Source organism: Ostrea edulis, chromosome 9 (genome assembly GCF_947568905.1).
Source record: "Ostrea edulis chromosome 9, xbOstEdul1.1, whole genome shotgun sequence".
Lineage (NCBI taxonomy): Eukaryota > Metazoa > Mollusca > Bivalvia > Ostreida > Ostreidae > Ostrea > Ostrea edulis.
Window position 1 is genome coordinate 9333859 of NC_079172.1, and position 144179 is coordinate 9478037.

Below are 144179 nucleotides of genomic sequence, written 5' to 3' on the forward strand. Positions count from 1 at the left end.
TACACACCCTTTCTCCCACAGCACTTAATACACTATGTCTTCACTGAAAACAACTTTACTTAGCTTTGAAACTTGTTAACACTTATGAAAACGTACGAAAACGAAAACATCATATGGGAAAATGTGATTGAAATTTGATTAATTCAAAAATAATTGACTAGAGTTAAACAACATAATAAAAGAATCAATATCCTAGTGTAAACCATAGAAGTTTCAATGACACTCATGGCAATTTTAAGAACCCGTCCTTTACTATGTATGTCTGAATTGGTATCAAACTGTAATGATATGTAGCAATAATACATTGTATCACATTGCCTCTAAATGATTTGATTTGATTTTACTATTTTCCGCCACACTCAACAATTTTTCAGTTATCTGGTGGCGCCCAGTTTTTATTGGTGGAAGAGAGAACCCAGATACAATGTACCTGGGAAGAGACCACCGACCTTCCGAAAGTAAATTGGGAAACGTTCTCACTTACGGGCGCGAGCGGGATTCGAACCCGCGCCGACCAGAGGTGAGAGGCCGTGTGATTTTGAGCGCGATGCTTTAACAACTCGGCCACGGAGGCCCTGCCTCTAAATCGTAAGGGTAATTCTACTAACAGTATTACAGACGGGCGGACGGATATTACTTTTACTATATATTGGAGATTATGTTTCTGTTTAAAACAAGGTGTATACGTACGATACAAATTATCAGTGTGTATATTAATACATAGTGAATACTTCAAAACTAATAATGAGGATTAAAAGCAATGGCTAAATGTATGTGTATGAAATACGACTTATGTTGTGATAACTTATTTATATCGACCTGTTAATATGCATACATTCGAAAGGAAAGTTCTCCAACTCTGGGGAACTGACAGAACTTAACATTGTATGGTCAACCTTAGCTTACACGTCAGTGTTTAATTTTAGTTAAACTGTACGTTAACCTATTCTTGTTTATCTCCCTTTTCTTTGGAGGTTGATAACATTTAAGTCACGATAGGAACGAATGAATTACAATATATTATCTGCATACATATACGTATGTAGTAGATGGTGTTTAAAACGGTAATTCAAAAGATTTTCTTTCAAGTACTGACATTTCATGTACAACTACAGTTGATATACATGTATATGACAACCGTAACATTTTGCCGAGAAATACATTTACAGGGGTTTCGACAGTCTCGGTTGGGATCGGCGTTTCGCGGATTCTTTGGTTGTTGTGGTGATCTAATTCGTCAGCGCAGCCTATCATTGGGTTAGGTGCTGTCTGGCGTGTTTCATGCCGGTTGTTGGGCCGTTCTTGGCACACTGATTTTGACTACGGATAACTCCGTTTACTTGATCAGGATATACATGTAGGGCTCACTGCGAGTGTGACCGGTCGACAGGGGATGCTTACTCCTCCTAGGCATCTGATCCCACCTCTGGTGTGTCGAAGGGTCCGAGTTTGCCCAACTCTCTATTTTGTATTGCTTATAGGAGTTATGAGATTGATCACTGTTCGTTATTTTCACCTTTCATTTAAATAAAAAATGATTTTTCTTCCATTTTTGTTGCTGTTGTTATCAAAATAGTATGAAATGTTTCTAACATTTTAGTATCCTAAATTGATTCAAAAATAGAGTTTTAATTTCACGACAAATTCACGTATTTATTTTTTTATTATATAAAAGTGATAAGTTTTGACTATAATTACATTGTAGCAATTAACGGTTTTCATTTTAAGAAATGTTTTAGAATTAAGCCCGTTATGTAGACTAATTTCCATTCTGAGCGCTGTTGGTTACAGACAAACCATATGGCATGTATACAGAAATGTTTTTGGAAGAGAAAAAAGCAACGAATAACACCGAACTGAGTAATTTGTTCAATGCTTATAGTATCAATCAAATTACTTGCTAATCATAACAGAATTTTTCAATCATTTAATTTCCTCCAACGTCTGACTGGTTCCGAGGAGTAGCAATGACAATGCATGTGGTTACCGATGTTCAGCATAGAATATTCCGGATTCATATCTTATTTATGTCTTATCTTTTTCTTAATTGATACAGCCCACCAAAGTTTGTTTTTGCTGTAAATGATTTATAACAAGACAATCAGGCCTGGAGGTTATAAAACTTTTTTGAGCACGTTTTCATACTCAAACTCTATGCTCTAAATCATACTCAAAAGAGAAGGTTATAAAACTTTTATAAAATCCTTCTCACACTCAAATGGGGTATATGCTCAAGATTTTTCGAGTTTGTTTTGAAGCTTGCTCAGAGTTGTACTCAAACAAACAAGCATGACTGAGTTTGAGTATGAGCACGGTTAAAGGTTTATAACCTCCAGGCAAGATGACATAATCTTCACCACAATGCATTTCATTTTCATACTCATATGATTTATATCATGGATTCAATGTTAGACATTTGTATAAGATCAATCAATGAAATAGCATGGACTTTATTTCATTTTATCCCACGGGACGCTGGTTTAAAAGAAAACCAGCGACCTTGGCACCTAATGCCGAGGAGATGACTTAGAATGTAGGGCAGTCAGTACCTTTAACAACGACTGGAGTCAATCAATTCTCGAAATAGAACCCGTACATTCTTATAAACGCCGGCTTTCTGTGCTGAGGTTGTGGTGTTGGCTATCCTTGATTCAAAAATTGTAATTGCTATGTTCGATACTGGTATTCTCTATGCGTGCTCTTACTAGTGCTTTCAGAATCAAGTATACCCCCCCCCCTCTCTCTCTCTCCAAATTTGAAACTGAAGACAACTTGAAAAAGACTGAACCAACTAATTGACTTCCACTGAATACAATGTCATTTCACGGTATATTTCTATACAAACAAACTCTACATTCTCAAAAAAATTGTACTTATTGAAAATTCCTGTATAATCAAACAATCATGTCTGATATTTTGAAGAGTATTTTGAATTTTTGCATCATTTGATATTAGATTCAAGGTTGTCTGGTGGTTTTATCCCTGTCCACGAATGAAGTGTTTGTGCATTCGGATATACATGTATAGTGCACGCTATCCCAGTACTGCACGTAAAAAAACACCCCAGTTTTTCCAGCCGATTTCAGTGCATCATATATCTATTTAACTATGAGTGACTTACCTGTCCCTCCTTGGCCACTTATTACTACATGGTGTCCATTTAAAACCTGACGGTAAGCTCTTTCTTGCATTTGGTTCATCATTTTGCGGACTTTTCTGTTATCAGTTTCTCTACCGCGATGAAAACAAGTGTCAGTGCGGACCAGTAAGGGGGAGGGGGGGGGGGCAACTTTATGAAGCAGGTGGTCTAGGGACCGATTCGCCCCTTAAAGCTCCTGAATTTATAGTGCTTGAAATTGTTTCCTGTGTCGTCAGTTTTACTATTTACTGTCATTTTTAGTAAGGTGAAATTAATAAAATAACGTAAAGTTTAAGGGGTTTTGGAAAAAATGCAAGTTATCCCAATCAAAGTAATTTAATAAATCTAAATATATTTTTCATTTACTTCTCTGAGAGCAGAAGAAAATATCGCTTCTTTTACCGTGTATATTTTTGTTAACAAGAAACCACAATTTAACTTAAAGTCGCCCCCCCCCCCTTAAACCCGCCACTGCCAATCACACGATGCGTAGCAAATTCATATATTGTGAACTCCGGTAATCTCTTTGGCTGCCAGTGGAAGAGAAGAAGTCCTGTCCGATCAATGCACGCAAGATTGTGAGAAATAAAAGAGATGAGATGGGTTATGAGTTGAAGAGACTTGTAGTATGACATCTCCCTGACCTGGCACTTGCCAAATTCCCTTAATAGGCAACCCTCCAATTACTTGAAAAATGTGCCTCGAAGCCCCGACCTCCTGTTTGTTTACAATTTTTCGCTTACCTGAGCTGAACTTTTCTAATCACCCGTTGTACGTCGTCCGTCTGTCGGTAAACTTTCACATTTTCGACTTCTTCACCAGAACCACTGAACCAATTTCAACCTAATTTGGCACAAAGCATCTTTGGGGCAAGGGGATTCAAGTTTGTTCAATTGAAGAACCACGCCCTTGTCGAAAGGGGCATAATAGCAAAATAGTGAAAATACATTAACAACTTTTAAAAATCTTCTCCAGAAACACTCGGCCAATTTCAACCAAACTTGGCACAAAGCATTCTTTTGTAAACGGATTCAAGTTTGTTCGAATGAAGGGCCATGCTCCCTTCAAAAGGGAGATAATCACAAAAATAGGGTTGGTCATTTAAAAATCTTCACTGAAGAACCACTGGGCCAAAAGAGCTGAAATTTACATAAAAGCTTCTTGACATAGTGCAGATGCAAGTTTGTTAAAACCATGACCCCCGAGGGTAGGTCGGAGCCACAATAGGGGATCAAACTTTTGCATACAAATATATAGGGGAAATCTTTAAAAATCGTCTTCCCAAGGACCACTGGACCAAGGAATTTTACATTTACATGAAAGCTTCCTGACTTAGTGCAGATTCAAGTTTGTAAAAATCATGGTCCCAGGGGGTAGGTTTGGGCCACAATAGGGATCAAAGTTTTACATGCGAATATATATACATGTATATAGGGAACATCTTTAAATATGGGCTAAGGTATCTCAGGTGAGCGATGTGGCTCATGTGCCACTTGTTGTTTCACACCTTGTTTTATCATACCGGTAGAAGGGTAATCTCTAAAGGTTACAAAAAACATAAAATATTTACATAATCGAAATTGGGATGAAATAAATAGGGAATCCACACATTTCGGAGAAATTATCACCGCCAAAAATAGAAGGGGAAGGAGTAGAGGTATCCCTACTTCAGGTGACTGTAGTTACGGTGGGTGAATCAGTGGTACGAGCGTTTGCTTCGTGACCGGGAGGCCGTAGGTTCGAGCCCCGCTTGTGTCATGGCCGGGGCATGGACACGATCTGAACTGGAAAAAAAATGAAATTTTATACGTCCCGTATTATGCTATGACACTGTCCCTGCGTCTGGCTGGCTGTTTGTCCGAGGACAAATTTTCCGGACGTTTTTCCGTAACGGATGCATGTACAACTTTGAAATTTGGTCACAATATCTCCCCCAAGAAGCCTAAGAGTGAGTGTGCATTTCAGCTGGATTGGTCCCTCCTTGACATATGTTTGGGCTATAAGTAGATCAAATAGATTTCCGGACTTTTTCGTTACAGATACAGATATTGCCCTGATATTTGATCAAAGGCTTCCTCTTGAAGGAATACAAGTTCAGTCCGTTACCTACAATAGGACTAAAAGTCGGTCAAACAGTTTTCCGGACGTTTGTCATTATGGATACAGATATTGCCCTGAAATATAGTCACAAACTTTCTCTTAGAGGAATACAAGTTCAGTTTGCATTTCAGCTGGATTGGTCCCTCCTTGACCAACGTTTGAGCTAAAAATAGGTCAAACAGTTTTCCGAACTTGTTTTCATTACGGATACAGATATTGCCCTGATAGTTGGTTAAAGTCTTCCTCTTGGGGTAATACAAGTTCAGTTCGCATTTCAGCTGGATTGGTCTCTCCTTTACCTACTTTTGGGCTAAAATAAGTCAAACTATTTTCGAGTTTTTTTCATTACGGATACAGAAATTCACCTGATATTTAGTCAAAGGTTTCCACTCGGAGGAATGCAAATGCAGTTCGCATGAAAGGGGAAGATAACGAACAGTGACCAATCTCATAACTCCTATAAGCAATACAAAATAGAGTTGGGCAAACACGGACCCCTGGATATACCAGAGGTGGGATCAGGTGCCTAGGAAAAGTAAGCATCCCCTGTCGATGGGTGGATTAACAGTAAGTTAGTTTGTTACTATATCCGTAGTCGAAATCAGTGTGCCAAGAAAGGTCTAACAATCGGTATGAAACGAATCAACTGGATTAGTGCATTATGACCTACTTTAGGGGTAGAAGTAGGTTAAACAGTTTTCCATATTTTTTTTTCTGGTATGGCCACAGTTATTGCTCCGAAATTTTGTCACAACCTCCCTCTCACTAAAATACATAATCAGTTCACATTTCAACTTTATTGGTGCACCATGACCTACTTTAGGACTAAAGCTAGACCAAATGGTTTCCTGGACTTTTTCTCGTCATAGCTACAGATATTGCATTGACATTTTGTCATAACCTCCCTCTCAGAGAAATACATAATCAGTTCAAATGTCAGATGGATACCATGACCTACTTTAGGACTTTTTTAAATTAAGTATGTGTGTAGTATCAGTTCTGAGTACATATTATGCTTACAGGTTGAATTTCACTGTCCGATTTGCGGTACTCTTGTTAATGTTTATAATGCTTGACTAAAGTATTTCTAATGGTCAACATTTGACAAAACGAGATGTAACAAACACTAGAAATGTGTTCATAATTAACCTGTAAATTGAAAAGAAATTGCTTTAGACGAAGCTTTTACTAGTATATGTAATCTATGTAAACAAAAAACATAGCACGAGCCTTGTTTATACAAAACAAAGAACTGTGAGCTCTGTATCTCTTTTGTAACACAACAAATGACATTCAAATTTTTGCTGACCATTAGAAATATCTTACTTAAGAATTGCAAACATTAACGAAATCTAAACTCAAGTCATGTCCATGTCCCATAAAAATAGATAGTGACTGTTCCTTCGCTGAACTCTGTAAGCATTTAAAAGTGGGAACCGCATTTTTTTCCGGATGAGACCTTTAAAAAAAAACCGGGATCTCGTGTCACAAGATGAAGACCCCTCACTGACACGGCACGTCACCTACAGCTGGCGACGTCTCGATATGATTGAGAAATTCTCGAAGATACATAAAACAAAGACACAAACAAAACAAAAATATCTGCTCTTTACATCTAACGACATCGTATTAAGGGTAATGTCTGACGTGTTTCATGCCGATTGTTAGGCCGTTCTTGGCACACTGATTTTGACTACGAATAACTCCGTTTACTTGATCAAGATATAGGCCTCAAGGCGGGTGTGACCGGTCGACAGGGGATGCTTACTCCTTCTAGGCACCTGATCCCACCTCTGGTATATCAAGGAGTCCGTGTTTGCCCAACTCTATTTTGTATTCTTATAGGAAGGTGAAGACAACAAACTGATCAATCTCATAACTCCTACAAGCAATACAAAATAGAAAGTTAGACAAACACGGACCCCTGGACACACCAGAGGTGGGAGTTATGAGATTGATCACTGTTCGTTATCTTCGCCTTTCATAAACAAGAAGCCGTGTCAAAGTACCTTACTTTTTAAGAGGTGAATACATATTCATACGCAAGAAAACACTGATCACGTGACCAAATTCATGTTATATGAAATTGAATGTCAATTTCATTAGTATTGTCATCTAAGGAAATACATTGGTAAATGTAAATGTAGCAATTTAGAATTTACATATGTATATTAATATTGATAAAATGTTGCAGACGGTAACGCGTATTAAACTGATACATTTACGCACCATTCCGAGTGGTCCTGGTGCAAGGTATCAAATATAAAGCAAATTCAAGTTTTGTACTTCGCGAGTCATAAATGCATGCAGAAGCACAGAAATGAGTATCTCTGGTAGATGTCTGGTAATTTTCTTACATCCGGTAAAAAGACCATTTCTTACTTGTCAAACGTGTAGGTAGCAGGTCGACATAAAATTTTGATGGAAAATTAAAATATTTGAATTTGCAATAATGTGTGCAATATCATCTTTTTAATAATGTATACTGAAATATGTATCAAATCAAAACTAGCAGTCAATATCGTCACACTTAGACCAAGAATTTGGTCCGTATGAGTTGTTCTTCCTGATACGAAATACGACAATCACAGAATATCCTGGGCATTGAAATGGCGGAATCTCGACTAGGTAAAGGTCACCGATTCTTAAGTTTGAAAAATTTAAAACCGGTATATCTGATGTGAAGTACTCAGTATAGAAATTCCACTACGGTTATTGTGATTATATTTAAGAGATAGCGTTATTGTTCTAATAATGTACAAATGCCAATACATTTTTTTTTAAAAACGCACACAGGGTAAAATTAAACAGCAACTGAAAAGTCACTGAATGGATACTTCGCCATTCCGTAATCTTTTCGAAACCATTCAGTGTCAATACAATAAACCAACAGAGGGTGCGATGTTATCCAGTGAACATTACAGCAATGGGATCAGTTTTCGTCTCTTTATCAGTGTGTCAGAAACATAGCATACATGTATGCAGTTTTAAAATGCACAAATAAAATTTATAGATGAACATTTAAGAGGGGGGGGGGGGGGGGTGGGGGTGGCGCAGCCGGCTCCCCCCCCCCCCCTAAAATTTTCAAAGTTAAGATAAATTGCGATTTTTTTTTATTTTTTTTTTTTTTACAAAATCTAAGCAATAAAAGAAGAATAATTTCTTCCACTCTCGGAGAAATGAATGACAAAAATCATTTGATTTAATGAATTACCTTTATCGTGATAACTTACATTTTTTCTAAAACCCCTTAAAAATTTGCGTCATTGTATTGATTTCACCTTATTAAAAATGACAGAAAATAGTAAAAAATGACTACATAGGAGACATATTTCAAGCCTTATAAAATCTGTAAAATCCAGGAGCTTCCGGCGGCCCCCCAGACCCCTGCCTCTTAAAGTTGCCCCCCCCCCCGCAAATCCTGGATCCACCCCTGACCATACAGGTTCTCTACGATCTATGCCCACGTCTAACTAGCAGTCAGATCCATCCTTGTACCGAATATATGTCAGATAAACTACCAAACATTAATTAACCAAGTTAAGGTCCAATATAAGTTATAAAAACAGATATTTAACCATTACACTGGAGAAGGATCTGACAGCATTGCATTTGAGACCATGTTATTGACACCAGTCTCATGACAATTTCAATAAATATTCGACCAATAGCAATAGCCTGACAAAGAATCAAGAACCAATCAAGAATCGTTTTACTGAAGCGTATTCGGATTGCAAGTTCACAAAAAATGGCGTCGATCCACAAAAAGTTTAAACGAATTCCAAATAGCAGAGTTAAAGGAAGAACAAAGGGTTGATTAATTGATTGATTGTATAATATTTAACGTCCCTCTTGAGAATCTTTCACTCATGGAGACGTCACCATTGTCGGTTTTTGCGGTATCATCCAAAGGAACGCCCCATTTAGTCGCCTCTTACGACAAGCAAGGGGTACTGAGGGTGTGAACAGCAAAGGAAGATCTTAGATATTCTACATCCATCATTCTTAAAATATATTTTCCCTGGTGTTCTAACATCGTTCATGGCTGCCACCATCTTCTTAGACCGCTGCGGTGGTCTAGAGGTAAAGCGTTCTTCCAGCATGAGGAAAGTCGGGGTTCGCATCCCAGCCGCGACAGACTTAGTTGTTAAAACAGATAGTAACAGTTCCATCGCCAAACGCTCGGCATCATCTGAGAATGTCACGGGTCATCAGAGATGACCTTAAAATCGGGTGTCACACTTGGTATGACAGGCTAAAGAACCATCACTGCTCAATGGCCGTAAGTGCCGAGCACAGGCCTAAATTTGAAGCCCTTCACCGGACTTGGTGACGTCTCCATATTAGTGAAAGATTCTCAAGAGGGGCGTTAAATACGATACAATCAATCAATCGATTATTCTCCCGTGCTTCTCGATAATTATTAACATGCGTATGATGAATACCGAGTAAGTTCCGATTGAACAGCAAAACTGTCATGTTAACGAGAGCTGCCATTTGATTGGTCAGGTGTGAAAGATGAAATAGCATAACCTCAAATGCAATGCTGTTAGATTGAGTCAGACACATCTGGGCATTACTGGTCGCCGAGTTCGTCAAAGAACATCGCCAATTCAAACATTAGAACTAACATAGACATTGCATCAGGATTGACAAGCTGTAACACAACATTAAATTCAACGTTTGGTCAGAAGCTTAAGAGTCCGTCATTCGAGTGAACGGAAATAATGTAACACTAGATACATGTACTATAAAACCTGTTTAGTTTAAAGTTTACAATATTTTAACTTTATTTAACTTTATTTCAATCATAATAGACATTTGAACAAATATAGATAAAGACATAGTTGTATGTATTCACTGCAAAATTTTCTTAAAATCGTACGTCTTATCTTTGCGGGGGGGGGGGGGGATGACGATGAATATTACATTTATTGATTGTGTGTTTACGTTTTTAGAGATCAAGTGATGCTATTAAAAATAACGTTAAACATGAGAACATACTTAGGCTAAAAGGAAAAAGAACTGGTGTTGCGATGTTTCTATGTGTAAATTTGCAGTGATTAGAGTCCAGGTACCACTTATGGCCATATTCACGTTCCAGCATTACAAATCAGCCCTGCACAAGTCGCACAAAAACACTCTTCAACAAAAACAAAAGAATTTCCTATATTGAGAATCATTTACACAAAACGAAAACTATTTATTTTCCCGTAGGAATCCTAAATTTACAAAAAGGCACATGCTACGAACATCATGGTTTATCAGAGCATTGTTACCGCTTTCATGCCATATGTCAAAATTATTTTCCACCTTGTAAATTCGTATTAGTGTTTTGAAATGGGCTCTATTTAGGATTGTAGCTAAATCTAAAGCTCTCATAGAATGAAAATAACCCTGCTCATTCAACGGCACTACAGAAATCAATACTCTGCAAAGATAATTCTGACGTATATTTGTCCCGATATTTGACGGAGAAATCAGCTTTGTTCTGCAGTCCCAGTGTCAATTTATGAGTGAAATTCTCCATTTTTTATTGAGCCCATATATACGATCACCGTGCAATCCATGCCAAGTCAGCAAACGAGTTATTTTTCTTGCGTTTATCAATACATTGCGTCTCTTAAAGAAGACTTAGCACAATTAGGATCAAACGTTTTATGGAATTTTCATATTGATGATAACTGTACATATGAAATAATGGAACAAAGATTAAAACTGATGTCCATAGGCAGAATATTTTTTCATCTGTAGCCAATTCTTCTAAAGGACAACTTTATCAGTACCTAGTCAATAATTGTATTATTCAGATACATTTATTAAAGTATGTATGTAAATGTAAGAAAATACTCATAAAGATAAAATTATCAAACCATAGACTAGATATTTAATGATACACTCGAATTTGCAATGGTTCGAATCTCCTTGTAATGTTTTACCTAATAACTCTTAATTATTATCTCTCCGTCATCTTTATCGCACAAAACCGTTGATTTGTAATTTTTTTCAATAATTGTCTAATTTCTAGATTTTTGAAGCAAAAAAAAATTCATCCCCGATGGTGGTACGAACTCTCTACACCGGCGACTGTGTAAGTGGTAGGTAACAATTTTTTCTTGTTCTGAAACATGTCGGGAGGAGGTACATGTATACATCAGAGACAGATTATGTCAGATTAAACTGTTCTCTGTTCGTTTTCTTCACCTTTCATTAATGAAAACCCTAATATGTGAACGCTTGTATTTCATATTGATGTACAATTTGTAGTTAAATAATGACTTTAGATTACATGCATGTACTCCATACCATACATACGTACTCTGAGCAGGTGCACTAAACATGCTATCAGCAGGTTTCCCTTTCACATTTTGATTTCCTCGCATTTGGAATAAATCCGCATCACCCAGGGGCAGATCCAGGAATTGCGGTTACGGGGGTGCCACTTTATGAGGCTAGGGGCCGCCTTGAGGCCCCCAGTTGGCCCAGGGCGAAGCCCTGGTGAGAGCTCAGGGGGCAAAGCCCACGAAAGCTGTATTTTACAGATTTTATAGGGCTTGGAATATGTCTCTTATTTAAGTCATTTGTACTATATTCTATCATTCTTAATAAGGTGAAATTAGTAAAATGACGCAAATTTTAAGGGTTTTAGGAAAAAAATTAAGTTCTCCCAATAAAGTAATTCAAGAAATCAAAACATTTTGTTATTTATTTCTCCGGGAGTGGAAGAAATTATTGCTTCTTTTATCGTTTAGTACATTTTTCTAAACAAGATACCACGATTTACCTTAAATTTGAAAATTCTAGGGGGAAGAGGGCGCCGGTTACGCCCCCCTTAAATCCGCCACTGAACCCCATCAGAATTTACCGTGCGAGGGGATTTAGACACTGTCCACAATCAAGAACTCTGTCTGCCCTCTGTAAAAATCTACCTTTCATCTAGGTTTATCCACCTTCCCTATCAGCTACAGGCTTTTTGCAGGACCATGTAGGTTTTCATCTGAATTTCTCCAGCAACTGTTCACGTGTCTTACTTTCGTATTTGCACCCATCTGTATGCTAGGAATCATACTGACACATACATGTTGCATATCAACTTTTTCAATAAGCACTCGGCTACATTTGTCATGTATGCTAAAATTATTTCACACATGTAATATTACTTCAAATATATAGTATTTCCGTTTTTAACGAAGTTGGCATGGCGTATAGTGCGAAACTATTTTCTGATACCTCAGATACTCTGGTGACGAAACAGTCATGTGATATTCGCATTCCAGTACACTTTTACAGTTACATGTATATACAGTATTACGAATAAAGATATGTAATTTTACAACGCAGGCATCCATTTATTAACGTATGTGTATTAGTGTGCATAGGAACTTTTATGAGGTCTTTTTAGACATATACATGTGTCACACGGTACTTACACGATAATTTTGATTCCACGTGCTATCTACGTACATATAATTGTATATCATATTATCTATCCAAATCCTGTATGTACATGTCTATCAGTATTAAGAATGTATATTGTATTACGTACTCTGACGAGCCAAAAACTGAAACATTGTAACTAATAATCAATTGCAACAAAGTTGGCGATTTTGTGATTAAGCTATGTGGTTGATCCAAAGATAGAAAATGCTAACTGAATAAATAAAAAGTAATGGATTTTTTGTGTTTTCTGTGAAAAGAGTCATAACTGATAGCTAATTGTTGTCATTAACCATTGTTTGTTAATAGGCAGACGGATATCGCTGTACAAATCAAAGGTAGGATAAATTCCATAAAAGTCATCAAGTGATTAGGTACGGGGTGATACAATGTACTGGTTTTCATATTCAGTGAGGTCAATGAAAAGCGCTGTCTCTGCATCCTACCCACTCGTTATGTGAAATGTGATATCAATGCACTCAATCTGGTCCGGTTTTGTATGTTACAGTTGATTGTCCGTATACAGATTATTGAAACTGTCCTTTGGGCTTCGCCTCTGCTCGTATACTACGTTACAGCGTACACTAGGATAGGCTGGAAGACCGGTCGGTTGGAGGGGGGGGGGGGATTCTGCCAATAAATAGGCTGGGATGTCAGACTAAGAGGAAAATAGACACGCTTTGGTTTAGCTGAACTCGTGGCTTATGGACCATCCAAAGAAATTTTAAATGGGTCTGAGTGCATGCAAACAACCACCAGGATAGCAAGCGCATTCAAATCTTTTTATCTCTCCCTCTGTCACGTACGATGAAAAAGGAAATCATGTAATTATAAGTACCATATATTTCCACTCATAGATGTAACAAGTCAATTTCTTTTTGTATGCGTTTTCATTAAATGTTGTCTTTCGAGAACGTTTTCCCTGACAGAGGGATAAAGGGTTATATGGATTTACTTGTCTTTCATATACTGTTTATTCATATACGACCCCAATTTCATATTGCAAAGTTAGAGACTCAACACAACGAGAAGTGAGATCATAGTTACCATGCATTTTACAGTTATTCCTTCAGTTATATCATTTTACAGTCATTCCTTCAGTTACATCATTTTACAGTCATTCCTTCAGTTATATCATTTTACAGTCATTCCTTCAGTTATATCATTTTACAGTCATTCCTTCAGTTACATCATTTTACAGTAATTCCTTCAGTTATATCATTTTACAGTCATTCCTTCAGTTATATCATTTTACAGTCATTCTTTCAGTTACATCATTTTACAGTCATTCCTTCAGTTACATCATTTTACAGTCATTCCTTCAGTTACATCATTTTACAGTCATTCCTTCAGTTACATCATTTTACAGTCATTCCTTCAGTTACATCATTTTACAGTCATTCCTTCTGTTACATCATTTTACAGTCATTCCTTCAGTTCATAGTTATTTCGGATTTCAAACATTTCGGTTGAGCATCACTGAAGAGACATTATTTGTCGAAATGCGCATCTGGTGCATCAAAATTGGTACCGTATACGTTTTACATTATGACCCCTGGGTCGAGGCCTCTGCTGGTGGACTGTTAGTCCCCGAGGGTCTCTACAGCCCAGTAGCTAAGTACTTCGTTACTAGCTTGAAAATACGGATGTATATTTAATTGCTGTTATAAAATTTAGAAATTCATTTCAAAATTAAGGATTATCTCCCTCATGCATAGCTCTTATCCTTGGACGAATTTGGCTCCACTTTTTTGGCACGCTGTTTTTGGCTATATTTAGCTCTAAAACTTCATCGTTATTTCGGATTTCAAACATTTCGGTTGAACATCACTGAAGAGACATTATTTGTCGAAATGCGCATCTGGTGCATCAAAATTGGTACCGTATAAGTTTTACTTTACATCATTTTACAGTCATTCCTTCAGTTACATCATTTTACAGTCATTCCTTCAGTTGATATTACTATGATCACTATACTGCCTTTTTATTTCCCACGTTGGCAACAAATAAAATGAAATAATTGTTAAAAAACTAAACAAATGAGCATGCAATATGTGAATGACTTTAGAAACCCGACTTCATTCTTCACCTGTCTAACACTAATGAAATCACGAGCAGTCCTTTTCCCCAAAGCTTTGCCTTGCATCATCATCTTTTCGTTGTCAGATTATCTGACAAATGTTACATTGAGAGCATATAATTTGATGTGACTGAATTGCACAATGTATCCTTGATATTTGCTTGGACAAGTAGAATATAATAATTTTTTTGTTTTAAATGAATTTGATTGTAGTACCCTTGGCAAACAGTTGATTGCAATATGCAACATTAATTCTTTCTTGTATTTTAGAAACAAAATGGGCTCGTGTAGTCATGCGCGTGTACGAATGTGTTTTCATATCCATATTTTGTCTAACAAACTAATCTTATTTTATCACCTTATCCACCGCCTCCTATTGATTAAGTCATATACCTACATGTGCATGCAATATGGCGTTTCCTGGGTTTTTTCAATGCAGACTAGAGTACTCTGAATCAGGATGCCATCTGGCCTTTTTCCAATCACTGTAGATGTCGGTTGCACCAATACATACACGTATGTACATGATATTTTATATTAAACCTTAAGATTTGTCCGGTTCGACTTTATAAGGATATAAATCATTACGTATAAAAACAACAGTCTGTTGGAAAGGTAAATCAAAATAAACATAAATGTAGTTATACTAAAGAACACTATCTACTGTAAAGTGTGATTAAGGAGGGATAACACACTTGAGAAATCTGAGACGGATGGAAAATGGAGAATATGTACAGTAATATTTTGAAATTGAAAACATTAAAAGTTACTTTATTTAGTTAAAAATAGAGTTTTAGTAGAAAATGATCTTTAAAAAATCAAAACCCCAGCTAGACACGAACGCACGAGCTGCAGATCAGCAGTCGACACGTACTGAGCGTCACAGCTAAGCGATTCAACAGAAATATACATGTATATTTTCATTCATGTTTCAAAAGGAAGTTGACCAATATGGCGATGTGTGATTCCTCCTTAAACTTTTCATAAAATTCCATCGACCAACAAAAAGGTGTCAATTAACTTCCTAAAGGATGATCAACAACTTCGTAGCGGAAGTATAACTAATGCAAAGTCTACAGGTTTTACAATGATTTCGGAACCTTGTCTGTGAAAAGTAAATTCTTTAAATTCAATATATACGATATAAGTGTTTGTTCTGAAAGCCAAAAGTCGAGGATTATCCCGATTTCTTCTCAGAAAGCCAGTGGCAGTATAAATAAAACATGGTGAAATTAGCATTTCACAGCCCAGAAAAAATAACTTTTTATACCCCTCAACCAGCAATTCATGTGTAAAGTAGAATATATATTTCTTAAATGACAACGATTTCCTCAAGGAATAACAAAATGTAAAGTACCAACCACTGATTTATTCAATGCCCCTATATACACATACGTCGTGAACTGCAAAAACTACCTTTACTGCTGTTTCCGGTGACAAAAACTTGCATGCCATTTTTCGTCTTCTTCACATGTTATAGGGAATGAAATAATGTAAAATTTATTGCTATCGTGTATCTGCATATTTGTCATCACTAATAGTTTAGTAAATCCGCCGTCATTGATTTGTACCGATTAAACTGTTTCATAATGTATAACATTGCAGGAAGCTATCATTCTTATTCCGCTATTTACCACAAAATAAGGTTATTTCAAGGTTGAGCTCACGTAATTATGACAATACAGATAGTGTATGGAAACCTTAACTCTTTATTCTTCTTTTTTTAAAATAGTAAATGAGGCCTAGGTATAAACGGAAACCTGCCTGTGAAATGGAACACTGTATAACGTTGTTTTCCTGTGTAATGTGCATTTCCTCACATTTTAAGTCAATCTTTCGCCCCCTTGAAAGTAATCAGAATCCAAACATGACTGTAGTGGTGCATTTTGATTGGCTTGGCAGCACGACCATTATGGTTCTCTTTTTTAAAATAATAAAAAAGATAATATGCCCCAAAGTGTTGTCAAGAATAGAAATTCCAGCACCATTGCCTTGACCTATGAATGCACGTCTAATGTGTGCATTTCCTTCTTTCAGGACTGCATTTCCTTCTTTCAGGACTGCATTTGCCTCCAAGTGTCTCTATAACTGTATGGTCCGAATTTCAACAAATCCCCCTCCTTGTAAAAACGCTGTTAAATCGCACGTACGTTCATGTATCTATGAGGCTGTACGACATTTCATACATTTTTTCCATCTGTTTTAACCAGATTTATTTGATTTTAATGTTTACAAACCACCGTCACTCAGTCATTTCAAGTGATAGTCACATTTCCAGTTCAGATTTTCAGATCATCGGTGATCTTATCTGTGTAAAGCTGTGTATTTTGTTGCAATATTACCTTGCTATAAGAGAAATAGACTGATCTCGTAGTAATTCGTTGTTTTCCGCTCATTCAGTGTTACATCTGAGTTATATACTTTATGTATATGCAAGGGCAATATAGCATCATTTCTATGTAGTTTTAATTTTCTTTGAAATTAGATAAAAACTTACAACAAATTTACTCGGAAATAATACATCTTTATTTTGTTTTGGATAAACTGTAGGACAATGATTACAAACGCTGGACAAACAATGCGTATATGACAGGCGACAGGCACCCTAACCAGAGCTCTCTCTTCCCGTGAATTCGTTTTAAATATGCGGCAAGTGTATATACTATTACATGCGAATTTAGATTTACAACATCCAAATCCTGAAACGCTCAATTCATTATTTCATACGCGTAATTTATTCAACAAATATTTGTTTATCGCATTTGGCTAATTTTGTCCCGGTCGATTCGATGTGCCTTTTAATTCGAAATTCTAACTGTATTGATATAAAAACTGGCATAGAATCAAATTAAATCGGCTCCAGGGGAGGGAAAGCAATAGCTCAGTTACATTTAAATTTCGAGATTAAACAACGAGAGAAGAGTGCTGGTATTGAAATACTGTCATATTTTTCTGTGTGGTTCATTTTTTTTTAAAACCCGATATTTATTTAATGATTGGAAATTAAATTATACCTGTTTAAAAATGCATTATGAAAAGATTTTGTGTCTGTAATTAAAAGAGAGATATCAATCGAATATTGACTTTTCGTAATTTAACAATTCTTCCATAATTATGCCTTTAAAGACACGAAGTAAGAAAGACCCAACAATTGCGATGACGTCAACGTGACCTTTACTAATACATTTGGGTAATAACCCGATCTCCGAGAAGAACAAACAAAAAGGAGATATCATTATGTAAATCTAAAATATATGTGAATCAAATGACCGATGCATGCCATCAAATATATGGTAAGCAAACAAGAGAAGTTCTTTTTTTAAATGGTGGACAATACCTCGAACGGTTTTGTGCATTTTAAATATCGAACAAAACAAGTAACACTACACCCGTTCAATAACACCAATCATTTATGGTGGACGCAGAATATAAACTGCCTCCCTGAAATGTTAGAACTAACTTAAGGGATTTGTAAACTCGAGGTCTAATTTATTGTAATTTCAGATATTGTTGGCAAGAGTCAATATTGATGCCAAGCTAGATTTGGAAATACTTCGTTTACCGACAATGGTCTTGCACGAGGAATTTGAACGAAATAGGTAAGAAGATTGACATATCATTTTAAAAAGAGAGATTTCCCTCCTGTCGTGTTTAAATTCTTTATAAATATCGATTTATCATCACCATAGTTTACACTGATAAAAATATTTTTCACATCACTGGTTTTTTCCCAAATCGTGTTTAAATCTAATAGAGTTCCCATGTTTTCATTTACCCATGACAATTATGAAAGACTTATTTCACCAGTAAATGTCTCCGTTATTGGGGAAAAAAGATGATGTATAACATCATTTCTTTAATTAATTGCGATAACAAGATGCTACCTAAATAACTTTTCGCCCATAAAGCAACGACCGTTTCCTAATGAATTGTTTCCTATCAACTGCGAAGGACGAACGGATACCTAACCCTATCACTGCAATATGCATGTAAATTACTGTTGGCAACCTGTTAGTAAATTTTTACCACAAGACGATAGAAAATACGGCGTTTTACAGAGACGTTGATGTCAGTACGAATCGACGCCTGTTAAAATATTCATGAACTACCACTGCGAACTTGGGCCAGTAAACATGTATATATGTATAAACACAAGGGTGGTGTGTGGGTCTCTTTATTCAAGAATAAAATGTTACTCCTTACTATTTACTCGAATAGTGGTTAACAGTGAAAAGAGTAATCTTAAAATGGATGATATAAGTCAGAGTTTCGTTGACACTGTGAGTATACTAATGGTTTTCTAAAGTCATGTCGTTGCACGGTCAAAAACTTGAGATATAGTTTTATCAAGGAAATATAATACAATTTTCCTCTCTCTCTCTCTCTCTCTCTCTCTCTCTCTCTCTCTCTCTCTCTCTCTCTCTCTCTATATGTGTGTGACTGAATACCCGTGAATGTCTGTGTTGAATTGATAACCATCACAAGTATATCTTCATATTGTAAAATAAATAACACCAGCCCTACAGTTACACGAGACGTAAATATGTAGGGTTATATTAACTAGCACACGTATGAATTTAAAAAAAAAAACCCGAATCTTATGTATTTTTTAACACATGATATTCATAATATTTGCAACGAATTACAAATACTGACTCGTTGGTATACTTAACAGACGTGAAGTTATCGTAGAGTATAGGTACGTGTATTTTTAACAATACATGTAGTTTTTAAATGGCGAATACATTTTTTCTTTCATAACCAACAAAAGTATGGAAGACTTACAATAGTGAAATATGTTGATATCGTATTCTACCTGTACTTACCTGTGTACACTAAGAGCTAGAGAATTAGGTGTATTCAAATACATAGGCGTAGCTTGGGTTCGAATATTACCGAGGCAGGGGCTCTGGGAGGCGCAGCCCCCCAGAAGCTATCGACATTTTAACAAGGTCTTTTTTTTTTTTACCGAGGCAGCTGCCTCGGTTGCCACTGAAATAACATCATTTTTTTCAATACAGTGTAAACAATGGAACTTGTGATTTTCCACCTATATAACATTGTACACAGTAAACAGATTTGCAAAACATCCATATCATAACTCCATGTTTTCTTCACACGTTCAATAGGATTGGAAGAATGACAGAATTCTAATTCTTTTACCCTTAAAAGCATTCATCTTCATTTTATGTATACAATGTATGTTTTGAAGCGCTATATACAAATGTACCAGGATTAGCTATTAATAACTCACAATTCCTTTTGCCATGCTTTAAACACCTATTGTTTTCTATAGTCGTGCGGTTCTTTTCATGAATAAATGATACATATGACGATATTGTCCACGTCAACACATCTCCCGAGATGAACAGCAGACAGAAATTGTAGAAATTTTATCCAATCACAGATACCGAATACCCTGCCACCAGCGCGCCGACGAAGAATACTCTCCTATTGCAAATTCTTATAATATTAACGTCTAAGCAAGGTGAGAGAATGGCGAGCCCATAATTCATCTTGTAGATGAGAACTGATGAAGAATCACCTGCTATGATTAAATCCTTGTTTCTTTGGGGATGTTTCTTCAGAATATGTTTGATGCGTATACAAGATTAATTCAAATCAAAGTCTAACATAATTAATCTTCGAGGATATGGCATTGAAGATACTCTGAACTATGTTCAAGTACAGTATAGAAAATGTGCACTTGTAAGATATAAACGATTTGTTACAGATAAACGATTACAAGTGAAATGATAAGACTCTCTAAGTTCAGTTTTTAACTTGAGTTGTGAATACTTACACAAATTGTACAATCTTAGAAATATGAATGATTTATTCAAGGGATGCTTACTATCAACTAAACTGTTTTCAAATATTTCTGTACAAAATGTGAATAAATATGCACAACCTGTACAAATTAGCACCATTGACCTTATTAGTGTTTACTGGGTTTGCATTCAGAACTTCCCCGTACTGGGACACCCTGTGATCGCTTGATCTCTTTTCACACATTTATTAAAACTGCGTTACAATGTATGTGCATCATGTTGGTAAATAAGTATCAATAAATACTCTATATAGTAAGGGAACTTTCAAACATGCCCGAATTTCGTCAAAAACTGGATTTAAAGAAAAGGGAACTCTTCAAAAGGAGATAGAAAAATTTGTTTGTAAGCACATGTCTTTAATATCATATAGTAAATACTAAAGTGACTACATGTACTCCTATATTCAGTTTGTAAATTGTGATTTTTTAAAATTCCATTTCCCTTCAAAGGATGAATAATTCTGGTAATGACTACTCTCCCACGTACATGTATTACAACAAGTGTTAGTTAACTTCCTGTTATGAATATCATCAACAAGGTTCATATTTCAGAGTGATTTCTTTCTTTCATGCAGTTCTTCCTTTCTCTGCTTGAGCTGCAGATTTACCATCATGTATGCTTCAGTGGTTGAATTAATAGTAGTTCCAACTTCATGAGAAAACAGATAACCGGATGTCTGGGTTCATCAGACTGAAAAACTACTGTTGTGATTTAATTAAAGATGTTCATTTGCAAACTACATGTATGAGCGAATTAAACCGGTTTGTCTTTTCGTAAGCTATGTAGAAACCTGAAAAGCTGAATGTTGTTAAGCAGAGAAAATTGATTTGAATCAGAATATGTAACTTGTTCCGTGTGCGGTGTGTTGTTATTATATCATAATTGATAAATGAATGAATTTTTAACCAACCTACACATTTCATTACTCAAATCCAGATTAATGATGGCGAGGAATACAAGAAAATGAATTTGATAATAAAATTATTTTCTTTTTTTCCCTTCAGGACGGGGGTAAAAACAATGGGTACGTGAGAGCCCCGGGATATACGTGTTCCCTCACCATGGCACACGAACGGGAAACTGCCAAACTCTTTCTTGCCATCGCCAATGGGAAAATTCGGCAAATAGACAGACTCTTGGGGAAGTTGGACGACATCAATATCAGAGATGGGGAGAGTAAAACGCCACTGATGTACGCAGTATGTTGCACCAATGACGAAGTACGCACACACGTAGTACGCATACTTTTACGACACGGTGCTGACGTTAACGCTCAAGATGAGAATGGTCAGACAGCTCTCATGTTTGCTTGCATGGAATGTGAAAGAGTTGATATTGTGCGACTGATATCAAGGAATAAGAAATGTGATTATAATATTCAAGATTGTGATGGTTTCACTGCAGTCATGCATGCAATTAATTCAGCCAATCTTTTGGCACTACGCATGCTTGTTGATCTTTCCACGAAGCAAGAGGTAGATCTAAAGCTTCGTAATGAACACAGTTTGAATGCTCTCGAATTGGCAGTCAAACTTCAATTGTCCGATTTCTGTAAGTGTTTGATAAATGAAGGAAACGTGAAAATCGGTTCTGTGCGCGATCAAAAAGGACTACGCGTACTACTAGACAGAGACACAAAAGCAAACAAAACTGATACCAAATTCTCAATGGACATTCCAACACTTCAAACTGAGAGACCAGGCACTCCCATATCAAACAGTTTTAGGAGGGAATCCACGTTTGATCGCGACATCAGCCAAATACTAGACGGAGGGAATAATGGCGGAAGACTGTCAACTGGTTCTAGAATGCGGGAACCGATCACGCCCAATTCCAGTAGACAACAGGCAGATTGGGTAGAGACCCCGCGTACGCTTCGTCGTCCACTGAAGCCCATAGGGGGGCGAGACAATCATGTGACCGCAAATAATTACATTCCCAGCTTACAACCGGAGTCCCCCGTGTTTGGACACAGGACGAAGCTTCCAAGCATCCCTAGTGGAAAGCGGCTCTATCTCGTGTCCAATCCGCGCGGAACGTTTGAAAATGTCCAAGAAATCGTTTAAGAAGAAAATCATTGTTGTTATTCAATCTGTTGCAATTAGTATTATTCTTGTTTTTATACGTCCGTCGTTAGACGAGACGTATTATGTTATGGCGCTGTCCGTCTGTTTCGCTGGCTGTCCGTCCGAGATCATGTTTTCCGGACTTTTTTACGTAACGGATGCATATAGAGCGTTTAAATTTGGTAACTTTTCCCATAAGAAGCGTAAGAGTGAGTTTTCTATTCAGCTGGATTGGTGCATCGTGACCTACTTTAGGGTTATAAGTAGGTCAAACAGTTTTCCAGATTTTTTTTGGTTTCAAATACATATATTGATTTGAAATTTTGACAAAACCTCCTTCTCAGAGAAGCACAGTTCACATTTCAACTAAATATGTGCACCGTGGCCTACTTTAGGACTAAATGTAGATCAAAACGTTTTCCAGATTTTCTTCGTTGTGGATACAGGTATTGACCTGAAATTTTGTCACGATCTCCATTTCAGAGAAATACATAATCAAATTACATTTCAACTGGATTGATATATCGTGACCTACATTAGGACTAAAAGTAGGTCAAAAGTTTCCTGGAAATTTGCTCATCATAGATACAAATATATGAATAGTTCACATGTCCGATAGATTGGTGCACCAAGACCTAATTTAAGGCTTTTCTATTCAGAATGGGTGCGATATCTATTCAGAGTACATAATGTGCTTACATGTTGAATTTCACCGTCCGACGGGAGTATGTTGTACCGTTTGCGGTACTCTTGTTATAATTTGTTTTCTTATTTTTATTTTGAATTTAACAAATGTGAACGAGCAAATGTGAACGAGGTACTATGACGCGAGCTCATAGAATGGCTTGTGTACTTTTGTTATTTGTTTTTTACATTTGTGTAAACACTGAAATGAGGCTTGTTTGTAGTTTGCTTCATGACATGTGACGCCAGAATCAATTCTTGTTAAATCTGTTTTGACAGATGGAAATACAAATAAAGATAACTGTAAATAAAACACTTTTGTTCCGTGAAACAGCAACAAAATCGTACGTCTACGGGGTTTTTTTGCATTGCACTGTAACCAACATTTAATCCGTCAGATCACTATTTTAGACTTCTCTTTCCAAAACAAATCAGAAATATTTTTATAAAAGATAACTATTGACGTGGAATAATTTTTACATTTTATCAGCTCAATTCGCAACAACGAAGCACTAATTTTCCGACAAACGATGAATTCCCATTACCAGATAAATTGGAGTCTGCAACTAGTTACGACCTGCCATGGCTTGAACCCAACTGCCGTTGGAAGGTATAATTGAACAATAAAATGCTTGCGGATTGTCAATCAAAATCGGAATGTTCTTTTATGATTGAAGAATGTTTACAGCGTCCGATAGTGGTAAGAACAGATAATAACCCAATGGAACGGATTAGTTGCACTGTTCCGAGGACTGATCTATGAATAAGTTTTATGGTTCTAGTGTGATCTGATAAATGATGCACGTATCACTGTAAAACTGAAAACGTATTAACTCAAACATAACATATGATAGAATTATGCCATTTTCAGCTACAGGATGTTTTAATATTTCAAGCGTGCTTCCTTATTTTGTTATAACATTAAATCACAATTCCTGGCGACATTAGTAAAACTTTGCTAATCCAATTCGTAGGCGAATCGCGAGTATTGTTCATGTTTTTAGACAAAATCCTTTCTGGGCATTAAATGCACATTATATTTTCATAAAACAAGTCCATTTCAATATGGATTTTGTGGAATAAGATTTTTTTTAAAAATCTGTTATCCGTTACTGCTTGCTTATCATTGTAAAGTTAATCATACGTGTAGTTACTACTTTAGAGTCAATACAACAGCAAAGTAGTATTAAATGTATTTATGTAATACCCCTTTAATGTTGATCACAGAAACGTGTTGCTCTGACCCCAATAGTAAGACGGACAACATTACTTGTGTGAATTGTCATTTATTGTGATGACAATGTAAAAAGGGGAGATCACCCAGAATGATATACATTGGTACTACTTAAGGTAGTGATCTCCCCTGATATAAAACAAATTAATGTAAAAGTAAAAATGACACTGTAAAAAGGGGAGATCACCCAGAAATATATCATACATTGTTGCTAATGAAAGTTGCCTAATGATCTCCCCTGATATAAAACAAAATACTGTAAGATTTAAAAACAGAGAACAAAGTGTAAAAACATAATATACAATACAACCCAAAAGTTGGAATGTATAAAGGTATATTTCCGATTTATGAAGATGAATTAGGACTGACGAATTATAGCCACGATGTTGACATTCGTTTAAGTCGAGCACGTAAATAGGTAGAAAATCCAATCAGAAGCATTTTTCGCACCATTGTCGTTAAATTTGATTTTCAAATAATTCCAAAATTAATATTCCGCAAATATCGTCATATTCTACGTCATATTGTACGATATTGGAATAATGTGCACGATGAAAGAGTATCATCAAGCTTTACAACTATTATTACATGTAATGTGCATTAATAACCTTCATAATGTACCTATCCAACTGCACGCGATACATGACACGTTAGCATTAATTACTGGCTGTGGTAAATGTCACGATTAATCGACCAAACGTGTTTGATTAGGTTCGATCACTAATGATATGAGATACGGTATCACTCTGACTCCCGCAACCTTTAATGATACCAGTATACTCCATGATTTATTGATGCTAAATGAAATGCATGTTCATGTATTTGTAATTAATACCGAATTACGGTTACGAAATGTGCGGTATATGCTTCTTGCTATCCTCAAGTTGTGCAGCAATTTTGCCATGGTGACGTTGGAAACCAAACTACTTTATCAATATGCGAATCTGTATCATTTACATTTGGAATACAACATTGCACATTGCAATACTTATACTGATATTATCGATTGCAATAGTCCATACATGTATATTAAAAGTTTCGTATTTTTGTTTAGAAAATTGAATGAACGAGGAAAACCTTATAAATCAATTCAGCAATTTTGTAATATATTTTTAGGTATCTCAAATAATCGAGTGTAATAGGGAAATGTGTGATAGTGATAAATGCAAGAAACATGGCAGTATGATTCTTTTCGTCCTAGATCAATTCAACACTGACTTTCATTTTGATGTGAACATTTTCATGAAATCTTGCTATGGATATTTACGATGTGACAATCCAATGCACCGTCTACTGCCAGATGAGGAGCAACACAGCTTTATTTAGATAGAAATTATTTTGTTCTGTCCGTATTTGCTCTACTCTTAATTTCGTATTCTTGATTAGCTGGTCAAATTCAAGACCTGGTTGAGGATAATGTAGTTTCCCTGAGTGAATTTCCTTTTCCGTGTAATGCGGATGGCCTCGCATTTATCAATGTTAGATTCCATTAACCAATTTCTGTGGAGACTATCTATGTCCCGCTGTAGCACTGTTCTTTCTTCTGGACTGTTAATCTTCCGATACAGGAGGCAGTCGTCTGCAAGGAGGCGTGCGTTTACTTTGACTTCACTCGTGCAAGTAGGTCTTTGATATACACAAGGAATAGCATTGAACCTAGCACAATCCCTTGAGGTACTCCAGAGGTTACTGATGCTGATTCTGACATCCCTCCTTCCACGGTCACACACTGGGTTCTATTGCTTAGGGATAACTCTATCCAAGACAAAGTTGAGCCACGGATTCCATGGTGGTGTAGTATTGTAGCCAGCCGCTGGAGTGGCACTTTGGCAAATGCACAGCATCAATTTCGATATTGTTGTCTAGCCCTTTCGCCAGGTCTTGGATGCTGATCATAAGTTGAGATTTGTAGGATCGTGATTTGCGGAATCCATACTGCATATCAGATAGAATGCTGTGCTGGTCAAAGAACCGTATGATGGAGCTGTGTACAACACGTTCTAGCACTTTGCAGCATACTGAAGTTAAAGACACTGGGCAATGATTGGTTGCAAATTGGTGTTATAGTGGCTGTATTCCAGTATATTGGGGTTCTGGTGTATTGAGGCCTGGAAGACAATTGTGGTTACCGGTGTGATCTCATTGGCCATTTCCTTGAGTGAGCGGGTGAGCAGTTCGTCAGGACCACTTGCCTTATGCGGATTCGGCTTTGACAGTAGTTTCCTAATACCGTCGTGCCTGATGGTCTGGAATGGTACTTGGACCAAGGTCAGGAAGTGCTGGACCACCCTCTTTAGTGAAAACAAAAGAAAAGTGGTTGTTCAGTAATTTCGACTTTTCCTTTGGGTCAGATCTAAGAATCTTATCCTTCTTGAGTGGTGAGACACTACTGCTGTCACACTTCCGGTCCTTAACCAAGGTAAACAGTTCTGTATTGCTTTTATCGCCACTCACAGTATTCTCAATGTATGAATAAAAGTCCTACCTACACGCTCCTTGACATAATTTCTGTCTTTTTGCTTTTTGATCATCTTACTCTTTCTGAAGGCTCTTTGTTTTCGGCGGGATAACCGTCTGATTGATCTGTTGCACCAGGATTGGATATACCATTGTGATGTCATCTTGGTCGGCACATGCTTCTGGATTGCATTCAGGCACTTTGTCGTGAAAGATAACCAGAGTTGGTCAACTGGTGAGTCGATGCTGTGGCTTGCTGTGAACTCAGAGAAAATTGGTTGAGGTGTTCTCTCACCCCATCAAGGTTTGTCGGTTTCCACAGGTGGATGAGTTGTCGTACTGGGTTTTGTCTAGATTTTATGTTCAATTCGAACAATGGTCACTTAGGCCTGTTTACAAAAGTGGAACGGTGAGTGATAATGATGTCCAATATGTTTCCGTGCAGATTGGTCAGTTTACAATCAGTTCTCTACCAGGGTCATGGATGGTTTCAATGAAGACAGAATTCATAACTGATGGGTTGCTATGATATCGGATTGATGCTGAATTCCAGATGTCTGATGACTTCATATCACTTCCAAACCACATCACTGAACCATTGCACTCCTTGGACAAAGAACGGATTATACTGCATTATAAATCCATATACAGCTGGTCACGTGGCCTATAAACCAATTTATTGACCAGCTACTGGCCTGGAATGCAGCGGGCACTTTTTCACATCGGAAGTCAAACTGCATTTCAGTTTTCACGATGGCCTAGAGGTTAGAGCATTCGCCACGCGTATGGTCATTTTTTAAATCTAGGCAAGCTACTGACAAACAACTTGATGGTACAGGGGTTTCAATAGTCTCGATTGAAGTCAGCATTTCGCAAATTCTATGGTCGTTATAACGATCTAGTTCGTCAATACAACCTATCATTGGGTACTGTCTGACGTGTTTCATACCGATTGTTAGGTCGTTCTTGGCACACTGATTTTGACTACAGATAACTCCGTTTACCTGATCAGGATATAAGACTCATGGGACTCACGGCGGGTGTGACCGGTCAACAGGGGATGCTTACCCCTCCTAGACACCTGATCCCATCTCTGGTGTGTCCAGGGTCCGTGTTTGCCCAACAATCTATTTTGTGTTGCTTATAGGAGTTATGAGATTGATCACTGTTCGTTATCTTCACCTTCCATCAACAAGTTTTCTGGATGTCACCACAATGTGTTGTCTGATTATAGAATCATCATCTTGAAAAGGTTCACCACTGACATGTTGGTACTCTCTGATATCTTTCGATGATTACCAGAATCAATATTACACGTTATAGGACGTTCATATTCCCGGAAAATTTTCGTAAACAATGAAAGGGAAAGTATATCGTTGAACTTCAGGTTATGATTTTATCATTTTAGGTAGTCAGAGGTAAAACTGGATGAAAATTTGTTGCCAAGTTGAAATGACTACGTCATTTTAATAATCTATCAGATGTAACAAATAATGAGGGTTAAGAAGCATCTTAGTAATGAATTCTAATCGATTTAGATGAGCTGTAAAACAAGGGGACTCTCTGCTGCGCATGCCCCGCAAAAAAAGATGTAGTGTCGCTGTAAATTGATTAGATTATGAGTTAATATTAACGTCAAATGGGATTTATTCCTTGAGAATGTTTGCTGGTTTGAATAGTAATTGCCATGGTTTAACGGTTTTTGTAGTTCGTGTGTTATATACGCTACCCCCAGCGATAACTCCATTGATAATTATACGTAGGTGCAAATTAGTTTTCCGTTACGATTGCACTGTGTGACATCGCTTTTCTTATTATTAATCATGAATATCTACGCTTTCATTGCAACGCTGGAAATCTATGGAGGTTTTCTATTACAGCTTTTTAAAAAAGTTGACTGTATCTGGTATAAACAGGTATTTTGGCAGACTAGTTTAGAGATAAAGATTTATTGAATCTCATCGTACAAACACGTCTTCTTTGAGGAAATATACGTAAACACTTTTCTGAAGGGATTTCGGTCTGGACTCACTTACTCTTCGGTAATATGCATTATGATAATATGCGTACGTGTGATAATAACACGCGCACACTGTAGAATAGTATAGATGCCAATAATCTTTGGCTTTACATATTTTGGATAAAATATCAATACTATGAAGCTAGTTTTTTTTCTTTTAAGAAACATTTAATAATCATTCAATTACATATTTTCAATAAAGTATGGATACCATATCGTTAACTGTTAGCTTCTTAGAAATAATCCATATGTGATTGCATGTATACCGGTACATCAACCTGAACATTCCTGTGAAATCATCATCGTTTTCGTGGGGGATTAATGTTTGTGGATTTCATGTGTCACTCATTTTTTTTTTTTTTTTTTTTTACACCAAGTAGAGGTATCTCGCGTAGTGAAATCGTATCACTTACCCACGAAATTACGTCCCCACGAACCAGCAAAATTTTGCTTACCCACGAGCATTGGCCCCCACGAATTAAAATGATTCCACAGTAATGTAAGTAGCAGAAGGTGTTTCTTAATGTCAAAGTTTATCACATTTCTCATATTTTGGACATCTTATTGAATGAAATTGGGAAGTTGGACTGGACAAGTTTCCCGATACATTTCGGTGCTCAGATAAGAGAGAAGGAAAAGACTGGACGACGGATGGGACGAGGATTCACGCTGAATGAGGCATTACGACATACCAATTGTAGAGAGTCCCGCATTAAACTCCCGATACTTTTTCAAAAAGCTTCTCCGACTTGAACTCTAGTGTAACTGCTATTAAATTAATTAAGATTTGAGTCTTTGGTGTTGCAACGTGATCGAGTATTATCACAATGGCAATACATTTACTTGACATTGAAAATTGTACAACTGCATTATCATAGCGTGCTAATAGTTTAAGATGTAAAAAGCACAGTGAATCTGAATAGAGACTAATTCGTTTTATTGCTAGTCCCAAAGATGCTGCACGTTCCCTATTGTGTAATTAATGGATTGAAGTCGATAAGTTCATCTTTCAGACATTGTGCAGTTCACAGAAAACAGTAAGAAGAATATGTCACTGTGCGGCATTGAAGTGAGATATATTTCGTCTGGATTCTGAAATTCTTCACGGCTGTTTGACTTCATGAAAGGTTGTCAATCAATCTGTCTCATTGCTTTGGGTCCACGCTGAAATTAAATGAGCGAGGTTAAACCGGATGTTATGGGGAAAGTCAGGTTGCGCATGCGCAATTGTACGTTTTCACCGTAGCCATAGGAGTTATAAAGTCTAGTTTATTTTATATGTACATAGTTACATGATAACATATTCGCCTCAGCAACGTTAAACAAAGGGAGTAATATGTTGTTCATATCTTAAAATGGACATAATTTGTGAAGTTGCGCTTAGCTTTTGAAATGAAAAAGGACATTCAAGTTTGTGAGCATCAATATTTTGTTACCAGATTTATCATTCAATGTCGGATCCAGAAAATTTTTCAGGGGGCGGGGTTGCGACCCAAGTCTGTACTTTTTCCGCCCAAGGAAGAGTGGGACTGGGTTGAAGACCATGAATTGGGGGGGGGGGAGCCTTTTATAAAAAATGATATTCAACCGGGGGTGGTGTTGCTACCCACGTAATCCCCCCTAGACCAGAGTGCTTTAAGGTCCAAATCAAATGGAAGGATGACTCTAATATTCTGGGGCTACAAATATTTCATATACATGTACATATTATAGCCATAAGACTTATCATATCAAATATTTGGATGTGTCAGGATTTAAATAAAAATCTGATTTAAAAACACGTTTTAGTTTAACCTAGGATATTGCGTTTCTCTTTGAAACACATATCTACGGTCCACGTATTGCAGTCAGTTTTTAAAAGACAGTAACTTTTACTTAATTAACTTATTCCCAATACATTTTATGTCTGCTGTCATACGGTCGACCTATATATAAATGAAATATGCATGGTACACATGATTTAAGTCAATATGTTTCATGTACAGGAGTTATGAATTGGTTTCCCGCCATTGTCGGGGACGATAAGGGGAATGATTTGCTTTAGTAACAGATACATATAACATTAAATAACCAATGTGACTTAGCAACACATTCCTTTGTACGAAAGATTTATATTCTTAGTTTTTTCCCTGTGATTTTTTATAGTAAAAAAAAGCATGTTTTTCCTTTTTGCGCGTGGATCAATCTCCATTTTCTCTGACGTATCCGGTGTGACGAAGAACAGTCCCCGCAGAATGACGACCTGGATGGAGTTCACTTTTATGACGAATGCCATAGATAACATCTTAACCTCAGAGCTTCCTTCATTTGAAAATTATACTTATCATTTATGTACTCAAATACAATAAATACACACATGTATTTGCATCCTTTGTATATTTCTAGATTTGAATGACATGCGTTATAAGCATTAGTAAATATGCTACGGAAGCACGTTGGCGCTACTTTACAAAAATTATTTTATGTTCTATTTACAAATGTACAAGCTGTCAATTAGTTTATTTGGTGATCACCAAATAGTAAAATGGCGACCGACAGATTAATTAAAGAATCCGCCTGATAGATAAAACCAAAAAACTGGCTGTAATAACAGTCCATGACTCATTGCAGTGAATAACAGACACAAGCAACATTTACCAATTTATTCATATAACAGCAATGACACATCCGGGATATACTGAAATGGACAATATCGGCCGCATGTGAAACTTTTGTGGGGTAACTGGGGAGTCGCCCAGTGAGCCAGTTTAACTTAACTTGTAAGGGGTACGCTGGGGGGCCCGAGTAAAACATTCAGTGCCCAGACCTGAACGGACGCCAGCGTTCTAAGGAGGTAAGCGAGACCCGCCCTTCTCACCCTGTCTCCTGCAGTGCTACCTGGTATGTACATTATCATGTTGGACATAAGCCCCAAACATGCATCAGACTGTAGCATCCCCTCACTGAAGTGAGGTGGATGTGGGCCCAACCGTCCCCGGTGGTGGCCCCACTATTAGTTTACTTGTTTTAACTTGTACGACTTTTAGTACTGTAAATTGCCCCCTGCTTTAGAAGCAGGTGGGGGAAACAACCAGGTTTTGGAGCAGAAACAGTCATCACATACCATTACCGACTCCCCAGTTCGGTCACAGACATTGGAACAATGTCCCCCACAAAAAACTTGTAGGATTAAAAACTGAGTGAAACTCAAAATACAACAAGAGATGTTGTAAAACACATATGCCCCCCATGGTGCAAAATTGAAAGGGGTTATACACACACACATCATTTAATTGATAGTACATGTAGTATCATCAATTCAAAATATTGAGCAGACAATATCTTCCTATGTCAAGAGTGAATTGACCATGTGACCCAAATAACAATATGGGTCATCTACTCCTTATGTTGTACCAGTGTACCAAGTTTGGTGTCAATCAAGCAAACAATTCTTAAAATATAGGAAACAAGATATTACTATGTCCAGTTCAACAATTGACTTCTGACCTCAAAATCAATATGGGTCGTCTTCTCCTGAAAATGTACCAGTGTACTAAGTTTGATGTCCGTCAAGCAAAAAGGTTATCAAGATATTGAGTGGACAGTATATTACTATGTTCAGTTTGACCTTTGACCATGTGACCTCAAAATCAATAGGAGTCATCTCCTCCTGAATATACACCACTGTACTTAGTTTGATGTCTGTCAAGCAAAGGATTCTCAAGATATTGAGCGGACAGTATATTCCTATGTCCAGTTTGACCCTTGACCTTTGACCATGTGACCTCAAAATCAATAGGGGTCATCTTCTCTTGAAGACGTACCAGTGTACCAAGTTTGATGTCTGTCAAGCAAAGGGTTCTCAAGATATTGAGCGGACAGTATATTCGTATGCCCAGTTTGACCCTTGACCATGTGACCTCAAAATCAATGGGGGTCATCTTCTTCTGAAGATGTACTGGCGTACCAAGTTTAATGTCTGTCAAGCAAAGGGTTCTCTAGACATTGAATGGTCAGTATATTCCTATGCCCAGTTTGACCCTTGACCTTTGACCATGTGACCTCAAAATCAATAGGGGTTCTCTATTCCTTAGGATGTACCAGTGTGCCAAGTTTGATGTCTTTCAAGCAAAGGGTTCTCAAGATATTGAGCGGACATTATATTCCTATGTCCAGAGTAGATTGACCCTTGACCTTTGACCTGAAAAACAATAGGGATCCTCTTCTACTCATAACCCACATATGAAATATCATTATCATCAAGTGAATGGTTCTCAAGATATTGAGCGGACAACACGTGGTCTACAGACCGACCGACAGACAGACCGACCGACAGGTGCAAAACAATATGCCCCCTCTTTTTTAAAGGGGGGCAGAATAAAGAATTACATGGATAAGAATAAGTCATTTGACCAAACCACAGTACTTGAAACTGGAGTTGCACAAAAATTACAGTAAACGCACAATTGGCAAACAGCAACAAGCACGAAATGATAAATTACTTGTGCAGCGGGTAAGAAAAACCTTGACATTTGAAGAAAAAGAAAGAAAAAAAAAAAAACAGAAAAAATTCCAAGGCCGCTTGATATTGTTAAGAAATAATTGATTTCCCAGGACCGACATACAGACGAGTGCCATCTGTTCGGAACAACTCAATCTCAGTAGCCTTGATGACATGGTTGTGTCCAATGTACAAACCTCTAACTTGGTTAGCCATGAATTTTTATCATGCAACTATGGGCATCATGCCAATATGTTCTAGGTACTGAAAACGTGTCGTAGGAGTGCCATCCGCATGAAAAGAGCAATATATAAGTAATGGGAGGGGGGGGGGGGGCTATAAATATGCCTTAATTAGTAGTGTTGGGCAGATAATTTGACAAACTAGGGGTTTGCCGGTTTGGTTGGTCTTGGACCTATGTGAAAATACCACGCTTGACCTAGCTGGTTTTGAGAAACTTGTGGAATCGACGATGACAAAACTTACTGACTGCGCAAACCGTAAAAATGCCAATGAAAAGGCTGCTGAAAATAATAAGATATAGGAAGTCTTGATATATTGAGACACCTATAAACCGCTTGACACCTTCTAGGGGTGAGAGAAATTTGATTGGTTGTTTATGTACATCAACCAGAATTCGCTGTGAATTTTGCCCCAAGACATAGCAGGGTTGGAGGCCTTACGGAGTCGAAATTGGTCGTCATACTTTTGCCAATTTTGTGAACGATTAGCTGCAAGCCTTATATCTCGCATGTACTTAAGCATTTCTTGGGCCGTTTGACTATGTTGAAGTACAATGCTCATGTAAATCATGAAGGCTGATGTCCACTTTTCAATGCTCAAAAAGGAGTTAAGTTGGCGCTTGACTACGCATAGCTTGCCATTGACAAGTTGTAAATCCCCGTGGGACTCAAACTGCTCCAATTCCGTAGCAGATTTGAGTAGGACAGACAGATCAATAAATCCCCCCTCCCATATTTTTTGCTTGAGTTTAAGCGAGACATGACTGCCGATATCATCGCATGCAGATGTAATTTGACAAGGTAAAGCCAAGAGTAAATATGCCGCTTGGTTCAACAAAAAATTGCAAGACTCACCCGGGTTATCCGGTGTACATGTATTATCGATTGGGAATCGAGGGACCTCCTCAGGGGGCTGTGGCTGCCCCTCTGCAGGGGCTAGTCGATCCGTCCAAGGTGTGGTCGTGTGATTTGGACTTCATTCCCGGAGTTGAGCTGTTGTCCGACGATTACGTTTCATCCCGACCCCCCTGGCCGGGGATCTCTGGGTCGCTGCTCGTTTTATAGGTGGCATTCCTAATGCAGGAAAAAATTGTCAAAAAGCTATGTGTAGGGAATAAATCCAAAAAGGGGAGAGAAAAACTTCGGCCACGTGCTTGGTTTCCGCCTCTAATACAAGAACCACGTTGCTGCTTCGGTTGGAAAAAGTGTAATGAATGGGTTCGATCACAGGGAGTACCGAGTGTGACGTAGTGCATACAAATTAACTTGTACCATCTAACCGCTAAAGTCACGTAGACCCGACCTACAGGGTGTATCAAAATTAATACGGACTATTTGATATAAACTCAAATAATCTCGATTATTATTATTATTTATTATTATTATTATTAAGATTCATAAAGCGCACAATTTTACAAAAAAAAATGCAATTAATGGCGCTGTACATGCAAATCAAATTAAAAGATAAACAAGTTTAAACATTAAAATTGATTAATTGTCAACATAACAATGTCCATGAAGGAATGGTAAGTTAGTTGAAAGCACTGATATAATAAAACGATTTAAGCCGGCGCTTGAAAATATTATAATTGATTATATAAGTACGGGTGGTAATAAATGATGACTGTATCATAGACTTCCCCCCTCAATAGACATACATTGGGCTACTAAATGAAACTTTTGCATATTCATTTCGTCCGTTGATTTAAATGAATCCCCTCACCGTTTTACAAAGGCATACAGATACTTGCATGTATAAAGCTCAAATAGATGATTCATACTCAATATTTATGACATGCGTGAAAGATTTAAAAAAAAATGAAAATATAATAGTTCTGATAAAAAATATACACTGAGTGGCCAAAAGTATTGCAACAAACATGGCTGACGTCATCACAATGTAAATAACAGCTGCATGGAAAAAACCAACTTTCTATGAAATAAACATTATTTATTTACCATTTTTTTCTAGTATTTTGTTGAAAAGTCTTTCTGAATAATAACTTGTCGTAGTCTTGAAGATATTGAAGCATGGAAGCTACGGATATATGTTTGAGAGAGGTCATTCCAAATTTTTGTCACTGCAGCCATTAGGTCATCCCTGTTTTTAATATCATCAAACTCACGGGACAGTTTGATTTTGATACAACGCCAGACATTTTCAATGACATTAAGGTCCGGGGACTGTGCAGGCCAGTTGAATTTTGGAATACCGTTTTCTTATTTCCAAGTATTGGTCTGTCTAGAGGAGTGGGGGTGGAATTATCGTCTTGGAAAATAAATTGCTGATTTCCAAAAATTTTGCTAACAACGGGCCATAAGTGATTATCCAGTAATTCAATATACCTTGCTGAGTTTAGATTTCTATCAACAGGTACACGAACACCAATACCATAATAGGTAATACACCCCTAAAACATACAACTTACTCTCACGGGCGTTTTGCGTTGCTTCAGACGGTAAGGTTTCCTCTTCTCGAACGATTTTCTCCACAAACTTACAGAGTTAATTTGTCCAATGACTACCTGTGTTTCGTCTGAGAAAATAACTTTCTACCACTGTTCAGGTTTCCAATGTCTTTTCCTCGGCACCACAAAATTCGGCGTTGTTTGTTGACTTTAGCGATTGTAAGCGTTTTCTGAATTTTGCCCCTCCTGTATCCTTCCTGGTGTAACTTACGACGAACAGTTCTCATGGACACATTTGTACCTTCATTCCTATTAAAAGTCGATGTAATGTCTTGAAGAAATTGTCTTCTGTTAGTTTTCAGAAAGCGATAAAGTTTCCGATCATCCCTCTCATCTATCACTCGGGGCCTTCCTCTCCGGGGATCGTTTTTAACACTTTCTTTTTGACGGAATGTTTTCAAAACTCGTCCAACAGTGCTTCGATGGATTCCCAATGATTCACTAATTTTGTTGTCATTAAATCCCTTTGAATTTAGAATTACAATCCTTTCCTTTAGGTCCTTTGACAATTCTCTCTCATTCTTCGACATTGTTTTCATTCGATACCTTACCGGAAATCGTCTGCTACTTTGAATTACAAACGGTTCCCCATATAATTCGTACCCTAGTTAATTCGCATACCTGACATCACGACCCAAGCTTACTTTGTTACGCGTCAGCAATAAAAATAAAATTTGAAGCGAGTAAAATTGTGATGACGTCAGCCATGTTTGTTGCAATACTTTTGGCCACTCAGTGTAGCATGTTGTCATGGAAGATCTATGTCGGGGAGCATGTTTTATTTATTTTCTTCACGAATAAACATAATTTCCATAAAAGGCAGTACCTCCTGTTATACATACAGGTAACTTGTTTAAAAATTATACATTTTAAATTCTTATTTGTTTAGACGTTAAACATTTCATTCTGTCTTCTTTCAATGAAATACAGTTGAGATTCTTTTCGATATGAAGCACCTTTGGGTTAAGGGGGACATAAATTGTAGGACTCCTGCACCCCCGGGGCAATAGGGGCGGGGTACAAACTGTTAAAAATTGACAAATTGCAAACATCTTCTCTACAGCCGCACACTTGTAAGAAAAACTAAATGTACAGCGATGTAGAGCAAGTAGGCCTCTACCAAAATGGCAAATTTCATGATCTCCGGGGAAGAGGTTTTGACTCGCGGGGGGGGGGGGGGGGGGTGGACTTGGTACATATTCGGGAGAAAACCCCAGAAATGAATATATCATAATTGTGAATTTCATGTACATAATATATTATGTAAAGTTTTTCATCAGTATATGCACGTTCGAGGGCATTTAAGTTTTAAGAATAAATCTTGTTTTATACTGTTCCTGAATATTAGAATTTAGCTTAGATATTCAGAAAGGAATTGTTTTTAGATTCTATAGCGCTTAGGACTAGTGATACTTCTAACTAATACCCAGGTGTGCGTTATGATTATAAAATTGAATTATCAGTTATCGACTTTATTGTTACATTAGCAAAACATGAAGTGCAAGTGAGATGTGTATTAATTTTCCCCATAAACAGTTTTACGTACGAAGGTATATCGCAGAATAATGACCGCGGCATTCCTTTGATGTTTTGCAATAACTGCGGTAGAATACCAGTACATGTCCGAAATCGACAAAATGTAATAGCACCATTCTTTGTTGATATATTTAAATAGTTTTTATATCTTATTCCATTTTTTAAAATTCTATAATTTAATGCGTTGGGTAAGTAGCCTGTCAACTTTGTTTGAAGTGATCAATTAATGTGAAGCTGACGTTTGTTTTCACCACTTCAAATTATCGATCAGGGTTTTCATTAGGCCATTTGCAGGTATTAGAAAGTACACATGGATTCAAAATAATCTTGCTATTTTCAATACATTAAAGTTTCCCTCGTGTATAACTCCCAGTTTATATAATAAATTCGCAATCTTTGTTTCTTTTCCAGTGATTATTTTAGACCAGTAAAATGTCATGCATGACTTAATATGAATGTCCAAGGAGTATTGACCAAGTGCACCATATGCATATATCACAAAATCTGGAGTTGATTGTTTTAAATGGAGTAAAAGTTTGCTAAATTTTAGATGAATGATTTCCTTTCTATAATTGAATTATTGGAAAATCCCCATATCTCACATCCATAAAACAGTATAGGATAGACAATTCTGTCAAAATAATCAAACTGACACTGTACTGATATATTACGTAGCTTACCCTTTGTCTATAATTACATGTACATTGTACATTATGTAACCGTACGTATTACATCATATATTAATCAAATTATATTTTTGTACATACGTACATGTATCGACTGATATAATTTAGGTATTCCGTTTCCAACGGAGGACCTTTTTGTTATTCTTAAGTTTTTTTCTCTATTATTATTATTCTTACAATTTTTGTCCACGCGATTTCTCGAATATACGTCCACTGATTATCGTCAAATTTTCAGGGATGATAGATATTCACTTAAACTCGATACTTTTTTGCGATTTTGTTTACGTCAATCATTACGTCAGATATTGACGTTTTAATGAAATTTTTGGGATCTGGGAAATTATTGAAGATATTAACTTCAAATTTTCAGCGATTGTAGAAAAGACTTCATAGTTGTGCGTAGCAGCATTCATAGTTTAACAGAACAAACGTCAGAGCTCGCTAGGACTTCAAAAAAGTCACCATTTTTACGGCATTTTTGAACACATTTTCTTTAAAATCTTTTTATGCAGAAATAACTTGAAACTACATATCGAACAAAATTTGTAGATAATAACAAGACCTATTCGACGATGTCAAGTTTTAGGGACCAGACCCTCAAATAAAGGGCCGAGAGGGGTCAAAAGTATTTCCTAAATATCTCAAAAAGTAAAAGGAATTTGTGAAGCATTGTTGAAGCAAAGTTGTTTGTTTTGACGTTTGTAATTGCTGATGTCGGCGAAATGAACATTGATTACGTAATAAGGGATTTTAAGGGGAATAATATACAAAACTTTGATGCTCTCTATCTCTTAAATTAAAAATATTTTTTTAAGCGTTATATAACATAAATTGGTCAGAATGTGACTCTAAACAATATGCCATAATTAAATTTTATCTTAAAGTAATTCCACCCTCCTGTGATGTCATAAGATATTTTGCAAAATCAATAATTCATTTAGGCTTATGCATGATACTACCATAAATTTTGCCGGAATCTTTTGCAATAGTTATTGTAAAACAAATCTTCTTAAACATGAAATATTTCAAAACTCTAAGTTACATATAGATAATCAATGATATGTTTCAAAATATTGAATCTAAGGGCAATAACTCCATTTTCATTGAATCCTGTATAAAGTTCTTTATGCAATATATTTTCTTAATTTATGCAGAAAATTTAAATAGCTTTGCAAGAAACATTACGAATACTATTACATGTATATCGCTTTAACCGGTTTTTGTGAAATTTTGATAATGCTGTTGAGGGTTGCAATTTTCTTATGTTCGTATATGGGTTTTGTATTTGTATGTCTCGCATCTTAAAAAGTGTGATGACCTATATATTTTATTGGATAATTTATAAGTTTTAAGTCTAGAAAACTGAAATAAATACATATTCTAATCTTTTATCAGATTATAATGCGTGTATGGAGTTACCTTAAGTTCACCTTTAAGGAATTCAGGGGATGGCCCCTAAAACTGAATATCCTAGTATAAAGCTTGAAAACTAAAAACATTTTCTTAAACATTATAGAACAAAAGTTATAGATACCGGGGGTAATGACGGGACCTACTCGACCATATTAAGTTTTAGGGGCCAGTCCCTTAAATAAGAGGCCGAGGGGAATTAAACATCAACATAATTTTCCTATGTATTGTTTAGAACACAAATGTTGTTTGGTTTATTTAGCTTGATATCAATTCAACATAGGTAAATAAACTTCTATATAGCAAAATCTTTTATTGCGATACACTTTCGACACAATTTAGAGCAAAAAAGTATGCGCAACATGTCGAGTTCACTAAATCAGCTTTAATTCAGTCGCGATTTATTTCTTCGACAAATTATGTGTTGCGAAGAATGTGAATGAAGAATAATCAATTGATTTTCGTTTAAATTCTTTGAAAATAGGAGAAAAAGTGCTTGCAATAGACAAAAAGGAGAAATCAACCATTTTGCACTCCTTTTTTTTTTTTTTTGCTGTCATCTTTATACGAATAGAGTCGCAATAAAAATCTTGTACAATTTCTATCTATTTAATGCACTCATCCCATATTTCAATGAAACTTAAACTTCTCTATCTGATTTAAGCTGTGCTCTCTTGTAACAAGCACGTTTGCTGAAAATGTCCATTTCAATATCTGGAAATCGCATTTATTTAGTCGTGAATAATTTTGTAGCATTTGTTACAATTACAAAGGTCTGCTTCTATTCTGTCCAATTTTATAGATCGTGAAAAACGCGTCAAGAATCTAGCAGTTTCCGGATTTATATATCCTTCAAAATTGGGTTCTGTTAAATAGGCACACACACAAACCAGACATCAAAAGAAAGACAAAACTCAATCGTAGGTAACAGAAGAAAGGGAAGGTCGGAAAGGTGTACAAATAGCACCCTAATTTTTTTTTAAAAAAGTCTGACGCACATACTATTTGCTCCAGCGATCCCTGCGCCGTGACCTTTGGACGCTAGAAAACCGACCCCGATACTCATTTTGTAAGATATTATAAACATGTTTTTCTTGATGCAGAATGTGTATTGACACAGTGATTCATATTTCTAAGGATTCTTTTCTACGACTCCCCCCCCCCCTTTTCCAGCGGAAATGTCTTTAAAATCTCCGGCCATCAAAACGATGTGGAGAAAATGAAATTTGATCATCTCAGTATCGGATGGAAGACTTATTCGTTGCTCGCAAAGAGATCGCGTCTAGTTTATTATATAATGCTTTTTGTAAGCAAAAAATCTTTTGACCTTTGATACCTCTGTGTTTCATTTCTTGAACACCATCTTATATAGGAGAGGGTGATCTCAGGTTTAAGAACTTGTGATCAATCCTTTTGATCCAATTCTGATTATCAATGTAAAATAGGAGACGGATTTATATTAGTGCTAGCACTTGTTTCCGCATCCTGTTTCATTTTGCGCCTGTTTGTATGTTTCATGCAATGTTTCATTCAATAAACATAATTTAAACCAATCCCTTTGTTATAACATTGAGGGTTCACAGCGGGTGTGACCGATCGACAGGGGTTGCTTACTCCTCCTAGGCACCTGATCCCACCTCTGGTGTGTCCAGGGGTCCGTGTTTACCCAACTCTCTATTTTGTATTGCTTATAGGAGTTACATGTATGAGATTGATCACTGTTCGTTATCTTCGCCTTTCACCTAGACATTAAAATATGTTCAAATCAAATCAACCCTGGACACTTTTGTTTAACGCGACAACTCAAACAGTTCTTACCGTAACGTTTTAATATTTTGTAAAGAAATACTTTACAACGAGACAAGGACGTCTGTGAATGTTGGGGGTCACATGACCTTGTCTGTATGTATCTATCGTGAAGCAATAATACCAATAGTTTTCATCGTAATAACAATTTCATTATACAGAAGGCGTTGAGCATAAGAGAAATACACATAGTGTATGTAATTGGGGTCGCACATTGAAATGCGGAAGACCTGTAGGAATCAGTGTCCAACTGTTCGTCATCACTTTCATTGTGACACTATATCATGAATAGTTTTCAATTTGAATCTTTCATATTTCATGCAAAATGGTAGTTAATCATCAGAGGACAAACTTATAAATGTTTAGGTGAAGGTAATAACAGTCCTTCAATTTGTAACTTTATTTTGCTTTCATTGTAACACGGGTAAGTTAGAAATTATCAACATCAACCTTTCACATTTTATAGAAAGGTACACTATATTTGATCATCTATAAAGGCATGGACAGGATTTAAGCTGAAAAGTTTAAAATTTTATGTTTTAATTTTTAATGCTCGCAACGATTAACAAAGGTATTTCTAATGGTCAGCAAAATTCTAAATGTCAGTTGTACGTTTTGTTCAGTTCGTCCGTATGTCTGTTTGTGATCACTTTCATTGTGACATGATACATGTATATATATTTTATATTTTATACAAAGATAGTTGATCATGAAAGGAACACCACATATTTTTGAGTCATGAGACCAAAAGTGATCAAAGGTCAAGGTCACAAGAAACCATCAGTCTCTGGCTTAACTATACTTTTATTCTGACAAGCTAATACGTTGAAAAGTTTTCAACACATATAAGTACAGCTTTCATATTTACACAAATGTAGTTCACCATTAAAAAAACATCCTATTTAATCTGGACTCATAAGGTCAACTGTCATGATCACAACAAACCTCTAATCCAAGTTTAATATGTTTTCATTGTGACACAACATCTTGAAAGTTCAACATACAGTTTTCATATTCTACAGAAACGTAGTTGTAAAGTAAAAGAAGACACCTACATATTATGAGCGTCTGTCTGTTTGCCCAGAAGCACTTTAAAAAAAAATTGTACCTCAATGTCTTGAACAAATTTTGACAAATTCGATGGTAGTTCACCATTAAAGAAAGATTTGGTTTAAAGATCAAAGGTCAAGGTTACGGCAGAACTTCCCACTAATTTAATTGAATTTAAAGCTTAAATATTTTGTACAAAGTTAACGTAGTTGATCTTGCAGTTGAACATGGAAATGTAGATCTGAAAAATATCACAATCATCCCTCTCTGTCATTAATAATGAATTATATGTCATTAGCACTAGTACACGTGATACTGGGATTAGGCTCTAGGGGGGACCCTTTCTGACTAACTAGTTACATGCAACTGCAAATCTTTAATCATTAAACGACACTGATCACATCCTGCTACAGTAGCATGCTCCTCCATTACGGTTCAGGTTTTTTCTGCCATTGAAATTTGATCCTTGTCGAGGAGATATTAGAAGAATGAATCAGAACACATTACTAGTGTAGTTAAAACTCTTGGTTACCCAGGACGAAAATTCAAAATAAATTTGATTTACAAGACTAAGGATACAAATTCAAAATTATTTTTAAATTGCAAGACTTGATTTGATTCAAATGACACAGTTCAGACCACATTATAGTACTCTTTTCAAACATGACCGGGGATACGTTCGCTATGGGTAAATTGTGGGTTGTTGTTCGAATTTCATAACAAATAAATAATTTAGAAGCTGTCATATAGAAAAGCGTAACCTATAGGCATTTATGCAACTAAACACTATAATGTTCTCCATAAACATTTTAAACTGAATGACATCGGCCGTTGGCTTATTTCTCATTTAGATCATGAAACAAGAGAAAGCAATGGTAGTTATCAGGCTGTCGACACTTTTGTCACATTGGCAACTCTAAAAAGCGATACAATCTTGACATGGCTTAATTTGCATTTCTTTAGGATTTGCATAATTTTGTGATAGCAGCATAACGGAAACGTACCACAACAATGATAATGTTGTGCGTAAAGGCAAAAATTTTAAATCCAAACAATTCAGAAATTCTACCCCATGAAACGGAAGGATTGGCCCATTATTCATGTACATGTTTATCACTCAAACACTAAGAAGACAGTTGTTCATGGTAAATTTTACAAGTTCGGCACTTCCGGATCCATATTCTTCTGATTCATATTCGAGAATATAATGAAGCTATGACGAACTTTTACGCATTGAGAATATAGGAAAGTTTTGCCACCAATTTACTGACTGGTCGCGTTAGCCCTGTGGTAAGGGTGCTAGCTTCGCAAACATGAAAATCCCAGCTTCTCAATATTGACGCCGCGTCAGACATAAATACGTTTAACATCGATAGCGACTGTTTCGGCTTTAGAAATGAAAGTGGCGGATCTTTGGGATTTAACCTTAACAGTAGCGCCACCTTCATGTTATTTTGTCTTCTTATCGTTTCAAACTTGGAAAAACTATTATTGCCCACTTGCTTGTGATATAGTTCGATTAAATCTATAACCAAAGAAAACGTATATGTTGCCAGCTTTTTAAAGACGTCAGACAGACATGGATGTATGTAACAGCATAAAAATCACATAGTTTCGTTATACGTCACAATAAAAAGTACATAAAAGCTTGTTAAAATTACAAAATTTTAATTTTAATCAACAGCTTCAAATAATTCCTACTTCATAGATATACATGTATATAAATTGATTGAGAGTATCAAGCAGGAAAATCACTGTATAACAGACAAACTAACAACTCAACTCTATAACAAACGGGATGATTTCAGTTTTTCCATCATCAAATTCCTATATTCATATAGCAATATTCCATTATCACCTGCAAATGTTGTGCATATATCTCAACTCATTCGATACGCAAAACCTTGTTCTGCGTATGATAAGTTTTTAAATCGAGACAGGCTACTGACAAACAAGTTGATGGTGCAGTTTCGTTTAGAGTCAGCATTTTGCAAATTCTATAGCCGCCATAACGATCTAGTTTACCAATACAACCTATCATTGGGTCAAATGCTGTGCTAAATTGCACTTTCTCAAATGGCCTTATTGGGACACCATAATTAGAGAAGGTGTAGTGTCGGACATTTGGTGTATACCAAGCAATGTAATGTGACGTGTTTAAAAGCATGACTAACATGGAAGACATTTTCTGCAAAATCTTCAAGTAGTTGCATTTTGAATTTGTAACTGTCGCTCTTAACATAGTTAATATCTGGTTTTCTGAGATACCTTGAACTTTGATAAATGACCTATACTAAGCCTAGTCCAAAAGATAAGGTTCAATGAATCATTTTCTAACATTAATTGATATCGAATTCCAATGAACGGTTGAAAAGACATGAATTCAAACGGATGGACAAAGCGGCAACTGTTATGGGCTCCTGGATAGTTTTACGAAAACGTATTGGAAATATTAAGTAAACATTATTTGTGACCTATTAGTGATATCAAAACGATGCATTCAGAAAGTAAATTGGTACATTATATGCTGTTTTACGTCCATTCGATAATTCTTCACTCTTGTAGAGTTGCTTACGGTGAAGTGCCACAAAGTTTGACCCAAGCATGACACTTACAGTATCGTGTCAACGCCTATCGTAACATGGGACTTTCCACTTTGAAGTCACATCCAAAATATTACTTAGTATAGCACTGTACGTCTGAGCCATTATATTCTTTTTCGTTGTTCAATTTTTAATAAGACACTTAATCAAACCTTGCGTGCGACTTCAGCTCTTTGGACAACGGTTAATCACGGAGGAGATTCTTCAGAAAAACTCATTTTCTCTTAACGAGTCCATATGATGTCCAAATTTTTGGAAAAACCCAATATGTTGCAGGTGAATCAATCATTAAGCAAATGTTACTGATCAAGGTTATTCAACATGATACAATATAGCTAAACCACTTGTCTTCATTAAATTTCTTGAAAATATTTTTTTTTAAAATCTCATATAATATGCAAGGTGAAGATAACGAACAGTGATCAATCTCATAACTCCTACAAGCAATACAAAATAGATAGTTGGGCAAACACGGACCCCTGGACACACCAGAGGTGGGATCAGGTGCCTAGGAAGAGTAAGCATCCATCTTCAAACTGATGCCAAAAATAATGACCTACATGTAGGTATCAACTATGCTTTATTTTCCGCATACAAACTTTTAAACGTCAGACATGGCATATTTCACTAGCCAAGGGTTTACGGTCCGATCCGTTTCGTTGTAGACAAGGGGAGCGGATCGCAAACCCTTGGCTAGCGATGATGCGGACATGGATGCAAAATCCAATGTATGACAGTAATTATATACGACGTTTGATCAATTTCAATTACGTTTTGTCCCCTTTTAACTCACCTGAGTTAACTAAAATGCCTACGTTGTCTGTCGGTGTCGTCGTCGTCATCGTTGTAAACATTTCACAATTTCATCTTCTTCTCCAGAAGCATTCAACCAGATGGTGCAGATCAAATCAATGCCCCAGGGGTGGGTTTTTGTTTTGGATCATAACATACATTCAAATTAGATATTCTTAGATATTTTATTGAAAGTAGACATTAACGGCAAACTGACAACTCAAGTGTATAACAAACGGGGTGATTTCAGCTTCTCCATCGTCAACTTCCCATGTTTATGTAGCAATATTCCATTATCACCTGCATATGGTGTTTATATCTCTCAACTGATTTGATACGCAGGAGCTTGTTCTGCGGTTTTTAAATCGAGGCATGCTACTGACAAACAACTTGATGGTACAGGGGTTTCAACATTCTCGATTGAAGTCAGCATTTCGCAAATTCTTTGGTCGTTATAATGATCTAGTTCGTCAATACAACCTTTCATTGGGTCAAATGCTGTCTGACGTATTTCTTACCGATTGTTAGGCCGTTCTTGGCACACTGATTTTGACTACGGATAACTCCGTTTACCTGATCAGGATATAAGGCTCACGGCGGGTGTGACCGGTCGACAGGGGATGATTACTCCTCCTAGGCACCTGATCCCACCTCTGGCGTGGCCAGGGGTCCGTGTTTGCCCAACTATCTATATTGTTACATTGTATTGCTTATAGGAGGACTACGGATACCTCCGTTTACCTGATCAGGATATAGGACTTACGGCGGATGTGACTGGTCGACAGGGGATGATTACTCCTCCTAGGCACCTGATCCCACCTCTGGCGTGGCCAGGGGTCCGTGTTTGCCCAACTATCTATATTGTATTGCTTATAGGAGTTATGAGATTGATCACTGTTCGTTATCTTCACTTTTCATGTCATAAAAAACGTCAACCAAAAAGATACTTTAATATAAGTTTAATGTATAACAGTCTAATATCCACACAGAATATGATTTTGGTTGGAGGTGCTCATGATATGGCTGTGGATTGTGAAGAAATATATGGACTTGGTATCAGAGAAGTTTTCCCATATGAAGGCTCCATACCAAACACATTAAAAGAGGGGGGTACATGTATGTGTGAAATGAAAAAAGATATCCATAAATATTTAATTATATTGATGATTTGATCAACAATAAAAAATGTAGACAAAGATTCATAATTTATATATGCAAATGTTAGCACGATAATTTTCATTGTTTATTGTAACCCTCTATAGGGCCATATTGCAACTTGCACTTTCAACAAACATTAAACGTTACGTACGATAAAGGATTGCGGACAAACATCCAGACAGACCAAAAACTATATGCCCCCAATCCTTGATCTCAGGGGGAATAAAAATGAGTAATTCTTAACCAACAAAAATTTACTTTTTGCAGAAAAGTGAGAAAGAAAAAAACACTGCATCAACAATCGATCGTAGAAAGTGTCAAATCCGTTAGTTTTATTTCCGTCCACTTTCTATTTTACGATCTCGTTGGCTGTTCAAGTTTAACATAAAAATATTCACATTCTTGTTTCCATCTCCATAAAATCTCCTTCAACAAAACAGTTCAGACTTCACAGTAATGGTAGCGGCCCCTCAAACGTGCTATTGAACTCGTGAAAATGAAACACGGTCCTATCCTAAGAAATCAACGGTTCAAACGATTACATTTCTATGAACGTATAGAGATATGAAATATTTATGTAGTGTTGTAGAAAGTAGGGGATTGCTTTTAGTTGAGTTATCAACTCGTCCACGCTTGATATCCTATTTCAGAAACAATTACTCTAGAAAAAAAGAATAAAACGATCGAATGCTTTGGAAAAGAGTCAGTGCTAGTTTTCACTGCACAGTTTGAACGTAACACTGTTTGCTACAGGTTTGTCACCGATGTTGTTCATTGTCTTCGCTTGCTCATGCGACACACCGAATTCCAATTAAGGAGACCGATCGGAAAATATGTTTTGATTAATATAGACTAAAAGCTCAATACAAGCCCGGTGAGATATACAGGGAGATGGCTCCGATATTGATCCTTCCTGGCTACCTGTCGCGGTGGCTTTTGAACGTGTGCACCATTTTCAGTTGAATAACTGATTTCTTCGGTTGATCATTAGAAATTTTTACATCGCATTCAGTCACTGACTTTTCATTTGCTCACTTATTGTTTCAATTCATTGCGAATTATTGGATTATAGTCGACATATATCCTACGGTGATTGGCATTGGAACCCGGAACAGTTGTTTTCTCTCTGTCATACATCACTTATTTTGATATGAAGGGCGAACAGGGCAAGATATGTGTATATGTGGTTACATTTTTTACAATGGTGACATGTTCCATATGTAACACAAAGATAGTGCGAGACATAGGAAACCTGTATTCTTATAGAAATGGGAATTTAAAGGGATTTTTGATCATGTTCCCGAACACAAGATTGCATCCCGTGGACAGAATCCTGGGCCTTACCTTTGCTGTACCTCGAAGACCTTTCGGTGGAACTGACAAATTTCTCAATAGAACGAACGATGTACAGAAATATATCACGGGGTCGCCATTATGTTACCAAAGAGATGGTAATCTCATCTATAAAGTGAAGGATATGTGTTGGAAGAAGGCTACTAGTCTTAACAGACGAAGACTTCTACAGAAAAACCAGATGTCCGAGTCGTGCCTTGCTCTCTCCATAGTCGTTCCGACGAAGAGAAAAGGTAAGCGTATGAATACATCCAGTCACCATGTGTATACAGCTTGCACTATATCCTTCGAAAACCCGCACTAAGTATTCACATATGTATAAAATGTTTGTAAGAAAAAAGTCCTACATTTGAAATACAGACGATTGATCGCTGTTAAACATCATATCGAGGAAATTACAAACGTATTGAAACGTCACAGGCGCTGCATGATGGTACTTATTTGACCCCCGACTATCCCGGTGAGAGGTCTTTATAGGGCCTCGTTTTACCGCCTCACCAGCAAGAGGACCCGTTACATTTTTATATCGTTCTTAAAACGACAGAGAATCTTAAAGGGTAAAGGTAATAATAGATTTGAAATATTTCCCAAAATTCTGAAAGTATAAAACAGTATGCTGCAGAAAAAAGAATGGGTGGGTACTTCTAATCAGCAAACATTTCAATTCTTCTGCTCAACAGAACAGTTACACTGACGTATGTACAGAGATACATTTAATTGATATGTGTTAGATTCTGTAATTACATGTACATGTATTTTAAATTCGTCAAACTAATATTTCTATTATGTCTTAGACATTTCTGTCAAATTCTTTTTCTTCCCGTGTTTCTTCATTTAGCAAATAAAGTGATATCAAAATCCCCTCAAATGCATGGTTTTAGTGTAAACATGTCAATTATTTATACGATGTGAATGAAACATGTTTTTTACCTGCGGAAGAATTGTAAACCTTACACGTGTGTTTGAAGTTCCATCATCTACATTCCTTTTATCCAGAATTAAGTACCTGTTGTCTCCTATAGGGTTCACTGATTGCATAGTGTTTAACATCCCTCTCGGGAATTTTTCACTCATATGGAGATGTGCTGTTACCTTCATGGCTCGTTGGGTGTTCTCGATTGAAATTGTAATAAACAATAAGTTTTAAATACTTCTATAAAATATTTACTTTGTCAACAAGACTGAAAGGCTATTTGATATTAAAGTGCGTTCGAATCACCCCAAAAATATTTAAACATATTTAACCTTTCAAATCTTTGAGCGACACGGGAGAGACGGACGTCAGAGCGTGTTATTAATTTCGATTAAACCTAATCTAACGTCACGGCGATGCAATTACATTACGGTATACAAATGACCCGTGCATCACCTCATATCTAAATGGTCTGCAGGTTAACGGGGTTTATAGATAACGAAAATCACAGTCCTATCGTTATCTTGTAAATGCGACACTGCGCTTTAAATCAGCGAATGAAACAATCAACTTGATTGATAAAAGATTTCCATTCCATATTCATCTCATATTGACATAGTCGATATACATCGCACTCAAATCAATTTTCATGCAGGTTTTCCGAACCTTTCAGCGGGTGGGTCATTAGTGTGCGCTTGGCCTCAACCTATCAAAAGAACGGTCATTATCGTTAGAAGACCCAATAAGAGAAACATAAAGTACTTCATCTACATCACGTTTAAGGACAATGGTCTTATATTTAGCTTCATTTTCCCAATCAGTGTGTTTGTTTACAATTAACGTGGTCTGTCGACACATCGTGCAGATCGATGGCTGAAACAGGGATTTACATGCACCTTCGTGGTAATTCGCGGAGCGATAAAAGCCTCCGATGGTAAAAGATGCACACGTCAAAGCGACGTGTTTGTGTGCCATTAATGCTTACACCCTTACACTTCCAATTTGCTTGGGTGAGTGGTAATTTAAAATATAGTGCAACACGCCATTTGCAGAGAGTACTTCAGCTGTCCTCGGGGGTCAAATGAAATGTGTTTTATGATTCGGACACACACACATTTCATCATTTTTTGGTTCGATAACAACGGGACGGTGTAATGTATACCTCTCGTTCATTAAATGATTTAATATACTTTATTTCGGATCAGACTTGCATGAAAACAGGTTTAGAATTTCTCGATATTCTGAATTGCAAAGGCAGTTGTATCAACTGTCCCCAACAACAAAACCGAGAATTTGATTTTAGGATTTAGAAAACTGACATGTGGGTAAAGTGTATTGGAGAAGGGTTGATCTGAAGGGGATCACTACTCATTATGATTCTTCAGTGAGGAATTTATTGGTCTGACTGTTTCCAATATATTCATTTGTATGAAACATCACAAAGATAATGGGTAATTACTGTACGCTCTTACCGATATGATTCTCACACTCACGCACGCTCACACATATATATATATGGTTCCACAGGTTGTGAGTTCAACGCCGGGTAGGGGCGGAAGTGGGTATCCAAATAAAGTGAAATTTTCTGTACTTTATATTAAATATTTCTTCACTTAGGGCAGTTATGTTCATTTAAGAGTTCATTGCTAGCTCCGTGCTTTATATAATACATTTCAAATGCAAGTGTATCATGTATGATCCTCTAAAATGTACGTTAAATAACCTTGGCCCATTTCCATTCTCAATGACAGTGTAGCGTGCGACAGCGTGGCGAGAATTTCATCGTCATCGAAAGCTTGCTTAGATGGTCGAGAGGTCTAGCGCGCTGGTTACATGCTGCTAGAGAACTCTAAACACTTTCTAGAAATATTTCGACCGTGTTACCGGTCTTCTTCAATCGTGTTTATCTCTCATAGCAACGTAACGCAAGACTACATACACAAAAGTACTATGACCTATATGGTCTGTGGTCGTAGTACTTTTGTGTAGGTAGTCTTGCGTTACGTTGCTAAGACAGATACACACGACTGAAGAAGACAAGTATCACGGTCGAAATATTTCGAGAAAGTGTTTGGAGTATTGTTTTAATTGTACTCCAAAAAAAGAGACTTTTATATATAGTTTTCACATCTAATTTTGTTACACAACATGCATGCATTGGTTGGATGTTGAATTCAAACCTTAAAACTAGTGTAAAATAATATTATTTAACGAACGGGATAAAAATTACCCCTTTATCAACTTCTTTTTTTTTTCTTTTCTTTTTTTTTTTACATACTTTTGTAATTTATGTAGTTCCCATTTTAATAGATAAATTTTTAAAATTTAATAAAACACGGAACTCTTTGTTGCAATGTTTGAGAAGAGAGCGTTAAAGGTAATTTAATTTGTGTCGAAATTTAACGTTTAAAACGCAGATTGTTTACAATTATAAACAATTTTTATTAATATCATAATCTGATTGTATGCTGACAGTTATGGCGAGTAAAACGTTGCACTATTATACTAATCTTGTTATTCATATTCGAAAACTTGTAATTTATATTCTAAAGCATATCATTCATATTCGAAAAGTTGTTATTCATATTCGATAATTTTACACGCCATAGACAGTGTGAGAAATGAAACTGTGTAAAGTCTGCGAATTCATCTTCTTTCCTTCAATCTCTGTCATTTTCCTGGCTTTATGTCTATATAATAATGAAACACCCAACCGTACTAATGTTTCAAACAGTTTGATCTTAGTGTCATGACCACTGTTCCTAGTTCTCTATGTTAAATGTCAATTGAAGAAAACCCTTTTCGCCTTATTCAATGTATACCCTATTATAGCTCCGCCTTACCTCTGGGTCCCCTGAATTGAACAAACTTTATTTTGCACTACCGGGAGACCCTTGGATATTGATACGACGAAATTATGGACCTGCTGAAGATGGGTCATGATTTGAACATACTTCAATCTGCACTACCTCGCGATGTTCGCATATTTAATATGAGTATCCATGGCCTTGCTATTATTAAGAAGATTGTTCTTATATGTTCCCATGTAAAACTGTTATACCCAAATGTGGTCTCACTCTATCCCCAGTTACCACAATGTAAACAAATTTTAATCTGCACTACCTGGGGATTCTTGCATATTAATGTAATTAATCATGGCTATGTTGTTCTTGAGAAGATTTTTAAAGATTTACCCTATTTATCCCCTTTTAAAACTTTGATCCCCTATTGTAGCGCCACCCTACCCCAAGGGGCTATGATTTGAACATATTGAATCTACACTGTCAGGAAGCATTCATACATGTGCACAACTTTGGTTCTGAAGAACAAGAGTTTTAAATGACTCCACCCTATTTTGTCTTTTCTTGATTAACTCCCCTTTGCGTGGAGCATGACCCGTCATTTGAACAAACTCGAACTCCCTTCACCAAAAGACGATTGAAATTGGCCCAGTGGTTCTTGAGAAGGACTTTTGTAAGATGTCATAAAACGTTTATTAATAATTGATTATCTCCACTGCAAAAAGAAGGTGACACTTCGTTTGAATAAACTTGAATCCTCTTTACCCAAGCATGCTTTGTGGCAAGTTTGACTGAAATTAGCCGTGTGGTTCTGGAGAGGAAGTCGAAAATATTAAAAGTTTACGGATGGACTGACGTCGGACAAAAAGTGAGCAGAAACTAGAAAATGTAATTTAATTCTACGTCATGTGGTGTATCCGGTCGACAGGGGATTCTCACCCCTAGGCACCTGATCCCACCTCTAGTATGCCAATGGGTCCGCGTTTGCCCTACGCTGAATTTTGTAGTCTTTATAGGAGTGATGGGATTGAGCACTGTTCATTATTTTCGCCTTTTCACTTGGCTGAATATGAAGAGATACAATATCGGTTTTGTGTTGTTTATAGTTTACAGATGTTTTAAGTCTTAATGCAGGTACATGTACATGTAAATGTTGTGTCATTATTTTGTTAACATGTCTCCTGGAGAAGTGAACCTAATCTGAACTTTTCACCAGCTTACATCAGTGCAAAAGATTAAACCGAAAAGGGGTTTTCAATCAGAAGTTATTGAAATGTCTGACAATTGTAAACATGCCTTTCCCTAAAGTCATCTTTTGTATGTTTGAAACTGTAAAATAAAAAAATCCCTTGTGAACGACATGAATGAAACAATTACATAGGAATACTTTGATTGTCATAGTTTCATATGAATTAATAATGTAAAAGTTCTTTCGTAGAGACAGGCAGGTGGTCAAATATTCCTTTGAATCAAAGATGTTGTACACTTTGTAATTCAGATCAAATTGCAGACGAGAATGCAAATCAATGTGTGTCATAAGAAAACGATACTTAAACACGTGCGACTGGTACTGAGTGGAATTTCAGAGTGAAGATTTTCGAGTTTTAAACCTTAGTAATGACTAAATGATGATTCTTATTGAAGTTCAGACTTAAAATTCATTACGAGTGTTGTGGTTAAATACAAAAAATGCGTAGTTCCCTGTGTAAGGGATTGTCTGGTGCAATCCTTATAAATATTCTACTACCGTGTGCAGTTCCAATATTGTCAATTAAACATTTTACATGTTCATTAAGTATCAACCTTGACTGTTTATTCAGTATCTACCCTGACTATTCAAAAGTTTACCTGATTAACCAATCCGAGTATGACTAGACTATCCATTTAGTATCAAAACTGACTGCTTATTCGACATTTTACATGACTGTCCATTTATCAGCCACTGATCCTCCATTCGATATTTCATCTGACTGTCCATTTAGTATAAGAACTATCTGTCCAGTCACTATCTGATCGGATTGTCCATTCAGTTACTAATCTGACCAGTTTATTGTCCATCCAGAATAAAACCCGATTGTCCATCTGAATCCTGCATCACTGTCTATTTAGAATCTAAATTGACTGTTTATTTAGTATATGTCCTGACTGCTCATTCAACAATTGCTCTGACTGTGCATTCAGTATCTGACCCGAGTGTCTATTTACTATAATAACCTTCCTGTCCGTTTAATACCTTACATGAATATGTACCTAAATGTTCATTTGATTTCCGAATTGACTGTCCATTGTCTATTTAAATCTCTGCCCGTCCTTTCTTCTGTCAGCACTTTCTATGACACTCGGAAACTCAAAAATTCCTTGGGAAGATGTTCATAAACTTTATACCGGTACATTTAAGAAATGAACATACTTTTGAGCTGTTCATGGTCAGTATGAACGGATTTGGATTTGAGGCAAATTCTGTGAATCGCGCTAGCGATTCACAGAGAATTTGCCTCTAATCCAAATCCGTTCATATTGACCATGAACAGCTCAAAAGTGGTGTTCATTTCTTATATTTATATTCATTTACTAAAACACCGTTTGTTTACATTGCTTCTATTTTGTTGCATAAAACGAACTCCTAGCCTCTGTCACAGTAGTTATTGTGACGTACGTCAACACATAGACATGACGTCACATTTCGTCTCACCATGCCTTTTATCAACATTGCAAGGTGCACTGTATTTTGGAGGTAGGAGACCGCAAGATTGGGATGATAATCCACGTAAGTTTACAATCTTAATCCAAAGGTGTGACTTGAGAGATCTTTGTAACAGATGTTCTATTTTTTTCAAACCATTACGCTCTCTCAGTCGCGTGCTTTAAGCTAGTTCATAATCCGTTCATAGTCAATGTGAATGGATTGTGTTGCGCGCTGAAATTGGTTGGTTCATAGAGGAAAATGTGATTTGCAATATAAATATAATACTCTGATTAGACATAGGAAGACACTTTTTGATTTTCACAATTCATATGCTTTGTTAAGGGACTTAGAATTTTATAATATTAAAAAGATAATAACATTTTCTATGGCACGCAATAACGCTAGATTATTGGAATTTTATGGAATTTAAAGGTACATGTACATGTAATGCACGGATTAGAAAGAGGAAAAACCCTTTCGATTTTCAGTTAACAGTAATGTAATGTAATGTACAGGTTTGTTCTTACAGAGTTATAGGACTTAGATTTTTTGAATACTAGTATTAATTGCATGACGGGACTTTTTCTTTGAGCCCAGAAAAAATGTAAGGGAGGATGTAGAAATCAATCATGCCTATTGAAATATCTGATCAGATACATACAAACGTGGTTTCGGTGGCAGATCACCTGATGGATAATATTCATTACGAGGCCCTTTCTGACTTGTCAATTTTCTAGTTTCTTAGTTGTTTGTTTTAAAATTCATAATTTCCTTTCCTTCTTTGTTTTTGTGTTTCCTGAATATTCAACAGAGGCGACCAGTATATCTGATATACTAGTTTTGGTTATTAAAATATCATTTCCATATTACGATGCTGGTATTTTGTGTTTTTCCTTTTAAATGTATTACATTCTACACTTTCTTCAAAGGCATTACATTTGAAAGTTTAAAGTTGATGCATGATTTTCGTTTGTTGTAATGTTTCATGTAAGCACATGTACATGACTTAACTTCAACGACAAATTGGTTTCTCGCATTTTCCGTAAATCACGCTTGGTTACATGTACATGTTGGCTTATATAATGTACATGTACATCGTTGATGCATTTAGTAAAATGCCAATGACTTTTAATAGAGCCTGGATGGTTGTTAAATTTCTCAATAGAGAGGTGGGGTTTTTTTTTTACACATAAGGTGTGGGTGGATCTCCGATGACTTTTATTCAATTTGCAGTGAGGAATAATATTGTTTTCCTGACATTTGTTTGTTTTGATGACGATCGGGAAAGGATCACTCCCACAGTTCCACACAATTATCGACCTCGCACGTGTTTGTAAATACATACCGCGAGTGATTAACGAACGATTCTTGAAACTACTATATTCAAATAGTTTGAGAACAAAGTGAAGTACAATGTACCACCGACCACATGTTTCGAGTTTAATCTTTTATACGAGATGCCTTTGTAAGAAAGGATATGTTACCACATTCTTCGACTTGGTATATCATCTATGAAAGCGTCTAGACTAATAAATATAAGAGCCCATCTTTAAGTGAAATAAAAAGAAAGTAAAATTCGTGATTCGTTGTCTTTCTTTTTATTTTATTTTTTAATTATTTTTCAACAAACATTTTGTAAATAGTTCATGGTATATCTTCATAATATACAGTCATGTAATATAGAATTACAAAAGTGTTTATTTCTTTGAGAGAGAGAGAGAGAGAGAGAGAGAGAGAGAGAGAGAGAGAGCTATGAAAAAAATTGATTCTTTGTCTTTCAATACGCAAGGCAATACTGCTCTTCTGGATCGCTAGTTTAACAAGGCACATCCGATACAGATTAAACATAATTCTATATTTTTAATTTCCATAGCTAACAAATTGAATATACAATGTGCATTGTATTAAACAAGTAGAAGTCAAAATGCAAGAACGTTAATGTCTATTCCGTCAATTTAAACTCTCACGAAACCTGGAAATGGTGAACATTTGAGCAACTTTTCTGTTTAATATGCTATGAAAAAATTCAAAAATCATATACATGTAAATGGGTTCTAGTGATGGTATACTATATGTATCGTCGATCGCGATTAAATGTAATAAGAAGAGGAGGACAGTTATTATACAAACAACCCTTAAAATGATATTTCAAACCGAAGATTTCCCGTTATATCGTTTGCAAAGAAACATTATAAATGCAGATGGGAGCTTGGATTAACGAATTGCGACGTGTCAATTCAAATTTGGTCCAAATAAAGTACAGTAAAACTATATCTAATTCACATGTTTTTGTTTCATATCATACTTAATTTGCATGGTACATTTACCTGTTGCATCCATGTGCATTCTCTGGGGAAGCTGCCCAAGCTATATACACTTTTATAAACTTCTTTTTACGAGAGCTCCAGTAACGTGGTATTTACAATCTTGCATAATGTCGCGGAACATTCTAACCATATAGAATGTCTCGGGAACTTATATGCACATGTACGTTTATTTCGATATGACAAAGCTATTGCTAAAATAGGTAGTGCTGGTTGCTTGCCTATGCTCGGCACTGTGATACGGGGCTTCGGATTTTGCAGCTTCAACCGAAGAACCGTCCCCATTCAGTCGCCTCTTACGACAAACGAGGGGTAATGAGGACCTATTCTAACCCGGCTCCTCACAGGTAAAAGATATATGGTGGAAATGCATGTTTAAAATCTGACCAAATAGAATTGTTAGCAATGGAACTAAAACTATGGATTACATTTGCACGTGTTCGTGGTGAGCTAGAGTGTTGACATCCATTAGAACCGCTACACTGTAAAATACTGTATATTTTCAATCAACGGGCCAAAGACGGTCGATGTTACCAAGTGGAGTATTTCTTTGATTATAATTATTTATTCACGTAACGTAGCACCTGTAATTGGCGGTGATTTGCCAAAGTTGTCATTATTCTTCTTACGATTTATATCGACGGCTATGGAAGGACTGTGCTCAGATTTGATTATCAAGTTCTGAACTACTTTTCCTCGGAATTATTTAATAGGAGAACCGAAAGCTTACTTAATTTTACGTGGCCTAAATAATGACGCCTAATTCTTTTTTATATAGGTTATACGATTTTAATCATAATAACTAACAAGAAATCCATGAGCCTAAACGGTTACCTGAGTAACATTAAACAACTCTTCAATGGAGTGTTCAACCAAACAATATGCTAATTAAAATTATTTTAAAATTTTAAAAATCAAAGTACTCATGAGCAGCGCTAGGTTGAATGGTAATGATGCTATATAGAAACATGATTTTCGATAATTTGCTGTAATTACCAAGCAATGGAGAGAATAAAACACTTTTCTAAACAATTTATAAATGCATGAATATATGAAGGGGTTTCCTTTTGAAATGAGATTGTGTATGAAATATAAGAATGAAAGTAAGGTGAAGATGAACAGTGATCAATCTCATAATTCCTATAAAGAATACACGGACCCTTGTAGATATCGGAGGTGGAATTCAAGGGAAAGGCAACCCCCAAAACATTTACTTGATAAATGATAGGGTTAATTATATGATAAAAATTTGTCATACTATTCTGTTGATATACGTCCCAGATAGGTTTCAGTACTAATTTGAAAACTTTAAAAATTGAAATTCCCGCTATCTACAGAGTATGTGAAAACTCTTTTGTACTAAGGCCACAAAAATCAATAATTTTGACGTCACATTGTCTGTTCCGGTTTTGATGAGATTCAAAGATCTTCAAAGATGTGCTTGTGGTAGATTTTACGAATGAATATGATTGATTGATTGGTGTTTTCCGCCACACTCAACAATTTTTCAGTTATTTGGTGGCGCCCAGTTTTTATTGGTGGAAGAGAGAACCCAGATACAATGTACCTGGGAAGAGACCACCAACCTTCCAAAAGTAAACTGGGAAACTTTCTCACTTACCGGCGCGAGTGAGATTTCGAACCCACGCCGACCAGAGGTGAGAGGCCGTGTGATATTGAGCTCAATGCTCAAACCACTCAGCCACGGAGGCCCATTACGAATGAATAAGTTGATACCTTCCTGTCAAGCAGTCAATTACACTAATCCGAAGGGGCGATATGAAAAAAGGTGGGGGGGGGGGGGGGTTCTCGTAATTCCTGACCCGACCAAAAGAAAAGACTACGTAAACTGTGGATCTATCATTTGCGTAATGACAAATTGAGGTTTGAGATATTTGTATGAAGATATGTGTACCGTCTGCCTGGTCTGCGACTCGACTTTACCTCTTCTTTTCTTAATTTCTTTTTGCGAAAGAATGGGCTCAGATTTATACAGTTCCAAACTTAACTGTTCGTGACTTGTCATGTTTACAGTGCTGCTGATGAAATAAACCGAAACCGACGGTGTGACGTCATAAATTAAACTTCAATGGCCGCTCGTTCTCTTAGTGGCGGGTAATTTAAGATATGTGATAAAATAATATTGATTTAATCCTTAAGCAAGGGTTTTTGTTGTTAAAGATTGCCATTTACGATATCAGTAATACTATATTTATAAAAGCAATAATGTGGTTAGGGTTGCCCTTGCCTTTAAGTGCCTAGGAGGAGTAAGCATCCCCTGTTGACTAGCCACACTCACTGTGCACCCTATATCTTGATCAAGTAAATAGAGTAATACGTAGTAGAATTCAGTTATAACGATGTAATTTACCAATGCAACCTCTCATTGGGTCAAATGCAGCATGAAGTGTTTCATACTGGTCCGTTTTTGCCCAACTCTATTTTGTTTTTCTTATAGGAGTAATGAGATTAATCTCTGTTCGTTATCTTCCTTTCACCGTTCTTTACACCTGATTTTGACTAGGGATTACTCAAGATTACTCAAAATATAGGGCTCACGGCGGGTATGACCGGTCCACAGGGGGTGATTACGTTTCTTAGGCACCTGACCCCACCTCTGGTGTGTACAGGGGTTCATTTTTGTCCAAGTCTTAATTTTGTATTCTCTACCAAATTTATGAACTTGATCATTGTTCGCTATCTTTACATTTTCATCTAATGTATCAACATTAAGGAATATTTATAATTCTATGTTAGAAATCTCGTAAGGTAGCCCGGTCAAATATAGGTAGATATATAGTAACAAATTAACTTACTGTTTAATCCACCGATCGACAGGGGATACTTACTCCTCCTAGTTACCTGATCCCACCTCTGGTGTGTCCAGGGGTCCGTGTTTACCCAACTCTCTATTTTGTATTGCTTATAGGAGTTATTAGATTGATGTTCGTTATCTTCGCCTTTCATCCATGATGCTACCTGGTATTTGTCCGTTAGCCCTGAAACTTCAAATGAAAGGTAACATGTGGATTAAATGTATATTAAAAATAGGTAAAATATATCGAACTACATGTCTAAAATTGAAATACAATCCACACGAAGGATTTCTTAGACTGAAGGATGGCCCCCTGCTGTCAATTCTATTCAAACGTACCTTGAAACTGATATTAAAAAGATGCTAGAGTTCCTCATTAACAATATCTATGTAGTTTTTGATGATCAGATCTTCCAACAGTGTGTTAGAATGACCATGGGATCAAATTGTGCCCCTTTCATTAGCTAACTTATTTTGGTATTCTTATGAAGTGTAATTTTTTTCAAAGGCTTCTTCATAAGGAGAAAATATATTGTGGCTTTCTTTCAAATAGAATGGTCGGGTGTTTTCTTGTTTTAAGTTTCGTCTCACTCCGATTGAGACGTCACCAGCTGTATTGTGAATTACCACAAATTTAAAACCATGCTTAGCGCCCAGGGCTGCATCGGTGAGGGTTCCTTAACGTGCCAACGTCTGCCGTGACACGGAACCTCCGTTTTTAAGATTATATCCTTTTAAGACCCATGATTCCCACTTCTTAATGCCGAATGTTTAGGCAATACGGAACTTTCAGGATGTGCCGGAACGACCGATTATATTTGACGTTTATACACCACGGTCATGTGATAATAACTAATTGTAGGACAAAGTTGACATTGATACAAACGGTGTTTCGCTAGCAGACGGTCCGAAAAGAGCTACATGTATGCGCTGTGCTACGATGACGATCCAAGTCACTATTGGTGCTTAGTACCTGGGTGTAAATGAGATGGAAGGGAAAAGGCTCATTTAGACACGTATCATTGGACGCAAGGCGTGAAGATTTACCGATATCCTCAAGATACTCCCTAGATTTACTAACCTCGCCAACTCACGCAATTTAATCAAATGCATTTTCCTATAAAGTGGTTGTAGTGATTCCTTACTTTCAAAGATAACATTTAAATGCAGGAATTTGATAGCAATTGAAGTATCCCATGCTTGATTACTTAGTTGTTATTGTAATCCGGAAGTGGCATGCCCTACAAATTACGTTCAACGCGCGTTAAAAGTCAGAGTGGATCCGTATCTCCTAAAGTGACGTCTTATGTTTGACGCGGTCATGGCACGATCGGGGATCGAACTCACGACCTCCCAGTTACGAAGTGAACGCTCTACTACTGAGCTACCGTAACCGGTGCTTTCAAATAGATACATGTATTGGGTACATCAACAACGTTTTATCATAAACCATTACCCATTTTCATTTATATGTTGATTCGATATACCCCAATGAACTTAAGATAAAAAGCCGCAGAATCTTTCACATCTGTATCATTTTTGTATATTTTACTGAACATAGACGTTAACGATAAAATAATAATTCAACTTTGTGACTAATCTAATGACTAGAGCTTCTCCATCGTCAACTTTCCAAATTTATATAGCAATAGTCCATGTTCACCTGCATAGGGTGCTTATGTCTCCCAACTATTATGCGTGTGTTCAATTTTAAACTTACGCAGGCAAGAAATAAGTTTATGTTTTAAGAGTCTCATCAGTCTAGTATAATAATACTGTCATTAGGTGGAATGCTGGGTCTAACGTGTTTCATACCAATTGTCCAACTCTCTATTTTGTATTCCTTATAGGAGTTATGAGATTGATCACTGTTTGTTATCTTCACCTTTATAGGAGTTATGAGATTGATCACTGTTTGTTATCTTCACCTTTATAGGAGTTATGAGATTGATCACTGTTCGTTATCTTCACCTTTATAGGAGTTATGAGATTGATCACTGTTCGTTATCTTCACCTTTATAGGAGTTATGAGATTGATCACTGTTCGTTATCTTCACCTTTTCTCTTAATGTGTTTCCGTTTTAAAAGCACAGATCAAATATGTTTTTTAAAATGTCGGGCAGATTGGTTCAATATTGATTTTTATTGGGGCTTTCATTACATCAGAAATGTTGCACTTTTCATTGTATTAGGACAATAAAGTAAAACAAAATGTCCGGACTAAATTTTTCTGAAATATCGCTGACAGGACGTGAAAACGTAATAAATCAAGCATTCGAAATCTAAATACATGACCTAGAGTAAAAACAAAGATCTTGAATATTCATACGATCTGGAAACTAACAAAGAAACTGTGATCCTGGGTAACCAATGTTGCCCTTTACAAAGAAGCAGATAATTAATAAAAAAGGCTCCAATTTCTCACATGGTTAGGAGCCAATTTGATTATAGGGTGGTATTTTTGTCGTCACTAATTATATGTAAATAATCGTCCTTTAGTAGATAACACCTGACTAGCTATTATCATTATACACCATACGTTATTGAGAACCATAAAATTCAGGGTCAATAGAAACAGGAAAATACCAAAAGGAAACCAAATTAGGGTTAGATGATAAATTACTCCAACTAAGTATGGCCGTTTTTCATAGACATGTGTGTATAAAAAAAATCATGTATATAAATCTAATGAAATTTTGAAATCATTTAGTAATAACTTTTAAAGTGATGACTTAACAACGATGCTGATTGGATGAAAAATTCGTTTGATTTCTTAGTAAAAAAAAAAATTTCGTTCGGAGTTCATCGGCACTAAACACGCGGGGCTACTTTTCTCTGGAATGCGTCTTCCCCGTTCAGATTTTAGCGCTATTTATAGAACGGGAATTTCCACACAAGCATTATAAACCAAATACATTCGTTTAATTTTGTTTTTCATTGCTATAAAAAATAAACTCAACCAAAGATATGAATAATATACAAATTAATTTAAAGAAACAACATACATAGGCTTAATGATGACGTGGCAGAATGGTGAACTTGATGACGTAGACCACTGACTGGTAGAAGTAGACAGATTACACGAGTTCCCGGTATGTATCGTCTGCTTTACGAATTCGATAAAATGACGAAGCCAGCGGCGACTTTTGATCTGGGAGATATTAATGAAATTGAACTGCGTTATATGGGCCTCAGTCAACGAGTGCGTTTTTAGATGAAGAGGTGTTGAGGTTTTTACTTGCTATTGAAATGGAGCAGAGTTGCTTTCGACCGTTCGTACGAAACAACCAGTGTTCAACATCTCCTTCAATACAATGAAGCATAAATCCAGTCCCCACGTCTTCTCTTCCTTTACATAAAATACAGTTTGTATCCATTACACCTTTAATTTGGCGTATAATCCATTTAATTTTACACAGTAACTGTTCCTGAAGGCACAGCCATGCCATTTTGTTGTTTTCATTGTTACATTTAAGTATTCCTACGCCCCCTTTCGAAAACGTTAATTCAACTTGAAGCTTTTTAATGGGCGAAACTAATGTTTTTCTATTTTAAAAACTTAATTAAATGATAAGAAATAAAACTTATAATTCTTTGTTAATGCATGTATCAAACGAAAAATTGGACGGAAAACTTTTTCATCAATGCGCGTATGCTACGCGCATTGATGAAGTTTTCCGTACAATTTTCGTTTCATACATGCATCAAACAAAGAATTATAAGTTTCATTTCTTAAATCTAATCATGTTTTAAAAATCTATATATAAAAATAATATTTGATTGATGGGTAAGAATACAGCTTGACTGAAAGGTATAATCTTGAAAAGGTGAATATAACGAACAGGGATCATTCTCATAACTCTTTTAAGTAATGAAAGATTAAGAATTGGGCAAACACGGACCCCTGGATATACCAGAAGTGGATCAGGTGCGTAGGAGGAGTAAACATCCCCTGTCGACCGGACACACCCGCCGCGATCCCTATATCTTGATCAGGTAAACGGAGTTATCACATACGACCTTGTGAAAGCTTACATTTGCAAATTAGAGAATGACTTTATTTACATAAAATTTAGTTCTCAAAATATATTTGATCACGCCTATAATAGACAGGAAACTACATGCGGAGGTGAGAACACCAATATTTCTAAGTTAAAGGCATTCAACATATGTTAACGATAAATCAAACACAAAGAAGAATGTACAGAAAATTTTCGTTATAAAACTTGAGCTTTTTTTTAACAGAAGCCGTCAACTTTGGAGACCCGCTGATAGTTGGGTCACGTAACAAGTAAACATAAAACAGGGTTCATACCTTGTTTTGAAAATGCATGTCTCAAATACAATGCACATCTTTGGCACAGTTTTTGAAATGTTGGTTTGTTGCAATGTTTTGCCTGAATCGGATCGGGATAAATCTTTTTTACCATGCTCATGCCCCTTTAAATGACACTATTTATTTTAAACAGTATTTCATTATCCATAACATAATAAGGATTAGGCACCATACAGTACCTATATAAGCCTTGTCCTTAAATGATACTGTTGGAACCCCTGGGACATCAACGTATCTGTCAGTAGCTTGCCTCGATTAAATTTGATCATATGTAATATGATAAAAAGCAAACATGCTTTTACATGTAGTGTGCATTTTTTGGCAAGCTCTAAGCCTCCTACGATGGCAAAGACATACTGTCCTCCAACCCAGCCAATATATCTGTGAAGGTCATCAATTAACCTACTCATTTTAAACACCTTAAAGAAGCCCATTATGCATGTACATGTATTATGAGTGTGTGGGTTACATGCATGTTTCCTATATCTGTAGAACAAAGATTAAAATAGTTGAACACTAGTGTCATTTTTGTTGAAGTAATAATTTATTCTTAAATCGCACTATGTTATGAGATTGATCACTGTTCGTTATCATCACCTTTCATGTGGCAATATCCAACTCGTACAAATTGTACATAAAATCATTTGCAAAATATCCATTGTGTTGTAATTTTATTATTCTGTATTCGATTTCTGCAACCATTAAGGTAAAACCTTGTAGATCAAGGTTACATGTATAGCTATTCAGACAACACAACCGTGAACTACATACTCTAGATTTAATATTTCATGACAAACTTTAACGTATGACTACAATTAACATACACGAAAGGGGAGTCATATTTTCATTTCATCTACTGCATTTATTGTTTTAAAGTGATCAGTGAACAACACTTTGAACAATATATAACGGAGAAAAAAGCAAACCAGTGAGACGAAACCCCACGGCAATTAAAACATCTCACTGAATACCTCAGAGAAGTGTGGTCGAAGTAGATTTCCTTTGCTCATCCCTGGTGGGATAAATATTGATCCGTTAGCAGCTATAAACCAATTAGAAATTCTTTTGACTGAAATTTGAATGATTATCTTTCTCATGCTAGAAATCTTACTTAGGTTTCCCATATTCTTCCTCTGATTGGCTTTAACTTTGTTTCCATGCACTTCATAATAATGGCCTTGATTTACGTAGTTGTGTATGCAGCTCTGAATGGATCATATTGGTGGATCTTAGTCGATAGTAATGTATTTCATATACATTGACTTGCATTACTTGTATGTCAAAGTATATCGTAATTTTATAATCAGAATATAGCTGTTTTTCTATTGAAAGGGGTGGGTAAGTGGGTTTCCTTCCCACATTCTTTATCCCTCATTCCAATTTTTTTCTTCCCTCCCTTCCTTTCCCACCAGTATGTATTCAGAGGAGTTTTCAACACTGGGGAGTCGCTTTGTAAAGTCTCACCCCAAAACCACAGGCAATTGAATCGCTTGGGGTCGAATTTACTACCAAAGCGTACTCTTTAATAGTACAATTCGACCCAAAGCAATGCAATTGTCTGTGGAGTGGGTGCTATTTGCATATAATGTACTATTCCGATGCAAAGGTACACTCAGAGTAATACAAAATACCTGTAGTAAAACATTTCGTAGAAATTATGAATATTTCATGAGATGAATACATCTCAATATAAATACATATACATGCATATACAAATGTATCGCCAATATAAAAATGGTGTAGCTGTACCCTTATAATATATCCCCCGGTATGTTCCCTGATATTCTTTGGTTAGTATACTACACATATCCGGGCATGTAAGCTATCAGAATCTCTGCTTTCATTTGAAGCCCCCCTCCCCCCGGGGGAGGGGGGGGGGAGGGTGAGACGTCTCCATATGAGTGACAGACTCTCAAGCGGGACGTTAAACAATATACAATCAATTACCAACTCCGGGTTCAATTTTTTTCATCCCTTCGCCATTTATAATTGGTACATATAACTGACTGTTCCCTCGCCAAGCAGTACTTAGAAATAAGACACTGGTCTTTCGGAACGCATGTTGGCACGATAAAAATACACACACTGACATAACACTCTGATTACACACCCATTGTCTTTTTTGTTTTATGTACGCTTGGTGACCAATTGAAATACACATATATTTGGAACTTTCAGCTACATGTACATGTACTTACACAAGTTAGATGAAATGAACAATGAATATATAGTATATACATTGTACAATAAAATATGTTCAAATCAAATCAACAATTTCAAAAAGAGTTCCAGTCAGTGAAACTAACGTTTAGCGATGAACAAGCCCCAGACTGCTCAGCCAACATTCAGGAATGTAACTGTGTACACTAAAGTTTTTATACGCCGTGGAAGACGGGACGTATTACGGTATGGTATAGTCCGTCCGTCTATCTGTCCGTACCTTGTGGACAGGATACAGACCGAACCCTAAGCTCCTGGATTTTACAACTTAGTACATTTGATTATCATGATGAGAAGAAGATGCCTATTGTTTTTTCAAGATCAGAAGTCAAGGTCATAGTATCACTTAGTAGGAAACCCTTGTGGGCAGGATACAAACTGAACCGTAAGCTCCAGGATATTACAACTTGGTGTATTTGATCACCATGATGAGAGAGAGGTGCCTATTGTTTAATTTGAAGGTCAGAAGTCAAAGGTCAGGGTCGTAGTATTAATTTGTAGGAAACTCTTTTAGGCAGGATTCAAACCGAACCGTAAGCTCCAGGATATTGCAATTCAGTACATTTGATCACCATGATGAGAGGAAGATGCTTGTTGTTTTTCAAGGTCAACGGTCAAGGTTGCAGTATCACTTAGTAGGAAAACCTTGTAGGCAGTATACAGACAGAACTGTTGGGGCTTGGACCATCAAACTTGGTGCACATGCACTATGCCATGTGGAGGATGCCTATTGTTTCTCAAGGTCAAAGGCCATAGTAGCAGGATACAGACCGAACCGATGGGGCTTGGATCATTGAACTTTGTAGACATGTACAGATTGTTTACATATTATTCCAAGTAAAAACAGTACATAGAAAGTACATGAATTTGTCTGCTTTTACGATGCAAAGAAAGTATACCACACCCTGATTATTGCTGATACTACTTGAAGGCAAGTTCTACAAATTATGGTGAAAGAAAAACACCCTATATTAGCTTTTCACGGGCGTATTATGTACCGTTGGCGGTACTCCTGTTAAATATTGATATTCTTTCCTTACTAGTATTATTAAAGCAGACTAACAATGCATCATTTATGACTGGAGGACGATAAACTTTCATGTTACGTAGTTGTACAACGAAGGTGATGAAAATATACTACATGTATTATGTTCTAATGATTTAATTGTTCAAATACAAGCTATCACTGGGTCCAATGTTTGACATGTTCCCTAACAATTGTTAGGTCTTTATGTACATACTAATTTTTCGTTTACCTAATCAAGATATAGGGCTCACGGCGCGTGCGACCGGTCAACAGGGGGTGCTTACTCCTCCTAGGTACTTGATATTTAAAGGGGTCCGTGTTTGCGCTACTCTTGATTTGGAATTCTTTATAGAAATTATATGAAATTGATAAGCGTTAATTATGTTCATTTGTTCATTGTAATGCTCATACTAGTAACCGGTATGACACGCCGTCGTGTAACACGACTTTGGATCCACGAAACGTGATTGGGAGGTTGTGGATCCAGAATCTTGGTGTAAGATGGCGTGGTTGTGCGAGACTTCACGAGTCTGTTTTGCATTAAAACATCGCTCGATATTTTAATAAATTTGACCGGTTTTGGGCACAGGCAATTGCATCGCTTGGGGTCGAATTTTACTATTAAAGATTAGTAAATTCGACCCCAAGCGATGCAATTGCCTGTGACCCACTCCTCCGCAACCTGAAAGTACGACACATGGAACACACTGGTTGGACCTCACGTACAGTTTTGTCGTAAGGTCTATTAAAGTCACGGAATTGCCGATTTTCAATGCCCCAGTTTATACCAAAAAAAGCCGCAAGATCAACATAAGCACACTCCTCTGTCCCTTCGTTGTAGTACGACCTCTGCTTCGTTTGATAGTTACATATGTACCTAATTACTAACTACCTAGTTACCGCTTCGTTTGATAATTACCTAATTACTAACTGCCTAGTTACTGCTTCGTTTGATAGTTACCTAATTAAACGCTATCTTTAAATAGGTAACTTATTCCCTATGACGATGTTTGTTAGCAAACCAAAAAATGATATGTACAAGTACATTGTATATACAACCAACTTACACTCACAGCAATCCACTCTGGTAAAGGTAAAAACTACCCATATAAAAATGGCCGTAGAATATTTGGGTGAGAGGCGGGGAATCAGTGAAACTTTGCACTTTTATTTTTGTCTCAAACATACCAGAGTACTCTTCCTTGCATAATTATCCCCTGAATCCTAGAACATCATAAACTCGCGCCAAAAGAGCATTTACCGAATTTATGTTTAACTTATGTTACCTTGGTCCAGTATTACTTCTGATGTTTAACTTAGACACAAACTCTCAAAGAATAGAAATAAGTAATCTATATACTAACTTATGATGTTCGCTTATACAACAATAGTTGCACTCAATATACAACACAATCTGCTATTTAGGAATGACCCCACCCCTTTATGACAATATAAGCAAAATCAAGAGATCGTGAAGCTATTTGTCAAAATTTCTTGCGCTTCCTAGCTTTTTCTCGCATTAACATTTGTGCAACTTCGTGAAAATTTTGATGGGTATTTCCACAATTATTTCAGTGTTTTATTGAGAGTAGAAAATTTTGGCGAATTTTACATTCTAATCTTCATACATCATGAGTCGTAAAATCAAAATTTCTCAAATAACATTGTAGACGATCTTTTGATTAGTAGAGCATATTCCCCATGTTTATGATCGCCGATTTATTATAAATTAATTTCTATATTATACTCAGTAACGCTACAGAAATTAATCTTCCGAGATCACGTATTAATTTCACGCTCAAATGATAGACAATACAATGAACTTTTATGAAGGTCTGAAATTGGCTATAGGAATCCTTGACATCACGGTCTATGCATGCCCACGTGACTGCTTTACATGTAGGTGTGTGATTTTGACAAACTTTATTTTCATCTTTTAGCTAATTTTGTTAAAATGCATAGCGTATTCTCAATTTACCAATACTGATCGTTTCATTCGTGTCTATTTATTACAAAGTGGGCATTCGTGTTTTAGGTACGGGGGTTGTTCCAAAATTCCGTAGTTGGGGGCACAAGAGTTTTAAAATAATTCAGTGCAATTCCGTAAATCGACCAACTGCAGTATCTACTCAGGTTAAAGCGAGACAACTCCTACTTCACTGACAGACGGTGTTCCTGAGGATGCTATCGAATTCTGTGACTGGTAAAAATTACTTAGAAATCAGAATACATCAGAAGAAACGATTTGGCAATTATTCTCATTTATCCGGCAGTTAGATCTATTTTCTTCAGGATCTATGTCCAATAATTCTAGCTTTGAGCTTTTGAGTAGATACATGTATCATTCCTATTCAGCAAATAACTCATATCTTCAGCATGTTCTCAAGGGCTGCGTAATTTCTCAAATCTGTTTATGGATAACGTTAAAGGGACATTAGCTGTGAAAGTGATGGCAACCATTTCTCTCAATGACATAGGAATATATATAAATGACTGATAAAACATTTATTTTGTACAAAAAGTGAAACCTAATAAAACTGCGTTAGGTAGCCGCCTTTAGTGTAAAGAAATATCTAAGGAAGAATTATTGTCTTCCAAGACAATAATTAATTAATCACTGAAATCACATATTCATATGCCTGTGTTGAGGTTAAGTGTTTGAAATCATTAAATTAAATACTTGTGTTATTACTGAAATATGTAATATAGAGCAATTTTCATTGAATTAAATTTTTGGTGACAAAATCACTTTTGTGTCCCGTCAACATACATACAAGTGTGCATACAACGGCATAAGACAAATATTTTCTTTATTGAAATTAATAATAAATCTTTGTTTATATAATTTTGCTATACAGTTAGAATACATTTGTCGCATCATCCAATTCTAGTATAACTATTGATCAATATTTGTTATTTGTAATACCACTGAAAGCCGTATTGATATTAGCCTCTTCAGTTGTTTCCCATTTTACATTACATACAGATAGATATTGTGAAATGTTGAATATTAGGAATTAAATCTTGTTTAAACTAAAGATATATAACGTTTGTTTAATGTAACATGACAGAAAAATTACTCTTGACATTTCAGAGCATAATTTCAGAAATAATTTGCTAACGATATCGTACGTATAGGAGTTTTTAAAACAGTTTTTAAAACAACGATTAGAACGGCAAACATATTACTGATGCCGAAATTTTTCTTAACTAATGGAAATACCTGCAAAATGCTTGTTTCTGAATTTATTATCTCTTACACTGAACAATAGCAAGTAAATTCAGCGCAAATCCAATAGGGTTTGTAATAACTAAAGTATATACACATACAGTCGCTAACGTTACACTTTTCTATATTGATGCTTATGTGATTCTTGAGCTCTTTTATATTAACATCAATGATTATGACAGAAAGGCCACTTCCGGTGTTTGACCTAAATATTGCTATGAAAAAAATGTCGTTATTTCAGTGCGGTTGCAGGTGAACAGTGCAGTATTAAAAGTTTGACGGAACATACGAATATATCCTTACTTGAACTGAACTAAACGAGCATTCAATAATAAAAAATCAATACAGTAACTGTGTACCTAGTGTATTCATGCACGTGTGTCCAAAATTCTCAGAAATCCTATCGTAAACAGTTCGTTAAACAATCGTTATTTGAAGAAACGCTGATTGCGTATTAGCAGAAATGATTACAAGAAGTTATTTTAGTGTAGAACTTGTTAGGATCGTTAACACTTGCTAAGAATAGATCAACTATACAATGGAAAAGTTGCAAATTTGTGAGATTTGTGCTGCCGGGCATTAGCAGCCATCAGCCATATCAGTGTTGACAGTAACTCGCCCTTATTGGCAGTTAAGTATACAGGCTCCTTGTAAAAGTCGCAATTGCTCTACAATAGTTACCAAGATTTTCTCTGGAGTAATATATTGCATTTTCTCCCTTCCATATGGTCGATCCGAGGAAAAAATGATGCTCTGTAGTTGTTCACTTGTGCAAATTGTTATGGTGGGTTTACTAATAATGTCCTCAGCTCAAAAACTAGAGAAACTAAAAAGAGGTAAGAGGATATTTAACATCAATGGATGTAGCTACAGAGGAGTTGTAGTGCACTTCCGGTCCTCAATAATACTACCTGATATCGAGGCTGTCTTAGGAGTTCAATTTAAGGACAGTGATTACTTTTCTTTCCATCACATCTTTCCAAGAGTTAATGGTACTGCCAACTGTCCAAGTGGGATACATACCACCGAAGAGTCTACCAACTTTGATTTCGTTTGTATGCAGATGGGAACGGAGAACATCGGGGTTGTTAAGGACGCTAAACCAAGATTCTATGAGAACCTTGTGTACAGGCTTGTACATAAAAGAGAGGATTGTCAGAATTTAAACTTATACATTCCATATCAAGGTAAGGGTAATGCGTGTGATTAACGTTCACGGTGTAGAACAGCTTTGATGGTACATTGTATAGCGATACCCTAATCTTTCTGCAGCATTAGTCTTTGCAAACCCCAGGAGGGTGGCTGCTTATACGCCAGCACGCCATGGGGTTCACATCGCTCGGTCAAGAAAGAAAGGGGGAAATGAAAAGAAAAAGAAAAGTTAAATAAATCAACCATTGAATAAGCAGTTTCTGACTAAATATTTGAATTATCTAATGATTAATACTGCCAAACAGTATTAGTGTATTGAAATTCAAATTGGCATTTTTTAAATCTAAGCGTAGATTTTGCCCACAGAAAATACTAAATCCTCGAAGCTTCCGAGGGCTAATCCCCCTTAAGGCGGCCCCAGACCCCCTGCCTCTTATGATGTGTAGATCACTTTGTTCTATGTACTCCCCTGATTCCGGTACGCTCATTGTACTCCAGTACATTTCCTACTTTATGGTCATAAAAAATACTTGCTAACACTCCCCCTCAAAGTGACAGATTTCAACTCTCACGTTAGTAAAAGCTTTGTAAATGATGTAAATATTATCTTTCGGGGGTCAACACCCTCGACGTGTTGTATATCGCTTGTTTGCTCATCATCTGCAGCTGTGGGGTTGGGAATCGTTACCGGAGGTATTTGGATGTATTAGAACACTGCGAGGTGTCAATTTTACTTTTGCTTCGTTTCTTGTACAAATGAAACCCATTTACTTCATCAATGTAAAATACAATGCAGAATATATTTCGTAACTTTCTACTCAATTAGAAAACATACTTCATGATCCCCACACATTAACAAACGCGGAATATCGTCATAGGACATGGCAAAGAAACGTACTATTTCAAAAAGCTTATCATATGATATGTAATATACGCAATATTTTATAGTATAAACCATAATAGTGGATTAGGTAGCAGACTGAACCTATTGTATAAGCCTCCTCCAATAAGGTTCAAGGTAAGTAATGTCCGCATAATGATAAAAGTGAGAAATTGGAAGATACACGTGTACATACACGTACAATACTTTTTTGTCAACACAGTGTGTGCTAGTTTGGTGGGTCTGAATGACAAAATCTTGTTGATGTGAAAAATGTCATTTATTAATGTAAATGACAGATAATATGCAATGGTAAATACAACCAATAATAAACAAGATATACATGATGAAACATCACAATCAACATACATTTAATATCCACAATTATATGGCCCACCAAAGATGGGGAACTTAACCTCTATTATAATACCTCAAAATGTATGAAGTGAAAAGATTATACACGAAAGTACACTAATAATATATAGTGTGAGAGCGAACTTCATATGCATAGTAAACTAAATAAAGCAGAAAAATGTGGGAAAGTGGTAGGGTGGTGGTGGTGGTGGGTTGTGATGGGAATTAAGAAAAGACAAAAGAAAGAGAATAAATGGGGGAAAAGCAAAAACGAGAGTACTGCAAACGGCACAATATACGGAAAGTGAAATCCAGCCTGGAAGCATATTGTGCGCTCTGAATTGATGCAACACACATTCTGAATAGAAAAGCCTTAAAGTGGGTCATGGTGCACCAATACATCTGACATGTGAACCGATTATGGTTTTTTTTTTATTTTAAGATTGGGGTTGTGACAAAGTGCTTGTGCAATATTTACCTATGATGATAAAAAGTCCAGGAAACCAGTTCATCTACTGTTAGCCCAAAAGCAGGTCATGGTGCACCAATTAAGTTGAAATGTAAACTGATTATGTATGTCTCTGAAAGGCGGTTGTGACAAAATTTCAGAGCAATACCTGTGACCATACCAAAAAAAAAATATGGAAAACTGTTTGACCTACTTCTACCCCTAAAGTACTGTAGGTCATAGTGCGCCAATCCAGCTGAAATGTTAACTGCACTTGTTTTCTTCCGAGAGGAAGCCTTTGACTAAATATCAGGGCTATATATATATATATATATATATATATATATATATATATATATATATATCCGTAATGAAAAAAAGCCCGGAAAACTGTCTGATCTATTTTTAGTAAAAAAAAAAAAAGTAGGTCAAGGATGAACCAATCCAGCTGAAATGCAAACAGAACTTGTATTCCTCTGAAAAGAAGCCTTTGGCCAAATAACAGGGCAATATCTGTATCCGTAATGAAAAATGCCCGGAAAACTGTTTGACCTATTTTTTCCAAACAGTAGGTCAAGGATGGACCAATCCAGCTGAAATACAAACTGAACTTGTATTCCTCAGAGAGAAAGCCTTTGAATAAATATCAGGGCAATATCTGTATCCGTTATAAAACAAAAACCGGAAAACTGACCTATTTAGCTCAATAGTAGGTCAAGGATGGACCAATCCAGCTGAAATGCAAACTGCACTTGTATTCATCCGAGAGGAAGCCTTTGATTAAATTTCAAGGCAACAATTGTATCCATAATAAAAAAGCCCGGAAAACTGTTTGACCTACATTAAGTCCTAATGTAGGTCACGGACGGACAACCCAATCCAGCTGAAATGCAAACTGAACTTGTATTCCTCTGAAACGAAGTTTATGTGTAAATTTCAGGGCAATATCTGTATCTGTAACGAAAAAAGTCCGGAAAACTGTTTGACCTACTTATAGCTCTAAAGTAGGTCAAGGATAGACCAATACAGCTGAAATGCAAACTCACTCTTACAATTCTCATGGGAGATATTGTGACCAAATTTCAAAGTTGTACATGCATCCGTTACGGAAAAAGTCCGGAAAACATGACCCCGGACGGACTCACGGACAGCGCCACAACATAATACGTCCCGTCTAATGGCGGACGTATAAAAATATGATTTTTGATATTACAACCGATAATAACTAGTGGTGTTGTAATAGAACTGACAATGACTAGTGGTCTTCTATTAGAACTGGCAGTGACTAGTGGTGTTGTATTAGAACCGGCAATAACTAGTGGTGTTGTATTAGAACCGGCCATAACTAGTGGTGTTGTATTAGAACCGACAGTGACTAGTGGTGTTGTAATAGAACCGACAATAACTAGTGGTGTTGTATTAGAACCGGCAATGACTAGTGGTGTTGTATTAGAACCGACAATAACTAGTGGTGTTGTATTAGAACCGACAATAACTAGTGGTCTTGTATTAGAACCGACAATGACTAGTGGTGTTGTATTAGAACCGACAATAACTAGTTGTCTTGTATTAGAACTGGCAATGACTAGTGGTGTTGTATTAGAACCGACAATAACTAGTGGTGTTGTATTAGAACTGGCAATGACTAGTGGTCTTGTATTAGAACTGGCAATGACTAGTGGTGTTGTAATAGAACCGGCAATAACTAGTTGTCTTGTATTAGAACTGGCAATGACTAGTGGTGTTGTATTAGAACTGGCAATGACTAGTGGTGTTGTATTAGAACTGGCAATGACTAGTGGTCTTGTATTATAAATGGCAATAACTAGTGGTGTTGTATTAGAACCGACAATGACTAGTTGTCTTGTATTAGAACTGGCAGTGACTAGTGGTGTTGTATTAGAACCGGCAATAACTAGTGGTCTTGTATTATAACTGGCAATAACTAGTGGTGTTGTATTAGAACTGGCAATAACTAGTTGTCTTGTATTAGAACTGGCAATGACTAGTGGTGTTGTATTAGAACCAGCAATAACTAGTTGTCTTGTATTAGAACTGGCAATGACTAGTGGTGTTGTATTAGAACCGGCAATAACTAGTTGTCTTATATTAGAACTGACAATGACTAGTGGTGTTGTATTAGAACTGGCAATGACTAGTGGTGTTGTATTAGAACTGGCAATGACTAGTGGTGTTGTATTAGAACCGGCAATAACTAGTGGTGTTGTATTAGAACTGGCAATGACTAGTGGTGTTGTATTAGAACTGGCAATGACTAGTGGTGTTGTATTAGAACTGGCAATGACTAGTTGTCTTGTATTAGAACCGACAGTAAGTAGTGAGGTCGGAACGTCACTTCATGTACATTGGCTGATTTTGGATTGGCCATTCTGCGTAAAGCTTGACTTCGGGCTCTGGGGGAGTCGATTCTTGTTAGCCATAATTGCCTTCAACAGTAAACATAATGGCGTCCCGTTTTATGCAGATTTGATTGTCAATATGATAGTTAGAAAAATGGCCAAAAATTCGATAACTTCCTCCATTAGGGAATGATTTTCAGATAATGGATATAAAAAAATCAGCGGGGGAAACAGTAAACTTTCTGTCTTCATTCAACACAATAAATCTTAATGTATATAATTTATTTATTAAGGAACGAGGAAGTACATGGAGATTACTCCCAAACTTCATTGAATGTTCTCTTCAGACTCATTAAACTACTAACAATTCGTGAAAGGAACGACGAATTCCAAGAAAAAGCTTAATGAATGTTACATATTAGTATAGCAAATGAAAGGGGGAGATGTCGCACGATATGCGCTGTCCTTAGTAAATTCTACAGTTTTAGATAGTACAGTGCTCGCACACTGATATGTAATGCAGTTATGTTTTCACCTTGAATTCCTATCTATCCTATTTAAGATATTTTAAAAAGTTGAGTCTATTAATCATGACTCATGGCTTCCATATCACAATGACAGTAATTCTAGATTGGTATTAATAATGTACCCCCAATGAATGACCCTGTGTCTCAAGACATTTTACGTTGACAACACAATATTTGGTGATTATAAAACCCGTAAATCGATATGATTATCAGATATATTGAAATTGGTCAGTTACATGTACATGCACAAATATGTACATTTAGAATAGCACTCGTCTTGATTGCACGTTAGAGTAAATCAAATTAGTTGTAACATAATGTCCCTACCTGCCAGTCCTGGGTTTTGTAAGCCTTGCAACGTGATTATATTTAATCTAAGATGAAAGAAAACATTTGGAAAAGAATGATGTTCAAACGCATACAAAAATATTACCGCAGTATTTATTCACAATTCTAGTTATAACTTATACATGTATATCTAATGCAATCTGCTGAAGACGCTAAGGACGCACACCATGGAGTTCATTTGTTAATAATGAAAAAGATAACGAACAGTGATAATATTTTTCATAAATTCTCTAAAGAATACAAAACTGAGGGTAGGGCAAATACGGACCCCTGGACATACCAGAGGTGGATCAGGTGCTTAAAAGGAGTAAATATCCCCTGTTGACCGGTCACATTCGCCGTGGGCCCTATACATGTATCTTGATCGGGTAAACAGAGTAATCCGCATATCAAGAACGGCCTAACAATCGGTATGATACACGTCAGACTGCATTAGACCTACTGACAGGTTGAATATGCAAATTAGATCCTCAAAATTTACAAACTTTTGACTTTATACGGAACTGTTGAAACCCCTGTAACATTAAATTACTCGTATTTGTCAGTAGCCTGTCTCAGTTTAAAAGTTTATCAAACGCAGAACACGCTTTCGCGTATCGAATCAGTTGAGAGAAATAAACATCATATACATGTGATAATGGAATATTGCTATGTAGATATGAGAAGTTGACTATAGAGGAGCTAAAGTCACCCCGTTTGTCATAAAGTTGAGTTGTTACCTGTCGTTAACATCTATGTTTAATGAAATATCCAAATCATTTATGAAGCTGATATGGAAGACTCCATGGTGTCTTTTATTTGGAGTTCACTGGGATATATCGAATCGACATATGAAAGACAGTGAGTAGTGTTAATAGATAAAACGTCATCGATGTATCTAAATTTCGAGTTGAAGGCCACAGCAAGATATTTTTTCTTCTCATGTACAAGGTTTTGAATAAATTCTGTCTCATATGAATACAAAAAGGTCAGCTGATTAAAGAACAGAGAAATGCTGCTATTACAAGTGGGGTAAACATACATTTTTATTTCCGTTCCTCACATTTATGCACTGTTTATTGTATCACTTAGTAACGTAATGGTTTCTTTTAGGTGTCATTTGACGCCATCATTGTCGTAGGCTGAAAGCGACTTTCGATCAACGATATCATCTAAAGCCTTTGAAGATGAGTTTTATATCGCTGAAAAATCATAACGCATCTTTCATCTATAGAAAAGCTAAATTCCCTCTTTTGGTCATCATTGTAACTAACTTATCCCCATGTGGCCGTTTAGGCTACTAAACGTGATTTTGGTATTGATGTCTGATATCGTGTATAAGATCTAACTTCATTAAGGGCTTTGCCATCTAAAAGACATCGCAATTCAAGGGGTATGGGCACAGGAAATCTATCATGAATTAAAACACTATGACCACTCTTCTCAGTGTATAACACGGTAATGGGAATTACTGTATCTTCCATTGACGGAAATGAGATATCTGCCTTCCAATGCTTTTTTAACATGTTTTTGCAAAGACATAATTAAATCACGGAAAGCAGCAGATGTTTACCGAAGGGAAAGTGAACAAGCATCAACTGCACAATTGCAAATAAACGATAAGATGTCAAAATATTGACGCAATACGTCAAATGAAAGGGGGTCGGTGGAGAAAATAGACGATAGTTTCCCTTGCGGATGATTTGTTAGCCCAGTAAGTCAAACTGTGGAGGAAATATTAAAATACTTGAAGTTGCAAACAATATCTGAAGAACGCTCAGTGGAATACAAAGTGATGGAGTGGCGAAATTGTTTGTAATTGATGGTTGTACGGAATCCATGGATCTGTTTAAAATTATCTCAAACGAAAACAATGTGAGTGTGTTTCCAAGCTCTGTTTTATGATTAACAAATGTGGAATATTCTAATATCAAGTTTCATCTGTTAGATATAATGGCGGTGAAAAGACATCTATCGTGTAGTGGATTTCTTCTGTATTTCCTGTGTGTGTCACAAATCAAATTGGAGTCAAAATTACAACGTCTAAAGCTCAGTCCTAGAATAATTACAACCCGCCTTGGCAAGTACAGGGGAGTGATTGTAGATTTGCCATCGCATTCTTCTCTCCGAGATTTAGATGGTTACATAGGCATCCATTATAGTGGCCTCATCAATAACAGCGATCGCTTCGCAATCCCACGATGTGTTCCTGGACACGAAGATATTGAGGACGTTTTTCACAGCAAACCACCTTGTCCTCAAAACAACCGGAAGTTACAGGACGTAAATATTAGAAAGCGATTTTCAATGAACAGTAAGGCGTTGCAAGAAGATTGTTTGTTCCTAAATATTTATACACCTGTCCAAGGTAAGCATCCTCCTCCTGAAATTATAAAGATTCTATGCGCAACTAGCTCCCCCATAATTTAAAGCGATCATTACCAGTGGGGATCCCAAAGTGATGTTCTGATACAAAAGCTATTTTCAAGTGATATGCCATTTAACATATCAAACAATTCGTTTCTTTATAGATTTTTAGGAACACACAGAAATATATAAAATAAGCACTGTCTGAACTTCATTCCGAATGCACATTACATCTGGTGAATCAATGATAACATATGGATAGTTTAAGTGTTTTATAATGACTTCCTGCACAATTCAAGTATTTCATAATGCCTTCTTGCACAGCTGATTTGTAAAACATTTTTCTATATTAGCTAAAACAAACCAATGTATTGAACTTCATGGTGAGCATGTGGCCAAACGTGTTTGACCTTTTCTGTGATATTTACAAGGGGATAATTTCTAGGAATATAAATGATTTCACACAACATATGGTGCAAATCAAACAACTGCGTTTGCAAACTTCAGGATTGGTTTCGGAATGAAGGATACAGATCCACTGGAAAACACCTATGATAAATGATTTACAGATTCTACTGTATCATGAAAGAAACTATGATCATTCCCAAAGTATCATAATAATTGCAAATGAAAAAATAGTACATGTTTTCTTAAAATAACATGAAATCAAATTCTGTGAAGGATATAGTGTATATTCAGGCAGTTAAGAATACGAAGCTATGCCGATATGTACACGTTTTACATCAACATCATTCACGCAGTGGTGTACGGTTTTTCAGGACCGAATGGCCAATTAGAATTTCCAGGCATTTGCCGAGGCAGAAAATATTCACCTTGTTTGAGCCCAAACATTTTCACTTGGGTGACTGTTACTTAATTTGTCTGAGGATTACTAGGCTTTAGAGCACTAGTATCGACCGCTTCTCGCATTTGTCTTTATTTGACTCGAGGGCCTGTCCTTACTTAACTATCAAGCATATTTCACGGATAACAAAGCCTATTGATCGAATAATTACACAATTACAAATGCCTATGAAGACGACACACCAGCAAACTTTCTTCTCTTTTTCTGCAAGAATGTCAACATTGAATGAAAGTTTTCGCACCGTATAACAAATTGATTTAATGCATGCGCATTTGCAAGTACAAAATAACTTTGCTGACCGGGAAATATACTCACAAATGATTTTTGAAGAGGCAAGCCAAGTAATACAGCCAAATGATGCAAAACATAGATATATAAAAGGATATATTATTGATTGCGTCGCGAATTCATATGTAGCAACTAATACTGATACGTTAACAATGAAACCTAATAATACACTATGGAATAGCATACGTGGCAAATCTCAGCCTCACACTCACTATTAGTTCAACATCCTAACAGATTGTTTAAAATTGGACATCGTTCTCCATTTTCGAATGAAAGTTTTGTAGAGCAGATACATTTTAAAAAGTAATATTGATTTAAATGTCAAAAAACGTCAAAATTTCATGTTATTTACATTCCAATAGACTAAATTTTGATATTTTAAAAAATTCGTGGGGTTGGTGATGAAATCATTGAGATGGAAATCATTAAATTTAATATTTATGGATATTTAACATTCGAAAACTCACAGACTATTCCATGCACAAGTATTCTGAAGTTGAAATTAAAAGTATGCTGGAGTTCCTCATTGACAATATTTTCGTAGTCTTTCGTGATCTGGTCTTCCAACAGTCTGTTGGAATTCCCATGAGCACGTATTGTGTTCCTTTGTTAGCTGACCTGTTTTTATATTCTTATGAAGCAGAATGTATTTAAGGATGTACTCTACATCGTCATAATGGCTGACTGTCTTTTAAAACATAGTGGAAAATATAGATACCAGCAATATTTGTCTATTCATTAAAAAAAAATTATCGCCTAGCTGAGTAGCTCAGTAGGTTAGCACGTCGACTGATGAACTGTAGATCGGGTGTTCGAGTCCAGCAGGGGTTTTAAACTTTTCTCAGATTGCTTTCAACTAAAACTGTATTTTGCTTTTACTAAATAAAGTGAATTTGAAAGTTTTCAGTTTCAAAATATTGTTGTACATATCCCCCACTTTTCATCCATATCAAATATCTCTGTTGTAGCATACCTCCTTAAACCATTTACTTGAGAACATAATTTCTTGCTGTGGCCTTCAATGCGACCGTTAGGTATATCGACGACGTTTTATCTTCTAAAAAATAATAATTTTCCTTCATTTGTCGATTCCATATCATATCCTGTGAACTCGAAATACCAGACACCACAGAGTCGTCCACTTTTGCTTCATATTGAAAATAAATTTTAACGGTAAACTAATAACTCAACTTCATGATAAACGGGATGATCTCATCTTTGCTATCGTCAATTTCCCATATTCATGTAGCAATATTCCATTATCACCTGCATATGGTGTTTATATCTCTCAACGGATTCGATACGCAAGAGCTTGTTGAAATCGAGGAAGGCTACTGACAAACAAGTTGATGGTGCAGGGGTTTCAACGATCTAGTTTAAAATCAGCATTTCGCAAATGCTATGGTCGTTATAACGATCTTGTTTGCCAATACAACCTATCATTAGGTCAAATGGTGTCTGGCGTGTTTCATACCGATTGTTAGCCCGTTCGTGGTACACTGATTTTGATAACTCCGTTTACCTGATCAAGATATAGGGCTCACGGCGGGTGTGACCGGTCGACGGGGATGCTTCCTCCTAAGCACCTCTTCCCACCTCTGGTATATATGGTCTAACAATCAATATGAAACACGTCAGACACTCAGACAGCATTTGACCTATTGGCAAACTAGATCGTTATAACGACCATTATAGAATGTGCGAAACGCTGACTTTAAAGAGACTGTAGAAACCCCTGTACCATCAACTTGTTTGTCAGTAGAACAAACTCTTGCGTATCAAATCAGTTGAGAGATATAAACACCATATGCAGGTGATAGTGGAATATTGCTTCATAGCTATGGGAAGTTGACGATGGAGAAACTGAAAAAAGTCATAAAGTTGAGTTGTTAGTTGATATGGTATCTATGTATGTATGGCTGTATGAATGTTTATACCGCGCCGTAACATGGCTGAAATATTGCCAAAACGGCGTAAAACCCCAATCAATCATATACCGAATAAACATTTATTTTATTTTATTTTTTGATACTGCAGTGACATAATATTTCATTCAAACCCTGATCTAAAATAAGCTCCATTCAGAATTGTATTGTTTTTCCGTAATAAACCCAAACTCTAGGCAAGACTTGGGACACTTTTTATGAATAATATTTATCTTGGCCAATTGACCATGGTTTAAGGTCATAGCAGAAAGGTTACATGCATAAAGGCATTGTTTGTAGAACAGATACATTGTGTCTAATATTGTACCGCTGATCTTGATCTTGGCCAGTTGAAATTACTCCTAAGGCATGGCTCCTAAGGCATGGCACACCATTTCATCATAAGCAGCATGTATGCAACACGTGTATACGGACTTCTATTCAGAAATTTACCAGACTGGTGACTTGACCAATTGGCAATGGTTCGGGTCAGGACACATTTTTAGCAATACTTTTACTATTGTTATTATACCAGTACTGATTTTTTGCTATATAAATGTAAATCGACATATTCTGTTGATGACCAATTCAATACAAAGAGGTGCGTCAGTTCGAGGAACTGATACACACCTATTCGGAACACTTGAAGCTTCTTTTTAACTTATGAAAATTCTGATATGTCCCGAATGGAATCCTGAATATTCAATATAAAACGGAATTCCCTCCCGAGTTAATTAGTCCCCGTATAAGAACCAGTTTACGGTAGCAAACGACATCAATCATGCCGAGTAGGTCCCATGGATTCTGGTTTCAAACATTGTAAAATGATGTTACAGGAAATTCAACAGTCTCGTTTAAAGTCAGCATTTCGCAAATTTTATGGTCGTTATAACGATCTAGTTTGTCAATATAACCTACAAAAATGTATCATCTGTCTGGCGTGTTTCATACCGATTGTTAGGCCGTTCTTAGCACACTAATTTTGAATACGGATTACTCCGTTTACCTGATCAAAGACATAGGGCTCACGGCGGTTGTGACCGGTCGACAGGGTATGCTCACCCGGTCCCACCTCTGCTATACCCAGGTGTTTGTCCAACCCTTTATTTTGTATTCCTTACAGGAGTTATGATATTGATCACTGTTCGTTATCTTTAATGTTTGTATCGATATTATAACACCGTTAATGTATATCATTGAGGGTCTCGGGAAATAGGCTTGTCCTCGGGGAACTGGAAGTATCTTGCTGACTCTTTCAATGATATACATGTACTTTAACTGTACACTTTCTAATATCTTTCCATTGCAAAGTTATGGTTTGGAACATATATGTCTAACATTTACAGATGACCCTGCCTCACGAATATGGCATACATTGATCATAAGCAACCTTTGTAACCACTATGACCTACTGTATCATTCCAGTACAGAATTGGGATACAGAAATATTTATAATATGGCTAGATCACCTTCGTTCAAGATCATGTTACACAACCTTTGTGCTAAATAGGAACTGCTAATTGCCTTTCCATTATATGGACTAGTCCAGACTAATATTTCTATTTCTAGTGACTTTGAGCGAATGGTCTGGATCATGGAACATTATGTATTTCTGTTAAAAATCACTTTTAAGATATATGTGACATTCTAACGCCTTTCCATGACAAAGGTACATTTATGTATGACCCATCCACAGTCTTGGTGTCACAGAGTAGGATGAACCTACAAACTGTGGAGAGACAGATGAATGGATTTTTAAATCGAGGCAGGCTACTGAGAAATAAGTTGATGTTACTGGGGTTTCAGCAGTTTCGTTTAAAGTCAGTATTTCGGAAATTCTATGGTCGTTATAATGATCTAATTTCCACTGGGTCGAATGCTGTCTGACGCGTTTCATACCAATTATTAGGCCGTTCTTTACATACTGATATTGTCTCGAAATTACGCCGCCTATAGAACAGAAGTGATAGCACATTCTTACAAAATAGCTCCCTAACTACTAACAAACAGATGACAGTCATACATGTATATTAGTAATGTTAGCGAAGTCAATGACAAAACAGTCAATACATTATCAGAAAATCAAAAATCAAAAACATTTTTATAACATTATGCATGTATGATTATGCAATCACAAGTTGATCAGAAAGCTGTCATGTCCTACAATTCGATATACCGCTCTCTCTGTTTATCCAGGGGGGGGGGGGGGGGGTGACTTCAAAATTCTCCTTGCGTAAAGAAAGCACCTGTCCCTTCACCCGTCCCTCATACATAACAACAGATGAAAAAAAAATCACAGCCGCAAAATGAATGCAAACACAGACAGGTATACTGTGTATAGCATTAGTATTATTTCCGGTTAGGTATTGTTCTGTCTCCACCCTGTCTGTATGTCTGTAGTACGTGTACTGGTTAAAGAGACGCGAGATAGATAACGCGAGAGTCAGAGGGTAGCATGGTCCTAGTCTATGATTCGGGTGACAGGGAGGCCAATTTTAATACGCCTGACTGGGCTATCACGAAATATTAGACTTTCAGACGTATACGTAACACAACGGTTGCTTTTGCCGAAAGAGTGTATTGACCATAATTTAGTAATATAGACCAAAAAACCCCAAGTGACTGCGGAAGGTTAAGATACTAAAATAACAAGGATTAATGGTCGTATCATGTGATTTGTTTCCAAATGACTGGAAGATATCATTTATAAAATTCTTGTCCACGTCATATTATGATTATGTGTATGAAGAGACATCGAGATTAGACGGTTATAATTGACTTACAAGTTGCTTGTGACTTGCTGTGTTTCAAAACTCTCCCCAAAGTCATTTATAAAAAGGACAAAATCACAGGACTAATGATAGTCGATTGAATTAGTGATCGTAGAATCTACAACGTGACGCTTAAATATATCCCATTAAGGAAAAGGGGGTAATACATCTTTTCCAATTATTTTACTTTCACATTCATGTGGAGCAATAAGATTTTCACAAGATACAAAGGTTTTGAAACATCGTGCATGTGTTGCGTTAAGGTTTTGAAATTCGTAGAACTTAATATCAACATGAACCGTCTATATTGTTTATACATGTAGTTACTTTGACGTCTCAGGATTATGAAAAATTAACGTAAGGCATGCATATTTTTCAAAACAAGAAATGTTTCAGAAACATGTATGCCCCCGTGGTGCAAAATTGAAAAGGGTTATACAAAACATGAGAAGAAAAAATATTTTGCTTTGGCCTTCAGCTCAACATTTAGATATATCGACGTCGTCTTATCCAAGAACAAGAAGTAGTTTCATTCATATGTCGATTCGATATATCCCTGTGAGCTCGAAATAAAAGACACCACAGAGTCGTCCACTTCTTCTTCATACTTAGATATTTTATTGAGGATGGATGTTGACGGCAAATTAAGAACTCGACGTTATGACAAACGGGATGATTTCAGCTTCTCTATTGTCAACTTCCAATATTTATGTAGCAATATTTCATTATCACCTGCATATGGTGTTTATATATCTGAACTGATTGTATATACAAGAGTTTCCTCTGCGTATGGTCAGTTTTTAAATCGAGGCAGGCTACTGACAAACAAGTCGATGTTACAGGGGCCTCAACAGTCTCGTTTAAAGTCAGAATTTCGGATTTTCTATGGTCGTTATAATGATCTATGCATGGGTAAAATAAACCTCAAGTCATTTAAGGGACAAATTGAGTCCGATATTTATTTGAAATTTATACAGATACGTGAATTGTGGTACGGAATATTTAACAACAGACAATAATTTAACGAATGCATGATATATCTATGGGTTAAAGCGTGTAGGATGAAATTTTCTTTACTTATGTGCCATTTTCTATTATCAGTTTTTAGATCATCATTAGTTAATTTTCTTTTTTTTTTCCTTTGAATATAATTTAGTTATTGATTCAATGTAGAAACAAAACCCAATTGAGCAGATCGATACATCGCATTTAAAATTCTATAAAATGTACATCTTTTATATAATTTTTTATATATTATTTCTTAAATCACTTTTTTTTTCAATTTTAAGTTTCACGAAAATCAATAAAAATTACCCCATATTTTTTTTTTTTTTTTTTTTATACATCCTAAGAATTTTCTTTACGTTACACTATTGATCAGACTAAAATATTCTAATATTTCCGTTGACAAACATGGCTAAATGTATTCATAGATTACTACAAACGATAAGGATATATTCAAAATTCAAAAATGAAAAGTCAGACGTAAATCGTTATCGTAAGTGCAACAAGTACGATAGGTTTTGTGAAATGTTCGTATAAGTGCGCGTCAAAGTGATCGTACACGTAACCATATGTTTAGATCTACGATCGGTTAATGAAACGTCCGCCAAATCTCACCTCTAGATCTGGTATATGATCCATGGGTCCGTGTTTGCCCAGATGGCGGTGAGACAAATTATACAGTCTTTGATGATTGAGAGTAACAAAACAATTAAATTTATTGAGCTGACAATATCTTTCAAAGTTCAGAGTGGATTGATTTTTGACCATGTAAACCAAAAATCAATAGGGTTCATATACTTTTTACGATGTACTAGTGTCCCAAGTTTGATGTCAAGGCAAGTGTTCTTAAGATATTGAGCGGACAATGTCTTCCAACATGTATATCAGAGTATATTGACCTTTGACCATGTGACCACAAAATCAATACAGACCATATACTTTACTTCTTGGGATTTATTAGTGTATCAAGTTTGATACCAATCAAGCAAACGATTCTCAAAATATAAACAATATTTTACAATGTCCAGTGTGATCATTGACCATGTGACCCCAAAATCAATAGGGGCCATCTACTCCTTAAGATGCACCAGTGTACCAAGTTTGATGTTTGTCAAGCAAAGAGGTATAAAGATATTGAACGAAAAAGACTTGATCAACCGAGAAATGCAAAACAATATGCCCCCACTTTTTCAAAATGGGGAGGGACATAAAAAAGGAATAAACCATGCTATCTTGGACAACATATATCTAGAACTTTAATGTGACACGTGTAGTTTTGTGGAATATCGAAAAACCCGTTGTATGTGTTCATTTTACCATGAAGAATATACTCTATGCAGGGGATATTTTGCATTCAATAAAACTGTTGGCAAATCATCAGTGTATTGCCTAAGTTATTTATGGATGCATTCAATATATTTTCAAAGACAATGGCGTTTACGCAATCCAAAAATAACGTCTTTGTGCCTCTTTTGTGTAACTCTGCCTGTAAAACCTGATAGAGGAAATACCAAGTTTAAGTGTAGCCTTGGGAAAGAGCAGGGTAAAAAGAACCTTTACACACTATATAATGAGGAGTTCATATAAGTGTACTTCTTCATTATAAATTAATCAAGAGATAGTTGTGCTGTACTGCAAGATTTATTTAATATAAAGACAATAAAATATAGACGTTAAGTCTGATGGAATTGAAGTATATTCATAGGGGAGTGCCGAGTCTTGAGTCACATTCCCGTAAGAAAGATGGAGAATAAGTTGTTCTTAGAGTACTAGTGCTCTAGCTGCCTTTATATAGTACATATGTACAATTAAATGATATGATCTTTAGCTATGGATCTTAATTATAGTGTTTTATTATGATAAATTTACAGATAGAAGATCTTATGTTACTCTTCTTATCCTTGTTAAGCTCCCTAGAGTTTAGAGTAATTTGTTTTATATAAGGCGCTATATGAGTTTTATTATTGTTGTTAACGAGTCAATCGCTATTTTAATAGCCTCTTTTAAATGCAACACAACATTAGAATATAAAGTTTGATGCTTTCTGGTTTAAACTTAACACTCTCCCGGCTTAGCAATGAAATGTTTACGGAATTTTATATATGAAGAAGAAGACCTACACAATGTAACGCAAATACTACGAGTGGCTTCTTTATACATAACTCTGAGGGATGCAAAAATCGAGATAACGCACAGCGATCAATGTCATAACACCCTTTAAAGAGTAGGGCAAACACGGGTCCCTTAAAACAATAGAGGTGGGATCAGTTGATTGATTGTATCTTGTTTAATGTCCCTCTCGAGAAATTTTCACTCGTTTGGAGAAGTCACCATAGCCGGTGAAGGGCTGCAAAATTTAGGCCTATGCTCGGTGCTTATGGCTATTGAGCGGGGATGGATCTTTATCGTGCCACACTTGCTGTGACACATCGGGTTCGGATTTTGCGGTCTCATCCGAAGGACCGCCCCATTTGGTCGCCTCTTACGACAAGCAAGGGGGTACTGAGGACCTATTCTAACCCGGATCCCCATGGGATTTCTTTCTTATAAGAGAGCATTCTTATAGGATAGCATTTTGACAAAATAAGAAAGACAGCATCTTTGGTGAAAGGAAAATTATAAAAACATTGCAATATTGGAAAGATATAATATAACTTATCCTATAAGAGCCCGCCAATGAATGTTTCCAATATATATGTTATGATTCTGAAGGTATAAATCATGCAAAACATACCATTTTTGATATAATGCCTGTGCATAAAAGATATTATAATCTATATAAAGCTCTCTGTATATGCTGAATATATCTGTCGCTAATGTGATAGAACTACAAGCTCGCATGGGAACATTTTTTTTCAAAATCTTTAGCAGGCTTTCATCAATAAATCAACCTGCTTAATGGATTACTACTTAAGAGGCAGAGACTAGTTTTCTATCAGTGTACCGTTTGATTGATTTTTAAGCTTTCCAGTCCCAAATCGATCGATGTCGACCCCATACCATGGCGAGTTTTTGTAGGAAGTTTGGTCACGCCAGGTAAGGTCGGAAATCGCTCAAGGACCGAAAAGCATGTCCTTTATCTTTTTTGTTTGAACATTTGACCCCAAAATTGTCATTCTATGGCGCATCTGTGTAACATGGTGACTCTGGGTGAAAAGGGAGATCACTCATGGCCCGAACACCGTTTTCCTGCATTAATTATCAGTTTATTTGACCTGTTGATCACAAAATCAGCAGGGATCATCTTCGTCTCGTGACGACTTTGTGAACGTATGGTGAGTCCAAGTGGAAAAGAGAAATCACTTAAAATCGGGAAACCCATCCTTCTACGAAATGACGGATCAGGACAACCTGAGTTCAGCATAATCCTTAAATAATATCGAGATGGGATCATGAAGACAAACTCAGGGGTGGGTGGGTGTCATAATCGTACCGACGTCTATTCTGACCTGTAATCTCCGTTTGTAGAATACTGACACGGACATTATATTGTTTGTAGAATACTGACACGGACATTATATTGTTGAGGGGTGCGTCGACATTATTACTTTGTTCATTTCAAGAAAAGTAATATCAAGTTTTCATTCCTCTTAAAATATTTGCAAAATTATGCCTCATTACTTGTACTTTGTCTGAAAGCAGTCCCGAGATTTCCCCTTTTTATTTTTGTGACATCTATTGTTCTTCGTTTAGGTTCATTGATTTGTAATTCGCGAAAACCAATGTCTGGTCACGTGAAATGATGCTCAATGAAGCAGTGCGAAGCTGAAGAACCCTTGCCAGTTCCCGAAGACTTTGTAAACAATCAGCACTAATGGAAAATGAGACATGGGGAAATTAATATCTATCTGGAAGAGGAAGTTTTATGGTCTTTCAAACATGAATATATTGAGATGTTAAATCAATTTCGAAGCAGTAAATTCGACTTTCTTCTCGATATGGTATCTTCTAACAATGCGAAGATGAAATGAGCCATTAATACAGAGCAACCAGAGGGTGCACTGTCAAAGATCCTAAATGGAGTCGTTCTTATTAGGAAAATAAAATCATATTAAGCTAAGTCAATGCAAACATATTACCAGATGGGGAAAGTTATTTCTAGTTTCAAATGAAGTATTTCTTTGATGTATGCCGTAGCTATAGAAACCATATTTTTCCAAGCCATTTATCGCAAGTTTTGATGAAATGATTTTCTGGGCTACACCATGTAATTGTATATCAAAATCGAACGTTCATTGGAATATCATGCAGATTTCATTAGAATTTTTCCCAACCGATGCTTGAGTATGCCAGAGAGAGATATATAGATATGTTTTCCTGATGAAATAAAGGTTGTGTTTGTTGTGTATGTAAGTAGTAACGTACCATGCATGTATATCTCATATGTACATGTATTACCCTCGTGCTAAAGTGTACGTCATGCACAAAACCTCACAGATTTTTTTTTTTCAACTTTTACACAGAATTCACAACAATCATCATAAAATCAGGTATTTGATCCGCTTCCGACTTTGCGTAACGACATATCAAACCAGGATCGGATCAAAGATCTAATTTAGTCAGATTGAATTCATAATATCGTCTTTAAAAATATATTGAAAAAAAGGTTCTAGAAATAACTAATTACTTTGATGTGTTGCCAGCAATTGATGTAAGTTTATGTATATAGCTGTAAATTAACACTAGAGTGAACCCGCGCACGTGCCGGGGATCCGTATCAATTGTTTCATTTTATTGTGGAATGGATTGAAAATAAGTGGTTGAGCACATAATTTAAATTATGAAATAGCACAACTTAACAAGTGTTGGAAGGTTTAATGACAACGAGCTGGAAAGAAATATTCTCAATTTTTTAAATCCAGAACTCTATGCAAGAGTTATTCCGAATTAAATTATACAATTTAATATTGGATTTGAAATTTCAAATAGAATCATGTAATGGTATCAATGAAAATTCTTAATTTGAAAGGCTAATTTTGATTTTACAGCATAAACAAATAATTACATAAGTTACCTTAGGTCAAGCAAGACTGCTGTCGTCCCCATCCCAACTGTTTAGAGAAAACGGGCTGGCTTTATTTCGTCAAAAGTGTTTCATTTTTAGTTGAAATTTCATAGGCGTGTTGTCTTAATATTAAATTTAAAACGCAAAGTGCAATCCTAAGCTTCATATGCATGTACATATAATAATCTCTCTCTCTCTCTCTCTCTCTCTCTCTCTCTCTCTCTCTCTCTCTCTCTCTCCTTACTTTATTACAACCAACGTTTTGGTACAGTCTAAACATTTTAATTTTTTATTACGATTTTGGGGATGGGGTGGGGTAGAACGCATATTGATATGTCACCAGTTTTGAATATAGCGACACAGATTTTGACTTACATTGCATTATTCCACGCACTCTAGGTCATTTAGCAGCGAGGGTCTTGTAATCACGAGTATATAAATAACGGCTTGGTTTTTGTTGCGAGCTGGAACATCTGAGAAAGATTAATCTATAAGGTCCTGGATCCACCACTGAAGTTCTGTTTATCTGACATATCCGTATTTTATATTTACGCTGTTCTATAGATATTTAGTCATGACTTTTTATCGAATTATTAAATGTACATGATTGGTAAAATCACCTAAATGAACTAAAACACAATTCAGATAATGTCAAGGGGATGGTATGCTGTACGTATCGTGACCAGACAGAGTTTTGCGTGGTTTCAGAAGATTTCTGCCACCCAAAAAAACCTCATAAATTTCATGTGCAATTAGAACACAAGTGTTGCCCTTTTAAGTTAAGAATTTGTAAACACATTTTATAGGTAGATAGTGCGTTTAAATCTCATAGGATTTTTCAGCATCCCGAAACATTTACCTGCTAAAAGGGAGAACACCTCCGCAAAAGTTTCATTTGTTTTGTTTCAAGAATAAAAAAAAATGAATTACCTCTCTTTTAACGCAAAATATTGCTAACGTTTTATCAAAAGAACTAAGGAAATCGAAGATGAATTCCATTTTTTGCCATTGCAAACAATTAGCAATCTGTTACTCATGAAGAACACTAGTTTTTGTTTTGTTTTTAATTATAGCAATTATAAAAATAAGTATTAATATTTTCGTTCTTTAATTTTACGAATGACTTGATAAAATGTTGCATTCCTGATAATCATTGTGACTGAAATCCAGGCGAATACTTTTTTGATATTTGCATTTCATATTAAATACTGTACGCATAGTGCATGCAAGTTCTAATGTTAACTTAATTTAGGTACACTTGTACATGCATTAATGTGCAATATTACCTATAGTTCAACTCGGATACTGGTAACTTTTGATACAGTTAAGGACAAGGTATAATTATGAATTTTGATTCATTCGCAACACCTCTCGCGTCTGTTAATTCGGAACCTTTCTTTTCGAACTCCTCCTATCATACAGATCTTCTTTTAAACTGATCAAAAACTGGGCTTTTTCTATTCTTCTGTCATTCATGTTTTATATGTTTACCAAGCCTTCTTATGTCAAAATAAGTATGTAGAACGATGCAAGAGTTTCATAATCTCACAACATATGTTATTAAAGCTAGCACCTGTTTTTATTTAGCCTTTTATTTTAACAACGAGCGGTTCATTCTATTAGAAGTCAAAAGTTCTAAGAAAACTGTTTGTAAAACATAGAATTAAGATGCAAATTCTATCAATCTGACAAAGGATTAATAGTACCAAAGAAATTAGATAAATGTTGCAACAAATAGGGTTGCCAAAATTTGGCTCTCTTGTTGGCGCAATGTATTTTCATCAATACGAATTTCGGTGTTCAGGAATTTATTGTTTTGACATGGGTGTACAGTTTGGACAGAGGAGTGAGGAGAAATGTCACACTCCTGTCTTACAAAACAGCTAAGCATACCTGCAGGTTACTTCCTTTTCATTTGGTACAAAGCACCTTCTATCGTGGCACACAAGCTAAACGTTATGTTCATAACGATAGTGTGCTTGGTAGTTCAATTTTCTACTGCTTATTGTGAATTAGTAGCTTCGAAATTTGGACGAAATGTTAACACTGTCCTTGGTAAGTACCGAGGCGTTCAATTTGATCTTCGGTTTGCCTCTAATTTTACCCTCCAAGATGTTGATTCTTTTCGAGGAATAGAGTATGGATCTATAACCAATGGATTATTTCGCTTTATGCCTTCAAAGGACATATATACTTCTTGGGATTTTGAAAGACAAATGGACAGGTTTGACTATTCTTGCAATCAGAAAAGTTTATGGGAAGGTTGGTTCACCCTGTATGAACCTAAAAGGATGTCCATTCAGCAGAGGTCTGTCTACAAGCACGTTATCCGTACTTCGGAGGAATGTCTAAACCTCAATTTATATATCCCCACCGGTAAGTAGAACTAGCTATCCATTTCCTGCGCAGGAAGTCCATGTCTGCGCAGGACAATGTATGATTATGTGCTCTAGAAATCAATTAATTACTGGGTGTCTTTGACAGGACATCGGTGCCACGAATGAGAAATGAGTATATAGTTCTTGTTTCTGTTCAATTCCAATCTCTTCAAAAAATATCGATAGCTGTTTTTTCGGACAAACTGCTGAAGGATTGAAAACTTACTTGTTTCATTTCTTCAGTATATACACGACTGGTTCTGCAAAATATTGACACACAAATGTATCACATCAGATTATGTCCAAACCTGAGTAGAATATGAGCACAGATAGGGATAATTTCTCTCTACTGAACAACTTAAGGACGTTCAGTCTGTTGAGGGCGTTGCCTCAAACTATCGTGTCGCTATCAGACGCAACCTTAACTGATGAACCAATAGAAAAGTTATTTATGCAATGTAATTCAAATACTTCTATGAAAATATTTGAAATTGTTTTTTAAATTAGGTCTATGTAGATGAGAATAAAGACCTCAAAACTTCAATGTTGCCCAAATGAGTACCGACATGCTTTGGTCAGTTGCTGGAACTAATGGTTTGTTACAACTGGCAGATATGCTTTTGCAAATTGATTTTACAGCAATGTGATACACGTAACATAACATGCTTGTATTGATGTGTATTACGCCGCGATCGTTCATTTTACACCTTCCTCACTTATTAGAAACATTGCTTATGATCACCCCTTGTGATATGTATATATTAAATGTTGGTTTGTAGCTCTATTTTGCATAGATACACACAGAGATCTAAAATGATTCCTATTGAGTGTAATACACGTACAGTTTAACTATATTTCAATGATTAAAACTGCTTGCATATGTGAAAAAGGCAGGTTTTCCTGATTGAATATAATATTCCCTTACGACTCTCAAAAGGAGAAATATTAAAATTGGTAATTGGAATAGGGCGATGTCAATTATTTGTCTTCTCCCTCAGTCGCAACATTTCTTATTAATTAGAGGGGGAAAATCGATCATCAAAACGTCTAGATGTTCAAGACAATGTCTGCTTTAATCTTTCTTGTTCGATAGATACCCTAATTATTTACAGAATATATTGATGTAGTTTCCAGAGACAAACACATCTCTTGTTTCGTTAAGATCATATAGATTTACTTTATTTGGTGTTTCTAATATATTCGTCTAGACATTATTATTGTTGGATGTACGAGAATAGTTATATTTTGGTTTATGTTTTGTCATCAGCGCATTTCTCCTCTTGGTGACCGATCTCAATTTGGTTATGAATCGCAAGGAGATATCACATGACATTGCATGGTTTCACTAATGCTAAAGGGAATTATGGTAAAACACTGTTACATTGAATCTAAGCCGTTATAACGAATTTATTTTAGTCCCTGGTTTTAATTTAGCAATACGTATACGGCATTACCGTTGGGTTAGCGCAGCAAATGTTGCCATTCTGTCAAAAGGTTGGAAGTCATGGCTATGAAGTATTGTATCCGATTGTTTTATTCCGTGGTGTTCCATTTATTTTTGTTAATGTATGCATTCGATAAAGAAATGAAATACGTGATCTATATTTTATTATGTTTTCGTTCCTATCGTAAAGGGAAATTACATATACATGTATTTAGGTGACCACGCAATGGACAACGCATTTCCATAAAATTTAAACATTGCGAAATACGCATTATCTATGGAAATACGTGATCGATCAACGCCAATTTTTATGACTTCAGGGACAGTGTCAAAGAATTTTCTAGCTTCATTTCGGACTATTTTCACGCGCTTTAGTTAATAGAGCTCGTAGTGCGAGGCAGCGCTTTAATCAGTGCTATAATATTTCTTTAAATCCTATACACATCCATGCTATTTTCCCCCAAAATACTTCATAAGATTAAATCGATATACTGCTTGAATCTAATCAATGTCATATATATGAATATTTTTAGACCTAATAAAGAATTGCTTATTTACAATTAGACTTAATAATTATAAACCGCATTTGCAACACACTGGACTCGGCCACAGATCACTGGTCGTATTCACCCACTTAACGTAGACCCTGAGGGTTCTGTCCCTCCCCTTTTTGGACAATGTTTATTTTCCCTCTATTTTCACATGCAAAGTAAGATATAATGCCTGATCAACACCCCACACTTTTTAAAGTATCAGTAGGATTGAAGAGTTGGAATGTAAGCTTGAACTGAACCCATGAAGGTCAACCCCACCCCCACCCCCACCCCCCTCCAGCTCCCGCTCCCGTTTGTCATGATTTAGAATTTTGGGCAAAAAGTTTTTTGTTTTACTTTTGCTTGTCAAGAAGTTTATGTTTTGATATTTTTATTATTTGTTTCTCATGAATTTTAGACAATTATGAAGTCATCGTTTCCTCTAGCTGTTCCACTCTTTTAAAATATGTGCTTCGTTCGTGCTACATTAATAATTTAGTTTCCGTCATTCAGAATAAATAGTGGTGTCCGATCTTGGTAGAACAACATAAAACGGTCTTAATGATTAGCTAGCGTGGGCATCAAAATAGGCTCTAAATCAGTACGTTTGTATATTATGTATGAACCTCGTGTTTCATTGTTCACGTTGTGTACCATAAGCCAATTTATATAGGTGAATATTGCTGAAAGTGATTTCAAAACTAAAGACGGAATCTATTATATTATGTTACATATGTACCTCAAATATGTCCTTTTGTTGAAATATCACACACACACACACACACACAGAGAGAGAGAGAGAGAGAGAGAGAGAGAGGGAGAGCTTTACCCCTGTTAAAATTATTTGGAATGGGAATTGATCAATTGAGAAAGAAAAAGAGGGATTAATCAGATCGCTCCAGATTATTTTAATGCGCATACATGCTGTATACTGGTACACAGGTTTAGAAAACTTGTATTTATAAAATTAATTTCAGCTGAGAATATACGCAAACCCAAAAGTTTCTACAAATGCAGACCGAGATTATAATGCGCCTCCTCAAATGGGCTCCGTGATGCTAGATGTACCAAACCTGTCTTTCATTCACGCCATGTTATATCTTACTATTTATGGCCTGTACTCGTATTTTTATTTTTATTTTTAAAGTTTTGATTGTTCATCTCTCTCTCTCTCTCTCTCTCTCTCTCTCTCTCTCTCTCTCTCTCTCTCTCTCTCTCTCTCTCTCTTTCTCTCTCTCTTTCTATATATATATATATATATATATATATATATATATATTCTCTCTCTTTCTATATATATATATATATATATATATATATATGTCTCACCTCTCTCAGGGGGAGACATATTGTTTTTGCACTTTCCGTCTGTCTGTCTGTCACAAAATCTTGTGAATGCTTCTCCTCCTATATGGGTTATCGGATTGATTTGAAACTTTGTACAATGCTTCATTGCCATTTGTAGATGTGCATATTGTCGGAACAGGAGGATCCAATTATTTTCCTAAAACGCTATAGTGGATCTAAGAGGGGTGGAGGATGTAAATTAGTTTGTGAACACTTCTCCGATTTGGGTTATTGGATACATTTGAAACTTTGTACAGTGCTTCATTGCCATTTGTAGATGTACATATTGTCGGAACAGGAGGATCCAATTATTTTCCTAAAACGCTATAGTGGATCTAAGAGGGGTGGAGGATGTAAATTAGTTTGTGAACACTTCTCCTATTTGGGTTATTGGATATATTTGAAACTTTGTACAGTGCTTCATTGCTATTTATAGATGTGCATATTGTAGGAACGGGAGGATCCAATTATTTTCCTAAAAGTTATAGTAGATCTAAGAGGGGTGGTGGATGTTAAAATAGCTTGTGGACGCTTCTCCGCCTATATGGCTTATCCGATAGACTTGTTTGTACAATACGTCAATGTCATTTGCAAATGTGCATATTGTAGGGACAGGATGATCCAACTGTTTCCTTAAAGTTATAGTGAATCTAAGGGGTGGAAGGTGTAAAATAGTTTGTGAACACTTCTCGTTTGTGGCTTATGGGAGTTTATAATGTCTATGTTACTGCTCATGCTTTCTCCTCCATACCATGCAGTGCATTAAGGGGAGGAGGTTTCGTTTGGAGCACTTCCAATTTGGGGAGCTGGGGAGACATTTGTTTTTCATAAAAACAATCTCTAGTTATATTTATATATCAATAATAAAGCTTTAAATATGAAAAATACAAAAATGGAATTTTTCCTTTGTAATCAGGAGAATATTCCGTCCTTTGTACATGTATTTGGATACATTTTTGAATTTTAAAAATGTATTTTTAGGTCAAACAAACTGAAAAAAAATCACAAACATTCACCATGTATGCCTGTACGCCAGCAGTAATATGAGTTATCATCTCTTACTTTGTTCAATGTTTGCTGCCAATTCTTCGATTTCACATTAGAGTGAAAACGTAAGCCACCCTGCTCCCTTTCATGCTGAGCTCTAATTGACAAGATGTTGTGTTTTCTTGAAAAATAATTGTTACCACATTCTTTGTTTTTCCTAACGCGAATGAAAACTTACAGAACAATACCAAATGTCTTCTCTGTAACAGTATGCCAATATTTTGACGTAAAGGAACACTGTTATGAAATAAAATACATTTTATATGTCTCACTAAATATCTTAAATTCTGTGTAACTTGTGGTTTTCACCCGTTTGGCTTCCTAATTGCGACGTAAAAGTGTGTTAGCAATACTTTAATGATTTGTTTCTGCCAAAAGTGCAAATTTCAGCTGCCTAATTTATCACGTATTTCGAGCCCAAGGTCACATTTCATTAATTGAAACCAATCAGTAGCGGTAATGTTATCATAGTGTAGCAGTGCTTTGCTCACCCTTTAAATAACCTTCCTTCTGTCGAGTGTCTAAGAGTATAATAAGGTTAGATTTCAAAGTACTATTTTTACTAATTACGTATGTGCTGATTTGTATTGTATGTATGTATCTTATATGTTCTCTACACTGATGTAAATTAGTTTATGATAACAAAGTCATTGTCATTTAAAACAATATCAACCAAATCGAAACATCACCAGCTGATGTGAGTGAAAAGCTACAAAATTTACCTATACGTGGTGCTTAAGATCATAGCAGTGAAATTTCTTCAACGTACAAAATGTACCAACGCCTATACTTCCGTTGTTAAGGTTGTATCCAAAAGACTCGTGACTTTCACTGGTAATGGAGGGAACTTGGCGAATGAACAATCACTACATGTACATGTACATCTTAAGTTTGACGCCGAGGGCCGGAATCGAGCGCTTAACCCGGGACGTCCTGGTCGTTTGTTTGTTTGACCCCCCCCCCCCCCCCCCCCCCCCGGTCGTGAATCAAGTGCTTGTAATGTACCCACTACAAACATGCACCTGAACATTAATTTGATTATTATGTGATTCTGTAAATATGTTTAAAGTTTTACTCTATGGAAGACGTCGCTTTCGTATGGCAGATTACATTTTCAGAATACCAATCTGAGCCATGTCTTAAGATAAAAAGTTGATGGGTGTCCTCAGAAATCGTAGAGGCACATATCCCTTACTTCTGTCACTATTTACAGTAGTCTCGCTTTAACATGATGTTCATGCAGATTTGAACCCTTTACAGTAATACTGAGATCCGCCATCCTTTTAACAATTACTTTTGAGGTTGTGAAAATCGGTGCACATTAGACTCCAAACTTCTCGGCTTTCTATCATCACTTCTTAGGTGGTGAGCGATGATCAGGCGATGATTAGTGCAGAATGCGTCAAGGACAATGTGGGTGATTTTGTTCTACTCCGAAAAGAATTCATCGTGTTTTGCTGTTGCTACATTCCTGATAGTAATATTCAGGTTCCGTGCATTTCAGTAAATTCAACGAGTTGATATATTTATTTGTTTTGTGCCTTTGAAAGAGAAGCACGTTAATGAATGGTAAATTAGCATGTAAAGTAAATATCTGTGTAAATTGGCAATTTTGACCTAAGCACTTGCATGAACATGTACGAGAAACCCGTATTGAAACAAGAAAATCTGACGTTTCGTTGCAAATCGCAATATAAGCATGAGACCTTGACCTTGAAATATAGAAAACAATATATTAATGGTCGTACTTTTGACTTAGACACCCTTAATATGATTGTTTTTCGCTGAAGCTCAGTGTACTTTTAAAGATCTCCGGATAACATTTAACCTGGTGACCTTAACCAACAACAAACAGACTGACAAAGGTCACCTTCCTTTAGTTATAGCGAGGCTTCGTGTTACATGTATCTTTCACAATTCTTTTAAGATATTATAATTCTGTGTCCTGTACCTTACTTGACTTCAAATGCATTAGGTATCATAAGGCATATTGTAGTAGTGGATACTTACAGTGTACATGCAGGTCAAGATTCATTGATATAACTCTAAGTATCTCCTATGTTCCTGTATATGAAATCTTGTGACTTCAACACTGATAGGGTCATCAATAAACCACAGAAGCCTTCATGTGAAATTTCATCAATAAATATCAATAAAAATTAGCATTTGGTGGGTAATCCAGAAATTAAAGTGATACAGACGGAAGGATCCGGACCGATCTTAATTTGAAAAAAGTCTCGCCCAAAACATCCCGCTGCCTTGAGCTGCACATTGATACATGTACACTATGTATGTGTTGAGGTCATTCAGGACCCAATGGCCCAACTTTTCACTCATCTAAATATCGAATCTAGGGTGATGGTAAGACCATTTTACAACGCTACTTTCTACAAATAGTATAATCGTAGAGGCAGTCGTAACCTTGAAAGGGAGGGAGCGCCCGCTAACAATTCATCTGGCAACTCGTGGGATTATCGTATCGCCCTCACTATAATTATCACTCTCATAGATTCCCTCATCAATATTTTATTGCACATACTCGTTGTAAACTCGAAAGATTGTTATACAATCTCGTTATACTATGGGTACAAACATTAACATTATAAACTACTCGTCACCATCTACTTCCGGATCTATCCTCTGGATCGGTACAATAAAATGGCCAGGGGCGTATTACAAGCAATGCATAACGATAGGTCAAATCTGGAGAAAATTGTAATTAATGCTTAACATAAATTTAGAGTAAAATGTACAATGATTAATTTGTTATGAAAGTCTGATTTGATGTAATCGCGCTAAGACTAAGAAATTTAGTTCGGTAACTCCTTTTCCAAACGATTTGTTACTTCCCCATTATTACGATTAAAAAGTCTTCATGAAAATTATAGAATGGACCGGGACTGCGTGAATCGTCAGGGAATATAATATCACCAAATTGGAAGCTGGCAAAATACAAATACCATAACTGATTTTCTTGTACTTTGGGGATACGATAAGGATACAGAGGAAGTTCTGCCATAGAGACTTGGGCAATGATTCTCAAGCAAAGAAAGAGTCATTGATTGTGTCATTACGAACACTTAACGGCAATTTGGTCCAACAATCAAACAACAAGGGAAACTGGAGAATTGCGATCCACTCATATTGTGTTCCATCTATTGATTTGTTGCTAATATTACTTTATTTTCATTAATAATGTGTTTTCTGCTCTTCATCGTTTTCATTCCGATGTCAGCTAATTGTCCTGGAAAGACTAATTAAATGAGACAACTCGGGAAACATAACGCCGGCACTCTGGAAATATTTAATGTTTCTTGAATTAGTTTGTAAATAGTAATTGTTATTTTTGGGGTTTTTAGGGTCGTCATTATAGGTTACAATTCTACACAAAACAATCACGTCACAATTCAAAACAATACACTATTCAATAGCCCGTGATGGTAAATTCTTAATGGAGAACGGCGAAATGAAAACTATCACAATAACTATTTTCTGGGTATTTTATAGACTAATTTACATGTATCAATGGAATGTTTTCAAATGAACCTAGTGACAGTTTTCTCAAGTTCCAAAATCTGAATTTATAGCTTTCCCTGGAGATTATCAGATTACGATCTTTTTGTTTCATAAGTCATCATTAACTAATCGGATGAGAGTGGTACAAGAGTAAAGAAAATGGGAATGGCTCAAAAAGTAATCGGAAATAAACGCTAGAATCAAAACGTGTTTGGAACACCTTATGCTCAGAATGTGGACACATCCAATTGTGACAAATATGACCTCATAAATTACTTTAAATTGAAAAAAATAATAATTCAAAGTTGTTACCTTGACCTTTAATTTAAGTCCAACCAAGTGTGAATTTTTCATCTCTATATAGTGGAAAGGTTATAAATTAGGTGAAAGTTAGAGATCTAGACAAATAAAAATACAGGGCAACAGAACAAATAGTGTGCATTCCACCCACCCCCAAACCCCATAATTTCCTGCTTCAAGCAAGATTACAATTGCAATCCACGCCTAAACTCAATTAGAGCTGAAACCTATCCAGTAATAAACCGTTAATATTTAATACCTAAATTAAATTGCTACTTCATTATGCATGTAACTGAGTTTTATGCTTTGTTGGAGTATATTAGTCATTCCAAACTGTTTGATCATTGGATCCAGTAAACGAAGTTTAATGCAAGGGAAAACTGAAAGATTAAGTACGAGACAAAACAATAAAACTTTTGATTGAAATTGTCACACTGGCGGTTATCTTCAATAAATGATGTAAAGGCAATGGATATTGAGGAATAAATGCATTATATTTGAGGCACAAGTCGTGGAGGAAAGTCTATCTCGATTGTTACAGCCACAAATTCGGCTGGAATTAGTTGCAGCACTGGTGAAGGTTTCCCAACTTAATGTCGGTTTTCTTTCATCAGGCGTGTCATTAATCACATGGCTTCTAATTTATTGATCCTGGACAAAGCAAGACAAAGAATTCTTTTACTTTCGCTCCAACTGTATCTCAATACCATCTACAAATTGAGAGAAAAAATCGGGGCATGATGTAAAGCACCCGATACATCTCTAGGGAAACTTGGAAATCGTTCAGAATATAATTTGGGTGTAATTGTTTACAATAAAACAGCATAACAGGAACAGAAGAATTGAATTTTGGAGGTAATTCTATACATCGCGCTCTGTGGTTGTATTTATCGAATGGTCGGACTGGAGGACTATTGGCATCTGCAAACTAGCATTCATTGACGATCCTCCAAACTTATTAGAAAAATACCATAAAGCATTTTTATGAGCTGTTATCGCAGTTACATGGATTTTTATATATATGTGTGTCTTTTGCTTTGAATTGTTTAGGTGGGCGCATGCGCTTTGAAATTTTTGGCACGCGATAGTCAGACGACAGACTTGTGTTATAGATCCTGTGCTCACTTCGTCTAATTAGTGTGGTTTCCAGAGGGATCTCCCAAATCGTGAACTCGTCGTGTATGTGTTCGTTAAACATGTTGTTTTAAACAGATGGTAATATATTATCTATCTTTGAACTGATATGAAGCTTGGAGATAGTCAAGATGAATTTCCGTTGAGCAAAGAGCAAAACGGAAACCTTGCAAACTCAATCATTCACCAGAACTATTAATAGAAACAAACAACGAGATCTTACCGCTATGAAACAGATTGCATTTATTCTTTTGGGATTGTCTGAATGGCTGAAAATGAGTGGGAAATCAATTGTTTTATTTGCGGTCATTCTTGGTGTTTCGTCCATATCTTTTGAAATTCGTCAACTTGGACCGTCTGTTATTGAACTGCGATCTGGGGAAATCAGAGGCCTGTTAGTGACTTTCAAAGATTCCCACTGGACCCCCGTTGAAGTGTACAGAGGTCTTAGATATGGGGCTTTAGGAATGCATAATACTTACAATACCGAAGAATCGTATTTTTATAACCAGTGGAATAAAACCAAAATTGCAAACAGATGGGCAAATGTTTGCCCTCAGGAAGACATTGGCGGTGTTAATTCTTTGAAAGGTCTCTTAAAGATTCTGCCTAGGTTTCATGTGATTCGTCTGTATCACCGGTCAAATTACACCAAAAGTCAGATGGACGACTGTCTGACATTGAACGTATTTCTGCCATCTCGAGGTAAGTTGGGGGGGGGGTGCATAAAATTTTATCAGATTTATGTTTGCTCCAACCGATGTTTTATTACCATCATGATGTCAAAAGTGTATAATAAACAACATTGTTGTGTATCATATAACTCGGTAGTGGGAATGAAAGCAGTTCAGCAGTACCTGTGCACGGAGACTGTTCGTTAGTAGTTTGTCACCTGATGCTTGTAATTTTCTCTTCGATTCTTGCTGATGATATATAATTCCTTTGCCATGATGTAATGTTTTAATTAGCACAAGCTTTATGATTTGAACGAATAGGAAATGACGGGAGAACATGTGTTAAGCATACAAGTACGCGTGCATTAGACGCAGGGATCTGTGTTACATTTACCAAATGACCTCTACAATATTCCGAACAAATGTCCTTATCAAATTTGCATACGTGATAGACGTCTCTATCCAATATCCCTGACTTTGTCTCATAAATCAAATTTGATAAAAGTTACACTGCAGACATTGTTTTAAAAAATACAGTTGCTGCATGCTCACGTAATTAAGTCTGACGCTGGCTAAATGAAATTCAAATCATGTAAGTAATATAGAAAAGCAATTGATGTGTTTGGGGAGCAATATGATATCTTCCGTTTTATGGCTCTTTCTGTTCTTTACTTTTAAAAGCATAATAAAACTCGTCGAACCAAAAAACCAAATTCTTGTGTGGTAAAGCGATGTCTGGTATTAAAGACTCACATTCTGATCTCTACGACTTAAGAATTCATGGCCTCTTTCATACAACACTTATTCTAGAACAACACATTGCAGACTTTTTCTTCTATCACTCATTGATTTTTCAGACGTCTTTCATCTAAATTCTGTTTGCTTTTTTTCCATTGTGCTGATAGTTTCACTATTTATGACCGGAAGTCAGTTTAGGAATGTTTCATAAGTATTCTTTCGTCTGTGTGTAATGGAATTATTCGTGATAATGGCCGAACTGAGAAACCCCATTACTTGCGAGTGAGTTTTAGCGGGTTATTCATTGACAAACTGTATCACCAACACTGCAATGACGAAATGGGGATCACAATTTGAAACACTGAAATATTTTGACCTGTTCGTTTCGTTTTACTGGACATTTTTTCCCCTTGTTAACGGTTATATGATTTTATATTTTTGTTGAAATTTAAGAATGCTTGCTTGTCGCAAATGCCATACTTATAACAGCAACATTAAATTGAATGTAATTATGATAGATTTTTGAAGATTGTATTACACGTTTAGATGGTGACATTTTTCAGAGATTCACCATTAACTGTAATTGTGTAGGCCTGATAAAATGTCATTTGTTACTCACGCAAGACATTATTAGTCGACACACGAGAATGATCCTTGACTGTTTGTAACATTTTATGTACCTAAATGATATAAATAACCTATTCTCAGACTGACTTAAATATTTAAGTGTAGTATTCATTTCTCTCTAATCTATTTCAATTGGACAACAAATGCAGGGGGAAAAACACAGGAAATTTAAACGGATTTGGTTCCGTTAATTGCAAAACCATTTTGCATTTCAAAATTCCAGTCATAATTACATTAATAGTTATTGTGTTATTACATGTAACCAAAGTGTGGTTATCTCCCTTCCAGTAACCCCCCCCCCCTCCCCAGCACAGTTGAAAATTCGATGTCATAAGCAAATTAGTTACATGTATATACAATTACCTGATGTGCACAAAGATTTGATGAATCCGAATCCGTAATCAACATTTTCATCAGTGATGATATGTCAATGTATGAAGTAGAAAACCCTCTAATAGGCAACCTGTTTGACAACAATACCGAATAACAGAAGTCGTAGGAGTACTTAAGCAACTGTGAATTCATCTGCAGTTACAGAATTATCCGTAGAAATCAATCATTGGTCATTTTGCAATATGCATGCACATTTTGTATGAAAAAATAAATAAAAAAATTATTGATTTGATACATAAATTTCTAAAACAAAAACCAAGGTTTTTCATTAAAGAACATAAGTAATATAGGAAATATTCCACCAGAATATTTTTTGTTTTAGTTTTAGCTCTTTCGGATTTCAAACATTTCGGTTGAGCATCACTGAAGAGACATTATTTGTCGAAATGCGCATCTGGTGCATCAAAATTGGTACCGTATAAGTTTTACATACAGTACTTGAAAATCATTGCCTGCATATACAAATGTAATCAATTTAACATTGAACCCCGTGGAATGTAAAATACAGTGTAGTACAAAAGATAATTCTTTAAAAAAAACCCTCTGAAATGTTGCATAAAGCAATTGTTTCTCATAATCTATAAACAAGGGGAGATAAGCAATGAATAGCATTAAAATGTTGTTTCTCTACATCTGCTTCGAGCTGATTTACATGTATATGGAATAACAGTACATAGATTTACAATTAACTTACCAGTTTATCATTTCTATAGAATATCAAATAAGCGTGTATATCTAAAGGTTTTTTCTTGGGTATTACACCTGTAAAATCTAAAGTCATAGCTCTAGTGAATATGTTTTGTCGGTCCATGTTGTCCGAGTATAACGCACTTCCCATATTTCAAGGGTTCATTTTTTTACATGCTCAAATCCTTGACTTGGAGACATAACTTTCAACCAAGTCTGGGTCATCTTCACAAGTCACGGGTTATTGATTATTAATGATTATTAACGAATCAATAACCCTTGACTTGTGAAGATGAGTCTGCGTGAGAAATGTCCAAGGTCACACCTTATCATGTCATTTTCAACATTTATTGAAAGTTAATCAAAGTCATCGTGAAACTTTCTTAATCTGATACCTATATTTTCGTTTCTTATTCATTTATAGGCAAGTTCCTTAAACTTGTGGTGTATTTAATTGCTGAATCCGGAATTACTAAGTCTCGGGTGATTTTGAACCCATGGATTATAATTTACAGAGGCAAAATTATTCTAAATTGATATAGTTCATAAGCATTAACTTTTCAGACACAGGCCTCTTTTGTAAATAAACACCTCGATTTTTTTTAACATGATTCGATGCAAAACGTAACAAACTTAAAAGCGTGATTCGCATGAAACTGACGTATACTTTTTCTTAAAACAAAGACCCGTTTTGTGAGTGTTTGTATGTATGGGGCGTTTTCGCACAATAAATGCCAAATATTTGCTCAAGCGATAAAATCACAAAATTCTTCCAAATGGGAATGATAAAGATATTCAGTCTTTAGGCAAAAGACTCCCATTGATATTCTGGGTTTCTTTGCTCCATTTTGCAATGTTCTGATATTGAAAGCAAAAGAAATTTGATTAATATTATGAAAATTCTTTATCAAACAGAAAATGAGGACTTCACCAGAGGCGCTCGATTCATGGTTTAATAACACGGAAAGAAACCAAATATTTGCAAGCCATGGATTTTTTTGTATTTCCCTTAAGAGTGCTATAGCATTGATTAGTTCCCCTTCTAAGCCGTATCAATTACAAATAAATGCTATACTTGAGGTAATAGACATGTTTTGTTTCGATCCACAGGCAAACTTATTGGAAAATGATATTTTCACAATTCAGCTGATTTTATTTCATTTGCTGGGTTCAAAGATATTTATATATTTTTGAAGTTTGCTTGGATACCTATAATATATCGAACGATTTTACTGTAAAACATTCATTATCTGCAATGTATGTACCAATTCTGCAATATACATTTCAACATGATACAATATGATGAGTTAATTAATGAACAGTGAATTTGAATTAGCAATTAAGAACACGTGTGATAATAAGTCAAACAAAAATACAAACAGTGTCTCTGAAATTAATATTAAGACATGTTTATACGATAGAAATTCTAGGCGATTAGAATCTTAACATCAATCAATTTGCGTACCATCAGCAACTGATTCGACAAAACACTGTAGTAAAGCAATATATATTATAAAAATCCGAAATTCTTCTACAATATGCATCATTCAATCAGGAAATTAACCTTTCAAATATCCCTGTTTACTTTATAAATGGTCGTCGACTTTGGCGTAGAATACGGACATTTATCTTGGCATCGGTCTATATTATGCTGAAATAACTCGCATATTTACATGCGATACATGTTAATAATATATGATAACTGGGTGCTGTAAAGAGATTGGTTGTTCTGCGGTAGTTAAGTGGGATATTTCTAAGAACTTGACGTTTAGATCTCTTCTGTTCTGACACATGACTTGATTCCATTCAAATTTGTTTACGGCATAGCGGGATCTTAAGGAGGTTTTGCTACGTTTTCAAGAGAATGAACTGACATTGTTTCAATCACCTCGGGGGATGTCTGAAGAGTTCGGTGTGTCATTTCAGAATGAAACTGACAGAAGAAGGTGTTTCCCCTCTAGTACAATTGTAAACACACTTAAACAAGCGAACACAAGGGCACTTTGCTTGTGTAAAGATTTTCTGGTATTTCTCTATGTAAACAATGAAAACGTAAACACTAGTAACTGTTTCTACTATTTCTGTTTTGAATGTCAACAAATGTTGCAGTCGTGCTAAATTTTTGAATAATTTGTACCCATATAATGTATTGTGCAAGAGTTCTTTGCAGATTATGCCAGAGAGAGAGAGAGGGGGGGGGGGGGGGAGAGGGAGGTTACATGGATCACAAGCGGCTGTTACATTAATCACAAGATAGCTTATTCCGTATACTAATAATTTGTAAATGTACATTGAATGCTATCTGCAGTTGCATGAGGTTTCTCAGACGTCGTGGATACGGATCCTCGCGCGGAAAGGTCGATGTAGTAATTGTCTTGCCTGTCACCAGTCAGTCATTAGAGAACTGAATGCTCTCTACTCTCTAATCCGATAAGATCTTACCAATTTTCTTCAAATATAGTGCACACAAGCTAACGTATAATCAAAGGATAACGAATTTATCACACAGCCCTTGAACCCATGGAAGTTCGTTTAACTTACTAAATTCTTTGACTCGTGAAAAAAAAAAAAAAGGTTTTTTTTCTTGACTTTAAATCACTGAACTTAGCTAATTTAATTAACGTTACTACACATTTTCTTTTGAAGTATTTTGAATATATATCAATAATTTGATCATTACATAATTGAATAATTCCGAGTTTTCTGATTGGCTGAGAAACAAGAAAAATGTGTATTCACCTCCACGTGACATCAAGGGGAATATGATATTCGATTTTTCCAACACCGGACAAAAATAAATCGATAATCCTCTAATACATACGATTGGTTTTTAAATGATTTGGTCGCCCCTTGAAAACGTGCGTCTCTGATCACTTTCAACAAGGTCTTTCAAACTAGCTGTTAAAAAAGATGACCGACCGGGTATTACATGTATTTCAAATTTCTAGTAGCAGGTTTCGATCTTTTAAAATGTTCAATTATGCCATAAAGCAATAACTGACATTTTCTCGGTCAATACAATGTCGACTAGAGAAGTACAATATTTACCTCGTCCTTGGAGCTAGATCATCGTATTGACCTAAAACAAATGTTGATAATGGTGGTAAGTAGTAAGGTGGTATATGCTTATCAAGGCAAATATGTATGGACATCTGACAAAATGTACAACAGCTTATATAATCCTAATTTATAGGACAGTGTTTGGTTATACATGTATCGTGTATATTTCCTTCCTTGTAATGCGTGGTATACCTGTCGTGGTAACCTACTTGATTGTAATGCGTGGTGTCGTGGTAACCTACTTGATTGTAATGCGTGGTATACCTGTCGTGGTAACCTACTTGATTGTAATGCGTGGTATACCTGTCGTGGTAACCTACTTGATTGTAATGCGTGGTATACCTGTCGCGGTAACCTACTTGATTGTAATGCGTGGTATCCCTGTCGCGGTACCCTACTTGATTGTAATGCGTGGTATACCTGTCGTGGTAACCTACTTGATTGTAATGTGTGGTATACCTGTCGTGGTAACCTACTTGATTGTAATGCGTGGTATACCTGTCGCGGTAACCTACTTGATTGTAATGCCTGGTATCCCTGTCGCGGTACCCTACTTGATTGTAATGCGTGGTATACCTGTCGTGGTAACCTACTTGATTGTAATGCGTGGTATACCTGTCACGGTAACCTACTTGATTGTAATGCGTAGTATACCTGTCGCGGTAACCTACTTGATTGTAATGCGTGGTATACCTGTCGCGGTAACCTACTTGATTGTAATGCGTGGTATAACTTGTCGCGGTAACCTACTTGATTGTAATGCGTGGTATACCTGTCGCGGTAACCTACTTGATTGTAATGCATGGTATACCTGTCGCGGTAACCTACTTGATTGTAATGCGTGGTATACCTGTCGCGGTAACCTACTTGATTGTAATGCGTGGTATACCTGTCGCGGTAACCTACTTGATTGTAATGCGTGGTGTCGCGGTAACCTACTTGATTGTAATGCGTGGTGTCGCGGTAACCTACTTGATTGTAATGCGTGGTATACCTGTCGCGGTAACCTACTTGATTGTAATGCGTGGTGTCGCGGTAACCTACTTGATTGTAATGCGTGGTGTCGCGGTAACCTACTTGATTGTAATGCGTGGTGTCGTGGTAACCTACTTGATTGTAATGCGTGGTACACCTGTCACGGTAACCTACTTGATTGTAATGCGTGGTATACCTGTCGCGGTAACCTAGAAATTAGGGCGTCGCTTCAGGAGGTATGCTGGTGGGAAGCGTCGCAGTTCAAAATCAAGCTAGTTCATTACACCAAGACTTGCACTTTTTATGACACTATGTCACAATATGGTGATCTAAATGTTTTGTGAAATTACATACATATTTCTATCTCTCTTACCGTAGCTCACTGGATAAAGTATCGGGTTAGTGACCTACAGATCCCGAGTTCAAATCCGCCAGAATCTTTTGTTAATATCTATATATTGAAATAAAGTTTTGAAAAACGTGTTTTATGCCCCCAAAATCCAAGATTCAGGGCATATGATTTTTGACCTGTCCATCTGTCTGTTGTTCGTCCGTCTGTCTGTGGCAAAAAGTTTAAAATTGGTCGTATCTTTTTCACCATAAGAGGTAGACCTTCATATTAGGCATGTGTATTTCTTGTGGCAAAATATTTCCATTGACACCAAAATCTTTGACCTGCTGACCTACTTTTAGAAAATTCGAATATGTCATATCTTTCAAATCGTAAGAGGTACTTATTTTATATTATTATGAGAGGATATTTCCAACGATACCAGATTTCTTGACCTTGATCATTGATTTAATTTTTGGACATTTTCGAAAAAAAATTAACCTTGGTCATATCTTTTACAAAATAAGAGGTACATCTCGACTTACTTTTAAAAAAAAAAATCTAATATAAGCCATATCCAATGGCACAATTCATATTCAGCATGTTAATTTCTTGTAAGAACACCTTTCTATTGATACCAAATTTGATACCTTAAAATTGACCTCTGACCTACTTTGAAAATTATTCACTTAATGAGTTCCACTTTGTTGTAATCCGAAGGCATCAGTATTTCACAAATACATCTTGCTAAATTAAAAATTGCATATTGCCTGCCTTTTTTTACATACATGTGTATACTTATAACATATCATAATATGTTTCATAATTAAATAATTTCGTGCTGCGTTCAGAAACTCTTTCAAGGTGTAATGACCTACCCAAAGAGAATCATTATATGGCTGAAAGATAAGAGGATTTGCAAGGTCTTTGTGAATTGAAAATAACATTAAGTGTTTTTTTCAAATATGAATTATCTTTGAATGCCAAAACACAAAACTGTAATGAAATATGGAGAATTTGGCAGATTTTCTTTATTGATATACAATATGTACATTAAAGTCCATTTGATAATAAACTGGACAAAACTTTATTTTTCGTCTATTTTTATACACATGAAGGCAATAATAATGTGTGCAAACTAAAGGTAGAAGACAACCTTGCTATTTCAAGAATAAAGTACATAAAACACCTTCACTGAATTTGATATTGTATGCTATGTTTAGTAGATTTTCAATTACAGTCAAGAGGATTCTTCTTGAGGAAAGCTTTGGTTGGTTATCAATAAATGTAGCCGTACAGTGTATACAGTTTAGACACCAGATTCATGACTTTGTTTCCCGGATGGTGCATACAATGCAAGAACCAATGTACAACACAAATATATATATAAATACCTTATGTGTTCAAAGGTTTAGTAATAAATGGTCAAATTATTGTGCTTTAAAAAAAAAAGTCTACGAGTGTATATAAAAAAAGAATATTATTTAATGCATGTACTTGAAATGTACATTTCATGGTCATGTCAATAATTTTCCCTACATTTATGAGAATAAAAGAAATTACCATCATGATTTGTCTAACGAGACTTCGCATTGTACTGCAAGGACGCTGTGAATACAATAAACTGTGTAGTCAAACCACCTCAAGATGTTCTGAAACTGGCATATCTTAAGTAGTGCATGCAATAACTAGAATAACGATCTAAATTTGGCTTTCCATTTAATCATTTGCTTAAAAGAAAATGGAAGGTGATTAGCTTTGAAGTATTCATCTCTGAGAGACATAACAGTGTTAGAGAAACCGTTATTTCTTGTAAAATTTGGGTATTCTTGTAGGTGATTAGATAACTAGCGGAAACGCTCCCGGTACTGCATCACAAGTTCAGTCTAAATTATGATTTCATAGGGCATCTTGTATTCCAAAGGCCTCATAAAATGAATCTAAAAGGGGTCGTTTTCTTCTTTGGTCTTTATACGTAATGTAACATTTAAGTTTTCCATTAGTGGATTAGATACGAGGGGAAAATGCAAGTCTGAGAATTGGTTGATGTAAAACTTTAATGAGAACGCCTAGAGTGGATGACCGTATGGGAGATAAACGACGTTAATGCGTATTTTGTAGACTTCACAAGATTGACAGTTTCCCTCTCTATACAATACGTAATGGCTTGTAGATTTCCACGTCAAAATCAAAGATGATTCGCAAGACTCTTAACACACATGACAAATTTTCAAACCGAATTCTTTATCGATTATGCTGTAAATAAAGATGCATGGCGTGTGTCCCGTTTGAAAATTAATTAATGAAGTTCAACGTTTAATCTTTTATGAGTCCATTTGACCTTTTCACAAGATCAAACGGGGTGCCCACAGGAAAAAAAATCTTTAAATAAACATACTAAATTTCTACTTCGTAAAGTCACAGTTTTCAACATTAAATAAACCACTGTCTAATAACGATTATCTTGTGTTTATTCCCATAGGAAGATATTGTACATACATGTACATTTTGTACTTCGGCAACTCTTACAAATTATTCCCCCGGTTTTACAACGTCTGAGCAATACGTCACCCTCCAGGACAATCACAGTTAAGGGAAATGATTATATAATCTTTAAAAACTTTTAAACTTCTAAAGCATTAAGTGGTCTCTCGAGTAAACATTTTATTTTTCTGAAGCACACACTGAAATTGATTTGTTTATTTATTATTACTGTAAATCGTAAATTCGTTTTTTCCCCCTTAACATATCTCCGTTTATACAAACCACTTCTCAAACAAGATCATTTAAAATGAAACTAGGCGTGACAAATGAATAACTAAAGAATCTGTAAGATTTTAAATTGATTTAATTTCACAATTCCATCTGTCCTGTTCAATTTCATGTACGCCTTGGGTATATTCACAGGGATCTACATCTGAAATTTACAAGACCATTCTTATTTTTAAGATTTAGTGGCCTAAACCGTAAAGTGCATTCTACATAGTGTAATATACATGTACATCTATATTCTATTTACATGTACAGTGTCTGAAAGTCGTCAATGCAGTACAATAAAACGGTGGTTGTATGTCGAACAAGCAATGATTTAAGGTGAATCTGTGGTATTATATCGTCATACTAAGGTCTTTTACAAATTTAGAATCGAAATTGCACATATTTTGAACTATGTTTCATATATCTGAATGTCTAATTTGAAGTACTTACAAGCTTGTGTTTGGTATTATTTCAGAATGGACCGACACCACGCCCTTTGCCGTTATGGTCTTCGTCCATGGAGAATCGTATGAAATAGGAACCGGAAATGCTTATGACGGAAGTGTTTTAGCGAGTTATGGGGACGTGATAGTCATCACCATTAATTACAGATTGGGTGTCCTTGGTACGTACGTGAGGGATTTTTTTATGTACCAATTTAAATGGTGACATACATGTACCATCAACACACCTATTACAATTTGTTTATTAATATGTTTCAATACCATTTTATTTCAAAGAAATGTTTTCTACAGCAACCAAGGCATGTCATTTCTCATCTCGTTAACTAAAACATCGAATCAAATTTATTTGTTTCCTTTCATCGCAACCCATTGTGCTTTTAAAAGATGACATCCGCGCAATGGCATATCAAATGAACGATTTGAAAATACATTATTAAATCCCTGGTCTTTTATTCTACCATATTAATACATTATAACTGGGGGGGTAATGAACACATTTGGTGAATACCTCTCTCATCATTACGCCCCGTGGGAATCCGGGTTAGAATAGGTCCCCAGTACCTGGTACTCCTTGCTTGTCGTAAGAGGCGACTAAATGTGTCGGCCCTTTGGATGAGACCGCAAAAACTGAGGTCCCGTGTCACAGCAGGTGTGGCACGATAAAGATCCCTCCCTGCTCAAAGGTCATAAGCGCCGAGCATAGGCCGAAATTTTGCAGCCCTTCACCGGCAGTGGTGACGTCTCCGTACGAGTGAAATATTCTCTAGAGGGACGTTAAACAATATTTAAACAATCTTATCATTACTATACTAGTTGAGATACTATCAATTGATTTATTGATTGTATATTGTTTAATCTTTCACTCAAATGTAGACGTCGAGGTAATATTAAACGTCCCAGAGTACAGAAAGCGGACTCCTTTGATACTCTGGGTTTGTGGTTTATTTTACTTCTGGATGTTGGAGGGTAGCTGTTAAAATATTATTCCAAGCTTAAAAATCCTAATTCAAACTTAACGCGGTTTATATACTTTTGGGACTTTGTGGACACAAGTCCAACAGCCTATGAAGTTTTCTGCCCCAATCTTTCTCATTAAGATGTAGCTCTTTAGAGGGTTCTTTTTCAGCGGGGGGATTGCAGTTCCCCAGTGTGGCACAGGGTAACTAGTTTAGTTAATATTTAAACAGAAGTATATTGGGAATGTGAGGGTTACCATCAATTCACTGCAGTACATCTTCTGCAATCATCGAGATATTTAAAAAAAACAAAACAAAAAAAACGTATAATTAGATATTTTTAGGAGAGCAGATATTTATGTCCTTATTATTACTGAGCTTGAGAAGTTTCGAGGTTACAAAATCATATCATACACCGGGCAATACCAGAAGAAGGTGACTACAGTTATTAATTAATTGAGACGTTCGTTCCTGAGATTTGCGCTAAAACTTGCGCATGTCTCGCCAATTTTAGAATGTTTATCAGAATTTATTTCAGCATGGTAGATAAATCGTTAACCTCTTACCGCATCAAAAAAAATATAATCAAGTATGTTGCACTGCATACATTGTACGGTATTTGAAAGGGACTACATTTTGCAGCGGAAAGCTTTTGAAGACTTAAGGAACTAAGCTAAACAGATGCACATCATGTCCCTGGATAAAATCTACAAAAGAGAGAATAAAAGAACTGATTAATGAAAGGCGTGAAAACGTTTTGAGTCCGAGCAATTTATCACAGTCGGTTAAGCAACCAAACGACTTTTCAAATTTAGCCTAATAATTCGAATTACATGTAGCATTCCGGAAACCGCAGTATGACAGACAGACAATCAGACCCATATAATCAGTTTGTTTTCGAGTGTAAGAATAGTACGATTATACAGGCTTCGTGTCCAACAAGTTTGTTCTTTGACGAACAATGCTAAATGTAGTAAAAAAAAAATAAATACATCTTTTTCTATACCCATGTCCACTGTATGTAAGTGAGGACGTCTGACAATGGCTAGGAGGAAAAACACACAAATATTATACTATCGTAGTTATAGGGACACCTACAAAAGTTTATTTAACACCCTCTTTCGATATGAAAACAATTGTTTTTGAAAAAATTCAATACCATTAGGGGCATGTTTCCACGCCATGTGTCCCCACTAAATCCAACATCTTACATCAAATCCTTTCACTTTCTGTGCACCATGTTTGTAACTGTAACGACTATAGTGCACTTCTGTCCTCTCAATGCAGGTCAAATGGTTAAAATATGTTTTATCACCACCACCCACCCCCTCTCTCTAAAATCAGAAAGATGTTTTATCAAATGGCAGTGCATTTCGAAGAGGTAAATTGTCTTGTGTATGTGATTATATTGTGATTATATTGATGAATTATATTGATGTGATTATATTGATGGGATTATATTGATGTGATTATATTGATGTGATTATATTGATGAATTATATTGATGAATTATATTGATGAATTATAATGATGAATTCATATATGCAATAATCATTGATTATCAAATACAAAATTTATTGGCTGAAAAATTAACCATTTTGATATCTGAGTTATGACTTTAGAATTTTGTTTCTTGGTAGTTTTAAGTCCCATTCTAGAGCTGTTCACTATGTAGAGACGTCACCAGCTTCCGGTGAATTGCAATCAATCTTGATCTATGCTTAGCGTTTACGACTGTACCAGTGAGGGTTATTTATCGTACCAACACCTACGGTGACACGAAACCTTCAATTTTAAAGACCAAAACACCCGTCATTTTCACTTCTGATGCTGGGCATTTGTCGAAGGAACAGTCACTACTTAGGTTTGAGGCGGCGCCGGGATAAAAATGAGCGCCCTATCCACTAGGCTCCACAGCCAGGGGCGGATCCAGGAATCGCGGTGGGGGGGGGGGGGGCGCAACTGTACATTTGTATGAAAGAGGGGGTATGGGGGCCTCAAGGCGGCCCCCAGTGGGTCCAGCCACCAAATGCATCTGGATTTTAGATTTCATAGGGTTTGAAATATGTAGCCTACATTGTATGCAGTCATTTTTATTTTTCCCCAGTCATTTTTAATAAGGGGAAAATAATAAAAATGACACAAATTTATTGGATTTTTGGAAAAAGTGCAAGTTCTCCCAATAAAAGTTATATAATCAATTAAAAGATTTTGTCATTTATTTCTCTGAGAATGGAAGAAATTATTGCTTCTATTATCGTTTACATTTTTCTAAGCAAGACACCTCGATTTACATGCTGCGCCCCCTTAAATCCGTCACTGACAGCCGATTATATAATGGCTACCATTCTGCAGAGTTACTTACTTTCTGACCACTTTTATTTCATGATTAAGTTTTTCTCGCAGGTTTCCTGAATACTGGCCACAGCTCGGCGCAGGGAAATCAAGCTTTGATGGATATATTGGCCGTGTTACAGTGGGTTCAGGACAACATATCCGCATTCAACGGAGATCCTAAGAAAGTCACATTGTTTGGTCACGGCCACGGAGCTGCCCTGGTCAATATTCTGATGTTCTCCTCCCTCACAGAGAAAGGTAAATCATTGGTTTACTATGTTCCACCCTGTAAATGACCGGGGCATATAGTGTTGTTTTCCTGCATGAAAGGCGAAGATAAAGATCAGTGATCAATCTTACAACTCCTACAAACAATGCAAAATAGAGAGTTGGGCAAACACGGGACCCCTGGATATACCAGAGGTGGGATCAGGTGCACAGGAGGAACAAGCATCCCCTGTCGACCGGTCACACCCGCCGTGAGCCCTCTATTTTGATCAGGTAGACGGAGCCATCCATAGTCAAAATCAGTGTACCAAGAACGGCCTAACAATCGGTATGAAACACATCAGACAGTATTGACCCAATGATAGGTTACGTCCGTCTTTATCTTCTGATCGCCCATTTCGTTTTGTTTAAGCTCATTTCTTGATAAACATATAGGTGACATCCTCATAATATACACATACTGTAAACAACGCGGCGTAAACATAACAACAATGCATATATTTTGGACTCTGATTTTTCCATTTGACCTTGACCTCACATGTCTGATCCGCTGATGCCTTCATCAAATCTATAGATACGTTTTGGTTCTTCGTTTGAAGTCTTTCAGGCAGTGAAATGCCACGAATTTGACCAATACTAGGGTATCATGCCCATGTAGTAGTAGGGGTTCCTTATCGTGATGACGCCTACTGTGACACAAGACCTCGGTTAGTCCGTAAGACTCTGGCGAAGGAGCGGTCGCTATCAGTATTTTACCCAATGACAATTCTATTACATACAAAATCGAGAACAGCGACAGTACAGACCCCTGGAAACACCAGTGGTGAGATTAGGCGTCTAGGAGGATTATCCATCCCCAGTTTACAAGACGGTTAATTGATTATATATTGTTTAACGTCCCACTCGTGAATCTTACACTCATATAGAGACGTCACCATTGTCTGTAAAGGGCTACAAAATTTTGTCCTATGCTCGACGCTTACGGCCTTTGAATAGGGAGGGATCTTTATCGTGCCACACATGTGACACGAGGCCTCGGTTTTTGCTGTCTCATCAGAAGGTCCGCCCCCATGTAGTCGCCTCTTACGACAAGCAAGGGCTACTGAGGATCTATTCTAACCCGGATCCCCACGGGATGTACACAAATGATAGCTAACTCATACATAACACAGAGGTTACTAACAAGATCCTAGACAAATGGATCAGGAATAAAAATCGCCCACACATAATCTATGGAGAAGGGAAGCTTAAACTTTCACAATGGACACAAAAAGTTGCTTATCATTATGGTAACCTGTAATAGTAAAGGAGTTTGTACGATGTTGATATAGATATAGTACTGAGATACGCAGTTCTTGTATGGACTAGTTTGCTTGCACCCCATGCGTTCCATAAAAGCTGTAGATCTCCTACGTTGAATTTGATATTAAAAATTGTTACATGAACTTTACCTCAACACAACTCTTTTTTTATTTTGTTTGATTACGGTTTTGAGCCGAGGCAGCGATATCACAGCATGTATCGGCTTTAAAGAAAAATATTTATTTGTTTTTGACCAACACATATCTGTACAACATTAAACTTACTACACCTTGTGCACATATTCTTTTACCCTTCTGACCACCTACGGCAAGCCATTAATGTCTTATGAACATATCTCTACTTTACCCGGTGACTTCATATTGTCATACTGTGCCAAGTCTTATTTATACAATTCACTTTTTATGCAATTTTAGGAAAATATTTTCAAAGAGCAGTTATACAGAGTGGATCAGCCTTGAGTCCATGGGCGGTATCCTATGATGCTCACTCCTGCGCTCATTGGTTGGCCAGAAATGTCAACTGCTCCAGCTTCACGAATGACGTAGAAGGACTCACTAAGTGCCTCAAAAGTCGTAGTGCGCATGACCTCGTTAACAGCTCACCAGGTGCTCCGAAATATCATTCGTGTATGGCCCCGTCACCCAATCCCTACGGAGAAATATTCAAAAATTCAGTTGAAAACTTAATGAAGGAATCACATAATACTTTTACTACGGTACCTGTCATGTTTGGAGTCACGGGTAATGAAGCATATATGTATTTGAAGCAAAAAGAACTGACAGATGGAATCAGCGAACACAGGAAGTCACAGATAATTCGGACGTTTGTCCTGAACAACTTCCAGTATAATCGTCAAAAGATATATGAAATTTTGTATCATCAGTACACTTCGTGGGATACAGTACAAGACGATTTAACACGTAGAGACAATGTTCTGCAGCTTCTCAGCGACGGTTTATATGTGGCGCCGTTGATTAAAATGACTCAACAACATTCATTAAACACAGATACTTATTTCTACGCATTTACACATGCTACTGTGTCCGACACGGCGCAGTATCATAACTGGACCAGTGCTGTCCATGGGGATGAACTGGCATATATATTTGGGGCTCCTCTGATAGAGGGTGTGTCACCATTCTCCGACAAGTTTACCTTGCGGGAGAAGACACTCAGTGAAACTATGATGAGATACTGGACGAATTTTGCAAAGACTGGGTATTCCGTTACAGTATTTTCATTAGATTTTTTCAATAATATTGTTTTACAATCAGCTCTGAAGCCACATCATCGTGGTTAAGTGTAATTTGAACAATTATATTCTAATTAAATTGAACATTCTGCTTTAGGGACCCAAACAAACCTGATGGCGAGCAGACATTCGAACAGAAAATTAGGAGTGATCCTGGCTGGCCACAGTACAACAGGAATCAACAAAGATTTCTTCACTTTGGTAGAAAGTTATATTAAAGATTTTATAGTGTGCATACTTGGTGTATGTACCATTTTACATTTAATTTAAACTTCAGACTACTAAATATCTTAAAAACAAATGATGCACTGTATGCATAATTCACTGTGCACATTTATTTACAAAACAGCATGTATGCTGCCACTTGTATGCATTCATCAATTGTTCAAAACTAATAAGATAATGAAAAATAACATTATCTGTAAAAACGCAACAATCGCAGAGAGAACACAGTGCATTTCTTATAAAATTTGAATGGTTCTTTACAAATATTTCAGGTTCAAATACATCTGTATCGAGTCACTATAAAGGAAAACAATTATCGCTCTGGTTAGACCTCATTCCAAAGCTAAACAAACTGACAAAACCCAATCCGGATCCCAGAGAACATGACCTCACAGACCAAAACAACATGGCGACCTTTGATGAGCCCCACAGACTAATTACAAACTTCAAAAAGATTTTTCCACCTCACCCACCCATTCCACCCTCCCCACCCCCACTGGAACACGGAGGATACAATGTACCCGGAAACACAGAAAGCACCAACAAGGATAAAACCAAGCGTGACGATTCTCCGGGACAAATCAAACCCGCCGCTAAGACCAAGGCTAGCCAAGAGTCCACCCTTAGTAATTCTGTCCCCTTGAGTATAACTGTGGCAATTGGCTGTTCACTGTTATTCATCAATATATTGCTATTCTCTGCTGTTTATTACCAAAGACGAAGGATTCAGAGACTAAATCGAGAGGCGCTAGAGCAGGAACCGTGCGACCCAAATGATTTTCCTGAAGGAGGACACAAGTCTCTGAAAGAGGAAACTGTTATCAAAGAACCACCCGACCGTGACCCAAATGTTGAAAAGCATAGTAAACCTAATATTCAAAGTAATCCTTTATATACTGTGATAAGTAAAACTCCCAGTGACTTAGCCCCAGAATCGTCGCACGAATCTTTATCAACTGTATCGTGCGCATCTTCAGGCGTTAACCAAAGAATCGCTCTGAATAATAAATCTGGTCTTCAGCCCACACTACAGAAAGATGCGCCAGTGATACAGAGAGACGCTAATGTAGGAACTATTTCAAATTCCAAATATGCAGCCAATAATACAAAATCAAAAGACAAAATGAACAATGTTCGAAATTCGACAGCAACACACGATACGATAACTGTTGTTTGACAATGATTGAATGTATTTGTTCACACGTAGATCGAGTGATATCACAAAAAAGACAAAATAAAATCGACATTATTCCACTTTTCGTTATTTCATACAAAATTATGTTATGAAATGGGTAAATTTGAAATACAAAGTATTCCATTTTGAAATATTTTTGAAAATGTACAGATTGAATTATTTACCCATTATTTTGTAGTCATTGTACATTAAAACATTGCTTATTGTTGTTATCAGCTATATTTTGTATGCGTAGTAAAACTAAAATAACAAACTGAAGATCTATTTTACACTTGCTTACTCCCCTTATAACAGGGTTTCTGTAGAAAATATTTATACTGTTTTGCTCGTTCGTTCCTAAAGGCAGCTTAATGTTTGTATATTCCTGAGTCTATTTTCGAATGTGCATTAAATCCTTTATAAAGGACGTAATTCAGTTGAGCGAAAACTCAAGGTCAATGTCTGGGGATTTTTGTGTGCAAGATGTATCCAACTTGCATAAAAGAATGAGGTCATGGTCTTTTGTGGGGAATATCGTGTCTAATCTCAGGATTTTGAATACAGGATGCTTAATTGTACGTGGAAGTCTGAAACGAAATCCGGATTTTAATAAAGAATCTACTTATACTACAGAGGTGGTGTATGGTAGATCCAAAATGGCAGATAGTGAAGTGATTACAAATTTAAAAAAATGTGACCAAAATCCCCAAAATGTATCAGCTCGTAGATAGATATCAGACATCAATACGATTTCATAATCAAATCAGGATTTCAAAATTTTAATCTGGTATTCAGAAATTCCTAATTCCAATGAAAAAGATATTGAATAGGTTTTGAAGGATTTTTAAAGGTCAGGACCCCTTTTCACTAAACAATCGTACGATTAAGATGAAAATTTCAAAATACTGTCATTCTTTTATAATTCTTCACCCATATATTTCTGAATGAACACAATTAAGTACATGTCTATGCATAGGTGATAGAACCGACATTCTTACCCAGGGCATAGTTGCGCTCAGGTGAGTATGACGCGGATACAAATTTCTGATCTTAGTCGTAAGATTTGTGAAAATCCAACAATATGTATTCTATTGTTAATTGCCAAGAAAAATAACAAAGCTGCGGGACATGAGAAAACCAGTTTCTTCGAATAGTATTTTTATATTCTTATAAAAATGGAGAGCATAAAAGATTTTTTTTGGTGAAAATGGCGACAGGGAACCAAGTCAATGGGAGAACCGTTTGAATCCGTGCTCGGGTTGCAAGGAAATGCGCCGCTTGACGGAGCTCTTACTATACAGGAGATAAAGATAAGTTGCATATACCTTATTAATCATTGTACAAAGCTATGTAATCCTTGTCTCTCGCTTAGCAAGCGAGAGGCGAATTTCGTAATGCTGAAGATACAGGAATATAGTTCGAATTGAATTTCCGAACAAATGCATGCTTTTATTATATGATGGACTTTGGCGGCATATGAAGTTGCAATATTTTCTTGGAAATATACCTGTTAGATTGGCTTCATAAAAGATTGTCATTTATTTAAAATGTTGAAAACGTACCGTGCTCACTTTTGATCCAAATCTATCTTTCATAACAGGTACAGATCATGGAAAAGTCTGACGGAGATCAAAAGTGAGCTCGTCGAAGTATTATGACCCCGGTACCAGCACCAGATTGGCTGGGATACATAACCGCTTGACTAGAAATACAAAATATTAAAGTATTACACAACAGCATTCTCCCAGCCACAATATTGTTACAAAACACAAATGCGATATCAAAGTGGTGCATAGATGTATATAGAGGTTATCTTTCTTTGTGTATCAGGGACTCTATCAAAATCATTCATGTCTTCGATACAAAACATGTACATTCTTTACTATTATGGGCTTCTATTAAGCCTAATTCCATTTATCTTCCACATTTATTTGACAACAAGGGCGTTCAAAATTATTTTGCTTCCATTTAGAATTAAATTCGAGTTTTAAGTACTAAATGTGTGCTCTTAGACTTCAAAGATGAGAGTCATTCTTGTGAATGATAAATTCCTTCATAGTGTCGAACTGTGCTTGCAGAACACTGTTTGGTTTTCCCTACTACTCAGTTCCGGAACTCTGCGATATACCTGTCATATAGTAGTCATCAACAGGACTCGTTATTTAAAAAAATGAAAAACATACCATATAACAAATACGAATTTATATTGATTTTTACTTAGATATTACTTGTACAATTCTATATGATAATGTATCTCAGACGAATTTCGGATCTTTTTGGTATTTTGATAATTATAAACAAGAAATGATTGAATTCACTTCTGAAAAATAAAACGCAAAAGAATAAATGAAGTCTTAATGACTGCAGTAGTTGTTGCGGCCCATCATGGAATAAGAACTAGTCACATTTATCTCCTAATCACTAGTTCATCTTCTAGAATTATCTATCACGAATTGATAATTTTATTTCCCTTTCATTTGAAATCAACATTTCTCAAACGACAACGTAACTAGCATGTAGACCAAGAATTCAAGAAATGTTGGCAATAAGTTGAATAATTTACACCGCAATCAGAAAAAACGACTCGCCGCCAACGCTGAATCATACATTTTATCTTAACTGAAAGCTTTTGATGCAATGTTTTTTCTCCGTAAGTTTGTGTCATCAGGTGTTTCGCTATCGTTTCTTTAATAAATCATCTTGATTAACACCTTTATTATTCGATCAATTTCAGCTAATTCAGCGAACTTTTTGCAAACAAAACTAATATATTAAGTTTTGCCGTTTTACAGATACTTTTCAAAGGCATTCCTATTTGAGATTAATATTTATATAATGAAACCTACAAATCTCTGGTTCTGTTATATGTTTTAATGAAGGCAAGTTCAATAACTCTCACTCTACTGTTTATTTAGCGCTCTCGTGCACTAGCATTTTGATGTTTCGCGTGAGTGCGCATACATGATTTCACAGTAAACAATATATATCAGGGGGTGTCAAACGAAAATTAGGGGCAGTAAGGGGTAGGTTTTTATCTTGCACTGTACGAAGAAAATCTACAGATTTTAAACTAATTAAATGGAATGTTGATGGGTTGTTTTTTTTAAAATGGTAACAATGTTGGTTTTCCAATGTTTTGGAAGCGATATAAGCTTGTAAATTAGATCGCATTGCTTTTGATACATACATATGTAGCATGTGTACACAAGCCATGGAAATCTGAAAAAGCCCCCTCCCTCTAATAGATTTAAAGAGTATAAAACTACAAATATTAAGAGCTCCAAGACACGACAACATTGGGAGCTGGAGACAAAGGAAAACATTGTAAGGATTTCTTCAGGACAATTCGTTAATCAACGTACCGATTCTTAAATCTTATCTTTTAAAAGCCAACTAAACCAGGATTCGTTTTCCAATAAGACATTCTCTTCATGATCATGTATATGAATAATGCTTTTGTGGAGTTCTGGATATCGCGTATAACGGGTATTAATTGGTACAAGACCAGGGAAATCAACAAAACGTACATGTATGTTCCAAGTTATTATTTTATGGAGTGCCAGGGGTGCTGTTTTTCATTACTATTTATCACCTATTCACGATTTTCTGTTAATTTTGGAGATAATTACACTGAATGTTGAAGGATGAAGTATCACCATGTTAAGTTATTTGAATCTTTAGGAAACATATGAAGATACATTTTGACTAAGTACGAATAATTAAAGACATTCACTGTTCTCAGTAAAAGCAACCTGTTCATGCTTTGTAGCAGCTAAAAATGAGATAATAATAACACTGTTGATGAAAAGGTGAGGATAAGGAACAGTGATCGATCTCATATTACAAAATTAAGAGAAGGACAAACACGAACCCCGGGACACATCAGGGGCAGGGTCCAAGTATCTAGGAGGAGTAAACATCCCCTACTGATCGGTCACACCCACCGTGTTGCAATTTTACTGCCCGCTAATGACGTAATTGCATCATTATTAAGCACAATAGCAAAGACTAGGTCAACACCCAATTATATCAAATGTATAATCATGGGAAAATCACAAAGACCATTTAATGATACATTTAAGTTTACAAAAGTTAATATAAATTTGAAAAAAAAAAATCAATTTACGCCTCTAATTTTGTCGAGGTATTTCTGTTGATTATTTTATTGATTTATTATGCATTTAATAATTTAATGCTTTAGTGGTTTCAACAATTTTGTTTAAAGTCAGCATTTCCAAAATCATATTGATTTGTTGATACATGTATTCTTTGTTTAAAAAAAGAGCATCATTATTATCAAAGTATAATGTAGAAACAGAAACAGAGTATAAAATATTTTATGAATTTCCCCATATCATCTACTTCAGACAGCATATTGGTTGTTGACTATCCGTTATCATATCATTCTGTTATTTTCCTAACAGGATACCAAATGATTTCTTCTGCAGTAAAATGAATAATTATGAAGGTTTGAGATAAACTAAAAATGGCTTCATATTTTGATGTGTAATTGAACATATATATCAACGGCAAACTAAAAACACAACTTTATGACAAACGAGATGACTTCAGCTTCTCTATCGTCAACTTACCGCATTTGTGTAGCAATATTTCATTGTCACCTGCGTCTGGGGTTTATGTCTCTCAACTGATTCGATACGCGAGAGCGTGTTATGCGTATGAGCAATTTGTAAATGGAGACAGACTACTGACAAATAATTTAATGCTGCAGGGGTTTCAACAATTTCCTTTAAAGTCAGTATTTCCAAAATCATATGGTCATTATAATTGTCTAATTTGTAGATGCAAGCTACCATTGGGTTTAATGCTGTTTGACGTGTTTCGTCCCAATTGTCAACATCGGAACCCACGGGTTTTCTCTCGGTCAAACTGCATTCAACATCGGAACCCAAGGGTTTTCTCTTGGTCAAACTGCATTCAACATCGGAACCCACGGGTTTTCTCTCGGTCAAACTGCATTCAACATCGGAACCCAAGGGTTTTTCCCCGTTAAACTGCATTCAACCCGTATTGAATGCAGTTTAATGAAGAGAAAACCCGTAGGTTCCGACGATGTCCAATTGTTAGACCGTTCTTTATATACTGATTTTTACAATGGATTACTCTGTTGACCTGATCAATATGTGGGGCTCACGGAGGGTATGACTGGTCAACAGTGGATGCCTACTTCTCCTAGATTGATCAGTTTTATTTTCACTTGTTGATTTAAACATCCAGACTTTTATTAATGAAAAGGAGGATCAGTATGGCAGGTGAGTATCTCTCAAATGCGCTAGTGTTTATTGTGACAGTTGTGGTTCTGTTGACATTCGTTGTTATGGTGACAGTAGTACACTTGTGGTGACAGTAATATCCATAGTTGCATTAGTGGTTTTGATGAGAGTAATACTTATGGCGATGTAAATAGTTATGGCGACAGTAGTAGTTATGTTGACAGGAGTTATTGTGACAGTAGTATTTATGGTGACAGTTGTAGCTATGGTGACAGTAGTTATGCAGAGATGCCACCCCCTTGAACTGTTCATGAGGAATAATCCTAAAAAGGGGGGAAATGGGGCCGCCTAGGGCCCCAATGGGATCCGTGGTCAACGCCGCGGGCGGGGTTTCAGTGAGCCGCAGCCCCCCCCCCCCCTAAATATGAGATTTCACAAATTTTAGATACAATTTCAAACGATTCTAAAAGCATACTTCCATACCTGTGACTGCAGAGTTACACTTATATAAATATTGTCTCTGTTATTTTATTTTACTTCATTTTAATCATTTAGAGCAATGTAAGTTGCACTCTTGCGTTTTCTTAACAAATCACTTGACAAATGTGAATCATGACTGTGAATTTACATGTTTGACATAAAAGTTTTATGTGTTATTCAATGGAATTCAAAATTGAACTGCTCATTTTGGGTCTGAGTTTTGTTCTGTTTTTTGTCACAATGCTGGAGATTCTATCGCATTCCACGCTCGAATGAAAGATGGTCAAAATGGTCAGCATGATTTGTGCCAATTGTCCGTATTAAAAACCTTTCCAAAGCATCCCAAATTTGTCCATAACTTACGGTGGCATTGATAGTTATGGTGACGGTAGTATTTATGGTGACAGTAGGAATTATGATGACAGTAGTAGTTAAGGCTACATTAGTAATGGTGACAGTGGTGGTTATGGTGACAGTGGTAGTTATGGTGACAGTAGTATTAGTGGTAACATTAATATTCATAGTGGTATTAGTGGTGTTGATGACAGTAGTACATATACAGTGTAGTTATGGTGATAGTAGTACTTATAATGACGCTATTATTTACGATGTCCGTCGTAAAATGGCTGAAATATTGCCAAAACGGCGTAAAACCATAATCAGCCAATCATTTACGATGGCAGTTGTATTTATGGCGACAGTAGGGGTCATGTCAACACTAGTAGATATGGTAACAATAATAGTAATGGTTACATTAGTAGTTGTGGTGGCAGTAATAATTATGGTGATACTAGTGGTTCTTCTGACAGTTGTAGTTATTGTGACAGTGGTACTAATAATGCTACTATTATTTACAATAACAGTTGTAGTTATTGTGACAGTGGTACTAATAATGCTACTATTATTTACAATGACAGTTGTAGTTATTGTGACAGTGGTACTAATAATGCTACTATTATTTACAATGACAGTTGTAGTTATTGTGACAGTGGTACTAATAATGCTACTATTATTTACAATGACAGTTGTAGTTATTGTGACAGTGGTACTAATAATGCTACTATTATTTACAATGACAGTTGTAGTTATTGTGACAGTGGTACTAATAATGCTACTATTATTTACAATGACAGTTGTAGTTATTGTGACAGTGGTACTAATAATGCTACTATTATTTACAATGACAGTTGTAGTTATTGTGACAGTGGTACTAATAATGCTACTATTATTTACAATGACAGTTGTAGTTATTGTGACAGTGGTACTAATAATGCTACTATTATTTACAATAACAGTTGTAGTTATGGTGACACTTGTAGTTATGGTGACAGTAGTAGTTATTGCGACAGTAGTAGTTATTGCGACAGTAATAGTTATTGCGACAGTAGTAGTTATTGCGACAGTAATAGTTGTGATGACAGTAGTGGATATGGTATTACTAGTGATATGTTGGCACCAGTGGTTTGATACTGTGATGATGATTTGAACACTTGTGCAACCATGTACCATTAGCTATGGCGATCATTATATCGTTACAAGTAGCATCCTCTGTATTGCTTAATTATTTAATGTGGATGAATCTCCCTCTCATTTTGTAGGTATTATGCTTTGGGGATTAACTCCGTTTTAATGTTAAGATTAATTTGTCACGACATCTCGTATTTATCTCTTTACTCAAATGCCAAAACTTAATAAGGTACACTCCTTGCACACAAATAGTATTAAAACCCCAAGACGGTTCTAGAGTGCAGTCTTGAAATTCCATCTCTGCATATTATCCTCCATCGTCTCGACATGTAGAAACGAATCTTAGCTTCATAATAGACTGAGAAGTACATGTAACTTTGGAATATGAATAAAACATGTATCATGACGGGCTAAATAGAATTCATAAGGATGTCACATTGGAATTTATGATTTGCTTTCGGGCATTAAATGAGATTATATACAATCTATATTTCTATAATACTAAATCAAGAGACAGATTGTGGTGCCAACGATCCTCTGAAATCACGAAGTACAACAATTTTATTTTTTTATCATTAGATCATGATATGTAATTCAATACCTCCCCATGGCATTATCCCTTCCTTCTTGTAAAATATACTGGGTTCCTTGCATTGAAAAACAAAACCAAGAATCCGACCGTGTCCGTATCTTTTTAGCGCGTGCGCATTGAATAATTTGAGAAACATCGCTTGCGGGAAAATACGTGATTTGTTACTTTCAGTATCATAAAAAAATCGCAAAACTTTCTGTAACGAAAGATGGGTTTTGAGAATTATATGTTTGCAGAACATGCGGGAGATTGATTGTTTCGTCGCTCTACGTCGCGTCGAGAATGTTCGCTCCTATTGAGACGTCGCTAGCTGTAGGAGAAGTACCACCAATTTATACCTATTCTTGTGATTCAGGGCCGAATCAGTGAATGTTCTTTAACGTACCAACGCCTGTTGCGACACAAGACCTCCGTGTTTTAGGCCATATCCAAAAGAATCGTGATTTTCACTTCTATAGGCCGAGCATTTGGCGAAGGAACAATCACTCCTCCCTATGTTAGCGTCTTAGGTTTGACTCGACCATGGCACGAGCGGGGCTCGAACTCACGACCTCCCGAGTGCTCTACCACTGAACTACCGCAACCGGTAACATGCGGAAGAAGAAATAGGTGTATTGAATATCTCATAAAATATTTTCAGCGTCTTTCAACACAAGTACAGCGGTGGATCCAGGATATCACAAAATATTCAAATTTTTAAAAACATCTGAAAAGTTAGAAATCCCACAGGCTGTAAAGGAAGGGGGTAGGTTTACTTGTTTAGCTAAAAACCACCAGTTCTGTTATAAAGCTTTAAAATAAAAACAACAAACAAAAATCAATGCCAAGCTAGCATCCTAGTTGCAGGTATTTGGAATGTGTTTAAGCTTAATACAAGACGCTGGTCAACAGTCTTGAATTGATATGTTTTTAAAGAAAAAATCCAGGCGATAGTGTGAATATGGAAGGGGTGGTCAGCTAAGTGCTTGTTGTTAGAAGCTAGGTTAGGTATGCATCCATAATACTGTGTTTAAGTTTTAAAATATTCGTTACCTATAATATGTATTCAATTTATGAGTAATTTCAATGAAATCATACATTCCTATCTGCACATTGGCTTCATATTTTGCTTTTATGAAAGGAAATGAAAAGGTATGAAAATGATGAAAGGGAGATTGCCGAAGACAGTATAATCTAGTTTACTAAATTAAGAGACTGATTTAATGGCGCAAGCGATCCTTTGAAACTATTATGTACAAAACAATTATGCCTTTGTTTGGCCATTGTAACTTATTTGACTTAATCCCACAAGGAACATTCACTGAAGGCGAGTTTGTTCATTATCACTAAATCATAACTTCCTCCAGGCATCGCGCCCTATTTCTTGAATAGAATCGATATTCGGACGGTATTGTGGTCCATAGCTATGTCTTCTCCACAATCACGCGCTTTGAATAACTCTACAAAAGCAAATTAAAGCGGAAGAGAGAAAACAAACATGTACGTAAGGCATTTTTAGACCTTGAATATCTATCAAATCCTCCAATCAATCTCAGAGTGCTTGCCACGACATATGTGTTAAATATCACGAAATTAAAAAAATATTTGACGATAAAGGAATAGTTTTTTTTTTACACATAAGATCATACTTATATTCTCAGCTGCGTGTAAGTAAGTTGCTCATTACTTGAGCACATTTATATTTACCGTTGCGTCACTCCCACTTACATACAGTGTATGTAGTGGTCATGATTGTGGAAACGGACAGAGGAAGGGAGTTAAAAAGGGGGCAAGAGGGTGAAAAGGTGCTGGTGGGAAGACGGGCAGATGGAGGGAGTTTGTGTGACAATGAGAGTGGTAGATGGAGAGGGGACTACCCTTGAAGTTGTTTTGTATTTAATTAATTCGCAACATGCTTTAAAGACCCAGTCCTATATTTTGCAGATTTACTTGATGATTGATTGTATCTTGTTTAACGTCTCTCTCGAGAATTTTTCACTCATTATCTACTGGTGGACTGTTAGTCCCCGAGGGTCTCTACAGCCCAGTAGCTAAGTACTTCGTTACTAGCTGGAAAATACGGATGTATATTTAATTGCTGTTATAAAATTTAGAAATTCATTTCAAAATTAAGGAATATCTCCCTCATGCATAGCTCTTATCCTTGGACGAATTTGGCTCCATATTTTTGGCACTCTAGTTTTCCTTTTAGCTCTCACAAGTTTATTGTTATTTCGAATTTCCAAACGTACGGCTTGAGCATCACTGGAGAGACATTTGTCGAAATGCGCATCTGATGCATCAACATTGGCACCGTAGTTTTACATGGAGACGTCACCAAGACCGGTTATGGGTTTCAAATTTAGACCTTTGCTATATATATATATATATATATATATATATATATATATATATATATATATATACACTACCGAGGACATCCAAAAATAAGAATTCAATACTTCTATTTACATTCTTTAATTTATTTCTTAAAACTGTTAGATTTTATTCGTCCATAACTCTAAAATTTCCCGCCCTTCAGAGATGGTGTGGGTAATAAACGGAAGAGCCAAAAAGTCGGTTGTTTTACTATGAAGAGTATAGTGCATTTGGATATTACAAGAAAAAAATATTCTCTTTGACAAAATAATTTTTTTTAAACATAATTAAACATTCATTAATGATAATTAGAATTAACAATGATATATCTGTGTAACAATTTTTTAAAAGAAGGTCAGAATGTTTTCAGTTGAATGCGTAATGACAAACTATAAAGGAGTGAAGCGGTTTACAGCCGCCATTTTAAGTTAACGAAAGTGAAACGTGAAGCCGCTGAAGTTTGCATTGTTTAAGAAACCAGCGGAGGGATGAATGTTTTGCATGTTCATAGTGAACTGTACAGGAACGGGCGTCGATGTAGAGGGGTTCTGATCAGTTGGAGGTGATAAGGAGAGAAGAGCCAGGATCCACGTGGTGAGTTATCAATCTCTGGGGCTTGTGGTGGTGACTTCAAGACACGAGGGGCAGGCAGGACTACTGTTGTTGATAGAGACATTGATGAGGCTAATGTCATGGAGGAAAGGGGGTCGCTTAGATTTTTCTTATGGAGGAAAGGGGGTCGCTTAGATTTTTCTTCTGGTGGAAAGAGAGCGATCTGTTGTAAGACCTGGGTGAACTTTCGTTCCTGTGGTTCGACATAATCATGATGTGCCGTCCTCAAATCCATGGTCGCTCAGGTAAGTAATTGTAGTGGCTCGTTAATAATGTGGGGTGGTACTTACGCTCCACACCAGCAGTTATGCATATTTCACCAAGAAATTTGCTGGAAGTGCGTTTTTGAAGGGATTTAGCTGAAAACCAAACATTAGGATTCAATCCTCTATCCTTTATATACATGTATTGGTTAGAGATTTGTAGCATTTTTATCAGTTTTTGATAGGAGTAACGTGAGTAGTTTAACAGGACAACAGCTGTTTTCACCACCGCATACATCCGCTTGTCAGTGTGAGTATCGCGTGCGTCAACCCACCCACCCACCCCTCCACCCTGATTATTCTTTTGCAGGGTTTCATGTTTCAGTGCAGCATACTCCCCAGTTTCATCTGTGAAGAAGGCAAAGCTGTCAATATTCAGCTGATGGTGAAATTCCAGCCCTCTTGTGAAAAAATGAATGGCTAGAAAGTACCATACACCATGATGCAAGACCACAGGTGACGATGCAGCCCCTTGGAGGTACTTATAAATGTTTTGCAGGTCATGTATTTCATTAATGTCCTTGTGTTTAGTAGGTTTGGAGAGACCGAGTTATGTGCGCTCTTTCGAAAGGTAATCCATTGGCTGGGCGGAACTCCTTGTCTCTGACATCTCTCCGAAGGTCCGCTAGGTGGCGATTAATGGCTGCTCTGATATTGATTAGAGTGTTTTTGTGGTATAAAGGTTCGTCATCTTCATGTTTTCCTTTGGCCTGGCTTCACAATAGAATCGTGATGGTGATTCGAAAGTGTGGAAATTTCTACCGTCTGCATGTCTAATGAGGTACCAAAGACTTCTATGTTCCAGTCTATAAGATTTAGAAATGGATATTGCAGTCATGTTTTAGAGACATTGTGTAACTTTTGGAGTCTTGTGTTTGCTTAGGTAATTAATGCAACCAATCTTGACTCTGGAAAGATTTTATACAAATGTCAATTTACAACTTTGAAAACAATTTGCATACCTTGAAAAATTTGATACGCCATGCTGTGTTTCTTTTTGTTGTTTTTGATTGTCTGGATTCAAACAATTTATTCATTTCCTTATTCGTTACAGTTTTAAATCTCTGTGAAAGATGGTTGATTTAGAACCATATTCAAGTTTTACTAATTTCCAATGATTTCAAAACAAAGGTTGTAGGCCTACTACATTGTTTTTGCTTGAAATTTAGAAGTTAATTCATGTATTTATAATCATAAGAAAAATCTTATTAAGATATTTTAATCGTTGCTATGATTGATACTTTTGCTTGTGGCTGATCAGCGGAAATGGGTATTTCAGGCAATTCAGGTTTTTCTTCCACGTGTAGATTTACGTTTAAGTTACTGCTGTCTGGTAATTTCACCGGCATGAAATCAAAATCAGTTTGAGAAAACAATTCTAAAATGTCCATATCCTCAAAATTGAAATTAGGTTTCAGTTCATCCATTTTGATTTCATGTGGTTTCTATTTACAATGTTTACATGTAGCAGACTACATGTAAATGTAGTTCCTCTTGTGTATTTATACGCAGTGATAAGGTTTAGAGTGTGTTATAGGAATTTGAATGCTGTAGATTTCCAATGCATTTAAATGATGAGAAATACACTGAATGTAAATATTGCGAACTGTGAGAATAGCAAAGTACAATTGGTGTCGAAATATCTGCTTCGCTGAAATATGCTTTAATTCATGATTACTTGCGACAGACATGTAATAAATTCCTTGGGAGGTTACACAATAACGATAGCAAATAATATTGTACATATACGATTTCGCGTGTAAAAATTTATGTTTAATAGTACTAATTGATAATTTCTTGCTTAAGGTTTTCGCATGGAGTTTGCATTGATACACTTCGGTGAAACAACATTGTTTTGCAGCACAATATCCATGCAATTTTGCAAACCAATGGACTTGGGCCTGTCACTACATTGTATTCTTCTCGCAACATCGCACTTCGGCGTGTCACATTATCGCACTTCAGCGAATGAGTGTGGACATCGCACTTTGGCATGTCACGCCATCGGGGTTTGGTGCAAGCCATCGCACGTTGTTGCATGCGCGCACGCACATACAAACTGTGATGATAGAATTGATACAATATCATGAGATTGAAATGCATATTCTGAATCTCTAGATTCTATGTTAAGTTGTGTTTGCTAACTGCTCTCTGTGATACGTTCTGATAATTTAAAAGGGTAAGAAAAAGGTTAACATAGAGATCTGAACAAGTCTAATTCTCCATTCACTGGGAAGACTGAAACAGTATATTGATTCAGCTATTTACCATTACAGTCAAGTTCTCAAATCATCACCATGGTAATGGTTTTTATAAATCAGTCGGCTTTATAATTGTTTATTTTTCATAACGATTTGGAAGACTTGGACAAATCAGCTATCATGTAGCGGGTCGTCTATTTAGAATTGATCTCTCGTCTGTAAAGAGTCTTATAAATCAAATATATACTCATTGACGGTTCCATCTAAAGATGCACAACAGAGATACGGGATATGGTTTTTAAAAATTCAGCAATTGTAGCAAACTCGACATTTAATCGTTTTTATCACCAACGTTTAAAATGATATAAGGTCGCCAAAGTGAAAGATAGATACATAAGAAAATTGGATTAAATCAAATTAAATTTTTGGAATATTTAATCAAATTAAGTAACCGTTCTATACATGTGCCATCATTTTGCATATTTGATACAATTCAGTGGAGTACTCCTTTTTATGATTTTATTACACGTTCCTTTTCGTGGACTGTCGGGTGAAAGGTCACTGTCCATTGCCTGCCTGTCTATTCCATCTGTTTAGTTCTTCTCTAGTGGGTACAGAATCATTATAAATTTCTTTTTTCAGCCACACGACAATTGGCCATTAAACAGAAATCAGATTGTTGCCTTGCCATATACTGCCAATTACATTCAAATAATGCTTGAGACAACCTTGCACCATCAATCTGCAATATCTCGCCTAGTGCTCACCATGTTAAAGGCGCATTACACATATTCTTTATTCCTGTTCAGTGTTATTCTCTAGCAATTCATTGCAGGAGGGGATATAATAACAGGAACGTCCGTGCGTGAGTGAATGTGTTTGTGCGTGAGTGAATGTGTATGTGCGTGAGTGAATGTGTATGTGCGTGAGTGAATGTGTGTGTGGGTGAGTGAATGTGTTTGTGGTTGAGTGAATGTGTTTGTGCGTGAGTGAATGTGTGTGTGGGTGAGTGAATGTGTTTGTGCGTGAGTGAATGTGTATGTGCGTGAGTGAATGTGTGTGTGGGTGAGTGAATGTGTGTGTGGGTGAGTGAATGTGTATGTGCGTGAGTGAATGTGTGTGTGGGTGAGTGAATGTGTATGTGCGTGAGTGAATGTGTGTGTGGGTGAGTGAATGTGTTTGTGGTTGAGTGAATGTGTTTGTGCGTGAGTGAATGTGTGTGTGGGTGAGTGAATGTGTTTGTGGCTGAGTGAATGTGTTTGTGCGTGAGTGAATGTGTATGTGCGTGAGTGAATGTGTATGTGCGTGAGTGAATGTGTATGTGCGTGAGTGAATGTGTGTGTGGGTGAGTGAATGTGTTTGTGGTTGAGTGAATGTGTTTGTGCGTGAGTGAATGTGTGTGTGGGTGAGTGAATGTGTTTGTGGCTGAGTGAATGTGTTTGTGCGTGAGTGAATGTGTTTGTGGGTGAGTGAATGTGTTTGTTGGTGAGTGAATGTGTTGGTGGGTGAGTGAATGTGTGTGTGGGTGAGTGAATGTGTTGGTGGCTGAGTGAATGTGTTTGTGCGTGAGTGGATGTGTTTATGGGTGAGTGAATGTGTGTGTGGGTGAGTGAGTGAATGTGTGTGTGTGTGGGTGAGTGGATGTGTGTGTGGGTGAGTGAATGTGTTTGTGGGCGAGTGAATGTGTGTGTGGGTGAGTGAATGTGTTTGTGGGTGACTGAATGTGTTTGTTGGTGAGTGAATGTGTTGGTGGCTGAGTGAATGTGTTGGTGGTTGAGTGAATGTGTTTGTGAATGTGTTGGTGGCTGAGTGAATGTGTTGGTGTGTGTGTGGATGAGTGAATGTGTTTGTGGGTGAGTGAATGTGTTGGTAGGTGAGTGAATGTGTGTGTGGGTGAGTGAATGTGTTGGTGGCTGAGTGAATGTGTTTGTGCGTGAGTGGATGTGTTTGTGGGTGAGTGAATGTGTGTGTGGGTGAGTGAATGTGTTGGTGGGTGAGTGAATGTGTGTGTGGGTGAGTGAATGTGTGTGGATGAGTGAATGTGTTTGTGGGTGAGTGAATGTGTTTGTTGGTGAGTGAATGTGTTGGTGGCTGAGTGAATGTGTTTGTGAATGTGTTGGTGGCTGAGTGAATGTGTGTGTGGCTGAGTGAATGTGTGTGTGGCTGAGTGAATGTGTGTGTGGCTGAGTGAATGTGTTGGTGGCTGAGTGAATGTGTTGGTGGCTGAGTGAATGTGTGTGTGGCTGAGTGAATGTGTGTGTGGCTGAGTGAATGTGTGTGTGGGTGAGTGAATGTGTTGGTGGCTGAGTGTGCGCGTAATGCTTAGTTTGTAGACACTTTGTTATTTGCATGATTGATTTGATAATACACATGTATCTTTATTATTAAGAGAGGCAAATCCTTGTTGATTTTGTTATCAAAAGGTTCAAGGTCACTACAGGACTTCATATATAAATCTTGTAGACACTCTACAGGCCAGACTCTTCGCTCGATTGATTTCGTACTTCATATATAGCTTTCTTGTCATAAAAGGAAGAACCCATCAAAAGTTCGAGATCACTACAGGACTTCATAGAAAAAGCTTCTAGGCACTCATTGTGACGGGAGACGCCCAGCTTTGTGGAGCTCTTGCTTCATTTTAATTTTGTCTATATATCACTAGCCTGAGGTACACATGAATATTTATGAGATACGTCTAAAGAATGAAAGGAATCCGATGCAATATTTTATTCCCGGAATTATTATACATATTCATACTGATATATATTTAACGATAAATGATGAGTGGTATTTCATTTAGTCCTTAAAAATGTGTAAAAAGGTTAAAGTAAATATACACCAAGTGCACAATGCAACAATGGTGTAAACTTGGCCAAGTGGTACATGTACATTTGTATGTGAAATGTACGGGATTTCATTGTATTTAGAATAATTTATTTATCGTTATTGATTGTATCTTTCCTAATTGTATAATCAAATCTGTTAACACAACAATTCTTTCAACATATTTATCGGACTATTCCATTGTCCGAGGTATCTTGAGTAAATTCGCGCGCGTGCCCAAGGTAAACAAGCCACACCCATCATGTTTCTTGCTACATTTACTCTCTACCAAGAACTGAAATTGTTTATTGAAAACTTAGAGAGGGATGCATCATCACAATACATCACACAAAGAATAAGTAACAAAAAGCACTTCATTTTCCGACCAAGAGGTAAGTACTTGTACTACCGGATATATTACTAGATTATTTAGATTGTCGGTATTGATGAATTGATAGTCTATCGGGTATTACCTGTCAATATGACAATCATACCCTAGGCTATTGACACGGTCTATTGGATACTCCTTGTCTATACGACAATCATACCCAAGGCTATTGATACGGTCTATCGGATACTCCTTGTCAATATGACAATCATACCCTAGGCTATTGATACGACGAAATGCGAAGATAACGAACAGTGATCAATCTTATAACTCCTATAAGCAATACAAAACAGAAAATTGGGCAAACACGGACTCCTTTATATAGCAGAAGTGGAAGCAGGTACCTAGGAATAGTAAGCATCCCCTGTCGACCGGTCACACCGCCGTAATCCCTATATCTTGGACAGGTAAACGGAGTTATACGTAGTCAAAATCAGTGTGCCAAGAACGGCCTAACAATCGGTATGAAACACGTTGGACAGCATTTGGTCCAATGATAAGTTGTATCGGAAAACTAGATCGTTATAACGACCATAGAATTTGCGAAATGCTGTTCTTAAACGAGATTGTTGGAACACTAGCACTATCATAGTGTTTGTCAGTAGCCTGCTTCGATTTAAAAACTGACCATATACGCGGAACAAGCTCTTGCATATCGAATCAGTTGAGAGATGTAAACACCACATGCAGGTGATACTGGAATATTGCTACATAAATATGGGAAGTTGACGATGCAGAAGTTGAAATCATCCCGTTTGTCATAAAGTTGAGTTGTCAGTTTGCCGATAATATCTACTTCCATTGAAATATCTAAATATGAAGCAGAAGTGGACGACTCTGTGGTGTCTTTTATTTCGAGTTCACTAGGATATATTGAATCGACAATGAATGAAAATTACTATTGTTCATAGATAACACGTCGTCGATATATCTAATTGTCGAATTGAAGGCCACAGCAAGAGATTTTTTCTTCTCATGTAGAAGTTTTTGAATACACTTTGCTTCATAGGAATATAAAAACAGGTCAGCTAACAAAGGAGCACAATTCGTGTCCATGGGGATTCCAACAGGCTGTTGGAAGACCTGATCACCAAAGACCACGAATATATTGTCAATGAGGAACTCCAGCATATTTTTTATATCAACTTCAGAGTACTTGTGCGTGGAATCAGAGTGGCGTTTAAAAAAGTAATTTTTGGATGACTGATCACTAGATAGGAATATTTGCGTTTTCCATTTTTGTTGAAGAAGCAACTGTACTGTCTGTGATGTCAAAAAGTCTAGTCTTTAATTTATTGTGAGGAATGGACGTATAAAGAGTTTAAAAGTCATACGTTTTGATGTTGTTGATTTGAGAAAAGTTTTGTGATTTCAAGTTTACTAAAAGTTCTTTGCAATTTATTTAGAGTCCACATTTGATTAACACCACTTCTGGCATATGGAAGATGGTTAGATCATATGGAGTGCCGCAACACCTTATCCAGCTAATAAAGAGTTTCTACAACAACTTCAAGTGTACAGCTGGTAACAGTGATCTACACTTCCAAGTAAAAACAGGCGTCCGTCAAGGCTGTGTTATGTCAGCAACACTTTTTATCATAGCCATTGATTGGGTAATGCGTCAGACAACATCAGATTCCAACAGAGGCATTAGATGGGACATATACTCAACACTAGAAGATCTAGACTTCACCGATGACAGTACCATGCTCTCTCACACGCATCAGCACATACAAGAGAAAACCAACAGGCTACAAAATTATGCAGGACAAATTGGATTGAACATCAATGCCAAGAAGACAGAAATCATGACATTGAACATCAGTATACCATCACCAGTTATGTTAGGCGAGCAAGAACTGCCTAATACCAACATTTTCACATACCTTGGCAGCGTGGTAAGCACAGATGGTGGTGCAGAGGCAGATATCCAACTAAGACTGCAAAGCAAGGACAGCCCTCAAGAACCTACAAACTGTATGGAGATCAGGACAGTACACCATCCGCACTAAACGCCATCTTAACAGACGTTGCATCCTGCCAATATTATTATATGGGTCTGAGTGCTGGGGGATAACAGAATGTGACCAACAGAAGTTGTCAATCTTCCATACAAAGAGTCTGAGGAGGATCTTAAGAATCTTCTGGCCACAGAAGATATCAAATGAAGACCTCAACAGATATCAACAAGAATACATGACCATGATCATAACAAAGAGACGATGGAAATGGATAGGCCATGTCCTTCGTAAAGACCAAGATAACAGCTCAAAAACAGCCCTGTTCTGGACACCTGGGGGGAAACGAAAGAGAGGAAGGCCAAAGATAACATGGAGACGAACAGTAGAAGCAGAGATGAAATCTTACCATCAAACCTGGGGAACTCTGCAAAAGAAGGCAACCGACAGACTGGGATGGAGAGACTTCGTTGCTGCCCTACACGCCGCATCAATATTTTCCACAAAAACGTTGCGTTGATGCATTCTGACGTTATTAGTGTCAGAGGATACTGAACCACAGTGAGGGAAAACCGGATCACACTCTGTGAAATTAACAGTACCACAAAACGAAACATTGATGGGCATATACTAAAAGAACTTATCCTTCTCTACTTTTAGATTTTGACCGGTCGGTATATGGCGATCTCTGCGGGAGCGATAATTTTCCAATTGTCATCAAAACAAACAATTCTCCAGAAAACAATAGTATTCCAAACTGCAACTGGAAATTCAGTGAAGCTAATCAAAAACTTTTCCACAACCTATGTTGAAAAACCCTTTCTGCTGATAAATTTTACAAGCATTTAGACATTCACCGATATTTAACCTAATATATCAAATAAATGCGCACCTAAAAACCCGACTAAACCCAAACATACCACTACCACAAAGCCATGGTTTACGAAAGAATGAGATGAAGCAATCAAGTAACGAAGAAAACAAAACCGACGAGACGTTTTAATTGAATTTCATCCTTATATTTACGTACGTATTATATCGGGCAAAAGCTCGGAGAACAATTAATCTTAACAAACGAAAATCTTGAAAAAGATTCGTCTCTGACTCAAACACCGTTTAATGAAATTGTGAGTGCACGTAGGTAAATAAAAGGAAAGGATTACAGCACTATTAAATTTCAGCATACATGTATATGACCGGCTGACAGAGGATGATTGCTACTCATGGGCACCTGAACTCACCTCTGTAATATCTAGGGTCCGTCTTTGCCCTTTTCTGAATTTTCTTTTCTTTAGACGATTTCTGAGATTGTTCTATTTACGTTATTTTCGTCTTAAAGTTGGAAATATCTTTCATTATAAATGATTTAAAAAGATTTATCGAATAAACCGGCTGAGAACATTTCGAATACTTCTCCATCAATTATCATGTCTCAACATTTTAGAAAAATTGATTGTTTAAAAAACACACCCCAAAACAAAGAAGAAAATAAAATAAAGATTTTAAAACTAACTACAAAGACAATTATAATGAACCTGACCTCATAAAGGATCTTTAATAAGCTTAGAATACTGCAGTCAGCCTAGACCATTTTGTTTTTTTAAGGTTCACACAACATTTATTCACATAATGACAGTCAGGGTTTTAACATCATGCCCTTACAAACCCACCTGACTAGGGGGTACGAGGTATTTTAACTACCATTCTACAACTCTATAACTTGTATTTGTACTTTCACTACATGTATTTTTCTAGTCAGTCTCAAAAGAGAATCACACTTTACCTGACACCTATGTACATGTTTCAGCAGGTATTGTTTATTCAGGTAATCCCCCTTAATGGTTTTTTATACATTGTACTTAACAATTTACCTTATGTCATTCAATAAATGATATATTCGTCAAAACTGCATTACAGTGTTTGGTTATTTGTTACTGCTTGGACGGTTTCTTCTCATAGGAGGCATAAATTAAAATTTTGGTACAACTTTTTCTTGTTTCTTTTGAAATATATGAAAGGGGCTATATGTAGAGGAATAGTAGGTTCTTGAACTTTTATAAACTGGTTTCTTCCATTAACGCTCATTGCTTTCTTCAACCATATACCGTAACACTGTTAACCATAAGTTCAAAAGAATTATTTTTCTCAAAAAGAAATTAACCATTTCCAGGATTTAATTACATCCCTCCAAAACATATTCTTTGAATTTTCAAGTTTTTGTAAAGCATACGATTTTCCAAATTTAATAATATTGCTAATATCAACTTCTGTTCCTATAATAGATTGCCACTTGGCTGTATCAAAGAGAGTTTTTTTTAATCCATGACATTTTTAAACTTGCAATAAAGTTTTCAATATTTACCATATTTAATCCCCCTTTCTCATATTCTTGAGTGACGACTGATTATTTTTTTTTAACTTTTGCGACAGGACTTTCCATAAAAAGTCGAAGGATAATTCATTAAACTTCTTTATATGTCTTTAGATGGATTTGTTAATAAAATAAACAAATGAAAATCCTAATGATTTAATTGCTGTAATACGCCCAATAGGAGTAAGATTTCTTCTTTCCCAATATTTCAAAAGATTTTGAATAGCAATAAAAATATTTATCAAAATCTGTTTTTACTGTTTCACTTAAATCAACATCGATTCAATTTCAAGAACTTGGGATTTATTATTGACCCATATTAATTCTTTATCTTCCACTAAATTAATCCTTTTACTGAATACCTCTTACTACCAATCCATTACACTTGACTTTTACTATAATTGACAGTTAGACCAGACATCTCTTTAAAATCTTTAAGGTCATCTAATGTAGCCTCTAAAGATTCCTAACTACCATCTAAGAATATAGAAGAGTCGTCTGCAAATTGTGAAATTAAGTGAATTATATCATCTATTTCAATAACGTTTTTTTTTTTAGTTTTATTGAAAGTATTTCTACACATAATAAAAACAAGTAAGGTGAGATTTGATCCCCCTGTCTACAACCACACCTATTTTGAAACCACCTTGATAAATTTCCACATTGGTTTATTGTTGTTGATATATTTATTGTAAAATACTGTGATCCACTTATAATTAATAATAGATTCACCAAAATTGAAAAATTTCAACACTCTTATCAAATAATCTCAAGAAACTGTATCAAAATCTATACCAGGAATATTTCTAACCTGAGTGTAATTCATTATGTCATAAATCAATCTTGTGTTTTCTGAAATGCTTCTTCCTGATATAAATCCAGTTTGGGCTCCACTGATTAATTTTGAAAGAATCTATTTGATTCTACCTGCAATACATCCAGACCCTTGACTAAATTCACTATGACATTCTTGTACACATTCCATGAAACAGTATCGACTATCTCTTACAATTGTTGTACACCAGTGGAGAAAGATCCTTTGGTCAATGGCATATTTCCACCATCCTGGTCTTGGGCAACTTTTATTATCATTCCAAAATCAGATTGCTGTCCTACAGATCAAAACAATTATCGACTTATTGCTCCAACCAAATGTGTTTGTAAATACTACTAATATGGTTTCTTCAAACTAGCAATATTCTAACAAATATGCATGTATACACATAATTAGTGGTTTTGGAAAAAAGTACCCCCAACTATTTGGTTAGACTTGAATATTTTAAACGATATACTTCTGTTACATGTAACAGAGAACATGCTATATCCATATTATTCCGTTGGAAAAGACATGTGCACGTGATACTTTGAAACTTAGTATATTACAAGGCATTTATAATATTGGTCTTTGTGGACGGTATTTGTTGAAAAGACAGACATTTTAACGTTCGCTTAGGATCAATCCTCTCGGACAGATATGAACAGGGGATAGGTATTCCACAAGGCAGTATTTTAATGGTCACGTTACTTTGTATCAGCATTAACAGTCTAATCGAAGTTAGTATTGAATTAAGATATTCAGGGCAGTTTATTGTAATATGTTTTTGTTCTCTTCTCCCAAACGAAAAATATAAAATCTAATATAATCGAACTAAAAGTTACTTAAAACTGATAACAATGGTTTCAGTTTTTCGTAATTTTAAATACCATGTGTGCATTTTGTAACACACGGAAAGGTCGACTTGGTCCCCGTTTAAGATTAGATGGAAATCCTATTGCAGAGTTGTAAAACAAGCTATTTGTTTCATTCCACATATTAAAGGTACATACGTATATGTACATTGTACTGATTAATCTTTTTTCTTTTGTTTCCAAACTAACAATATCAATGCATCTATAATAGCAATATATACAGTGTAATAACTTGTGCAACATAAAGTATGTGATTTCATCCAAAATAAAAGATATAGGTCGAAATCTTTATTTCATTTTTAACTCTCGGACATTTTCGGTTGGCCTTATTTGTAATAATGTATGCAATACACGCGCCTTCTTCACACGTGATCGGAAAGAAAACAATCATCATGACGTCGGTAAGTTTTGACATAGAGTTCATCGACTGTAGATATAGACAAGGCTAAATTCAGTATGCTAGATCATGTGCAAATCACTGAGGGGTTTTTAGATATGCACAGAGCAAATGATAGCTGAGGAAAAAGCATGTGGTATGCTAATAAGACAGTCACATGATTTGTTTTGGAAAGAAAGTGTGTAAAAC

At 36.3% G+C, this 144179-nt stretch overlaps 3 protein-coding genes across 7 annotated transcripts; all 3 read left to right on the forward strand.

Moving 5' to 3' along the window:
- The first annotated feature begins 18918 nt into the window (after positions 1–18918).
- LOC125659967 (ankyrin repeat domain-containing protein 34B-like) lies at positions 18919–23650 on the forward strand. Its single transcript, XM_048891788.2, has 2 exons — positions 18919–19036; positions 21592–23650. The coding sequence occupies exons 1-2, from the start codon at positions 19004–19006 to the stop codon at positions 22651–22653; spliced, it is 1095 nt and encodes a 364-aa protein (XP_048747745.1). The 5' UTR covers positions 18919–19003; the 3' UTR covers positions 22654–23650.
- A 24339-nt stretch (positions 23651–47989) lies between these two features.
- Positions 47990–121436, forward strand: LOC125659005 (neuroligin-4, X-linked-like). 5 transcript variants are annotated; one of them, XM_048890490.2, is made up of 6 exons: positions 47990–48865; positions 113674–113823; positions 117025–117213; positions 118920–119724; positions 119856–119959; positions 120256–121436. In XM_048890490.2, exons 1-6 carry the CDS (start codon positions 48430–48432, stop codon positions 121158–121160), a joined length of 2589 nt encoding a protein of 862 aa, XP_048746447.2. In that variant the 5' UTR covers positions 47990–48429; the 3' UTR covers positions 121161–121436. The 5 variants fall into 5 exon arrangements, with proteins under 5 accessions (XP_048746447.2, XP_048746446.2, XP_048746448.2 ...); XM_048890489.2 differs by lacking the exon at positions 47990–48865 and adding an exon at positions 71643–72170; XM_048890491.2 differs by lacking the exon at positions 47990–48865 and adding an exon at positions 78698–79399.
- A 17584-nt stretch (positions 121437–139020) lies between these two features.
- On the forward strand, positions 139021–139587 carry LOC125660189 (uncharacterized). Its single transcript, XM_048892026.1, has one exon. The coding sequence runs from the start codon at positions 139021–139023 to the stop codon at positions 139585–139587; it is 567 nt and encodes a 188-aa protein (XP_048747983.1).
- Positions 139588–144179: the final 4592 nt, after the last annotated feature.

Excerpts from the sequence above, each read along its gene's own strand:
- LOC125659967 (XM_048891788.2), top strand. The coding sequence starts at position 19,004 with ATGGATGATATAAGTCAGAGTTTCGTTGACACT. Across the intron at positions 19,037-21,591 it reads GTCAGAGTTTCGTTGACACT|GACGGGGGTAAAAACAATGG; the intron begins GTGAGTATACTA and ends TTTTCCCTTCAG.
- LOC125660189 (XM_048892026.1), top strand. The coding sequence starts at position 139,021 with ATGGTTAGATCATATGGAGTGCCGCAACACCTTATCCAGCTAATAAAG.
- LOC125659005 (XM_048890486.2), top strand. The coding sequence starts at position 93,114 with ATGTCACACTCCTGTCTTACAAAACAGCTAAGCATACCTGCAGGTTAC. Across the intron at positions 113,824-117,024 it reads TTACAGATTGGGTGTCCTTG|GTTTCCTGAATACTGGCCAC; the intron begins GTACGTACGTGA and ends TTTTTCTCGCAG. Across the intron at positions 119,725-119,855 it reads ACGAATTTTGCAAAGACTGG|GGACCCAAACAAACCTGATG; the intron begins GTATTCCGTTAC and ends ATTCTGCTTTAG.